The following is a 144,179-nucleotide window of genomic DNA, read 5'->3' on the forward strand; positions in this document are numbered from 1 at the left end:
CAATGTGCTGTATGCACGAAATGACATCACTTCCTGGCACTCAGTGTCAGTGAGAGAGCATCATTGCCAGTGCTGCGTCACATGAGAGGTAAAAGCTCCTCACACCGCTGGGGCCGGGATCAGTTGTTCCGTGTGCTCTGTGATTAAACCGCTCCTAGCTGAGGAGAAGTACAATGTAAACATATAGGCCCAATTATAACCTGCATAACTACCAAAGCTTCCGATCTTCCCTTCTGCTCCCCCTTCTCCCACAATCCCTTCAGTTTTGCCCCTTCTTTGTGTTGAGTTTCACTCCACATCACTTCCGCTTCTGCATCTTCTGCTTTCTTTTTCCTATCGTCATCCGTTTGGAGGATCGGGCATAGGATTTCACCCCACGCACCGCCATATTGCTCTCAGTTCATGGTATTTGATGACATCCTCTCCCACTTTTGGTGGGTTGGGGAGAGCACGCCACCGCAAATACTGGCATTTTGGTGGGAGTTCCCGCCAGGTTATCTCCATAGAGATGCGGATGAAGAGAGAAGAGAAGGGAGAAGATAAAAGATAGAAGATGACGAAGATGTGGAAGTTGGCAGAGAAAAGAGAGAGGGAGAGAGTGTGAGTGAATGTGGGCCTACAAATTTAGGACTAAAATTCAGAGCATTTTTTCAACTGATTTTTGGCAGGTTTAAAGAATGCATATTAAATAATTATAGAGTTCTTCATATGTATTCCTCAGGAGGCTGACTGGGACCAATGACAGGATGGGTCATGTGACTCTTAATGAAGAATTGTAGATAGGGATTTTAATGGGGAATAAAAGGGGCTTAACAGGTCAGTTAAAGGGACAGTACTGTCCAAAAAAAAATGACCAATCATTTAAACAGAATAAATCCTGTGCTTGCCTGCATACTTGGCCTGAGTTGCTTGCGTTACCAGACATGTTTATTACATTACAGTAAGCACATGGCTGCTGGTAATGCAGCTGAAGACACGGAGAATGTAATTACATGTAATCTCATTAAGTAAATGTACTGTAAAATGGTTATTTTAACAGGAAGACTAGGGAAGAGCCCTAACAATCAGGAGCCAGAAGATATTTTATCATTAGCGGACAAACTGCTGTTAATGCACCTACTTGTTAACGATGGAGACTGTGTGTCCTGGATTGGGAGGACAGTCCCGAGACTGCGTTAGGCAGATCCCTTCACTGATAATACCAAATATTTGCTTATCTGGAAATAATATGTATTGGGCCTAGAGGCAGCCTTTGATCACATAAGCGGGGGAAGGTAGCATCTAGCATCTTGATTTTGGTGTTTACTGATAACTCACCACTTGGTCCAGGAAGCCGCACTTTGATCCTGACAACTTTTATTTGCATAACTGCCAACAGTCCCAAATTTGTGGCTGTCACAACAGCTGGGCCTATGTCAAGCAAATTATCTGTTTATTATTATTATTGCAGTTGGCGTTTTTGTAATACCTGGGAACTGGGTTTTACTCCAGGAGAGGTGCCGCTTACCTGAATCCGATACCTGAATCCTCTGGATCCTGACATGCCCCACTCTCCACCCATTTCCCCTTTAAATGGGGGTGTTTCCTGGCGATGTCAGCGGGAACACCCACAATGTCAGAGGGACCGCCCATTGATGTCGGTGGGTAGTGCTGGCTGCATCCTGCAATGGTAGGCTGCCAGTAGCCGAGATCCACAAGTTCCCAGGTATGCTTAACATACATACAGCCCCAACATGTCATGGGTCCAAATCAGGACACCTGTGTTGGGGGTTGGCAAGAGGTGGGGAGGGGCAGGGCTGGCCCGAGAAGTAAGCAAGCCCCACTCTCCACCCATTTCCCCTTTAAATGGGGGTGTTTCCTGGCGATGTCAGCGGGAACACCCACAATGTCAGAGGGACCGCCCATTGATGTCGGTGGGTAGTGCTGGCTGCATCCTGCAATGGTAGGCTGCCAGTAGCCGAGATCCACAAGTTCCCAGGTATGCTTAACATACATACAGCCCCAACATGTCATGGGTCCAAATCAGGACACCTGTGTTGGGGGTTGGCAAGAGGTGGGGAGGGGCAGGGCTGGCCCGAGAAGTAAGCAAGTCCAGAGGCTTAGCCATATGCCCACTTTAATCTAGGAGCCACCTGATGAAGCTCTGCAGATTGATGTCACAAGGTGGTCTTGTGAGAGCTGCAATGGAGGTCTATGCTGCTGTCTCATCAACTATCCCAAGAGCCTCATGAGACAGCAGGACTGTCACACTAGAACCGAGACACTCGGGAAGTATATTATATATATCCAAATAAAGCATTTTGACGGTTTTTCCATGAAAACATCATTGATGGCACAGATTCAAACCTTACACAGAAATACTTCTTGTGACACAAAAGCAGGCACTGATAGATGGTTACCAAAAGTGGCAAAAGTTTTTGTGTTTATAGAATAAAATGACAGAATTGCTGAGCTTTATTTGCAGCGTTCAGGAAGTATGGAACAGAACCTTTAATAAAGTTACCGTCGGCACATGGTAGGTATTTTGTGCCGTGTTACCACGTGTTTGTCAACTACCTTCTTTGTTGATTTATTTGCGAACTGTGCCCCCTGCCGGCACAAGCCGGCATAACACGTCGTGCTGAGAACCGATCACACAATACCGGAACCAGGTGAACATATATGCAATTTTATGAATGCATTTTGTGCTCTCATATTTCCTTAGTACCCTAAATTAAATGAACTCTGCTACTTTACACAAATCCTATGTTATTATCATTTATTTATATAGCGCTATCAAGTTCTGCAGCGCTGTACAATGGTCAAACGTGACATAACAAGTGCTGCACAACACAACAATTTGGAATTAAAGAAACCAAGGCGTAAGGAGTTCCCAGCTCAAATCATCTTATAATCTAGAATATGTTACTGGTATATACTAAATATATCTATGTATTCATGTTTCACCTTGTATGTGTACCACTGGGAATCCGTGTAGGTATTCCTCCCCATTATGTTATGTCTGTTGCAGATTGGGCAATATATACTGTTTTCTATGGCTCGTCCCCATTCTAGCTCTTTTATTGAGAGAGGCCTATAGTAAAATTGCAGGTCCAAATTCTTCAAGCATGACCGGGGCAGCCTGCTCACACAATGGGGGCCGAGAAGGTCACATAATGTGATGTTACATGACCCTGTGCTAGTAGTGCATTAACCGTGTACCATGTGCGAGCAGCACTGAAGTCAGGCTCTATGCAAGGTAAGCGTGTGTCACAGTGTATATGTGTTCGAATGTGCTTTAGAGGGACACGTTTTTTTTCGGTGGTGTGGATAGGGGCATGGCCCTGAAAAATACATAAACAGCTGTTGATGTAGTTGTACCCAATCTGATCACCAAGCCATGAGTCTGCATGCTTTATTTCATGGCAATGGGAGCAGTGTTTGGCGATGCTCACTCCCACCTGGAATACACTCCCTGCGCCTTTTCACCCACTCCCTATCGGGGTCACATTCACCCCCACTCTTTGTCTCAGTCATGGCCCCTTCTTGCCGCTACGTTGTGGGACAGGGGGGAAGCTGGTATGAAAGACAGTCCTAGGAAGTTCCCAGGTATGTGTTTAATTGCAAAATTCAATTCATAAACAGATTTTATGTTGATTCTAAAGCTCTTATTGTGATGCCTTGGTCTGTAGAACATTGTGATGCCCTTATCCCCAGCAAAAAATCGGGGGAGGAAAAAGGCCGATGGAAATGGGTCCCAAAGTGGGACTCTTCCGCCTACCGGCGGAAACTTGGGCGGTATACATGCTAAGACATGCTAAGACTAAGCCTCTGTGCTTGGCCTTCCTAGCTTCTTCACACCTAGGGACCCCAGGGGAAATCGGCGCATCCAATAAATCAGCCTAGAGTGGATCGAAGCACTTTTATTGAGCTATTAAGTTAAGCGCTTTCCTTTAGCCAATAACAACTTTTTTATTTATGTGCTGTTTTGTGCTTTTATTTCATTTTTTAAATAATAAATAAATCTTTTGAAAGATAAATGGTCTCTGGAGGAATATTAAAAACACTGTCTAAATGGAGAGGGCTCTTAAGGAGAACGGATGACAAGAAATCAAGCAGAGCGGATGCTACGATAAAGCCTAAAGCCAGCAGGGGGCAATAGAGTAAGTTTTCATAATTAGCTTTTTGTGTATACAGAATGTATGTATTAAATATGAAATTTTTATAAAAGCAAAACTTTGACATTAAAGTTTAAACTAGAAATTTGGGACGCATGAAGACCCTAGGCCGAATCATCCGGAGGGGAAGATCTCTGCTCTCTGATTGGCTGCAGAGGTGCCTACTACATGGACTATGAACCGACCGATCATTTGTGCTTTCACCCCTGCAACAAATGCAAACGCGCAAATGGAGTTCGACACGTTTGTAGCGCCTTTTTAAGAGTGTTTGTATAACATTCGGACATGCTATTGGTGGGCGTGTATGTGAAATATATATATAGTTCCATAGTTCCATAGTTCATAAGGTTTAAAAACGACCTAAGTCCATCAAGTTCAACCCTTCTACCTAACCTTCCTATTCTTGACCCAAAAGAAGACAAAAAAACCCCCAATTAAGCTACTGCGAATTCTGCCATCAGGGGGAAAAATTCCTTCTTGACTCAAAGAGGCAATCGGATTTCTCCATGGATCAAGAAGCTCTAAAATATCAATGTTATTCTATTTATATCCCTGTATGTCATGCCTTTCTAAGAAAATATCAAGGCCCCCTTTTTGAAGGTATCTATATACCCACCAATGGCATGTTCAAAAGTTATAAAAACACCCTTAAAAAAGGCGCTACAAATGTGTAGAACTCTCTATTTGCGTGTTTGCAAATGAATTGACTCGTTACGGCCATTTAGTGATCAGATCTGTGAGTCTAGTGCCACCTCCTGCATACCTCTGCCAATCGTCTGTATTTGGAAGGGCCAGCCCTGTGCCCGCCACCACACGTGGGTTCACCAACAGTAGATGAGAAGAGGGAGGATATCCCAAAGCCAGTTTCTCTGTTTTTTTATATGCAACGCCAATCTGGGCAATGCGCATGCAAAGCTGCCAGCAGACCCAAGGATTGGCACACCTGTTGGAATGGCCGACAGCGAGCACAATGTTAGGACTGTCCATGCAGATTTCAGATTGCCAACAGCTGCGGGCTTCCCAAATGTTTCTCTTTAGGTTGGTGAGTCAATCAGTGGCCCCTGTCCATCCCCCCCCAACACCCTTCTTTTCCAGAAGATCAGAGCATTAGTGGGAAATAAGTGCTCCATTAATATGTAATTTTTTCTAAACCATAAAAAAACAGACGGGTGAGATGAGCCAACGGTTCTTATCTGCCTTTAAATTCTATGTATATAGCCAGGAGCAAATGTGTGTATAAATCAAACCCATATATATGGCATTTGAAATGCGCAAAGACTCTCAAAACCGCCATTCGCTGCACAGAATATAAAAATCCAACAAACATAACCGTGCCGTTCAAATGCCTTTAAATAGAATCTGACCAAGCCGGTTAGACAACTCAAAGGGACTTTCCACCTATCCTGCCGGATGTAACAATAACTAGATACAAAGTAAGAAACAGCCACCTTATTTATGGCTTCCAGTCTCCTGCCCATTAATATTTAAGTGTGTCACATTTGTGTTTTCTAGAGAAATACCGTAATTACAGGTTACAGTTATATGAGACAAAATAATAATAGTTTGATACTTTGTTGCCATAGCAGCAGAAGAAACAGCTATGTTTCATGTGTTTCCATCAGATGTCCAGCAAACAGGTAGTTATGAGTCTGCTCAAAAACCACACTGAGCTGATGCTTTATGACAATGCTAATAAAGTCTATCCCTCCATAGACTTCCATTAGTCAGTGTCTGGCTGGGTGATTGAGACTGAGCCATTCTGTTGTTTACCACAGGCAGTATGATAAGGAGTCGGGGTGTTTTTCGAGCAGATTGGGCTAGAACACATACAGTATAAATGGCTTATATGCAGCTGCTTGAAAATATTGTATTATGCAAAAACTAGAACTGTTTTATATTTAGAAAACTACATAACCCTTTTAATAAAATTATTTTTAATCTGGTACAATTTAAAGAATTCTTTCTGACAAAAGTTTCAATGGGAATGTTGTTTCTGATGCTGCATTCCGTGATGAAAGTATTCAATTTGGAAGAGTAAGATGAACAGCTATTTATTACATTCTAGACCACTCAGTCTAACGTGCCACACAGCCTCACCAAGAACTCACCAAGCGATGAGTAGCTTTTGACAAGCTAGACCAAGACTCACTGGAGGTGAGTATATCACGTGCAGGAAGATGTATTGGGCCAAATACTGACCCCAGCTAAATGCAAGGCAGTATTTGGGGCAAATGCATATGGGGAGATTCTGGAGAATTTGCCCCCCAAGCACTTGCAAGGAGGATGCTGTAATAACTTAAAGGGACCACTCAGCTATTGTATGCATGAAAGTGCATATGAAGGCTGGAGTGTCCCTGTATTGTTTTTCAAGGCAGGACCAGTGCTGTATCTTGGCCTAGGGCGACTACTTCTTCAGTCAATTTAGCTGGAAAGCTGTTTGGGGATAAAAATGGCACTGGTAAACTGTTTGAAGACAAAGATGGCAGAGACGAACTTTTTAAGGAACAAACAGAGATAAGCTGTTTGGGGACAAATGTGGCACTGGGAAGCTGTTTGAGCACAAAGATGGCACTGTTAAGCTGTTTGGGGAAATATGGCACCAGGAAGCTGTTTGGGCACGAAAATGACACCAATAAGCTGTGTGGATGTAAATATGACACTGATAAACTGACAAAGATGGCACTGGGAAGTAACAAGCTGCTTGGGCACTTTGGGGGCAAAGATGGCACTTACTGAATGCACAAGTTGAATTGAGTTTATACTATGTATGTTTACATACACTGTCTAAATGAGAAGAATTGATTCCAGACACCTGTAACAGGAGGGCTACAGATCAATCATAAGGGGAACTTAATGTCGAGTGACTGTGCTTCTTTTGGCTCTGCCCGTGTGGACTGATCATGACCCATGACTATAGCCAGTATTTTTTAAGAAAAAAATTGATTTAGAAAGAGGGACCCAAAAAAAGGAAGGGGTGGAGTTAAAAGAGGAAGGGACAGATCATAAACAGGAAGAGGTGCAGCCTGAGCAGGAAGGGGTGTGGCAAGTTAAAATTAGAGGGTGCATGAGTTAAATGAGGTCTAGGGCAGCACAAAACCTAAATACACCATGGGGCAGGACAGCACGGGATGGGGATGGATTGATCTATTAACAATAATGATCTGCAATGAACATCTTCAATACGAGACCCTAGTGCAAACTAATTCAAATAATTATGCACAGGAAAAGCTGGATGTTTATGACACATATATTTTTCAACCTCACCAAAAATAAAACATAATTAATATTAAATAATAAAAATGGGGCTCAGGGCCCCCTTGCCACTCTGACAGAGAGTGTTACTTTTAAAGACCCCTGGTCTTTTTTATAACCCTCATTTAAGAAAATGTTCTACAGAATAGTGGATGCCTGAATAATATAGTTACATTTTAAAAAAATATATTTGAACCACCATAATAATTGTATTCTAGATTATTTGAGATTATTTTTACAGAGTGGAATTCTAAACAAATGTAACCATGGTTTTAAAAACTACCTCAAACTTAAACTAATAAATAAGTAAAAAAATAGTACATTTGGAGAAAAAAATGCAAAGGACTTACCCTCTGTTGCTGTTGACGTGAATAATAGGGATGTTCTGTTTATTAGTGCAAAACTTAAACTAAAAAGAACTTGGAGGGACAAAAGTATGTAAGCTTTTCAATATTCAGTAAATTCAATTATCTCACAAAAATCAAATTTGGCAGCATTGAAAGAATTTAACGTCATATGATAAAAAGACTAAAGGATCTCAATACGTAGAGGAGAGATGTGATAGAAGCATTTAAATAGTTAAAGGGATTTAGCAAAGTACAGGAGGGAAGATTAATTAGGAGGAGAAATGTTAGAACAAGATGTAGTAACCTATAACTAAAGGGTCAGAGGGTCATGTAATGAAAGGAAGTCTGGGCATTATTGTCCTCAAAAAATATATGGATGTTGGGCATTGCTGTACTTGGTGAACGCTGCTGAACATTAAGTGAGTTTTTTTCAGCAGCTAAAATGTGAAAGAAATCCTATTTTAAAAGTGTAAAAAAAACCACTAACCAAATAAAGAGGAAATAATGGTTGAACAAACACAAGTTTAAAATTGTTTACTAGTGGGAGTAAAGTGTTTTTTTTCCCCCGGAGGCCACGTCCATAGAGAAACAGATAAAGGAAAAAGACACAAGGAGCAGCGGACGAAGAAAAAAGAAGAAAGAAGACACAAGGAGCAGCAGAGAAAACGAAGAAAAAAAGACCGAAGAAAAAAGAATATGGAAGATGCAAAAGAAGAGCTGGGTGACAAGGAGACATAGGGGAGAAGGTAGGGAGACATTTAGAGATAATGAATGGGGGTGTAAGAGAACATGAAAGAGAGTGTGAGCGAGTGTGAAAGAGCATGAGACAGTGTAAACAAATTTTGTTTACAAATGTAAGATGCCCTCTGATTTTCATCCGAATTGAGAGAGCAGAGAACTGAATTTATTGTCCAAAAGCAAATGGACCGAAAACAAAACATTTGTCCCAATTGTCTTTGGTCGATTTGCACAAGTCTAAAAAATACCACTGGTAGAAGGTGCAGCTCCAGGGCTTTAGCTTCCCAGCTCCTCAGTGCTTCGAGTAGCCAATCAGTGGCATAAAATTAGATGCCCTCATAGGACTTACTATGCCAGCAATGGAGCTGACTGATGGTGAGTATATCACGTGGCACATCCCATGCACGGCAACTAGCTATTGGGGCAGAAAGGGGTAAAAGTATATGGGCAGAATCTGGCCATGCACTTACAAGGGGGAAAACAAGAACATTTTGAAAGCGATCACTCAGTTCTCATATGCATTAAAGGTGTCCCTTTAAGAAGCCACAATTCCTTCAGCGCAACCAAGAGAAATGGCGGGGATAATATTATTATTTACTGGATTCCATGTTGTTACAGGGTCACCGTACCCAAGGCTGGGTACCCCTGTTTGAGGGCTGAGGAATCACCAGTCAGTCCCTCATACGGATAGCACTCAGCTATCCACGGATCATCCAGACCACCATTCGTAGTAAAACAAGAAGAACTCTTTATTACAAACACACAGAACTTATATACAAGCTCAATGCAATGTGTACCGAACCCAACCCCCAATCCCATCAGCCACATCCCATCACAAATCCCATCAGTATACAGGGGATGTATCAGGTGAGGGGATTACAGAATACAATGGGATCCCCCCTGTAGTGCGGGTGCCGTCTGGGCAGACAGGGCTGTGTTGGCTGATTAAGAGCCCCAGCCAGATTATAGGATCGTCTCTTTGAAGGCTGGGGCTGAATCCACATCAGTCTCTGGGCCGGTTACACAATAACACAATATAATATATTACCGGGTCACGGGATACGGAACCGGACACAAAAGTGCTCCGTGACCCGGCTAAACTTCATATGACACATGAGCCAGCTAGCCTGGCCCTGTCACACATGTGTTCCCAGAACTTTTCAGGATGTATTTAATCACTGGGTGTATTTTTGCGACGTGGGACTGAAAAGCATCAGACGAAGTGCCCGTTCTCGTTATAACACATAAATAACCGTCTCAGCGCAGAGCATCAATATTAAGTTTGCAGTAAAATCTCCAGCGCTTGGTATAATAAGGAACATGTGAAGGAGCGCACTCACTTCCTTTGTAGTCAAGTTTCTTTTATTCCATTCCTACTTTAAAAGCCGTGATTAAGGACATTTTATTGGAACACAGATCTGATCATTAATTTCCTCCATTCCGTTAATGGGACATATAGACTAGGGGTCCCCCCCCCACCCCCGGCCTAATCTTTGGAATATATCGCAGTGATGTCACCCGAGTGAATTGAGTCATTCTGATTTATAACGCTGACTTTGACCTCTTCTGAAAATTAAATTATTGTTGCTCTATAAATGAAGTTTAAGCTGGGGGGGGGACATCAGGTAGTTAAGGAAATCAAAGGTGGAAAAGTTTGACTTCAAACAGTATTTGAGGGTTATAAACATTTTACATTACCCCTTAGAGATGAAGGTTTCTTCTATAGACACGTTACAAAATTCAGGATGAAGTATATAAATTTACACAAAAACAGTGCCTGTGCAGTGAAAAAGATAAGATCCGTAAGATCCAGGACTTTGATCAGTCATTAGTAACCATGCAACGTACAAACTGCCCCATGGATGTGAAGGTTCTCCAAATATTCCATATTGTGATAGCGTGGCTGAAATGTTTTGCCTCTGTCAGACCATTCTTCAAAGAGTTGAATTGGTCCATTCAACTCTTCCAAATTCTGTGTGCTCCTCGACCCACTTTCCCCTGTTTTGCACACAGTTTCCCCCAACTAAAGGCTCTCTGGAGCTGCCCATGTTCCCCCTGACCTCCCCTGATCAGGCTCCGCTGTGGTCTCCTCGCAATGCACTGTAGGTGAGTGCAGCAAGGTGGCTTGTCGTGTATGGTGGACGGTGACCCCACTCCTCACCATATCCCCCAACACAGGTGTGCCAATTTGTTCACCTGAAATGTTGGGGTATTTTAAAGAAGGGGACTTTGCTCCTGCAAGCTTAGGGTCAGTTAATTTAGGTGAGAGGGTTATTTGTAAGGTGATAGTAGAGGTTGTGGGAAATATGTAGTGTAGCTTGAGGGTCTCTTGAAATGTTCTTTTCCTTTAGTATTTTAGGGAGCCTTGGGAATGTCGGTGGCTCTCTGTATGAGGTTCGAGGATGTCCATTCCAATCTGTGGTAACAGAGCAGATGTTGTTATACACGATGGCCTGGCTGTACGTTATAGAGGTTTTGGATGGAAACTGCTCAGGCAGGTTGTCCTTAAGTTTTTTCTATAGTAATTCCTAGATGTAGTTGATGACTGTAATGTCCAGAAAGTTAATGTTTGTACTGTCACAGCTGAGGGACAGGCTGATTTGGGGGTGAAATGTATTATAGTTTGGAATTTTAGCCGATCATCTTCACTGATGGTCAAGATAGTTGAAGTATTATCTATGTAGCAAAGACAGACCAGGGGTTCAGTGTCACTGGAGGATACGAAGGCTTCTACCAAGTTTTATTTATATTATATATACATATAAATATACATGATGTTGGCATACTTCTGTGCCAATCGGGTACCCACAGCAATCTCCATTTTCTATAAGTAGATGTCCTAAAACATGTAAAATAGTGGTATGTGCATTTGAATTGTATAAATTGCGTTACTGGCACCCCCAACAGTCCCAATGAGCAGTGGTGGGATACTCTATTGAGTATAGAAACTCTATTGAGCTATAAAATCGATGGAGATAAGGTATGGGTAAGGTGACTGGTTGGACACCTTCTGGATGACCAAACTCACTCCCATGGATGTCTCTGCCCCTCACCATCTGTTCTCACACCCCAACTCAGGTGTCCCAGTTCGGAGCGTATGCTGCACTGTCTGTATGTGGGATATTGGCGCACCGCGATCCAATATCCCGCTATTTCCATCTCATTGATCTAATCAGTTGAGGGGGAATATCTTGTAGACTTCATTTTGCCAATGATTGTGTTTAAGGTAAATTGCATTTCAGTATATAATGAGCCATGAGCTCCTGGAGGGGACTGAGTGCCAGCCTCCTTCCTACAGACTGGTATGGAGCGCCACATTTCCTAAAGTACAAGAGACTCTAAAGACTGTGGAGCTTGGAGACCGATGTGGGGCGCCTGCATTTTGGGAGGGGTTACTCTCCATCGGGTCAGGATTTACAGGCAGAGACCTCTATGGCCAGTATTTGCACCCGGATCTGATATCCAGCAGGTTTCAGCCAGAAGTCAGGGAGCCGCCCGTGTTGGGCTTAGGTGGGCCGAGTGCAAATACTGAGCCGTATGCAAAGGAGGACCTGATGGAGAACTATGGCTTGTTGTGTCTATTGTATGTAAATTACCCCTTGCATTGTTTAAATACCCTTGTGTTTCCAAATAAACTGAGTCCTGTTTTCACCTCCACACGAGTGCGGTCTGATGCTTGGGGTGGGCTGCGATGATCCTTTATTAATAGTCCAATAGTCACACTGTGTAGCTAAGCTTCGGCTCGCCACAGTGCCAACGCAGCTTCGGTGCAGCGACGTCCCCCTTTCTCTCTACAACGCTGGTTCTAACTGGCGCTGAAGGGGTTAATCGCTGGTGTCCCGGCAGGAGGAAGCAACATTGGTCGGGAGTACCCTGTCGGGGTACAGGGCGTCCCGTCACAATCACCATGTATGCTCTCAGATTTTTTACTTTGATAAAGGATAAAAACAGACAAACATGGGGGTATAGAGAAAGGAAGAGGGGAGAAAAAGAAGAGGAGTGGGACCTCTGCTCTGGTAGAGAGATAAGAATCTAGTTTTTTCCCTTTTGGTTAGCATTTTGATACATGTGACATTCATTCCGTTTGGCGGCGGTGTTCTAGTATCATTAACACACGACGGAGATGCAACATCTGCCTGCCGCCAGCTTTGTAGACAAAAAGAAATTCTATGTTTCTATAACTCGATATTGGAGGGAATAAAGAAGAGATGTGATAGAAACATTCAAATACTTAAAGGGGTTTTAATAAAGTGCAGGAGGAACGTTTATTTCAAAGGCTTAGAAATGTTAGAAGAGATCATAATCTAAAACCAGAGGGTTGGAGATTTAGATGAGAGGGATTAATGGAACAGCCTCCCATCAGAAGTGGTAGAGGATAATACACTAACTGGATTCCAACATGCATGGGATCATGGGACACAACACCTTTAAAAACCTCCTCCGATATCATTCCATAGGGGGGTGCAGGACTACCAAAGTCCAGCATATCACAGTCCTCTTGACACCATCTCCCCGCTGAAGTCCCTGGGGGGCTATGGGCTATTCTAGCTGGTGTTATACACCATCTGCATGATTTTTTATTCTATAACCCCATACGATTAGAACATTTAGAAACCCCCTTCATTTCTCCTTCAGTTTGAAAGCATTACTCGCGGGGAAAACTCCCGACCAAGTTCCCTTTTCCAAAAAATACCGAATGCAAGCATTCCAAAAACTAACAAATCGCTTACGTCTATTATACGAGAATGAGAAGGCTGAGACTTCATGAACACAATGTTAGTATCCTGTGTCAGGAAATGCCTCCATCAAAGATATCTGTTAAAGAGATCGCTCTTTGATAACATGACGGCAAATTCAAGTCTTGAACCTTATATTCATCTGAAGACACGGGGGAGGCGAGGGAAAGAGGTTAGCTCTGAAATCTAATTAGGACGGCATCCCAGGTGCCAGCCTAGTGGCGACAGTGGGGTTCATGGGCCAGTTGGGGTAATCGATTGAACCATTGCAGCTCCCATGTGGCCACCTTGAGATACTCTGAAGCCACGAGGTGGCCCTGTGGCCCACGCAAGCAGATCACCATGCCTCAGGCCCCAACCTCACCGGTCTTTTCTTCTTGCCACATCCCCATCACAGGCGTCCCGATTGCGACACGTAAAATGCTGAGGTTATACATCTATGGCCGTCCATCCATCTGTTGGATACATTTAGTAAGATGGTGGAGACTTGTTGACCTATGGAAAATGATTTAGTTTACTTCAATTCTTTGGTTTGACATTTATAGTGAGATAACGAAGATTTAAAAAAATTTTTTTTACTAGTAATTATTATTATATTTGTATTTATTATTATTATTTGTATTTCTACCATTATATTATATCTTAACTTAACTAATCAATATATATACCGGTATATCTTATATATAATTTATTTGTTTGCTGGGGGCTATAAACCAGTAAAATAATGAAAAAACTTGCTTGAAATTAGGTAAGTGCATTTTTTTTTAAACTAAAAATCCCACAATCCTCTTTGGGGTAAACAAAAATATTTGATTAGGATTGTGGGACTTGTAGTCCAGATAAGCTACAGAGTCATACTCTCGGTTGGGCGCTGATGTTCCCTTTTCCAAGATGGCCCCGGCTAACTTCACGCCCTTCTTTGAAAGCGAGGCTTGGATCCGATTGGCTCTTACTGGTCGCAGTTTCCGTATGACGCGCGTACGTTAGTGAGTTTGGGTGACCAGCGACAGAAGGAGTTTTTGGAGACCGAGGACAGCGGGAGACGTTTGGCTATGAACTTGAAGCGGACACGGGACCGGCTGTACAGCACTCGTTGCTGTGGCTGTTGCCATGTGCGGACCGGAACTATTATCCTGGGCACTAAGTGCATGGTGAGCATAGAGGGGAGAGTACTGTAACATATGGAGGCGGCCCTGGTATACTGACTGTATGGTGTATTGTGACACAGCCGGGATTATGTAATGCCCGACATGGTGTAAAAGTGCTGATACTGAGGCGGACAGGAGGCTAAGCGGGGAAAGGGGCTGAGAGTGCTGGCTGTGGGGGCTGGGAGTGCTGGCTGTGGGGGCTGGGAGTGCTGGCTGTAGGGTCTGAGAGTGCTGGCTGTGGGGGCTGAGAGTGCTGGCTGTGGGGGCTGAGAGTGCTGGCTGTGGGGGCTGAGAGTGCTGGCTGTGGGGGCTGTGGGGGCTGAGAGTGCTGGCTGTGGGGGCCAGGGTTAGGGGTTTTATGATACACTATAAAGACTGGCAAGGAAAAGGCTGGCGGTGGCCAGGCTGTGGCCGAGGGGTGGCTGGCTGTGGCCGAGGGGTGGCTGGCAGTGGCCAGGCTGTGGCCGAGGGGTGGCTGGCAGTGGCCAGGCTGTGGCCGAGGGGTGGCTGGCTGTGGCCAGGCTGTGGCCGAGGGGTGGCTGGCTGTGGCCAGGCTGTGGCCGAGGGGTGGCTGGCTGTGGCCAGGCTGTGGCCGAGGGGTGGCTGGCAGTGGCCAGGCTGTGGCCGAGGGGTGGTTGGCAGTGGCCAGGCTGTGGCCGAGGGGTGGCTGGCAGTGGCCAGGTTGTGCCGGAAAGTGGATCTGAGGGTGTGAGTGTGACCGGTTCATGGAAGCCCAGGGGCTGTAAGGTATCGCTGAGTCGTAACCAGGAAGGAAGCTCAGGAGGCAAATAACTCACTGAGGTGAGGCCGTGTTGGGCTCTTAACTGTAACCTTAACCCCTTTGTGACCAGGGTATTTTCCTCTCCAGTTAGCGGAGCTTTTTTGCTATAAATATGATTAGTCATTTTTATGGTTAATTTTGTAACTGCGCAGAATGTCCTTTTACTACCGTATTTTTGTGTTTTTTAAACTTTTGGGTTATTTAAATGTGTTTAACCCTTTTCACTTAAATAAAACACACACATATATATTTTGAGGACTTTGATATTGGTGATCACTTTAACCAAACAGTACTGCTTATGATGTCATGGTGACATCACTAGGGTCCAGTAATTGTTATCTTTTCTGTCTCCGGTACCCCCCCTTTGCTCCCCAGTATGGCTGGTCACAGAGCGGCACTGTTATGTCCCCGTACACGTGATCCTTATGGTGTATTCTTACATCGTACGATTTGCATCTCTATACAAAGTGGATCCCTTTTAATAACTTTTGGAGGAAATTAACCCTTTGAGTGCTAGAATTGAATGAAGTGCATAAAGTAGGCAACAAATGGCTTCTTTACAGACGCGTTTAGTACCAGTGGCAGCACGTTTTGCCTGACTTATTCTAGCCCGGCTGGTAATATGCTCACTTTTCCACTATTTTTCCCCATTTAGTATGCTGTTAACCCCCTGTTGACTGCACTTTGAGGGGCCACAAACCCCTTAGATTAGTGTTGGCATAAACCACGGCAATGAAGGTGCTACGAAGCAGCCGCTTCGAATACCTTCCAGATTATGACAATTAAGGATTTATTCACTAAAGGAGAGTTTTGATACAGCTTCAGTGTACATCTTGAAGGTGAGCTTATGTATAGTTAAATCAGGGAAATGTCTTCGAAATGTTCCCACACTTTGGATTATGCATCCTGCGGGGCCAGTTTAGTCCGTCATGTTGGAAAAGAAATAGCAAAACAAAAGAGTTAAAAACGCATCTCTCCTAGTCTTTCTTGACAACTGTTTAGTGAATAAACACCTTTTCGCTGCTCAAATATAAAGCGACATCGACTTTCGTTTTTAGAGACATAATTAGTTTGATGGGAAGTGAAGCCTCGCACGGCCTCTACTTATAAGCTGTGGCTTTTAACCGTTTACTTTCCAGCACTACAGAATTGTGGACCTGAATAATTAAGGGATGACTTGGTTTTGTGAATCGCACGGAATCGTCTCTGTGTTATGGTGGCCATACAGCCCCGGACGCACCGTTCATATAACACGACCCAGCCGCGGAGGAATGAACAGCGTTTGGCAGAGCGCTGGACGTGATGTGATGTGATCACGCGCTGCGGTGCTGCGTCCACATGTTTCTCAGTCAGTGTTCACAATGGCCACAATACGTCTAAAGCATTCATAGTTGTTGTTCCAGCTCTCCTGACTCCACAAACGGCCGTGTTTTCGGTCTGTGTCCGGTGGGGGACGGTTGTGTCGCTTGTTGTGTTTATAGGTGGGACTCGCAGAGATTGGGGTGCTGTGACGTAGCGGGAGGCTCAGCAACGCCAATGCTTGCGCGTCGCGGGTAAATGGGATTTGCTGCGGATGCGCTTTTTGTTCCAAGCGTATCCTGAAATTCGTTGTTGTGGGAAGAATACAGCTGCCTGATCCATAGCACTGGGGTGTCTTGCCTCCATATGGCGTTTAAGGTTAAACCATTTGTGACATGGGACAGTTTGCACATATGATGCTCCTTCCATTCCAAAGAATTGTAAAAGGGGGATCTCCGTTACCATATTGCTACAAAACATAAACCAGCGGCTGGCTTCCTGCCCGTTGGACCGTCTAGTTCAGCCGGGGGACTCCTTTACTCTGCTGCCTCTTCGCTTGATGTCCGTTTCTTATGGAAAACGACCGCCGTGGCACCTGCTCAGAAAAAAGAATGTCGGCCGGCTCTGCAAGGATTCCTTATGGGGAGAAAAGGATAAAGGTCTATCGCTGAGCGGCAGCTTTCTCATCTCCACCGGCACATTTAGCAGCACATGTCTGTATTCCACACGCACCACGTGCCAGACTTCTGCTAGGACCAGATAAGATAGACTACTCCGCTGAAATCTATGGATTGCAGAGCGGGGACGCACTGAAAGGGTTAACTGAGCCGTAAAAACGCTGCTCCGCTTCTTCATTACAAGTCGGTCCTTTTATCGGAGTTCTTGGAATATTCTCGCTGAAGCCGCCCGTAGCGTATTGTTTGCTAATAAACATCCAGTGTGTACACAACAACAACATAGTGCTCGGCGTGACCTTCGTTACTAATGATAGCCGCCGGTCGGCGTATATATGACATGCTGTCTGGAGCCGGCGATATCCCCCGTGCCAGTAATAGCCAGGGGCGACCTGATCTGTGTAGCAAAGTCTCTCAGTACGCAAGAACTTATCCCCTGAAACATATCTAACGTTTACCGATTTAAATAAATATCAAAATCCACCTTTATATTTAAATATAATTTTACTTCAGAACATTCAATGAACATATATAATGATGTCTGCAGATTAAAATAACATATATGTGTGTGTGTGTATGTAATATATACACACATACTAATATCCCATGGGGGAAAAGTATCTTAACTCCCTGTTCATCGCTTCCCTGTTGTTGATGGGTGGGGGGATGGGAAGCTGATAATGCCAGTCGTGCCACACGCAGCCACGGATCTCCGCTTGTATAAGGTGAACGTTTGACCCCAAATATCTCCAAAACCCCAATGGCAATCGAGAGCACAGGCTTTTAACGCACATAGGAGTCGCTGTCCCTTTAAGCCTCGTCGTGTAACCCTTCGAGGGCGACCAAATTATTAGGGGGATGAGCGAGGTCGGTATACTTGGCCAATTTAATGTCCGCAGTCATCGGCTCAACAGAGTTAAAAGTAACTATTGCCGAGGAACTGCCAGCGTATGTCACATAGCATTTTGTTTAGGATTTAATAGTTTAGCAGATGTTCCCCTTATCTGCGGCTTCGTGATCAGTGTTTCCGCGGAGCGCTGTGGCCTTGATTCCCACACGGTTTTTTTTGTAACTCTGTTTTGAGAACATTAAGGCAATCGGTTCTAGAAATGTGAAAACTAAACACATGAAAAGGTTTATATCGTATGACTGATGCATTTTAACTATGTTCATCTGAGAAAAATCTATGCCTTGTTAACCCTTCCCTTAACATATAGAATTCTAGATTGTAAGCTTGCCAGTGCTTTAATATGCATTCTAACAAAACGGGGAGGGGGGGTAAAGCACTCGTAGTAGCTGCAGCCTGGCTTCTCCTCCACGGTCCACCAATTGAGTGCTTGAATCTTTCTATACAGGTGGACGGTGTATAACGTGACACAGAATGTCTGCCGCCCTGTTACTATCTCACGAGCCATGCTTCACCCGCTGATCGCGTTTCCTATTACTTTTTTGTATAGGTGATGAACTTGCTGATGGGTATCCTTCTGACGGTCAAAGTGACCCATCCGGACACAGTGCCGACACTCGACATCCAGTATGAGGTCATCGGAAGTGACTACTCCTCTGAGAGAGTGGCGGGTGAGCCTCGCTGCTTTGCACATCTCTTGCTTGGGATTACGAGCCACGAGTCAGGGCCCTTCCTCTGTAATAAGTATTTTTTTTTATTTTTTTTTCTTTGCCAGCCAAAAAAATAAATAAATCTTATTTCCGATGCCTTTATACCGGCGTATCCCTCAGTACTCATTTCTCAAGCTGCTTCTTCAGTGATGGATCTCTTTGGTCAGACGGCTCCCTGTTTTATATGCTTAGTGTTTTTTATGTTCTCAATAAGCTTTCATAAATGTGTGCAGTAATTGTTTCTTTTTTCTCTTCACAGAGAACACCTGTGTCTTGTTTGCCATATGCCTCCTTATGTTTGCCATGAGTGCCATGATGGTCTATGGAGCCGTCACGGTAAGTTCATCTTGTTGGACGGAGGACTCCTAGTATAAAGGAGAATGTTGTCCTTGGACCTTTCTACACGTCCATTGAAACTGTTCTATTGCAGCCGATATGTTCATTAAGTCAACCCCAGCCAAAAGGTCCCTGATAGGTAATGGTGCATCGTTATAACCATTAATTTGAGTCGTCTTCTTCACGCAGCATCGCGGAGGTTGGCTCATTCCGTTCTTTTGCTACCAGCTGTTTGACTTCGCCCTGACCTGTCTGCTTGCAATCAGCTCTCTTACATATCTGCCTGGAATTAAAGATTACCTGGAACAGCTGGTAAGTTTGTGGCACACTGTATTGCGACTGAATGATGCAGAGTCAGTGCCGCCTATAGCCACCTATATGATCTGCACTCTATGTGGCAGAGGGGTTTCTGCCCCCTGGATGGCAGACCCTAGTCCACAATACGCCCCTGTGTGGAGTAGTTTCCGAACGTAGAATGTAAACGCGGTGAGTCTCTGCCGTGAGCCGGTGCTCCAACAGGGAGTTGATATAAGGCGGATTCCAGGTGCGAAGGCGTATAATGATGTATGATCATGTATGGTTTTTTTTCATTGGGTGCGAAGAGTGCATTATCTGTTACAGAAAGTCCCGAGGATTGAGTAATGCGGCTATGTTTTTCGGTTTTTTTTTTTCTTGAACGCAGTTCCTGTATTTGGGTGGGGTGGCCGCATTTCTCATCGTTAATGTCTTTTTCTAGCCTGATTTTCCTTACAAAGATGACATGCTGTCACTGGATTCCAGCTCGCTCCTCTTCATCGTACTGTTTGTGGGTACCTTCATCATCCTCTTAAAGGTACGTCTGTATAGATATCTGTAGCTTTTATACTGGATATATATAAATATAAATAATCTGATGAAATGCAGCGCCTAGATAGTAGCGCGCCTTTATTTCAGCCGCAGTTTCCTAATGTCTGTCGGCAGCCTCAGGCAGTCTGAATTCTGTTAACTCATTGTTGGACTATTCTAATTAACCTCTTAAAGGGACGCTCCATTGTCCCAGACATGAAACACGCCAATTAATGCATATTAAAGGACTTTCTAATATGCATTTAGTGGAGTCAAAAGAAAATAAAAATGACTTGCCTTAAGAAGCCGCGGCTCCTGGCTCTTCCATGGTCTGGCATTCAGCTCCTCCAATTGACTGTTTGATTTCAATGGGGTCGCTTTAGTGCCAGTGATAACCTTTTATAACAGAGACCACCGAGAAATTTAAAGGTACCACTCGGCTATCATATGCATTAACAGGACCTTGTAATGTCTCTTTAATAGGTATTCTTCCAAAATGGGGGAGAAAAGGCAATTAATAACCTTATGTAGCAGCTGCAGCAGCTGTTCCTCTCCTCCATGGTCGGATTCTTGCCACTGACTGGCTGTGTCAAGCCAAAGCTTTTCATATACAGCCAAAAAATTGGCTTTTGCATCTAGGTCATCAAGCCTTGTGTGAAAGTTAATACATCTTGTGCCGTATTATACCTGCGCTTATTTTTAACCCACTTTCTTTGTGTGTTTGCTAGGCCTATCTGATTAACTGTGTGTGGAACTGCTACAAATACATCAGCAATAGAAACACCCCTGAGATCGCCGTCTATCCAGCGTTTGAAGCCCCTTCACAGGTAAAACTCAAGGCATGATGCGATCATCCGGTGCATCATCTATACAAATGTCTGTCACCGAAGTACACTTCCGAGTGGTATAAAAAAGATGAAAAAAATAGGAATATAGCAATAAAAACATCCTGCTTGTCGCGCAGGGTGTTTGTAATACCCTCTGAAAAATCTGGTTTTCCCCAAGACTGTACAATTTTTTTGTGCCAAATATAACAATGTAGTTTAGCATCCATAAAAAAAATATTTTACTTTATGTGCAAATCTAGAGGCTGCAGAGGTGCAATATTTCTTGGCACGCACAAATCTCCACCCGTCATCATAACACATGAATATACGTAAAAGCAAAGTCACTCTAACTCCCACTTAGCCAAAAGGCCGAGAACCGATATCCAAACATACATATACAAGTACACACTCCCTTCTTCCTGTGCACCACTTAACCTAGGCTCACACTCTAACACTATTCATTCACACACTTGTGCTGACACCATTCACCAACATACTCCTTACTCGAGTTGGTGACAAACACTTGTGCTAACCTTATACACTAGCGCTTGCCAACACGTACACACTTGCCAACAGCGTTTACTCACACGCGAGCCCGTCTTGGCACTCCAAGCGAGCTATTGCCTCTCTACTACCACCACAAAATCACCTGTTACACGACCCCTCTGGGCATCTCGGTTACCGGGTGTTTAGGTGCCGTGCACCGCCTTGGAGCGCCCCTTGGAGGCTCTCGTCTTACATTGGGCGGCTTTGTCATGTTCAAACACCACACCGAGCTGATTCTTTATGGCAGTGCTATTGAAGTCCATTCCCTCCATAGACTATATATAATAAATGTGTGCGTTTGTAATAATCTATGGCTTTGCCGTTCTCTCCCGTTACAGTACATCCTTCCAACGTACGAGATGGCTGTGAAAATGCCAGAGAAGGAGAAGGACCCTCCACCTCCCTACATGCCTGCTTAGTTACTGAGGCTTAGAAGTTTGTTTTTCTTTTGTGTTTTTCCATTTCTTCTTTGATAAGTATATTACCTCTGTGTTTGTTTCACATCTGAGATAACAGATTAAAAGAGGAAGAAATATTTTTTATGTACGTGTAATGCCTTAACCTTAAACTTTTTATTACAATGATTCATTATTTACATTTAAGACAATCGTTTTTGATTAAAGTTTATTTGGTAGGTTTGCTTTAGGGCAAAAAAAACCTGTTGGTGTTGTTGTTTTTTTGTGTGTATTTTTTTTTTTTTACAGTTTTGCTTATGTTTTACATACCTTTTTTAACCCTGTCTGAGCTTGATTGAAGTTCAAGGTTGCTGTTAATCTAGTTCTAGGAGGGCTAATCATTTGTGTGCCACAGGGGGTTGGAAATCATTGCCAAGTACCCCTATGACACTGCAGACCATGCACTGGGGATTCAGCAGTATGTTAAGAAAAATAGAAAATAAAATATATATATATTTAACTGGACTGATGCGTTACAGCATGCTTATGCAACAAATACGAAATATATACGGGGATGCATATCGGTATTTTATCTGTCGGAGCACAAGACAGATCTCAATGTAACTCGATGGCTGTGATTTATTAAATCTTTAAAGAAACCCATTATACTTTGTGGAGTTTGATGTGTTACCTATTGTGTTTTTTTTACCTACTATATAGGGAAGTGCAGCATCATTTAATAATAATTGAGGCCCTGGCGTCAGAGCCGCAGTTTTCAGTACCTTAGATATAAACGTAGCTCACACCTGTGTATTTAAAGCAAATTGTGTTGTGTTGGCTGTCTGCAGTTTTGCTCCCATTCCCAATATGCTTTTGCCCCTTTCCACACCACCCAGCATCTCCTTGCAGGTGAGACACTCGCCTCCCGTGTTGGTTTAGGGGAAAGCTGCGGGTGGGGGTCTGTTCAGACCCCCGGTGCACATATGTGGAAAGGGGCTGCTATTGATTTCCTGCCACTGATTGCCTGCTTCAAGTAGCCAATCAAAGACAAGGATCTATGTGTGAGATAAGTGCTTTATTTTTATTTTATTTTTTACCATTTATTAAGAATACATAAAGTATTGTAATCTGCTGATTTTCCGAGAGGCGATTGACTTCGCTTTGATGGTGGAGCCAGTAACCATGGCCACTGTATAACATAATTGATATCACTAAGATTTTCCCATTAATACATTGTGTACAAGTGCATGAAAATAATGGTTTTTGATCTGTAATAATAGTACTAAAGCAAAGTCATAAAAAGGTCATGCAAAGCCTTTGGGTCAGCGATCCCGTTGGCTTTAATACTGGAGTAACCTTGTACTACACGGCGGATGCTAATGAATCTTGTTTTTCCGGACCAAATTTCTAAGTGATGGAAAAAATTGGAAAATTACAAGAAAGTATAATAGAGGGGAAAAATGACACAGCCGGACATTTGTATTCTGTAGCCAATAGCGCCCCCTATCTGGATATTGGGAGATTTCAGATTAAATCCAAAATTCATCTTCCTGGAACCCTAGTCCGTACCTGATAGTAAATCCAGGCCTGCGATCAATGTTCAAGGATACGTTGTGGAAGATGCCTTTGTATGCTGTAATGTTAACATTACCCTCCGCTGGAACAAACGTGTGCTGGTGTTGCTTCCAGAGACAGTATAGAACTCTATAGCGAGTGATGGGTGTTTCATACACACTTCGGCCCCTGGTGGCTGCACTCTGTGAGTGTGCGTTGTCCACCGCTTCGTGGCTGAGCTGTGGTTAATCCTAGTAAATTCCAATTCACAATAATAGCCCCTACATTGGCCCGGGGCAGATCAAGCAGGGCAGAAATTACACGAACTGACGTGTGGCATCGTATGACAGCGCCACGCTTAAAGTCAATGAGCTCGGCCCGTTCTACCGCCAATGTCTGTCTATGGAGATGGCTGCGTGCTTCGTTTTATACACCCGAAACACCTAAACTTAATAATTAGGAGGGCTGTCCACATACTTTTGATCACGTTGTGTATATGTGTGTGTGAATATATTATTGGTCATATATATATATATATATATATACTATTAAATAAAAAATGTTGCAGAACAATTGCTTTAAAGTTCAGACTGTGGCCAGATGGGTGGGATTTCCCAGCACTCCGTCCCGGATTCCCAGACCTAGAAGGCGTCTCTCTGTTCTCCATACACTATATGTCTTTGTGGACACTTCGCAGCTTCAGTATCGGGTCCTCTTTGTGTACATTCACCAGCACGCTGTGAGCTCTGGGGATGAAGCAAATACTGAGCAGGGCTGTCCTCTGCCTGTCGGGCTTCCTGATGGTGGCAGTCAATGGCACTCATTACAGGATGTATGGATTGCCACCGTATAGAAGCTACTTTTTCCCCCCTGTGGTTCATGGCAGCTCAATGTTGCCCCTTCCCAGACATGGAGCGCTAGCCAGCCCTCTTCACAAGCCAGAAGAACCCAGGACTTTGCCCGTGCAGAAACCTAGAGGTAAGGAAAGATTTATTTTGGTCCCCTTCAACAGGTCTACCGTCACTAGTCTCCATCGCATCATCCGGTACACCTGACGTTACATTGCTGCGTTATATTGCTCGGAGTTGGTCTTATATTTTAACTCTAAATTCTAAAGTAAGCACTGGAAGTGAAAACATTTAAAATAATGGATCTTTTCTAATTATTAAAAAAATTATCTACCTTCGATTGCCTTTGCATTTTAACCCAATGTTCCTCTTTATATCCTAAACGAGTCTGCTCAGCAAATATTTTCTTCTGAAGGTAGGATGTTGCAAATGTACGTTCTATTGTATTTCCGCTTTATGGTGCGAATAAAAAAACACTAGAATGAAAATCTAAATTATGAGTAATTTTTATTTGGCAGTTGAAAAATCTTCTAAGGCTCTGATACAATACAATTTTTATGTACAATTTGTACAAAAGTGATACAAATGCATACATGTTGTAATATGTAAAATCCTGCTGGAGACATAACGAGAGGAATAAATCACTGAAGGTGCTTTGAAATAATCTTTCCTCCTGTACTTTGTTAAATCCCTTTAAGTATTTAAATGTTTCTATCACATCCCCCCTCTCTCCTCTCCTACAATCCATACACATTGAGATCCTTTCCATTCACCCCAAAAAAAAATGACTCCCAAGTCCCTCTCTTCCGTTATCGCTGACAGAACAGGGTCCCCGATGCTATATTCTGCCTTTGAGATTTTTACATCCCAAGTGCGTTATCTTACATTTATCAACATTAAACTCCAGCTGCCCTGTTCTTCTGATTCACGTCACTCACTTCCCATTTGACTTCTTACACCAGGAACGTCTACCCTGCTGCAGACTTTTGTATCATCTGCAAAAAAAACGTACCTTACCATTAAGAGCTTTTGAAACCTTGCACAGGGTTGTAATGGACATTTCTTTGTTTTAACCCCATAAATGTCTACCAAAAACCGCTAAAAACACTTAGCACGGTATGTGAATTTGCAGATTTAGACTTAGTTGATTAAGTATTGATTTGTGTGAAAGAACACTAGGAACAATAGAGTTCATGTTTTTAGTTTTTTATAAACAAAAATCATGCCTATAAAACAATAGAAATTTTTCCTAGGTGCTCCTTTGTAGTCATGTGACAAAGAAAGGCTGCAGGTAGTTTGAAAGGCTTTGTTGCCATTGCTGCAGAAAAAATGTCGGTTTCTTTAAAAAAGAATTACACATATTTGGTTTTATTAGGTTTTGTGTAGTTTTTACTTTTCAAACTCGGGAAAGGAGTTTTTCATGGAATATAATAGAATATTTTGGAGAAAGCAAAGTTAGGAGGCAGGGGCCATAAAGGTGAACTATAATTTTGGTCCTTAAAATGGAACTGCCACCAACCGTTTTTTCTTTTATAAAGAGTCTTGGATTTAAAAAGTTTTCAAAAATATTTGGTTGTTTTGTTTTTTTAAAGTAGTTTTTGCATTATTTAATGTTTTCAGGCAGCTGCATATCATGTATGAGTTCTGGTTATCTGAGCCCGATCTTCTTGACAAACATGTCAAATCCTTATCATACTGCTTGTGGGGGAAAAATAGAATGGCTCAGTTTTAATCAGCCAGTGGGACACTCTGACTACCGAAACTTGATGGAGACAGACTTCAATAACCTTTCAAATAAGAATCAGTTCCGTGTGGTGTTTGAGCAGGGAAAGTCACCCAAAATGCTACGTGAACGTCATCCAGTATAGAAATAGTATAGTTCAGTAGAATGGCTTTTGTCCTCCTGGACCCCCATTGACCCAGATTGTATCTCATATAATATATGCATGTTTTATACTCCATTCCATATCCCGGTGTTAGGAGGCAATGAAACAATTTTAGCTTTATGTTATGAGCAAGGAGCAACTTTCCACCTTCATGTTGTTTCCTACAACTACACATATGGAGAAGAACTACGTGGAGGAAAGCAGAGGTTCTATGCCATGCCTTTCAGGGGGGTTTTGCACACATGTGTATAGAAAGTTGGGCTTTTAGGTTCTGTCGTAACGTATAATAAAGGTACACGTTCATCTATGGCGTTATCCTTACAGACACCGCGTGTAAGAGGCAGCCCATGGACCTGGTGTTTATCATTGATAGCTCCCGAAGTGTGCGCCCAAAAGAATTTGAGAAAGTGAAGACCTTCCTGTCTGAAATGATAGACACACTAGACACGGGCGAAAGGACGACCCGCGTGTCCGTGGTAAATTACGCCAGCGCAGTAAAAATCGAGTTCTTCCTCAAGACCTATTTTACAAAAGCCGAGATGAAAAAGGCTGTGTCTGCGATTACCCCACTGTCTACGGGCACTATGACGGGACTGGCCATACAGACTGCCCTGGAAGAGGCATTTACAGAGGCTTCAGGAGCACGTCACACGTCGTTCCAAATTCCAAAAGTGGCCATCATTGTCACAGATGGCCGCCCTCAGGACGGTGTGGAGGACATTGCGGCCAGGGCCCGGGCTTCGGGGATTGAGATATACGCAGTTGGAGTTGATAGGGCAGATTTACGGTCTCTCAAGCTTATGGCCAGTAGGCCTTTGGATGATCACATTTTCTATGTGGAGACTTATGGGGTCATCGAGAAGTTGACCTCTATGTTCCGGCTGTCTCTTTGTGGTAAATATATGCTGACACGCTATGTATTATACCTTGTGGGCTGCCCAATCCACCCCATTGTTATCTCTCACCTGTTGTTAAGTTGCTACTTGCTGTCGATTGGTTCAGACAGCCTTTGCGAGGCTTTTTGTTCTCATGTATTAAATCCACCCGCACGGATTCAAAAATATCATATAGATTTTTATAGGAAAAAACAAAACTGTGCTTAAAACGCATTTACACTATTGCCTATACATCTCCTGTATACTCCTGTTTTATTTTGCTCCTCCCTCTAAGGGCCTCTAGAAAACAGGAAGTGTACTTAAGTAAGCTTCCTGCCTATAGCCACTCCCAATTAAATGAAGGAGCGTAGAGGCAGCATTCATTAAACCTACATATGATTGGCTGCCACTTCTCCCATCGATTTAAAATGTACTTAGGAACTCTTTTGTCTATCTAGTATTAGGCAAATGTAGAAACAATGTAAAGTCACAAGCTTTCTGGACGTCAGAGGTCTCTTCTTTGGCTAATATGACTGTATCTGTTTCCATGTTCAGTATGAGCAAGCATCCTGCTCTCAGCAGAGGCAGCCACGAAGAAGAGAAAAAAAGAGGCAGCAACTAAGTAATACCTGTTCTGAGAAATAGAGTCTCTTGTTTAAATGTATGGCGTGCGGATTAACTGAGCGGGTAACAACAATCGCGGTCCGGTAATAAAGTGATAATAATTATTTATCTGGCGCCAATAAGGTTTACGCATATTGACAAACAAAAAGAGCAGCAGTGAGGTCCAATGACGAGCCACTTAGCTTCGTCTTGCAGAATTCATGACATATCGTTAACAGCTTAATATTCAAGATCAGCAACAATGAGCAAACCGAGGATAGATAAGCATGTTCCGATACGCTAATACACCGAGTGTACACTCACGTTTCACGAACCCAGTGCGCAGATGAACAGGTAATTAAATAACAGATCTGACAATGGGCTCATGCGTTAGATGAAGTTTCCATTAATAATGACTCTAAAACAATTATGCTAATGGCTCTTGCGTGCCTTGAAGACAACCAGCTGGATAGAACGGAATATGTATCAACATATGAAAATCAGCCATGTCCTTTGGGGAGAGCGGCACATTGTAACAGTCACATGGCAATAAAAATATAATAAAAGAAACATCGGCTTCGATATCTCACTTGGCTGCAAATCTTCTCAAGGTGCAATCAGTGGTGACCATGTTGAGCTTGGTTGATGATCCTGTTCCTTTTATCTATGTATGTATGTATGATTATTTAGCTTCAGTAGATAAACTTAGTGCCCTACAGTTTGCTGTATAATGAAGGGAAGGCACAATATTATTATTATTTATTGTTTTATATTGTTTTATATAATATCTACAGTAGTCTTGGGAATGTCCCAAGGCAGGCTACCCCAGAGCTTCCCTCTTCCCAGGTAGTGGCTTTGTGGGGGGGTGGATATGGACAATTAACGGCCATGGCTAATATCTAAAGGGGGTGGGATTACCCTTGGATAGCATTAATTGGATTGGAAGTGGGAGGGTAATTTGGTAAGGAATGGGTGTGGTTAAATTATCTTTAATGAGATATTTTTTTATGATCTCTTTTCTCTCCTATCTCTCTTCTCGCTCTTATCTCTCTCTCATCTTGTCTTATTTGTTGAGGTTCTTTGGTCTTTCCTGAAAATGTCAATCTGGTAGAACATGCAGAATTTGTTGATGCCACGTTGCCTGGTGACGTTTAGAATACCAAATATATTATTTATGTTCCTTAACAGGTGTAGATGCGTGTGCACTGGGAAAGCATGATTGCGAACACGCGTGTGTTCCTACAGCTCTATCCTATTACTGCAGATGTCATGACGGTTACACCCTGAATCTGGACAATAAAACATGCTCGCGTATAGGTAAATATTATCGCAAATGCTTCCTGTTTTCTGTTCTTGAGAGGTTCTTTTATAAGAAATACAAATATAGATATTTCCCTTCATCAGGCATGGACACGAGTCAAGGTGGCATCAGTGGGCATTTCACTAAATGCCCCACAAACACTAATGGCTTCCACATGCCATGTCATGGAGTCCACATACAGACACTTTGTGCTACTCCTGGGATAGTGTTGTCCTACATTCTGACCAGGACCAGGACATATTTACATCCATGAATTGTTGTCAGTTGATATATAATAATAAGAGCTTCCGATATCCATGAGAATTACACAATCTTTCATTTAAATGATACAATGAAATGAAACATATGTTTCTGTTGCAGAAGAAGCACGGGGGATTGCTCAAACAGAAGATCCCTGCAAATGTGAAGCTCTTGTCGCATTCCAGCAAAAGGTTAACGCATACATCGAGTCACTGACCACAAAACATATCCTTTAATTGTATTGGGAACCACTGGCCACCTTGGTGCTATAAGAACGAACTCACCACATTAACAATGTGTTATAAGAGACATAGCCCAGTGAGTTTCTCATTCAAGAAGAGCTTGCATGACCTCGTATAATGAAACGAGTCATCTCACCACATCACCTACAACGTTCAACCTTAGCAAGTGTCTCCTGGTAGTAGGGCTGGGTTGGTTCTGTATAATCTATAGCCACTAAAATATTAATAATCTAACTCTGCATTATTTAGGGCCACCAAGTCTTAAACTCACTCAGTGCACCCCACTTCAAATCAGTATACTGAAAGGAACCCTCTTGGTTGGTACTTGGTGAAAGAACAAAAGGCCATCTCCTACAGAGCAATTCCAATAGAAATATCAGGTCCTTCCTAATGTGTTTGGTGTAACATCTTGCTCGAATTCTTCAGGGCGTCTCGCTCAAAATATACAATAATTGGTTAGGCTTGGAGGTGGAATAATTGGTTTAGGAACCTAGGGTTTTGGAACCCTGTTTACTGAGCAGGTCCTCAGCTCTCTTTCAGGCCCGGACTGGCTATCTAGCGCACGGGGCGAATGCCTGGAAGCCGCTGACTGACAACACCACACACTCACCCGATCTGCCACTCCACTGTCAGATTGGGGGCTGTAGTCTTTGGCCAGTGGCTTGATATACCCAGCTAAATACTATGCGAGAATAAAAAATAGCGTGCCACACGCCAGCCACACTTACGCCATAAGGTGGCAACTGGCCTTGTAGTGCCAAGGCAACCACATCATCGCCAATTTGTCCCTGCCATCTTTGTTTTAGCAAGAGCCTGAGTGGGGATAACTTGGCAGTCCACGCCTGAGACATACACTACTATTTCAAAGTTTGGGGTCACTTAGCCGTTTTCATGTGTTTAAAAAAAAAAAAGAAAAGAATAAAAAAAAATCTGGCTGTAAAATTAGCCTTTTAAACTTAAACTTGGATTAGTGAACGCAATGTGCCATTGGAACGCAGGAGTGACGAAGAGCCTCTGAAGATATTCCATTAAAAATCAGTCTACGCTGGATTTCTGATCCATTTCATGTTATTTTAATGGACTAAATTTGCGGTTTCTTTAAAAAACTAGGAAATGTCTGAGTGAACCCAAAATTTTGAACTGTAGGGTATCCTACAATAGAAAGAACAACGCTGGATCCTCAGACATGATTAATAAATTATCTTTTTCTTATCTGTTTGATTTCATTATAATAGGACTGGATTTCCATAGAAATGATAATAAAATCACCAGCCTTTATTCGCTATATTCTACTATTTATTGTACCAATTACGTTGTTCCTTAACTTGAATCCACTAGATGAAGCTACCAAAAAATTACAAGTTTATGAACAAAGACAAAACGGAATTTGAGAAAACTTCCAGGACTCTCTTTCTTTTTCTGTGCAATAATCTAATTTCCGTATATTGCTAAAATAGGATCTCCTGCGTTAACACTTAATATGATGTACAAAAGAATACAAAGCTGTGCTGAGAAGAAAATATATAACGTTTATTGGCGTCGGAGAAGGATTTGTGCTGCATCCAACTGGATTTAATCATTAAGCATTTGTACAACAGAGTTGCACTCATTTGATTGCATGCATATGTTAGAACGCTCAGAATAAAGAATATTAAACAACCAGAGAGCTTATTATTTTTTTACAATCACTGGGAACGTGTTTAGAAGTAAAGGTTTCATGCTTTGTTTCTGTTTAGCACATTATCCATTGTACATACATAATTTGATGCCACTATACACAACAAGAACATAAACGTACTTGAGGATTTTCAACCAAATTAGGGATTTAGTGGGTTTTTTTTTACATTTTTTCTAAACATTGTATCAGGGACACATATCTTTTAAAGCACTTACTGGGAATCTAGGGCATAATACTGGGATTTTCAAGAAGTACAAGAAACATAGATATATAGAGTGTATAGTCCGGCCGTCTGGTCTGCCCATTTTTTCTGAAGAAAGACTCAAACCTAAATCAGTCGTTGGTCTCGTCTTAGATTCAGGAGCCATGTGCCTGTCCCATGCCTGTTTAAATCCCCTCGCTTCTCTCCACAACTTATCTAACGCCCTCTTAATAAAGTAAAAGTTAGTTATAAATAACAGAGATGTACATTAGTTTTGCTACAGTTAAATTCATTCTTAGTTCATATGGAGAAGAGTGTTCTCCCATTCAATGGGGCGACCTGAGCTGTATGCAACTAGCATAGTTACATCTTTTATATTACTAGTGTAAAAAGGTCATAATATTACATTCGATCGTTACACTAGTCATTTTAAAGATACAAATAGTGATTAGCAACTCATCTATACCTAAATGTGGAAACTGTACAGACTAAATAGTAATCACTTTTCTATTATTTATTATTATTACTATTCTTTATTTACAAAGCGCTAACATATTCCGCAGCATTGTACAATTTAAACATGTTTGATACAGAAGACACGTGTAACGTCGCCATGTTTGAGGGCTGTATGATACAGACGAGACACGTGTAACGTCGCCATGTTTGAGGGCTGTATGATACAGACGAGACACGTGTAACGTCGCCATGTTTGAGGGCTGTATGATACAGACGAGACACGTGTAACGTCGCCATGTTTGAGGGCTGTATGATAGAGACGAGACACGTGTAACGTCGCCATGTTTGAGCGCTGTATGATAGAGACGAGACACGTGTAACTTTGCCATGTTTGAGCGCTGTATGATAGAGACGAGACACGTGTAACTTTGCCATGTTTGAGCGCTGTATGATAGAGACGAGACACGTGTAACTTTGCCAAGTTTGAGCGCTGTATGATAGAGACGAGACACGTGTAACTTTGCCATGTTTGAGGAGACATGTGTAATGTGGCTGCACAGAGCAGAGCCATAGTTTGGCAACAATAACTGCTGAGTATACTTTTGTTATTACGCTATTTATATGTATTGTACAGGACTGGATATTTTTTTCTTGTTTTCTTGTTCCTACAATATAGACATGTCTTATAATAACATTATGTTAAGCCTATTTCTAGGCTTCTCACTATATAGATACAAATGTGTCGGATAGTATAGTTCCTAAAAGAAATGTATGTCCCCAAGCGCTGTAATGTATCTGCCAGTAACAAAAATGGCGACGCCTGCAGCCTGGCTTTCCCGAGGTAGGGCTTGCTGCACGCCGGAAGTACTGAGATTGCTCTCTTTCCGGGAGACTTGGTTACCTAGTGACGGGAGGACTCTGCATCTTGGTTACAGCCGCGGATATAACCGCCCTGTGTCCATCACTGTTAGGGAGGAAAATTCGGTGACCGGGCCGGTCCGGAACCAGCAGACATGTTTATTTACTTGAGCAAGAAGGTGGGTGCAGGCGGGGGATGGCTGTATGGTGGCTGACTGGAGGAACCATTGGGGTATCTGATTTATTTTTTTTGGGTGTAGCTGTTTTCTAACCGTATTGATCTCCCAGATACATCAGCATGTAGTGTTTTCCAGGTACTGAACCTGATGGCATCGCTTAAGAATGGGCCACCAGCTGTGCCATGGAGCTATAACACAAACATCTGTAGATCCTGGTTGTACACGCATGACGTTTCGTAAATCACATGCATGAATTGAGAGGCGAGTGTTGGAGACCTCACTGGAAAACATGCATGTTTATAACTTTAAAGTAACTCTGGTGGTAAAGAAAAGGAACCTATCAGTACTGACTTTCCATAGGTTGTTCCTACTGGTTAAATGATAGAGTTAACCAAATGTGGATCATCATCATCATCTATGCACTCACTGGCCACTATATAGGTACACCTTGCTAGTACTGGGATGGACCCCCTTTTGCCTTCATTCTTCGTGGCATATTTTCTACAAGGTGCTGGAAGCATTCCTCAGAGATTTTGGTCCCTATGGACATGATGGCATCACGCAGTCTCTGCAGATTCCTCGGCTGCACATCCGTGATACGAATCCCCCGTTCCACCGCATCCCAAAGGGGCTCTGTTGGATTGAGATCCGGTGATTGTGGAGGCCACTGGAGTTCAGTGAAACTGTTCAAGAAAAGGGATGGACATGGTCAGCAACATTACTCAGGCTGTCGCGTTTAATAGATGCTCAGTTGGTACTAAGGGGCCCAAAGTGTGCCAAGAAAATGTCCCCCACACCATTACACCACCAGCCTGTTCCGTTGATATAGGGCTGGATGGATCCATGCTTTCATGTTGTTTATGCCAAAGTCTGACGCTGCCATCTGAATGTCGCAGCTGGAATCGAGACTCATCAGACCAGGCGACGTTCCTCCAGTCTTCCATTGTCCAATTTTGGCGATTCTGTGCGAATTGTAGCCTCAGTCTCCTGTTCTTAGCTTAGCTCACTGGATATTTTCTCTTTTGCGGACCATTCCCTGTAAATGCCAGAGATGGTTGTGCGTGAAAATCCCAGTAGATCAGCAGTTTCTGAAATACTCAACCAGCCCATCTGGCACCAACAACCAACACGCTGCATTCAAAGTCACTTAAATCCCATTTCTTCCCCATTCTGATGCTCAGTTTGAACTTCAGCAAGTTCTCTTGACCGCGTCTACATGCCTTAATGCATTGAGCTGCTGCCATGTGATTGGCTGATTAGCTATTTGTGTTAACAAGCAATTGAACAGGTTACCTAATACAGTGGCCAGTGTGTGTGTATATATATAGATATATATAAATTTGCTTCTGATGGCCAAAACTGCGTACAAGATGTACATACTACCTTCATTTTATGTTTCCATTAATGAATGGATATTTATAAGATAATAACTAAAAATGTATTTCTTTCTTTCTAATCAGATTGCTATTCCAAACAATATGAGGCTGAAATGCATATCCTGGAACAAAGACCAAGGATACATCGCCTGCGGAGGGGAGTCGGGTTTACTGAAGGTTTTAAAATTAGAAATGCAAACAGGTGAGTAAAGGTAAATAAATTGGTTGCGCTTGCTTAGTGCCATTTGGAGGAGGCTCCGGAAGGCGGTAGCTTCTTCTTGTCTCCTGTGCAGAATACCATGAATAAAATCTACACGAGATGGACTACGTGTTAGTAATCTGAATCTTAATTGTAGAAGTCATCTAAATATTGTTAATCTATAGAGCAGGGAGGAGACGTGTGCCTCCAGCTGCTGTAGAACTACAATTCCTATAATGCGTATCATGGGAGCGGTACAAGATCACTATATTGCACTAGTGAAAACGTTTTTTCGGTAACTTTTTATAAAATGTGATCTGAGAAGGGCTACTGGAATTCCGAATGGTTTGCGGTATAAAAAATAATCCGGAAATACTAAAGGATCACAATCCCTATATGTTAAAGGAGAGGGAGAGGGGATGTGATATACTGATTCAACTAAGTACAAGCGGGAAGGATATTTCAAACAAGGAGAAATGTTCTAAAATCCAGAACTAGAGATTCAGGGGCTTAATGTAGGCAGAATAATACAGTGACCGAACCTAAACTCGTATGGGACAGGCATATGGCGATCTTCGATATAAGACAAGACCAAGTACTAGATACGCTTTACGGTTTTCATTGCGGGGAAATGTGGGCAGATCAGATAAGCAGAAATGTTCTTACCTGGGATCAGATTCTTTGTTTACGAGGGACTGATGGCTGTTTTTTTGTCCGCTGAGACCGTGCTCGTTCAGGTGGGTCCTAAGCCTAAAAATGTTCCGTCCGCCTCTTCGTGCTGCCCACCCTTACATGATGTCCTCTTTTCCAGATGATGCAAAGTTAAAAGGCCTTGCGGCTCCTAGCAATCTTTCCATGAATCAGACTCTCGAAGGACACAGCGGTGAGAAGTTTGTGTAAATATTAAACTGTAGCCGAGCCGTGATGTGTGTTCATCGCATTTCTCTCTTGTACAATTCATCGGTATGTACAGAAGGGCTCAAAGTAATCACCTCTTCTGTGCCGGTCTCATTATTTTGGCGAATAGCATTTTTTTATTTTGTATGTGTAAAATAATATTAAAGCGACGGTTTCCATATCTGTATTGACAGTGAACTTGGTCTAACTGGTCATTGCAACCTAAAATACACTTCTGTAAACACATATTTAGAAGTGGCCTTATTGGTCGCTATAGGGAGAAGACCACGTTGCACCAAAATTATTTTTTATACACGGTCCCAGGAACTTTAGTTCTGAAGAACACAAAGTCAATAAATTTAAATATATATATATATATATATAATATATAGCGAGGTGAGCCTTACCTGATGACAGAATTGGGTTAAATGATCAAATAAGAAGAGAAAAGGACAGATTCGTCGTTGACATTGAAATGAATTGTTTGTGGTTTGGCGTTGCAGGCTCTGTGCAGGTAGTGACGTGGAACGAGCATTTTCAGAAATTAACCACTAGTGACCAGAATGGACTTATCATTGTGTGGATGCTGTATAAAGGTACTGTGGGAATACCGTTAGTTATCTCCTTAGCGTGGTTTCGCTTGTATTTAAACGTCTTGCTCTCCGATAAAAGGATTCCTATTGGATTGTTCTTCTGGAATGTATATCCGTTTCAGGAGGAACCGTGAGGTTCCCACTCAGGAAACAAAACCCACTCGGTCCTGGTTACAAAGCAGTATGGCATTGGGGCAGTGGTTAAAACTGTTATATTTCTGATAAGCCCCATTAGTAAGAAGGGTACGTTATACCCCAATGACAAGAACTTTTTTGATTTTAACTTTTTATGGCTTTTTTTTTTTTAAATTAAAAAGGATTAAAAAAAACCATATATCTATAACTTGCATGTAAAAATACATTTGTTTTTCTTGGTAGTTATTCTGCTGTGGGGACAGGGGTGCTAGGTGTTTGATCCTATTAAAGTCTAATAAAGTCACTCCAGGGTACTCGGCGTTGCTGAGAAAGGGAACCGGCGCTTGCGCAGTGTCTCTCTTCTAGATCAGTGGGGAATGTACCCTGCAATGCAAAAACCTTAAGACATGTTATTATGTTTCTGTGTTACATTTCTTTTAGGACATAATCATCAGTCGTGTATTCTTCCAACTAGGGCAGTTCAGGGGGCAGCAGCCGCTGTGCTGCGCATATGGGGCAGATTGGGGAGATCAGAAATCTCCCTTGTAACCTGCCTATATATAATGGAGGACTATGCCTAGCCTGGAAAACCTCTATATTCAAATGTTCATGGCTCTGGGCATCCCAGACCGTGTGTTCACAACTCCTCTTTTATACAGGGTCGTGGTACGAAGAGATGATTAATAACAGAAATAAGTCTGTAGTGCGCAGCATGAGCTGGAATGCCGACGGCCAGAAGATCTGTATCGTATATGAAGACGGAGCAGTCATTGTGGGCTCAGTGGACGGTGAGAACTTTTTACTTTGAATTATTGCAATTTGCACTCATCATGCATTGTAACGCCTCTCCCCAGAATGTCTTAATGTGTTAACGTGAACTCTGATTTCATATATTGTAAAGTCACTGTTTCTTTTCACTCTCCCCTGCTGTTATAGCGCTATGGAATTATCTAATGAAGGGAGGTAATATAATAATGGGGTTACTGTTCCTTCCATAGGGAATCGGATTTGGGGCAAAGAACTGAAAGGCATACAGTTGTGCCACGTCACGTGGTCACCGGACAGCAAAATCCTCCTCTTCGGAATGGCCAATGGCGAAATACATCTGTATGACAACCAGGGAAATTTTATTGTAAGTTATGTAGAATTTACGACAGGTGAATCACAATCATAGATATGTTAATTAAAAACCATGTTGACTCCCCCTTTCCAGCTTAATTTGGGAAAAATCCTAGTAACATCTGGTGTTTTAGGGGCTCCTGTCCTGAAAAGCCTCAGGCAAACGATATAGTGTTCACAAAGAGTCCTGGTGGAAATATTTGTGAATCTGCTTTGTTTAATGTACAGTATCATGGTGGCGTTGCACACCTGTACAGTACTCCTCGTGTGCTGTCTTGCTTCTTTGGTTGTAATTGATTTCTTTGATTTAGGTGAAAATGACCCTGAGCTGTTTAGTCAATGTGACCGGGGCGCTCAGTATTGCCGGCATGCACTGGTACCCAGGCACCAAAGGGTATGTGGAACCAGATTGCCCCTGTCTTGCCATCTGTTTTGATAATGGGAGATGCCAAATCATGAGACACGAGAACGATGAAAGTAAGTACATTGTGAATACCCCATCCAGCTGCTGTAATGTGAAACACCACACATCATCGATATTCACAGCCGTTTCAGTTAATTTTAGATGCTGTAGTAGTCTCTCAAACATAGTCAACCTTGACCTTTGAATTCATTAAAAGTGGATCTTTTCTTTACAGAAACGCCTATAAGTTGACCGCGTTAGAGTAAAGTAATTCTTCACGTGTTGGTGTGATTCTCATTCATTCGCACATCTGGAAGTAAAAGAAAAGTGTGTTTTGGTGTAGGTTCTGATTGCTCCACTTTGTAGCCGTGCAGTGTTTTTAGTGTATCGGTACGTGAAGAGATGGGGCTTTTGGAATGTTCTATATTTAAGGTTTTATAGGAATTTGACATGTGAACGCCAATGGGGTATTACAACTTTCCCCCTAAAACAAAGCTCTATTATGTTTTAATTTGCAGACCCTGTCCTAATAGACACTGGAATGAATGTCATCAGCATCCAGTGGAACCACTGTGGAAGTGTGCTGGCCGTGGCAGGGTCCCAGAGGGCCACTTCTGAAGACAAGGAAGTCAATATTGTGCAGTTCTATACACCTTTTGGAGAGGTATTGAAATGTAATGATAATGACTTTCTTTGTGGTTCCATTTCCGCCCAAAAAAGAAAAATCTAAAACCATGTGGTATGAATCAGATATAAATGAATGAACGCATCAGAATGTGTACAAATGCACATCTCCGACTGTACTCACTAAAGTGTTTTTGACAAGAAAATGACGTTTTGGGGAAGAAGTGATGAAAAATGCACAGTATAAGCATAATAATGTGTGCCTCATTTGTGTCTCATCTATGGGAATACCTGCAGCAGTTTCTCCAATCTCAGCCTTACACACGGCTGACCTTAAACAGTATCGATTGGAGAGTGATCGGTCGTCTCACCTCCCGATACCTGGGAGGTGAGAGCTCTGCTGGGTCACATGCTAGCAGCATGTCTCCTCTGTGAACTTGTCAAGAGTGGTGTGTGTGCGCCTGAGAGTTGTGTGTGTGTTTATATTTATTATAGGTGAAACATTTGTCTGTTTGAGTCCGTGTGGAGGAAGTTGGTCAGTATGAATGTGAATGAGTGGAGTAAAGAGAGTTGAGCTGATTTTATAAGCGGAGTTTAGTTTTATATGTGAACCTGTCTCTTCACTAATTCCAATGCGCTCCCCCAGCACCTGCGTACATTGAAGGTCCCTGGAAAGCAAATGGCAGCCGTTTCGTGGGAAGGCGGCGGGTTGAGGATTGGCTTGGCAGTGGATTCATTCATATACTTTGCCAACATCAGACCCGATTACAAGGTAGGTATGAAGAACCTGTTTGTGTGTTGTGAATAGCATGTCACAGGATCTTAGCCAGCACTGGAACTACAATGATGTATTTAAATAAAGGTGTATATACCCATACATATGTGGAATGGTTCTCACAGTTCGGATTTTTAGCAGTGAGGCTTCTTGAGATGAACATTTACATACCGTATTTGCTCGATTATAATACAAGTGCTCTGAAAAATACCCCTCGTCTTATATTCAAGGTTGTGTTATAATCAATCAGACCTCAAATAGAGGTCTGGCTATAAGACCGAGAGGATCCTCCTCTCCGGCAGCTGCTGGACTTCTGCGCCATGCACACAGATGACCTCTGCTGCTACCTGATACTTCCGCCAGAGAGCCGGGGTGACAGGACCTTCAGGTGCTCCACCATAGAAGCCCTGGCGGAAGTCCTGGCCAGTGGCAAGGCATATCAGGGAGGCAGAGTGGCATATCGGGGGGGCAGAGTGGCATATAGGGGGGGTATAGTCGCATGCTGTGGGGCAGATTACATAACTGGGGGGCATTTTGGAAAAAAAAACAAACTAAAAATGCTTTATTAAATATGAAAAAATAGGTTACATGTGAATTAAAAATTAAAAAGCAGAAGTCATTTATTTTACAGGTTTATCCCCGTTTACTGGTGGACACCTCTTCGGGGTTAAACCTATATAATGTATAACTGTTATTGTAACATTGTCTGCAGTGGGGCTATTGCTCCAACACTGTGATCTATGCTTACACGAGACCGGATCGGCCAGAATACTGCGTGGTCTTCTGGGACACTAAAAACAACGAGAAGTTTGTGAAGTATGTGAAGAGTCTGCTTTCTGTCTCCACCTGTGGAGATTTCTGCACTTTAGCTACCAAAGCCGATGAAAATCATCACCCGGTTCGTCAGTCCTTTTATTTCTTTATACCGTGACTCTGCTAGAGATTTGCATTATTTCAGTAGGACCATCATATAATTATGATGTGCAAAGCTTATACTGTGTCTGCCCCGAACAATGTATGAGAATAAGTGTCAGTAGTCTGGGATCTGGACTTTAAACCTCCGGTAATTTCAAGTAAAACTGAACTTTATTGTAGATTGAGATGAAACATATATGTGCCCCAACCCTTTTACATAAGATGTGTGTGTGATATATATAGATATAGATATATATATATATATATATATATATATATATATACTGACTCTTTAATGGGACAGTCAGCCCAAATATTTAGTTTTATTACAATACATTTTTTCCCCCACGTGAGGGTAGCAGTTTACCGTACCTTGCATTATGCTTGTTTGGATGAATAAAATACTTGGTTTTGAATTAAGCTTAAAAGTATTGTATTTCTTTTAGTTCTTGTATTTATTTTGCTTTACAGGAAGACGGTGAAAGCGAGCCAAATGGAGCAACGGTAAATCAGTTTGTTTTTTTGCTGCATACTATAAAGACTAATTTGAGCAGCACTAAATATTATTAGTGAAATATTATTTTAATAAGTAACAAAATAAAAAAATAGTAGTTTTAACTAATATAAGCAGCTGCACGTAAGCCATTTGTACGCGTTCTTGCTCTGTTATCTCAGCCCAATCTACTCAGCCCAATCTACTGGATAAACACCCTGAATACTGTCTGTCGTAAACAATAGAATGGCTCAGTCTCAAAAACCCAGTCAGACACTCTGACTCATAGAATTCTATGGAGGGCAGACCTCATTAGCATTGCCATAAAGCATCAGCTCAGTGTGGTGTTTGAGCCGGGAAAGCCACCCACAAAATCACATGGCTGACAACAATGGCGGCCTCCGGGTCTGCAGATAAAGGGAGTTTATTGGGACAAAATAAGCTAAAACCAGTTTTCTGTACATACCGACCTACATCACTGTACAGCGCCATATATTATGTTCGAGGATAAAATATTTTTTCCATTGAACTTGCCCTTTAGGACAAATTATTTTGTCTTCTGTGAGGTCTTTTACAGAGATCAGACATTCCCCGTGTGAGGCAGACTTGGCTTCCTCTGCAGACGCTTTTACGTACAGTTTATAGAATACTGAATGAATAATGAATAAGCGTTTATTGTGGCAGAAAGATGTAGTGAGTATGTCTGCTTGGCATGCATCTAAATGTTTCATTTATACATTATTTATTGATTTCTTCTCTCTTTCAGTATGTTCTGGTTTTGTGCAATTCCATTGGAACTCCCTTAGATTCAAAGTACATAGATATAGGTAAGAAATACTATAACATATAATTACACCTACAGCATCTATACTGCCTCGCGCTCAGAGGAATGAGGAGAAACATGCATGGTACGGGCATACGGCTCCTGGATCGAATGTGGAGACCGGAGATCTCAGTCTCTACATCAAGGGAAAACGGGCAGACTAGATCTCCCCAATGCTATTACAGTACATGGTCGGCTCTCTTGTCTTAAAGCAGTCTAATGGGTCTTAAAAAGACACGCCAGCCATTAAAAACATGGCAGTCAGTGATCCAGAACCTGTTGTCTGTTTCCTCGCTTTCATGCGATATGTTATTATCGTCTTTCAGCTTTGAGAGCGTAAACACCCGGCCTGTGTACATCCTCCGACACCCAAAAGGCTCCTATAGTTCCAGCACATAACAAGCGGAGCTTTCATGGCTGCGCAGTAAACAGCCGTGTGTTCCCCGTCACTCGCTTTTATACTTCTGCAAAATTCCTTTTTGTAACTTTGAGATGCCGGTTCCAGAAGATCCTTCCCGGACAGAGAGAATAAGCCTTTGTGCCATTGTGCAATGCAAACATAGATGTGTTTGCTTTTCTCTCTCGCCTGGTGTAAGTCGGGATACGTTGGATACGGCTACCTAAAAGGCAAAGGGGTTTATATGCTTGACACGCAGCGAAGAACTCTGCATGATCGCGTGCCGCCGGCCCGATGGCTTCTACAGATAATTATTGTTTAGTGTCCCATATAGCCCCACGGCGAAGACTGCGTGTTAAAGTACCTTGGCAGTATTTTAATATGTATTCTTTACCTGTATTGGTAATAAATAGAAGATGCTGCAGCAGAAACTCCTGTGTACCTTCACGCAATACAGATCAATGGGTCCATGCGCAGGAGCCGGCGTTTAAACTGGCTGACAGTGGCCCATGGGGCCTACTTCCCAGGAGATGGGTTTGACCGTATGCGTCTTACAAGCAGAACAAGCTATTGGGTTGTAGAAAAAAAAGCCTGCATGTTGCCAGCTGATCTTTTAAGCTTTGTTATCGCTGGGTGTGTGTTAGTGTGTGTTATTGGGTAGTGTGTCCATGTATGTACGAGTGCGATGTGCAAGCGTAACTGTTACTGGATGGCACGTTTAGTGATAGAGTGTGTGTTTATTGGTGTATGGGGTTAGCAGGTGTGTGCATGTGTGTATGGGGTTAGTGTGTGTTACTGTGAGGTGTTAGTGTTTGTGAGCATATGATATTAGCGTGTGTGCCTGTTACTGTACATTGTTGGAGTGTGTAAGTGTATGTTAGAGTGTATGCATGTTAGTATTTGGTTGATGGTTGTCAGCGTATAATGTTATTGTGAGTTTGTGTTACGTGTATAATGTTGGAGTGTCAGGGGTTAGTGTTTATGTGTTTTTCCAGTTTGTTTGGATCGGTACCATTATATAATTAACCGATGTGATTATAAGAAAAGAAAGCCGTATCTGTGTATAATTTGTTGGGAGGGTTGGCACCAGAAATCAAGGAGAATCCTGGTCGCTGCATTAAAAGTATTCGGGGAACACCGTACTCCTAGTAAAAGGCCCTTAAACCCCCCATACTTTGGTCGTTCGCCTTATCCTATACACGCTCAAATGAACTCTTGTGAACGTGGATTGTTTGATATGTTCATTATTTTTTATTTTTTTTTGCAGTACCAATGTTTGTGACCATGACCAAAACCCATGTGATAGCAGCATCTAAGGAGGCCTTCTACATCTGGCAGTACCGGGTGGCAAAGAAGCTTACGGCAATGGACATCAATCAGGTTACACGGACCAGGAAGGAGGGCCGAGAAAGGTTACTTCTTTTACTGATTGATTTGTATAGCGCCATCACATTCCGCAGCGCTGTATAGTAAACTCCTTGTACTGTTCTCTTCTCAAAGGACTTTACGAGGGAGTTTTATAGAAGACTGATACAGATTTACTGTGTTTTAGAATAAATGCAATGGTTAAACTCACAGAAGCTTCATGCTGTCTTCCAGGATATTCCACATCGATGATGCTCCATCCGGGTCTGCCGAAGGATCTCTTGATTACACTAAAGCAGTAGCAGTAAGTGCATCTCGACATAAAGAGAATCCCCTTCAGATAATGTGGATAGAAACACAAAATATGCTTAGCGAGTAGATAAAATCCTTTGTTCTTCTTCCAAAGCCCGCGGACCTATAGAAGGGGTTAAACGTAGCGACATCTAATTTTTTTGGGCTCATCCTTTTGTTTTTCAGATAACAAGAGATCCAATCTGTTCCATCACCGCATCGGATAAAGTTTTAATTGTGGTAAGTGGTAGCGAGAAGGTTTTTTCCCCCCTCTTAGTATTTAAATTTCATTTTATTCAATATTAAAAAGCCGCAGCGAGATTCCAGCTTCCTCGTCATTAATCTTCACAAACAGGCCAGTGCCCTTTTCATTGATACGGACCAGGGTTATGAATATGTGTAGCAGCGCAGGTGTAGTGACGGACCAGAGCCGAGCCGACCTGTAATTTGGGGTGAATATATATATATATATATATATATATATATGTATATATATATATATATAATATTATTATATTTAATAATGTGCAATCTCCATAGTAAGTCTTGATTTTTATGTTATTGGTGATTCGGCCAGCCACCACCTTGCACCAAGATTGCTCTTTATACAGAAACTCCTTTGTTTTTTTCTTGGTCGGTCCTTCATTGACGTTTGATACCTTATGTAAAAAGAGACTATTACATATGGTTTCAGGACATCTTGGGTCTCTCCTACAGATAGAGAGAACTTCATTCTAACAGATGATAAAAGTAGACTGTGTGCTCTGTATTCAAATCCAACCGTAATGGCTTTATGGATGAAATTGCAGGTTTTCATGAAAACAGTGCTTGGTGTGGCGTAAGAACAGGGTTCCCTTTCCCTGATGTAACGGACAGTCTGTCGGTTTTAGTTTTGTCGGACCCTTTAACCGTACGGACTGTTAGAAGGGCTGTGGAAATTGTTGGCGCCGTATAAAGAAAAGATAATAATGATTTCCTCGGGTTCCTTGTTGCTGGCACTTTTTTTCTTCCATAAGGCACGTGAATCTGGCACGGTTCATCGATACAGTTTACCCAGCGCGGGTTTGGTGCAGAAGTACGATCTCCATTGCCGAGCGTATCAGATGAGTTTGAATTGCAATTCCAGGTGTGTTCTCCGGGCATCACCCATCTTATGTCCTCTGTATAAATACAAATGGATCTGCTCGTTGTAAGCGGTTCGGTATTGTCCTGTACAGGCACGTACAGCTGTGTAATGCCGTGTAAGTGATCTATGTGCATTCATACTCACTTTATGTTAATACAATGCCAGGCGTCATCATAACTCTGATCTCATCCCTTTTGTGAGGGTGCTGATTGATGTTAAGTGATTCCGCCAGGGAGAAAAAAGACAGGAGATTGATCAGAGAATGTTAGTTTTGCCACAAATTGGTGCTTCCCTGCAGTGTTAGGGGTTAATACAGTGAGGGCATTAAACTATCCTGAATCTAAGTCAAGACCAAGGAAAAATGGGCAGCCTAAATGGGCCAAACGTTTCACATGCGCCATCAGACTCCGGAACAATTACAATCTGTATATAAACGCAAGACACCAGCTTTACTGCCAGAGGTGCTTTTATTAAAATAATTTATGACATCTGCAAAGTTCTCTTTCAGTATATGTTGTGTTTTTTTTCCCCGTCTCCTCTTCCAAAATGTGACCGTCTGGCCGCAGCCGTCTCGCCATCGTAGACATTTCCGGAGTGTTGACTCTTGTTGACTTAGAGGCCCGATACACGGACGATAGGGGTCAGCAAACGATGGGAGAGCAGCTCAAGTTCGAACGGAAAGACGTCTGGGACATAAAATGGGCCAACGACAATCCCGACCTGTTTGCAATGATGGAAAAGACAAGGATGTATGTGTTCAGAAACTTGGATCCCGAGGTAACTAAGGGAGGCGAGCTACGATTTTGCACATAAACGTGAAAGGGGCAAAAGGTCTTGAGTTCAGATCTTTCATGCGTTTGTGTTTTTTTTATGCTGTTTTCAATCGTTCACAGGAACCGATTCAAACATCTGGATACATTTGCAATTTCGAAGACCTTGAGATAAAATCCGTTTTACTGGATGAATTGCTAAAGGTCGGTATCTTCGCATTTTGTTAATTGGCCACAAATGCCAAACTTTACCCCCGAAAACATGAGCCGAGTCCTTGGTTGGGTTTTTCTTTGCCGCAGGACCCCGAACACCCAAACAAAGACTACGTCATCAACTTCGAGATCCGCTCCTTGAGAGACAGCCGCGCGCTGATCGAGAAAGTGGGAATCGAGGACGCCTCTCAGTTTATCGAGGATAACCCTCACCCCAGGCTTTGGTAATTATACCTTTTGTGTTTATTTCAGAGATATCTTATGGCGGATTTAATGTATGGACTCTAAGATGGGTGAGGAGTCAATGAATTATAAGGCAGGGAAAGCATTATAAGGATTTATAGGACTTTGATTAATGCCATATAAGACTTGAATGGATGGCAAAGCTAACCTTTACTACATATGGGATACCTGTGGACTCAATGAAAGATTTTCTGTGTGGCGGCAGCCGTGTCGTCTACCTCCAGGGGAGGACCCGTGTGTTTTGCGTATTATATAGAGCGGCCGATGGGTCAGCGACTGATTAGAAGCATTACAAGGTTATAAAACGGATAACGTTAAGATCCTATTCCTGCATGTAAGTATCCCGACATATAGAAAAAGAGACATCGGCTGATGATCTTTCACACCTTACGACCCGCTGTCAGAATAGTAACGAAGATCGCGGCGATTTTAGTCCACAAAAGGGTGTCATGCTGGCCTAAGCTTGTATTTTCTTCATAGAATGTGTTTCATTAGTATATTTACAGCATTTAACCCCGTGTTGTGTGCTTACACGGCCATTCGTCACCCACCGTCACCTGCTGTTACATGAGATCCCAGCTGGTTCAACCATTAAACGGGTTATTCTTTATCGTGAAGGTTAGATGATTGTACTTTGTAGGCGCGTTCGTGTAATGGAGACGGTTACTGTTACTAAGAAGCCTGAAGAGACCGGTATATATTATAAAAGCAGTGAGTTATGGGAGTGTTTTTAGTGCGTTACGGGAATATATCATAATACTTGTGGCTTGCGGACTGGATCTGTACTGTCGGTGTGACTTCCAGCAGCTCCGTGTGGAATGCGAGGGCTTCCCGGGGTTTATCGGGAGGTCTGGGCCGCAGAGAGAGAACGGCGTGCGAAGCCGTGTGAAGCGTGAACACGCGCTAGTGAAAATAAATAATGCAACAGAACCCTTACTGTTCCGACGACTCCTTTTAACCCCGGCGTGCCGGTGAATAGGGGTGTAGGTCGTGCCGAGTGTCTGCTGGATCCTTCAAGAAACCAAAACATAGCTCTGCTGAACATTTAAAAGTAAAAGGAATCGTTGAAAAGTGATGTTCAACGCGTTATAATTAAACATTTTAAGGTGTATCAGCAGTAACCGGAAACACAGGCGTGACGGCGGTTGTCAGACCCCCGTTTTATGTCCCAAATAATCTAGGCGTCTTCTTGTAGCAAGGAATAAACTCTTGCCATCTAAAGCCAATGCCGCAGCCATAGAGTCTATAGCAGAGGCTGCTGACCAGCGACGGCACTTGAGGATATCAAACATGGCGTCCCTCTTAAGGTCGAGTAACATCTGAATATTTATTAGCTCAGCATTGATGATATGAGGGTCATCCAACCATAACTGCCCCCCCCCCCCACATTTTTCTGTTCCCGTCTCCAGTGGTCGGATAAGAATATAACGACGGGCTCCTAGACTAGCTTTAGGCTCACTTGAAGAAGAAAAAAAAAAATATATATATATATTGTTATGTAGCACAGTGTTGAAAATGTTGATCTGTAACAGGCGCCTCCTGGCTGAAGCCGCTCTCCAAAAGCTGGACCTCCCGACCGCCGAGCAGGCCTTCGTACGCTGCAAGGACTACCAGGGCATCGAGTTCGTGAAGCGACTGGGAAACCTCCAGAGCGAATCCATGAAACAAGCTGAGATCTCGGCCTACTTCGGGAAGTTCGAAGAAGCAGAGAGAATGTACCTAGACATGGACAGAAGGCGAGTGGAACGGAGTGGGGAGGGAAACTGGGCTACCTGTGGTGTTCTACCCCAGTGAACCTCTGCTGTAAGAGCTGGCCCTGTGTAATGTGTAGTTATTTTGGAGAGATTTCTTTTGCACATTTAACTATACATTACTCATTTGAGTTGGCCCTTTTTACACATAGACCAAAGACTTGAAATTAAAACATGGCCGTGCCGCTGATTATTAAGCTTTTAGGAGGGCCACTCTAAACACTATAATATATATATATATATAACATATATCATGTATTATATTCAAGTTTACAAAGGCAAATGTAAGAAGGATTTACTTGCCTGAGAAGAGGTTAAATAAGCGGAGCAGCCTCCTGGCAGAAGTGGTAGCGGTTAATACGATTAGGGGAATGCAGACGTGTACGGGGTAGGCCTATGGCAGTCCTAAATCAAAGAGAGGACCGAGGACTGATGTAAGGTTTTTATAGTGGGAATAATAGGGAGACTCGATGGGCTATAATTGGTTCATTTTTGTGTTTCTGTGTAATAATGCATGTTGTTTAGTGTTTTTGACCCCTTTGGGCAGATAAATAACGATGACGAATGTTTGCAGGGATCTGGCGATTGGTCTGCGGATGAAGCTGGGCGACTGGTTCCGGGTGCTGCAGCTGCTGAGGACGGGCTCGGGGGACTCGGACGACACGCTGCTGGCGCAAGCTTACAACGCTATTGGCGACTATTTTGCAGACCGCCAGAAATGGTAAGGTAGCCCCCCGCCCCCCATCAGTAAATGATGTTCATAATGGGTTAAGTTGGTGGATGGGCCGGAGGTATTTTATTTAACGCAGACTTTTTAACACCAAGTAGCGTCTTTCCAAGGGAGGACAGGCCTTTTGAGTGCCTTTTATTTAAAATCTCTATACGTCTGGCGCGCATTTCTTTGGTTTATTCCCAGGCTGAATGCAGTGCAGTACTACGTGCAAGGCAGAAACCAGGAGCGTCTGGCGGAGTGCTACTACATGCTGGAGGATTATGATGGCCTTGAAACTCTGGCCAATTCTCTTCCTGAGAACAACAAGTTACTCCCTGTAAGTGGTTCATGCTGGTCTCTTGATAACGTCTGTAAATCTGATCTATCTATCTAGAAACATAGAATCTGACGATGGATCAGACCCATTCGGCACCATCTGGTCTGGCCTGATGAGAAGACTCGAACATTAATCGGTGTTTGGTCTCCTCTTGGGTTAAGCAGAGCCGTGTGTCTATATCTGTGTATTACCCGCTGTCACTTCTGATAACCGAAGTCAACGTCCTCTGCCAAAAAAGCAACTTCCACATTTTCTATTATTTCACAAGATAATACTGAGTGGGAAGTATAAACATTATATTGCATTTAGTTATATAGCGCCAGCAGATTCCACGCTGCTGTTACAATCAGTGGAATAATTTAAAGTCACAGACAATAACAAACTGTACAAAAGGAGAAGAGGTTGAGGTGAAGCAGTAGACGAGGACGGCCTCTGTAGAGGTTGTTGATTAGGATGATGGATGAGAGCATTAGGAGTAAAGCTTGTACAAGTAAATGTGATTTGTGGGGATGGGATGCCGCACCGTGGGTATTATTCAGTCATCTTACATGGATGCAGTAAGTCCCTGGATCGTTAAATAGGAGTAATCCCAATTTACCCTGAAACATAGAATTTCGGCCTTTCGGCCCTTAATCAGTCCTTGGGGAGCGATTGCCCATCTCCTGCATGTTTAGATTCGCTCCGATGCACACCTATAGTGTTTCTACTAAATCCAGCGTACCTGCGCTGATAATATTTCATTGGCAGCCGTTGTAGGATTTCTGTTTATCGCGCAGGATATCGCACATATGTTTCTCACTGTGGGGATGTGTGAGCAGGCCGTGGCCGCCTTTCTCAAGTGCAACCAGCCTAAAGCTGCAGTAGATGCCTGCGTGCATTTAAATCAGGTAATAAATTATATACACGCAACGTTATAATTAACTTATATAATAAAATAAACGTGCTTATCAAACATGATCATGTGCATCAGTGAATGTCTAGCGACAGTCAGGGCAAGGTTTTGATCTATACATTTTCAAGCAGTTAGACACAACGTGTAGATCAAAAATATTGCTCTGCTTAAAGGCAACATCCTGCAAGACACGGCTCATGTTTAAATTACATATTTAAACCTTTTTGTGCTCTTGATTATGTGCTTTTTTAATACATGAAAGCTCTATACGTTGCATCACATAGAATTCCTATGCTGAGTAACGCAGTGACCGTGCTTAGCAACCAATCATTTGACATTCTCCAACTACTTTACCATCTATGGATTCTGTCCATTTTCAGTGGAATAAAGCTGTGGAACTGGCGAAAAACCACAATATGAGAGAAATCGGATCCCTGCTCGCCAAGTACGCCTCCCACCTCCTGGAGACGAGTAAGACCCTGGACGCCATCGAGCTCTATCGCAAAGCCAACCATTTCCTAGACGCAGCCAAGCTCATGTTCAAGGTGTGTTTATCGGGGTCTCGGGATTAACATGTATGCACCTAAATATCCGACCAACGCAAACATTCTTTGTCTCATTATTAAATCTAGTAGTTAATATCAGTGCCGGACGATTGTATTAGGTCTCCCTCTGATATTTCCTTATTTCTCTTACCGGTATATGGTTGTATGGTTTAAAAAAAAAAAAAAACCAAAAACCCCATGAACTGGAATCTGGTTTCCTTAAACAATACTGTGCATCAGGGGAACGCTAAGACAGGCGCCACGGGCCCATTGCACAGGGTTGCCCAGTGGGGTCACGTAACATGCGTTACACGACCCTGTGGCAGCAGCACGCAGAGTACGAGTGGGAGTGAATACAGGGTTCCACGTGTGATAAGGGTGAACTGGGAGAGAATGGAAGTGTATGGTTTTAGAGTGTGTGTTAGTCTATAAATCTATGGCGATAGAGTGTGAGGTTTTGCATGGTCTCTGTGTAACTGTATGGTGTAAGCACATGTGAGTGTATACTGTGCGAAAGTTACTGTGAGGTGGTATACTATCGTTATAGTATACACTATTATAAATATATAATGTGTGATTTAGTGTATGTTGTTAATGTGTGACAGCATATGGTGCTAGACTGTTGGGGGTGATCTCAGGGTTAGATGAGCAAGGAGAATAAATGGATTATATATATATATATATATATATATATATATATATATATATATATATATATAATATATTAATCACCTAGGGGAACTAGTAATTGGAATTGTGCACCTTTAATGTATTCCATGCATCTGGTTGTTAATCTATCAGCATCTAACCTCTGAAGCTGCGGTTCATTTGGGTCAATAATAGCAGGAAATCAAAACTTGAGTTGAATGAATGTGATGACAGAAATCTACATCTGTGCGGAGAATCCAGGCGTTTTACCCCACCGATCACCGATGGTGAATTAGATGAACGCTTTCACCTCTGATGTGTTGCTGCCATCTAGTGAGCATCATACACACTGAACGGGAAGTCTTTCAGCATTAAATACAATTATTATTATTATTATTGTTTTATATAGCGCCATCAAATTCTGTAGCTCTGTACAATGGGTGGACAGGACACAAGTAGTATGTAACATAACAATTTGACTTACAGAGACAACATCTGTACGGGAATGCAGATTAGTGCTGGACAAATGTTGGTTTGTTTCGTTCTGTTCCTATAAACTTCCGTTACCCGGAGGCTGCCATTCCACACTCGCTGCTAATGAAGTGCAATGGAATCTTTTACTCTATAGACTTTCGTGAGTCTGTATGTCCGTGTTCGGGCAATTACCGTATTTTCCGGCGTATAAGACGACCCCCAACTTTTCCAGTTAAAACATAGAGTTTGGGCTATACTCGCCGTATAAGACTTCCTCTCTACCCAGTATACAACAACCAGCCAATCACTGCAAGCGATGTACCTTACCGGTGATTGGCTGGTTGTTGCGTACAAAGCCTGCGTGGATTGGGTGGGTCAGCTCTCCCTAACATATGCCTGTCCACACACACATGTGTAGACATACACTGCCCTCACACACCCCTTCCTTTACACACATATGCACATACACTGCCCTTACACACACCTGTCCATACACATACACTGCCCATACACAGACATATACACACACACACGCACACATATATATATATATATATCTACACATACTAACATACGCCTGTCCATACATACACATTTTTACACTGCCCTCACCACACCCCTGCCTTTACACACACATATATATATATATATATATACACACACACACCAGCTTACAAACACACAAATACCCACACTGCTCTTACACACACCTGACCATACACACCAACATATATACACATACACTGCACTCACACCCCTTTCTCCCCACTCTTACCTTTCTCATCTTCTTTCTTCCATCCAGTTGTGGGAGCGCGAGGTCCGTCATTTCAGACCTCTGCTTTACTGCTCCCTCATCACTACGCGCCGGCAATTGATGACGAGCGCCGGGACATGACGTCATCCCCGCGCTCGGCCTCAATAGCCGGCGTGTACTGATTAGGGAGCGGGGAAGCCGAGTGCCAGACCTCGAGCTCCCTAATGTTGGGCTAGTTAGAGGGAGGTCGTGATCTCCCCAACCAGCCCTGCTGATCAGCGCTAGTTGGGGAGATCACGATCTTGCACCTACCTTGGCGCGGCCCTGAAGACCGGCCCAGGGGAGGCGGCTTCTCCGCTCGCCCCTCCCCTAGAGATTCGTGATTCTCCAGTCCGGCTCGGTAAGTTTGAGCACCCGGCGTATAAGACGACCCCCGACTTTTGAGAAGATTTTCATGGGTTAAAAAGTCGTCTAATATACGCTGGAAAATACGGTAAGACATTTTAAGTCATTTTATTGTTTATCGCAGTCAGGGTGTGTGTCCAGTGGCTTGCGGTAAGATATGGCTAATATGCAGCTACCTGCAAACACGTGTAAAAACTTTATGTAGAACTGTTTTAAATACAGAAAACTTCACAATATTTGTAAAAACTGATTCTGATGCTATTAAAAATGTTGGGTGTCCCCCCCCCCCCCAAAAATGAGATTTAGCATCTGCCCCTTCTAACCAAGGGATCAGGTCACATGACCACTTCACATGCGTGAGATCAATCAAACCATAACCATGCGCTTGGCGGTGATTGGATTTTTTTTTTATATTTAAAAAAAATAAAATCTGCCTTGTAAGGTTTATAACAAGAAAGATACATAAAAACGTCTGAAGTGTGTTAGCTGGGTGAATGAAAAGTATATTGTAACCCCCCCGTACTACTGCTGCTAGTTCAGATTTTACATCAAACAAAAACCCCCCATATCATCGCTCTTTTACAGATAGCTGAAGAAGAAGCAAAAAAGAGAACTAAACCCATGAGGGTGAAAAAGCTTTACGTTCTCGCGGCTTTGCTAGTGGAACAGCACCACGAGCAGACGAAGAACGCACAGAAAGGGAAACTTAAGGGGAAGCAAACAGAGGTAGGAATTCGACTTCACGCCAGCGTGAGAGGTCTGTTTACCAAAAGGCTTATGCACTGGCCACATCCGGGTTTACAAATGCCCCGTTGAATAACACAGTAGGGGTTCCTCACCACATTGTGCCATTAGCTGATGTCCTACTGTAAATGTGACGCCATACAGTCCTTATAGTGAATCAAATCCTAAATTGTTGATCATTTCTTAATTTCATTGATTAATGAAAAAAAAGGGGGTCCAAAAACGTAAAGGGTGCTCTAGGAATAAAACCCCTAGGCCACGTGCGAGGGATGTGCTGCTGAGGACATGATGTATGATTCCGCACCCATCTCCTGTTTTTCAGGCTACGTCTGCCCTGGCCGGCTTGTTGGAAGAGGAGGACAGCACGCTGTCAGACAGCCGCATGATTGACAATCCCTGGCGAGGAGCTGAAGCCTATCATTTCTTCTTGTTAACTCAGAGAAAGCTTTATGAAGGCTATGTGGCTGTGGCCATGAGGACTGGTGAGATCAAAGGATGTCAACTAAAAAGTGTATATATATATATATATATATATATATATATATATATATAATAGAAATAACACTTTTCCCCCACTACAGCTGTACGGTCATTCCATGGTGTGTGTGATAATTTGTAACCTTAATTGTGCCCTCAACGCCACATCAGAACAAACTATAACCTCACTGATAATCACAGAGCTTGGATATGGCTTTTTCCACCTCGCACGTGGCAGTAGACAGAGGCAATTCCTAGACTCTAGAATGCCCATTCCTGATACACAAGGGACTCGATCCTAATAAAAAAAAAAAGTATCAAATATTGTTCGAATTCCAAATTTCTTCCAGTAGAACCGTCATATTGTAGAATAGTAGTAGCCAAGAGCTTGTGTCTCACCAAACACTTGCCAACGATCGTAAAGGGATATAGTTCATCTACCTGCTGCGAGCGGCCTTCATTTTGAAAGCATTCCTTGCTTCCCCTTTCTAGCGCTTTACCTGAGAGATTACGAAGACGTTATTCCTGCGGTGGAGATCTATTCCCTGTTGGCTCTCTGTGCCTGCGCTAACAGAGCGTTCGGCACTTGTTCCAAGGCCTTCATCAAGCTGGAGTCGCTGGAGACCGTCGGCCCTGACCAGAGGCAGCAGTACGAAGATCTCGCTCTGGAGATCTTCACCAAGCACAGTCCCAAGGATGACGTCAAGCCTGATCCTGAAAACATCCCTGATGGGTATGAGTACAATTATCGGGTTGATGATGGCGCATTCTGGGGTTCCATGCTCACTTCTTCCAGATAATCTCAGCAGTCATCAGGGGACCTCCTGGTCATCAATTCCCAGAGTCAGATGCCCAGCTTCCGAATGTTTCTAACCAATGGCTGATATTCATTGTATAATAGAAGTGTTCTGTTTTCTTTTTCTTGGCAGGAACGGGGAAGGGAAAATCCCAACGTGCATCGTTTCAGGAAGACCCATCACCGAGTACCAGTTCTGGATGTGCAGCGTGTGCAAGCACTGCGCCCAGGAGCGAGAGATCGCGGCCTACAGCTTCTGCCCCCTCTGCCACACGCCAATAGCCTAAAACGCCAGCGTTCCCCATCCTTTACACGACGTCCGCCGGCTCCGCTCCCAACGCGTTTCCTTACGGCTAATCCCGTATTTACACTCACAGAGATCCTAGAGAGTCCCCAAATATCAAAATGTACAAGTCAAACATTTTGGTGGCAACTTTATTTTTATATATCGCAAATCACTTTTTTTTTTTTAGCATCAAAGGAGAATGTTTCAGGAGCTGGCACTTTATTACGGACCCGTAAGTCCGCACAAACAACGGACCAGACAGGCGTCGCTTTTGTGAAGTCTTTGTGTTTTTGTATGACTATTGTTTAAGTTTGTAAATTGACCAAAAGATGTGTATTTATAGAAAAAGTGTTTTGTCCCGTATATCTACGATTAAATGAAGCATTTATGTAAAATGGATTGTTTCTTTTTCCCGATTACATGTTGGGATAGACCGGGACAAGCATCTCCTACCCTCCAGCCCTTGAGGTATTTGCAGAATACAGAACCGTTCGGCTAGGTTTCCACTTGTTTTTTTTTTGCTAAAAACGCCCATAAAAACGCCAATAGCGCCACCTGGTGTTTTTTTAGTGAAAAAACGCAGCAGCCAGATGTTAGCTGTTCTTCAATAGGAAATCGCAGAATGCCATATCCACTTGGTGTTTTTCTGTTTGGCGTTTTTTCAGTCCTCTGGTGTTTTTCTGCTTTTTTGGGCTCTGTGGCAGTTTTTCAAAATCGCAGCATGTTGACACTCTGGCGTTTTTTGCAAGGAAATCTTGGCGTTTTTCTCCAATAGAAGTCTATGGGAGAGAAAAAACGCCATGAAAAAGCCATGTGGGTTTATTGCCTTGGCGTTTTTTATGGCGTTTTTTCCACAGTTACAATGCAGAGGATGGACCCGGTATCTGTGTGTCCTACGAGAAATAGGCTGGAAACCAACAGTTTCACACAAAACAAAGTTCATATTGAATTTTACACCATTTGGAACAAACATGCCATTACAAACAAACATACGCGACGCATCAACTGGATCCTGCCTGCCAAAAGCAACAGCAAACAATTTGCACCATCATTTGGGGCCAATCTTCCTAGAGGAGCAGACATTCGGAATAAAGCAGGCCTTACAAACCACAGAAAAGAGACAAAAGGGTCCGCCGGGGCGTTTAAGTAGAACTCTACCAAGGAAATGACATCAGGGGGCAGATACTTGCCATTTATCCTAATCCCTTTTAGCTGGGTGAAACTTCTAACTTGTAAAGGCTGGGAAAACTGCCTAAGGTCAAAAAAAGCAATTTCCACAGAAAGGCTAAAACGCCAGAAAAAACTCCCGAAAAAAACGCCAAAACTCAGGAAAATGCAGTGGCAGTTTTCTTGGCGTTTTTTCATCAAGAAAAAAAACGCAGGACAAAAACCCAAGTGGAAACCTAGCCTTCCACTAGCTTCGTTTGGCTAGAGCTGCAACATCTTTTGTCCCGGGATACGGACTCCGCCGCTGCTCTAATTCATACAACTAAAATCCAAATAATAAGGATCTGGACAGCCTTATTTAGAGGAAGATTTTGAAGAATCTAGTGAATTTACTGAGAAATACCATTTTTTTTTTTTCTATTAAGATGCGCGGCGCTAAAATTCTATCTAAATGACTTTTCTTAATCTGAGAAAATCAAACCGATGAGCAAAAGGTATCAGGGTTATTGATGATGACATCCGAGAGAAAACCACAGACCGACATGAGGGCATTTTTGTCCGATTCTTGGTATTCCTGAACTGATCCAGACCAACCCTTTCAACTGTGAACATTTTTCCATAAAATCCAAATAATGAAAGAAAAAACCCAAAACATGTTCCTGTAGGTTATTAAGAAATTTCATCATATCTACAACGCAAGTCAGCCAAGTAAGGTCTTTAAAACTGGTATAGGGAAGGGCACCGACTTGGAGTGACGGTAAATCACCGGTTTATTAATAAAAACGCTAAGCCAGCGCGTGGATCTATAAGCCACCGGTGCACATCGGACAAAACTTTCTCCAAAACACTCCTACGTTTAAAGGAGAGCTCGGTGTTAATTCGGTTTCTGGTAAACCCGACACACCGCAAGGCGACCGTCCGTAAGGCTCGCCTTATAGCCGCTGTCGACAGACTTCCGGTCACGTGACCATGCCGGCGACGTAACTGGATGCGCCGCCGGGTCGCTGAAGGCGCGGCTTGTACCGCTGCTGCTCTGCAGGTCTGCGTTATGTACCTCGGTCTCCATGGTGATCGGGGCAGGGGGGCTTTAAATGCTTAATATGGGTTGATTATCGCCGGTATGTGGTGGTGGTGGGGGGGGGCTGCTGGCGGGAAGAGCCTCACTTCTGGTTTTCCGTGGGAAGTTACACAATGCTCTGCCGCTGTGTTTTAACCCTTTTAGTGCTGGTAATGGTTTCTGGGGCTTTATCCTCTGTTTGTTGGAAAATAGACTTTTTAAATAATTTTCTGTTAACCTTTATAAATTCGCTACCGGGTCCGACGGGCTGTGTCTGTTTCCAACTGCTGGGGTCTACAAGTACACCCTTTGGGTATAGCTAGCTAGCTATCTATCCTGTATATAAAATGTGCACGTTAATCCCTTTAGTGCCGGCCCAGTACAGGGAGGGTTAATATGTGCCCGCAGAACCCCGCCATTCTTAATAAATTAATATAACTAATGTTCTCGGGTGCTGTGCTTGTGATCAGGTGTACTGCAGTGCTTGTGATGAGGTGTGTGCGAATACCTACATTTGTTCACTTGCATGAGATGTGTGTGTAATGTGCTTGTGGTGGGTGAGCCGTGCGTTTGTTTTAACGCCGGCCCCATAGAGTGCTGCTGTTTCACGTGCGGGAGCAGGAGAGAGCGGCTGTATGAGGTCGGCACGGTGTGATGTAATACCTAGGGAATGGCAGCGCTGTTACGTGACAACTGTAGCATTTCAATAAACTTTTAAATGAAGTTTTCAAGTATCAGGAGGAAAACAAAATGGCGGGTTTCTTCTCTTTATATAATGCAGCCCCTATCTGGGGATATTTTAAGAGACCCCCCTATGTGGAACATCATCTTTAAGTCCTCGGAAACAATCACGGCCGAGTCCCTCTCTTCCGTTATCGCTGACAGAACAGGGTCCCTGATGCTATATTCTGCCTTTGGGATTTTTACATCCCAAGTGCGTTATCTTACATTTATCAACATTAAACTCCAGCTGCCCCGTTCTTCTGATTCACGTCACTCACTTCCCATTTTACGTCTTCCACCATTTTTGTCATTACGTTGATTTTATCTTATAGATCCAACTATGATCTGTTCAATAAATGTGTTACAGAGAAATAACGCTTGTTCTCTATGCGCAGAATGGCCAGCGACTTATTAAGAGCGGCGCATGCTCAGCTGGAGAAGTGTCAGTTAGCCGAGGCGGAGGCGCTTTATGAACGGGTGATTAAAAGCTGTGCCCGGGACAGGTGAGATATGTGTGACTGGGTAACGTTACTAGATCTCAGACTCGATGCCATCATTTGGTGAAATATATATAATATAATAATAATATATATAATAATATATGTATTATATTACTAGACCGTATATGTAATTAATAGCCACATTTCAAGAGTATATAAGCATTTATATTTGCCATTGAGTGTCATGGAACAGACGGGCCGAAGGTTGAGTAAGAGACCTTTGGCACCTTTTTATGTTTACTTTGCAGATCGTTAAACGCTCCATTCTGCCTGCGCAGCTACGTTTCACGCTTTAAATTCCGCATTGGGAATGTCTTTGCTAGCACTGTCTCTTCCCGGTAATAATTATCGATCAAGTAAAGTATTTTGTGGAAACCCCTTATTGTCACGTGACACACAATGCAGGCACCGATGGGTTAACCCCTTAAAAAAAACAAAAAACCAAAATAACATTGTCACGAACGCACTCTACTCCAAGCGTGCGCGTGACTTGGTTCTAGTGGTAAAAGGGTTAAAATTCACTATCTGTCTGCCCTAGACCGGAAATAGTGATAAAAATACAAATATCCACCCTTAATACCACCCGCAATTAACTATAATGATATAACAAATATCAAAATAACGCTGCCACCACCAAGACAATTTAGAAATGGGGTGCCTTGGTACCCCAAGTGAATCAGACTAAAAAAACCCACACAATATATTTTAACACAAAAATTATGTGATTTTAAATTACCAATAAAACAGTCTCTTCAGGTAACGTGAGTCTTTACCAGACAAAGGCAGAACTTAATAAAGGAATATTTATTATGAACAAAAAATCACAGTGCATACAAAAAAAGATGATAAACAGATTTACACCAACAGATAAAAATAAAAAAGGAGAAAATTACAGAAAACCTAACTACTCACTGAATGGTCAAGTAACAGTTTTTCTGTCCGTAGGGCTCCGGCAAGGAAAGATGGCGACTTACTCAAAATTAGATCTTGGGCTCTAGTAAGCACAATGACCAACCTTCTTTCACTAACTTTATACTCTTTCCCAGTTCATCTCGAGTTTCCAAGCCGGCCCAGAGGTGGTATAAGCGGAGGGGAAGGTGTACCATAAGTGGTGGAAACATATCAGTCCAAATAAGTTATTTTCATTTTATCGTCCCTCCTGTGCTCGCCACAGCCATAATTCATGCACTTATGAATTTCCTGTAAATTGTGAAGTCCATAGATATGTCACACTTGCTACTTATGACTGAACATCATAGACTTCACAATTCCTTCCAAACCGTTTACGTTGCGCTGCCATGTTTGTACTCTTTTTGTAGGCTGCGCTTTCCCCGTTCTAGGTATGCACACAAGGAGGTATGATAATGAATATATGAGTTATTATTGATATGTGTTGGATATGACCTGGATATGAGATGGTTTTCCTGACTGCTAGTGGTCACTTAGCATATCAAAGAATCCAGTATCTATGAGGGGATCCAGGCATATGGTCGTCTACATTTGAACCTAGACAAAACGGCAGCTCCACTGCAGGACCTAACACCCTGTAGAAGGCCCCGGTTGGAGTCCAAGCTTCAAAGGACAAATTTATCTCACAAGACCTTTTGGCACCACATGACTGTACAATCAAATTAACCCCTCTCATACTGAAATTGGCCATACCATCTCTACCAAGTAGCAAGTCCATGTATGCACTACACAAGTTGGTGTGACAAACATGTCAGAACCACTAAGGTTCTACAGCATGAACAAACACGAATGCGTTTTAAAGTGTGTAGAAGGTAATTTAATGTAAAGGTTTTACATTATTAGCAAGTATAGGAATTAATGTTGCAGCTGCAGATCTGTCCAGGAATGGCCCTCCTCAGCTATTCAGCGTCTCCTTTGAGACAATCGCCGTTGATAAAAGTGCCGCCGATGAAGTCTTGGCAAATGTATAGCGAGGGAAATGCATATGGGGACTGCACCTTTAACATGCTTGAAAGTGCCATTAATGTTTTGTATACATTAGGAACATTAGGATTATACATTTTGTATACATTGGAACAGCAGCTTTAATATTAGATATTTAATATGAAAACAGTGACTGAATTCAGAATTAAATCTGAAATATTCTTTTTCCGCCCCAGCGAGCAACATTATGCTCCCTTGGTTTGTGTGCACGTGTAAAACAAAGAGATTTTTGCTTTGAAGGGCACTTTTGTTTGTGGCAATAATTAGAAGCTGTATGCATGATAAACATCACATTTGGTACCAATTCTGCCAAGTCAAGCCACCCCGCGATGGGTTAAGGGCAGACTTAACATGGCAGGGAATGACAAACTAAATATAACCCCCCCCCCCATCTATAGGAAATGCAGCATCGAAGATCTTGCCGTCGCTTTCAATAACCGGGGACAGATCAAGTATTTCCGAGTGGACTTTTATGAAGCGATGGATGACTACACAGAAGCCATCAGAGTTCATCCAAATTTCGAAGTCCCGTACTACAACAGAGGGTTAATTTTGTACCGCCTCGGTAGGTAGTGCTGTTATTTCTCCTTTTTTCTTTAATACAGTCTTGGTACACGTATTGTATTTTGCGACGTGCGGCAATCCTCCTCCCTCGCTGACGCTGAGTAGTAATGGCGTAATTGCTCCCAGTATTGGAGGATGATCGCCGTACGTCGCGGGTCAGGATCTGATCGCCTTACGTCGCGGGTCAGGATCTGATCGCCGTACGTCGCGGGTCAGGATCTGATCGCCGTACGTCGCGGGTCAGGATCGCTGCGTTGTGGGACGGATGAGAACGCCGGGGCCCTGGAGTAATTTTAATGCGGTGTGCTCGGGCGTTAATCTGGCCCATGTCCCAGGGTATGTATTAATGCATTTCTCTTCTCAATAGGATTTTTTAATGAAGCCATCAAAGATTTCCAGAAAGTATTACAACTCAACCCTAAATTTGAAGAAGCAAAGATAAGTCTGAAACAGTCTGTCCTGGACAATGAGGAAAAGAGGAGACGGGTTGCGGGGATCTAACGCAGCCGCTAGAACATACACGGAACACAGGATAATTTGTCGATTGTTTTCTGATGAAAAATACCAGAATATGAGAAATGATATCGGTTGGAATATGACATAACTAATTAGAAATGCAATTCAGTTAAATAATCACATTTTTGGGCTGATAAGTGAATTTAATATGTATTTCTGATTGCTGCCTGCTCCTACCTCTTAATATGATGTATTATCTCAGGAATTTATTACACATCTTGCACCGCGAGGGCTGTTGTGAAGTACATCCCACGCTGATTTCTATCCGGACCAAGTTCCCTGCTGACGGGAGAAGTTCGGTGTCCGAGTCGTGCTGCTGTTTTAATGGGGTCCGCGTCTGCCCCCTGTGTGGGACCCTGATTAGTGTTCAATGTGAGATTATGTCTGTCTGCGGCGTTAATGGATTTCACAGGATCCAACCAATTCATGCTTTAGTGAATTTAATCCTAAATGTGATTACTCTAGAAGGTCCCATCTGATGATTATTGTGAAAGTGGGTAAGGTTTTCCAGAAGAAGAAAATGTGCCGTTTTAGCTGCCTTCCCAATAAAAGGATGTTAGAACTCCTTCATGGTTTTCCTTGCTTTTATTAAACCCGGGTACTGCGGCCCTGAAGTGATAACATTATATAAATATATTCAGGACAATACAAACCACTGTGTGGAAATCTGTGCATAAACAGGACTATGCACAGGACGCGGGGTCATGCGTTCAGACTGGAAGAAAGGGTTTTTTACAGTAAGGACAATAAGGATGTGGAATTCTCTGCCTGCAGAGGTAGTTTTATCGGAGTCTGTACAGACGTTTAAACTGCAACTGGATGTATACTTGGAACAACATAATATTCTAGGATATAATCTTTAATTGTATGCACACGGTGGAATATTAAAGGAGCGCTCTAGCACTGATTTCATGTTAAATAAGGGGACCCCGGTGCATGTTATCTTGGCTCAGGCATTCTCTGCTGACTGGAGTCATAATGTGAGACTTCTATCTCATTTATCTCCTTCTCCAGCTGCCTCGGCCAAAATCATTGAGTGTTCCTCAGTTTCTTGCACTCAATAAAACACCCGTTCTAGTTTATAGACGAGCTGTCATTGAGATCAGATGATCCACGCGATATGAGTGGATCTTTTCACCAATCAAATAATCCTCATCCAAGCAGCTCTGACCTGCTAATAGATTGTAAACTCCCAGGAGCAGGGCCCTCTTCTATACCAATATGTCTTAATGTGTGATCATGCTATTATCCGTTTTGCATATTTTGAACTTTTATTTCCCGTTTCTAGCAGCGTTACGGAACCTGCTATAAATCTTTATTAATGTCATGGAATATATGCAATTGGCTGCTGCATGAATTGCTCCAATGGTGGTTCTACTGAGCATGTGCAAGACGTGTCCAATAACTAAACGATGTAAAATGACTCCAACGGGCCGTAAAAAATGAAGGTACAATTTTGAGTACCGGACTGTTCCTTTCATTTCCCAATGTTCTGTAAATGCGCTTTGTAATGTGAAGACATGAAGCAACATTTAATCTCTGTGACATCATTTTGCATCAAGGCCTACCCTGTTGCTTCTTTTTGCTGCAGGTAGTACGCTGACCCTGCATAATGCATGATTAAACCAAGGGAATCTTGGCCTGATTAACTGTACATCGTGCAGGGCCAGCTCAGAACACACCACTCAGAGAGCAGAGGGTGAAAATCACAATTTTACTATTCAAAAATCCTTATAATGATACTTAAGGATCATAACTCTATAAATCAAGGGGAAAAAAAGTGAATCTAATGGTTTTAGTGTAGTTACTTTAAACTAGACTTTCCTTTCTGGGAACAATTTCTGTAAACTCATGTCTATAATATGCAGCTGTGTGTTATACGCAATTATGTAGGGAAAAAAATGAAGCACCTACTCCTTTTCTTTTTTAAACAACTCTCACAAGACCATAGCTTTGATTGTGATTTGGTCCCTACAAGCAAGCGAGTCTGAAGACACAAGCGTTAACACCTTCAATGCTGTGATCATGGTGTTAACACTGCACCATGGGTCTTTTCAGGACTCATGAAGAAGAGGTAAATTGCGCATGTTCTACCCGGGATTTTATGGAATACTCGTCTCGCAATGAATACACATCTTTACCTTGTGTTTTAATACCCTTTGTTGCATTATTGCACCTCCCACCGGCATGATATCTAAAGAAATAACAATACGTCGAACAGACATTTAAAAATGACATCATAAACCAAAAACGAATCATCGACTTCAAAGGTGGATGGGAAATTTTGCTGCCCCGCAGGATGCTTTCTTAGTCCCGGCTGGGATTACCGTAAGGGATACCAAGTATGTTTTACGGTACAGCACGAGACATCGGGATTAATGGTGGGTCCATCTAAATTACTTCCATATACTTTAAATACTTTTTATTTTTGCCAGCCTCTACTCCCTTTCTGCCAGCCTTATTGATGGCTGGGATTTAGGTTTGCCCCTCCTTGTGCCCGGGGAAGCCCTTCAACCCGGCAAACACAGTCCAGAAGTTACCCTGCAGCCAAAATCCACTCCAAGATCAATAACACCCTATAAACAAAAATAACTCCCAGATCACCCTTCAACCAATAAGAATTCACAGGCCTCTCACACCCTTCAGCCAATAGTAACTACCAGCTGAGCGTTGCTTTGCAACCAATGGGAATCCACCGACACTCTTCAGCCAATCAGAAGCCCCGGGTCACTGAGTGCTTACATCAGCAGTAATATTTTATCTCGTAAGTGTGTCAAAGTCCAGTTACCAAGGGCAACAGACGCATAAGATTTATAGGAGACCATTATACCATACTATTATTTGATTGCACGTTAATTAGGGAATTGGTGATGTCATTTGAAATCCCTTATATATTATTGATTTGCATTGAAAGCAGGTGTTATTCTAAATATGTTTAAGGAAAGTATCTTCTCCCGTCCCGCTCTGTTCTGGACAGGTAAAGCAAAGTACTTTATCAGTGAATTCGTTTATTAAACGTATGATTTATGGACCCTTTAAGCCATACCGGTGTAATCGCGTTTCTTAAGCAAATTGTGTGTAATCCATCAATAAAATGATTTTAAAGGCACTCAGATTACAAATCCACTTTTAACAAGACAGTCCTGTTCCGTATTCTAAAGAAGAATTCCAGGACTCAGATATTCAAGGTGAGGAACGCACGGGAACTGCGGCGATTATTCTGTTTATTAAATAAACCATAGTTACCTCGGAATTCATTATACTGATTGATGTTCCTTCAGGGTTGTGGGGAAAATCTAGAAACATGTGAGGAACCTGGAAAGAAGATGCTGTCTGGATGACGTGGAGGAACCATCGGAGTCTAGCTGAGCTTTCTGAGGGTCTGTTGGTGGGGTCATGTTGGTGTTTATAGATCAAAGATGTATAGCAGCCTTTAGGTGACACCATATAGCATGTCCAGCCAGTAACCTGGTGGTTGTAGGGAAGCTGCAGCCATTGGGTGATATTGACTAAGCATGATCTGATGTGTTGTTACATCAGTTGATCCCTTTACTTGAAAGCTCCTCTTCGTGCCTGTGGGATCTAGCCAGCTACCCCAATGGCCTTCCTGACTTTCTACAAGAAAGTGCCCGGTGGTGTACCCACAGGGGGTCTCAATGGGTAAAGTTGGTAGCTGGTTTTGAGTCCTCATTGGTTCTGATAACCTGGTCTATCTATCTTTTCTATGGATCTCTTCTATTATGGGAGAGTTTTCTTGCCAACACTATTCTCACTGTGTTAACAAAGACTTTCCATACAGAGGGAGAAAGGAAGATATAGAAACATAAAATAATAGACACAATCAATACAGGCATAGAGTGTGCGACAGTCTGTAACAAAAGAGACAGCTGGAGCCGACTGCTACATATCATACTAATTATAAAATATAAATATGTCCCCCCCCCCCCCCCGAGACCACTCGGCTCACACAATCTCAAATGCAAGATCCTTGAGTCTTGCCGTGGCGGCCTCCGTGTTAATGTATAAATGTATGAATAAGCTTGGAATGGACACCATGCCTGAAGAAGAGGCCTAGATAGTTTTGAAAGCTTGCAATCTATTATACTAAAGTTAACCTACCAGGTATGGAAATGGCAAGAGGGTACCTTGGGGGTGACCCTATTAGGACCAAATAAGGTGGCATTTGCAAAAGATTATTATTTGTAAGGTCTCAGAACTTGATTGACCTCACGGAGCATCAGGAAATAAGCAAATGCTGAGGACACACAGAAAATTGGTTTCTGAGACAAACATTTTTCTGGCTTTAGTCTAAAAACAGCATTATGTAGTTCTGAGTGCATAGAATGGTAAAATCTGTAGACATAAAGAAAAAAAAATTGACTTTTTTCCACCCCGGTTGAACTGCATTAGGGAACGTTCAGTGTGTAAGTATCGTGAGGAACTTAAAAGGAAACGTTGCTCTCTGAGAGCCTCAAACGATGACGTGGCCACTCTCCGCGATTTTGCCACGGTACAATTAGGCACATTCAGTGATTAATATGTTTGGCAACTTTTAATCGCGGATCATGACAGATACAGGAAAATTTCAGGTCAGTTTTCAAAAAAAGGTCCAAACGAAAGTTTCCTTTGATCCAAAAAAATGAAAAGCTATATATATTTAATATATTTTTATTAATGTAAGTGCTCTGCTCTGACACATAGAGATGATTTCAGCGCGGAATTGTAATGCTGGCATTTCTAGTGGGTTATTAAATGTAATCTAAAAGCTGTTCTTGATATGGGAAAGCATTGCTTCATCCATCAGATATCCCATATTAGAGCCATTTTGGCTTAACCTGATAACAATCCCCTTCAAGCATAAAACATAACATGTAGGAGCCTCCAAGGCTACAGATTAATGACAGAAGTGATAAAACCTGCTTTGAATTATTCCATCATAATAACTCAACTCTATGGATGCAGTTTTAATATCTGTAACGATTATTTAATTGGTCCATGGTCATGAGCCTTAAATCTTAGGTAGAAAGTGTTATTTAAAATAGTTGTAATCAGTAAAATCCACACCATGGGCAAATACACAAATAATCTTTGCCTTATTTAAGCTATGTACATACCATGACACTCAAGGTTTGACCTTCTCTGGGTTTTACCCCAATCGGGGTAAATGGGAAGATCTTTGAGGTCACACAGTCTAGAACTCCTTCAGTTCCAAGATGAACTGGGATTCCATTTTATTCGTCTTTGTCTTTACCTACTGACAACGAATGGTTTTCATAAGCACCATTATTAGGACCTTTTGGTTGCCACCATTAGTCATTACAACAGAGTCTTCATTATGGAAAGTTCCCAAGTACGGCTGTGGGTTTACTTACCCTTTTACTGTAGGAGTGCATGGCTTTAGGACATATTAGAGTCTTCTTACTGGTGGGCAGTGGGAAAAGTTCTGTTTGGTACATAACCCTAAGAACCTTGGTTGGGGGAAGCAAAAGATGGCGTCCTGCATGAGGTCAAGTTGTTAAGAAGCTCCAAAGAGGGAGTCGGTATTTAGAAGAACAGGAAAAAAGTTTTCAGAGGAAGATGAATAATGGTAAACAGGGACAAGAACTCGACAGGAAGCAACTGTCTTGAAAGTACCTTTTGATCAACCTGTGGGAATTCCAGTAGACTGACACATCGCATGCAAGCCTCATCGAGGAAAATTGTTTGAGAAGGAGATAGCTGTGAATTATCATTAGAATCCTGTTTCAACAAAAGCCAGTTACAGTCCTTTGTAGTCCTGGTGAATCACACACATCCACCAAACAAACCATGTAGACATTAATCTCTGCTGTAGGAGAAAGGGACAGATGGGAACCTACAAAACATGTTACTACCTTTAATCTGTGGACACGTAATTGTTTTTATTAAATCAAGAATTAACCTCTGAAAGAGGAATTTGACCAAAGATGTTGGGTCTTCTAGGTGACCATTGGGCACATTGATGTGTGTAAGAGGAGAGCAGCTAATGGCAGCTATATACATCCCAGTACCTTCTGAGCCCCATGCCATACCTACAAATGTATTTCTTAAATATACTATTTTTTCAGAAATGTAACGGTGACGTATACGTAGAAGGCTTTCTCCAAAATTGTGTTTTTTGTTGTTGCATTTGTTTCTGAAGTTTGGGAAATCTACGTAAATGGCTCCTGGAAATGGAGAGATGTCTCTCTTTCTGCCCCTATGACTTCCAATTTTTTGCACATTTGTATCTTTTGGTATCAATTTTTTCTAATGCAATTTATTTCTTTTTATTTTAGGACTAAGCTGGATAACATTGCATTTTAACTTGAGAAACTTGGAATGGACATCAGATGGCAGTAGAAAACAACTTTTCACGTAGCTCGTTTTGTAAAAAAAAAAAAAAAAAAAAAAAAAAAGAAGAAGTCTTGAGCGTGTTATGAATAGTTCATATGTGTTCCATTGACAAATAATCAACTTAACAGATACAGCCGGTCTACTGCGCGTACAGGCTAGGACTGGGTCATGATGTCAGTACCATGTGCTTGCAAGGAGCTTATTGACCAAGTTCATCTTAATTAGTGTTGATTGAAAAAGTTAATTAATTACGCCTAAATATCAAACAGCTGGAGTCTGATTACTTGTGGCCGCCAATCTGGCCGTTTTTCAGAGAAGAGACTCAGCTCGAGTCAAAAGAAACATGTGAGTAATTACGGGGACAGTAAGCCGGATACTCAGTCTGTGCTCACAGCGGAGATACAATTACCTCTCAAGGTTATCTTCTGCATCTTTGTTAATCGTTTAGGAAGTAGATGTCTGCCACCTCCTTCCATGTGCTAAGAACCTTGTCGCAGGGACAGCTCTCCTCCCAGGTGGCAACTGGCAAGTCCAGCCAGGTAGCCCAGTAGTAAACCCGCCACAAGTAATGAAACTCCAGCTCCAGATGTACCCACCAGACAAATTGAATGTTTACTATCCAGTCCTGTGCAATATATATAAAGCCAATAAAAGGAACAGAAAGGATCCAGTCTGGATCTAAATGCTGCCTTAGGTCGTTACTCTACGCATCCTTTTGGACAGGATGAAATTGCAAGAAGAACACAAAAAAGCTTCCAGTTCATGACCCAAAATCAGAGGAGCCTAGGGGCAGCCCTCACCTGCCCGTCATGATTTGTCTCTCAGATTTGGTTAGCCAGTACTCTCGCCAATGACGGATAATCAAGAACTAGGCGGCTTGCAACTAAATAACAGTTTTCACACTATGCTCCGTGTCTGCAAACATGACTTCTAATAAGCATCCCAGAGTTTGCATGGTTTTCTTGGTCTTCAGCCGTAACGACACTGTGATGGCTAGTGGACACTTTACATGACAAGTCCCAACAATGGCACCTTATGATTATATAGTGGCCACAGTATGCAGTAGTCAGGCCTGGGCTGGATATTTGGCAAATGACCGATGGGCGAGTAGGTCTCAACTTGTCAAATATGTTTTTTTATGAGTGGCCATGGAGTGAGGTGTAAGAGCGTAGCGTGCGGCTGCGTGTATCCAGCCAGTGGGGGCAGCTTTCCTTCCCCACTCCAGCCCTGTTGGTAGGGTTTTCCGTATTATTTGTTAAGCACATTTTAGTGACAACAAAGCTTGTATTGTGAGCGTTCAATATCATTTAGAGCCTATTAATCTATGTAATATTGATGTATATGTATATTGTATCCACTTAACTCACTGAGACCATGTCCTACCGTATAGGCAACATAGCTGGCTAATGGGGCTCTGAGCCGATAGGGGGCATCCACACCACCAGCAAGCAAGTGCAGGGAGACATCTTTTGCCTTTTCCCGTGGTGCTGATGTTGACGAACAAACCAGTCCCGATTTTATCTCTTCAAAAACAGGCGAACCAAAATAATAAGTACCCTTGCTTTTCTATGTTACTATCATGTATGTATTTATGACGGGGTATGGATCCATTTGACTTTACTTTCTCGCTTTTTCCAGCGCGGGCCCACTATTCACATCAGAAACTTCCCACAATATCTGAATACAAATGGTGGCCGGTAGCCAGGTTCCAGCTTCCAGTGAAAACGCTTCCACGCTTCCATTCAGGCACAGCTGTGATATTAAGGTCAGACAAACTATTTATTGTATAGAACCAGGATCAGAAAGCATACAGAAGAAACCCTCAACAGACACATAGAAGTCAAGGTCGTAAACTATACTGATCTGTCTCAATGCGCCAGGAGGTCCCTGCAGATAGAAAATTCTCCGAAACCTCCACCTTATTTTGACTTCTCATGTCTGGGAAAAACAGCAAAGCTTTCTTCACATTTAAGAACATGATCTTTGTGGTCTCAGACACTCATGTGTAACAACATCTATTACTTCTTGTGGTCACCGAAGCACACGGATAAAAACAGCTGTTGTTTTGTGGTCTTGTAGGCTCGTTTCTAGCGATTTGTACAAGTCCAATTCAAGGCATCCCAGTTTGTGGTCTACTCACAGTGACGTTCCCCCCCGTGGCTTCCAGCCAGGAACGGGGAGGCACGGACTCAATGGACGATAAGGAGATCGGAGGATTCCAATTCATTCTACTCTGTACGATTTATAGAAGTGTAGAAACCACAATTGTTTTGCTGCGTGCGCTTTGCAACGACAACACACCAAGACCAGTCCGAAGACTGCATGGCGTCAAGAACATAAAGAAACAACAAATGATTATAGCCCTCTAACAAATGAAAGCAAGTGAAATGAAGCAAGATGTGTTTCTAGATCCCCCAGCTAAATGTGTTGTCAATATTGAAAGTACTTTTGGTTGGTGCTTCATACATTAATCATGTACTTTTTTCTGCACTTAATATAAAGAATTAGATTTTTTAATATTTTTTTATTATTTTTAATATTTTATTATTCTGGCACTTTTATGGTAAATATATGTGACCGATATAGTGTGGTTTTTAATCATTGAGGCTAACATATGTCACGTGTATATTCACTAAATGGAATGATTATCCAATTCTACCTTGTATTTATTTGCACTGTTTTCATGTTCGCTTTAGCTCTATTTAAGGTTTGTGCTTTTCTGTCATACATATTATGTGTGTTTACCGGCACTTTATTGCACATTAAAGCACTTTATATTTATTATTGGAGTCTGAAGCCTGAATATTTATTTACTCATTTAATGCCCTTTCTTGATATGTGATGCGTTCAATTGATTCCAAACTCTTTAGTGATGTAATCAGATTTTAATGGATGATTTTTGTGTGTGCCAGAAGGTTCTGCAATGTGTTGCTCACTATGCTGCCACCTAAATCTTAATAATGTCCAGTATTACCGTACTGAAGTTCAGTAATACTTTACATTACCTTTACGGTAGCCATATTACTGATATTACTGATAATACAGATTATATTGGTATATAGTTGGTACAAGTATTTGTCACACCAATCAGATAATGTGTTGTTGACTGGTACACACCAGTTACACCGATAAGGAAATGTGTGAGACATGGAAGTTGGAAGTCCGCCTGGTATGATCGTGTCCGTTAGTGTAAGAACGAGTGCACGACCTACATGTACGTCATTTGTCGGCCACTGGCTGTAAAGTGCCAGGACCAATTTTAATCCTGGTTAAGACCTTAGAATGCGCCACTGGCGGCGTTACTGGCAGCGATGTTCTGTGCCGGTGCAGTATGCATTCTCTGGTGAGGTAGAGCTCTGCCGGCATAATTGGGACCGCACCGTGCAAAGGCAATATACTTCTTATTGACAACAAATAACTTATCTTGGTATGACCTTTCTCCCAACCTTTATCTTGAAGGAACGTTGTTTCTCGTTGGTCATTTGAAATCTTGAGAGGTATGAAGATGTCGTTCCTTGAATGAACCACCCAGTGTGAAACCACCAACTGGTGGCTATGTTATGAAGGCTCTGGATTCCCCAGTGCGGAGCTCAAGGTTATAACTGATTGTTTGCCGGAGCTATAGGGACAATTACATCTACGTAGTTTTGACTTCTACTTACAAAACTTACTAGGCCTTTACTAACAGTATAGAATCCCTCCATGTGCATTAACCTCTTTCTATAGCTTCAGCTCCAAAGCTAGCAGGAGAGTTCAACCAAACACAGAAAAGCACATGCGCGATATACTCTCCACCAACCAGCTCCATCTTACCCAATGATTCTAGGGAGTCTAACGAGACCCTCCCACATAGAAAGAGCTTTGAGATAAGCTCAGCTCCAGAGCTGAAAAGCTCTCCCCGCCACCGCTTCAAGCACCGGAGCTCTGGAGCTGAGCTTCTCTTAAAGATAAATTCTTTATCCCCCCCCCCAGGCTTGTTAAAGAAGGCATATAAAATGACGTACAATGTACTTTAATAAGATGTGGATTTGCAGGGGTTAAATGTAAATGAAGGCTTAGATAGAGCGATGAAAAGGGGAGTAGCGCACAGTACGTTCCTTCAGGTCTAGGCTTTATTTACTATTCATGATAGAGCGCTACGACCAACGTGAAAACCTGAAAACAATATCCATGGCAGACGCGTTAAACGTGAGGTTTCAGGATTGTGGTTTTTTAAACGTTAACAATTTAACATTTTTTCAAATTGGATTATTCTGGGCGAGAGCTGTCCGACTCGGGCTGATCTCCAGCAATGAAAGCAAATACAGTGAACTGGTGCATTTGCCCCCAAGCAGGGCATCTGGCAATCCCACCAACCCTATGGAAAAGCTAATGGCTTATCTGGGACAATAAGGGTTATGTTTCTAATTCTGTGTCGGTTACATGTATGTTGCAATGTGACACGGAGAACGGAGAGGCGATACGGCTGCGATTTACATAAATACCACTTTTTTTTTAAACATATATTTCATTTTTTCCCCAGACTGAGCTTCTCGGTTACCTGGTTTGTTATTCTTCGCGATGATAACATCAAGTTGGCTTATTTGTTGCCAGTCTCGTTGTGGCAGAGATGACATTTTGTTCCAAAACAAACACCACATCCAACATGTGACAATGCATTTCACAGTCCCGAACCGTGAGAATGAGTCCCTTCGTGTTTATGAAAACAAGTTTGGGTGGGAAAATAGGAGATCCAGGTTCTTTTAAACAATAGTGTACTCAATGAAATAATAAAGCTCCGCGGGTGATATTCTCGGCATAACATTTCCTATTTCTCATCATTTAAGCTATTCGTAGAAACGTAGAATGTGACGGCAAACAAGACCCATTCTGACCAGAGATAAAAAAAAACCGGTAGAGCCCCTTCTTGTGCGTCTACATCCTTGGCACTCATGGGGTTAAACCAGGCTCACCTTTTTGAAATGAAAATTTAAAGATGTGCGGTTTGGAAAGGAAAAAAAAAAATCCGCTACATATTTCATGATAATTTTATCAAGATAGGGTTTACAGAGAAATGGCATGTTAGCTTAAATAGAATAAGGATTATTATTTTTTTTTTTATAAAAAAAAATCTTGTAATAAATAACTTGGATCACCGCTGTAGATGACATAGTACTGAAAGGGAATATTGAGTAAGAACTTTTTTTTTTTTTGAAAATAAATAGCCTGGATTTATTATAACCATAATTGGGAAGTGGTATAGGAGCCAAACGAAAGAGAATAAAATAAAGCCAACATATTTATGTCCTTTGGTGGCTCCTCGCACGATAGACTTTATTACATGTTTATGATGGAGGTCATGGTACAGCAGCCATGCCTGCACCCATCAGGACTGCTCTTAGTATTAATGGGCCCCTAGGCAAGCTTTTAATGTGTTTCCATAACAGCAGCTCTCCTGTTCCCTACCTTCTTGTCTACTTACTGATAGGTAAAGCTCTCTCCGGGGTAATAAAACAAAAAACCGCAGCGACTGTTGGACAAGTACTGTAGATGACCCAAAATCGGCCCCCGAGGAGTCCCTTAAATACAGCCCTGGCTCTCTCAATTGGAAGACCCCATGTGCTCTATATGTGGCCAAGTGCTGGTGGTACACGCTACATATGATGGAGGGACTAACCCTATTAGAATGAAGCTCACGGGGCTCAGAATGGGCCTTAGTGGGCCGTTGACTGGGTGCCGAGAAGGGATAGGCCTTGGCGGCATTTTTTGAATTTGGGGGAGGGGTTAATGGTGGGTTATTTAGGGGTTTGGCGCCATTGGCGCAGTCTCCATTTTGTGTCACCTACCACTCACTGTTTGTCCCACCCTCCCTCCCTTTTCCTTTTGTGTGTTGTGTTTTCTGGATGTGTGTTTTTGTCGTGCGTAAGCTTACCAGGTATCTAGGGGGTTAATGCTGATGGGAGAGCATTGGTGTTGGGAGGTTTCCTGGTAGGTGGAGCTGGGAACCTCAGGTCTGGGTTTGGGCATCTCGGTATGTCCTTCCCTGTGTGGTTCCTGGATAACCTGGTAAGCTTGGGATGGTGTACATTAAATGGTTAATGTTTAATTATGTTAATTTATGTTATTTATTGTTTTCTGTGTGTTGGTCATTGTCCTGTTAACGCACCTATTTTTGGTTTTAGGTCTGCGTGGCAATGTCCTGCATTTAAATAAAATCGGCTGTGGCCTTTTACACCCAAAACTATGGTTGTTGTGTCTTTATTGGTGGGTTGTGTGTTCCAGCAGGGCCTAGCCCGGGAGTCGAGGCTGCTACAGTCAATGACTGGACAGGATATGTGATAGCAGGCGGGAGTGGTCCATGGACCATGATAGAATGCTGTCCTGCAGTATGTAGGATGTATAAACTAATGGAAGGGAACCAATAAACCGGTTATACATTCTGCATACTGCAGGGCAGCACTTTATCTAGACTGGTCAGTAATTTGTAAAAATGATATGTGTCCTGGAAAACATGGCCGATGTGGTCACCCTAGGATGGAAACGACCATGCCCAGAGAATGAAGAAATTCTCTGTGGGGACTCCAGGTCAATGAAAGTAGCAAAATGTTTCCATGTGATGCTGGGGTGACCACATGGGCCATGACCCCCATGACACATATCATTTTCACATCTAGCTGACGAGCACGTGTAAAGTACTGCCCTCTGCTGTATGTCGGATATGTTATCTCCTTGAAAGGAACCAGTTACTGCTTTACACGTGAGACTTCACTGTATGTGAAAATGACACGTGTGTCCTGGGAAGTATGACCGATGTGGTCTCCCGATGTGGTGGGCTATGAAAGGGTTAATGTTTCAGAGAGTCTCATGGTCAGCTCTGTTAGAAAGTTCCCAGGTACGGTCCTAACGCTCTGGTAGATACACCACTGGCGGGGGACATGCATCTCTGGCATAGAAAATCAAAATATGGCAAGTGAAAAACAGTAAATATTTGAGAGAGAAAAAAACGATTTTGTTATTTCGTATCATTCACTAGCTGACATAACGCGAGTTCTCTAATGGTTTACGTGAGGTCATAGATTAATGAAATCCATGACTCAGGGCAAGGCCTGCTCTATCTTGCTGGGCCTGTACTGCTGTAATAGGTTAAAGATTACACAGATATGGTCGAGCTGTCTGAGTAACTAATGAAACAATCCAGGAATAAGCGCGAGTGAAAGCACGGTATGGGATTACACGTCCAAGACAAAAAGCAGACATTAAATAATGTAACATACATGCAATTAATATAGTTAGGGCTGTTTCGGGGCCCCAATTCCCAATTCTCTTATTTTATCTTAATTGTTAAGACCGCGGTCCAATATTTTTTTTGTTCTTCTCTTCAGTTCTTCTTACTTGCACAGTTTGAAATAAGTATGTGTTTCAGAGCAGAATTATTACAAGGCTAATAAAGTCTCAGATCTGTCATCCCCCCCCCCCAAATAATCTATTCCGCAGTTCTATGCAATAAATTAAATTAATGTAATTAAAATTATTTTTACAGATTAAAATGAAAATATATATTTTAAACCAGTTTTATTTATACACCACGGGAGCAGTCAGCTTGATTTCTATTTCTCGGGATCTACACGATTGTTAAGTTACTGATTGTGGATGGTTGGCTCTGAATGTTTGGATGAGTTTAGGGACTTCAGAACAAAGCATAATGCTGGCTCTGCAACAGGCGGCTGCCATGGATTCTAAGGTCGACGAGCTGGACTTTAAAACTAAATATCCCCAAATAACACTGAGAAACAAAAAAAATATTAGGATACAGGTAGTTTTAATAAAGCAATATAGTAATGGTTAGTAGGATATTTTCCATCGGTGCTGGCCTAGGGCTAACCCAGGGTAGCGCCACCAGCCACCCCCTCCACGCCACCATCCTTAATGCCGAGCGCCGGGATATGATATCATAGCCACCTTTTTACTGACACTATGTGCGGGGTGGAAATTGCTATGAAGGCTGTGCCGACTCGGTACGGTCCCCTATAGCGTTAATGGGCCAGTTGGGGAGAAGAGATCAGTCATCTCCCTCCACTGTCATTGTCACTTCTGTGCTGCAGCTGCCTCCTCCATGCTGAGCTGTGCCAAAATATGCGTGTTACTAATGTGGGGATTTCCTTCACCTCCTCCTGCCAACCTGTGCCTAGAAAAGCAGCACGGCAGCAACCCAACCTGCTGGACACCTTCTTATACTTATACTCTTATATATAGCATTCTTATACTCGACTAACACTCATTCTTTTGTAGACTTGTTTGCAGGCGCAGAGGGCTGGGGGGAAGTTAAAGCTATGCAGCCCTTCCTGGGATTTAAATCTACCCTGGCTGTTGTTATTTTTTATTGGACAATGGCTTAAAAAAATATTTTATTTTTATTTCTTTTTACTTATGTAATCAGTCATACATTACCCACACGCCGTATATTAACAGACACAAAAAAGCATTTTGTTAACTTGATGATAAAAAGAAACGGTTGTTAGGAAGGAAAAATAAAATAAATGGGACTGTCCTGGTTATATTGGGACAGTTGCGAGGTGTGCTTTGATAAGGTATAGAGGTGAATATCTATTTTTTTAGATTACTTTTTAGCGTTAACCCTCGACAATTCTCAAAATTAAGGACGGAAGGAGATTCCATCTTACCTTAGCCTGTAACCTGAGTAAACAAACTGTTCAAGTCCCGAGGCAAAAAAATAAAAAGATTTTATATTTTTTCCCCCATTGTGCTCTACATTGTGATCAAAGTTAGCACAAAGGGTGCCTGACATCCCAGAGCATCGCTGTGGTTTCTCAATGCCACACAATTAATTGTCGGTTTTGGAGACCATGCAGATGTTTAGATAACATGGACTGTGAGCTCTCTGTCCGTTCCGTAATTTGGTGATATTCGTTAAAGACGCTGGCAACACATTTTCTTCTGTAAATCTGGTTATAGGTAAAGTTTGCCGATATATAATTTAAGACAGACACCTTATTAAGTCTACGTTGGCCGCCTTATGGAAATACATTGTTATCGGTTTCATTGTTAAAGAATGTTTGGAAAGGGCCCTTTGCGTGTCTCTGTTTTGAGTTTGCTGGCTGTCTGTATAATAGAAAAGTCTTTGACAAGCTTTTCAGGAGACACCTCTGTGTAATTGCTTTAAAATGACTGTCTAACCCTCATACGATGCTATTTATGAAATATAAATTATTTGTTGTGAAGATTAACATGTGTTATTTTCAAAGGCCCCACGTTATAGCAGAAATCTGACTCATACTGAGTGGGACTTTGCAGTGGAATATCCTTCGGTGACTTGACAGCTGTTTCTTGTCCCCGTTTTTAGCTTGCAAACCCAACATTGTTGGAAATCCTACACTGGTGTGAACCAATATGGATGTTACGGTAAAGATTCCAGAGAAAAATAGGGTTTCATACAATTTTCTCCAACTCAATTAACTCAACCTGCGTACACTCAACTGAAGAAGAGTTGAGCTGATGGGTGCCCCCAGCCACCTCTCGCTATAAGAGTTCTGCTTATTAAGGATTCTTGCATTGGAAAAGTGGGTTCAATCTCTCTATACCCTTGGGCTGGCATAGAGTTCCCGTTGGCCAGGACATTGGGCTTTAAAGACATCTTTACCGACATCTTTACCGTTTGAGAAGGCATCTTCCCACCATATCCTCCATCCATCTCCTTTCTGTGCGATGAAGTGAGCTAGGTGTTCCTAAAAAAAAATAGAAAAATAATAATATAAAGTATAAAAATAAAAAAATAGAAGTCAGCAAGGAGCAGAGATTATTGCATTGTCCTTCTCTAATGCCTTCTTCTCTAATCCCTCCTGCTCTGAAATGGCTAGGGGTGTATTATGGGTTTATTAGGGTCTAGGCATAGGGCTTCCCTGTGCTCCACTGGCCCAACTGGCCAATTCACACCATAGAAGAATATGGCTACTTGGCGCACCCTCCATAGCATGGTCTACCAAGGACTACCTCAATCTTAATAGGCCGCTGGCCATTTCAATAGCCTATTCCTAATACCGGCGTTGGCTACCAATCTATCCATTACGTGAAGGCGTGTGGTGGCTGATTCTGACTCATGTGTGTCTTTTATTAAGACAGAATGCATTTTGATCAGACGTGGCTCTGTATCAGCATGTATACCTGTTTATAATTTCTCATTCCTGTCTGCCTCTGTATAGATATATGTATTCCCAGCGGCCATGTATGTTATGTTTTCCATAATCTCATATTACATACGCAATACTGCCTTCGCAGGAAAACCATCACAAATCAAAATGATGGAAAAGGCTCATCCCGCGATGGATCAAAACCAAAAAGCACAATGCTTAGCATCTCCTGGAATTCCCAGATAGCTTCCAGAGCCGTAATCCCCCCATCGGTGGGGAAGCAGACCTCTCTAGGCCTGACGTACTCGAATTTTAATGATTGACAGTCTGGAATGTTAGAACAGTTTATAGATACAACCCAGCGCATCCTGTGAGAAGAGACGCGAGAAACACAAATACATTTATTACATATTCCTCTTTCCAATTTTTTTAGTGGTATTAGGGTCCATTTATTCGAGATCGGTTGTTTACATTTTATCTTTATTTCTCTCTGGTCATTTTTTAACAATTTCAATAAAAAGTTATGTTTTAGAGGTCCCAATTCCTGCCTATTATTAATACATTTTATTTCTGTAGCTGTTATGTCTTTTTCTTTTTTTTGTTGACTGCATCCTCCGTGATAAACAGTCGGCCGTTACTGGCTGAACACCCTACGAATTGTTTACTGGGGTAGTTGTGGTGAATCTTTCCCACCCCAGACATTGTAAACCAAAGTTCTCACGTTGCGCAGGTACATGCATGTCTGTTAGCCATTGGTGTGGAAGAGGGCAAAGGTGGGTAGGATATTTTACCCCTCCCCCCCGAAGACCCCATGATTACAATATAACAGATATGTGTGTGTCGCAACTAGGGGGATAGTTTTCATACATGGTGTCCTCTCTTCATATTGCACAAGTGATACAATACAATCTTGGCAATCTTGTGGGTCTACCCTAGGGTGATCGGGGGTTAAACTATGTTATCCTTTGTCCTTAATGTTGAAAGACTGCAAGTGCACTTGCCTCTCAGGTGCTCATAAAAAGTGCACAAATGCGATCCTATAACTTTGAAACGATGCCAGCGATGTTGCTTTGATGGGAGGAAGGATTGATATTCTGCCACGCGCTTTCCTGTCCTGCCGTCATTCTCTATGCAATTCTATACATCGTGCTTCATGTTCTTCTACGAGAAGACAACATGTAATAATTAATTTAAAATAAACTCCAAATGGACAGCGTATTGTGTTTTTTGGCTTTTTAAGCACGGATGAAATCATTATTTCTCTTTTTTTAGACACAAGTTTGCCAATGTTTTGTTTCTCATCTGAGGTTTGGAACTAACACAGCGAGGTCTGTCCAATGAAGACGTGCCGCCAGGTCTCGATTGTTTACTTTAGAACTCTGAACTACCATCTATAGCCTCTTGTAGCGTGGCGTTGGTTAAACTCTATCGGTCTCCCGTTTGTCACTAGAGCCCGTGTGACCCCGCTATTAAAAAACAAAAATAATCTTATACAATCTGGAGGAAAAAGGTATAATGCATGTTTTTACCAAAAGTAAAATTAGAATGTGGGTGAGATGCTGGAAAATATTCAGGGTTTTATAAAATACATGCCCCTCAATATACATTATATGATGAAAAGTATGTGGACACCTGACCCTCAGGCCTAATGAGCTTGTTGGACATCCTATTTCAAGTATTTCTGTGGGTTTTTTTGACAATTCAGCCAAACCAGAATCTCTGAGGTCAGACACTGGTGTTGTACGACAAAGCCTGACTTGCAGTCAGAATTCCAAATCATCCCAAAGGTATTCAGTGGGGTTAAGGGCTCTGTGCAGGACACTCAGGCTCCTCCATACCATGTCTTTAAGGACATTGCCGTAGGCAGAGGGCCTTCTCCAAAGTGGTTGGAGGAGTACTTTTGTCTAAAATGAAGACTAAGAGACCCAAACCCTGAAAAAGAGCCCCAGTCCACTTTCCTTCCTCCATCAAACTTTAAAGTAGGCACAATGCATTCCAGTAGGTAGCATCTGCCAAACTCAGAATTGTCCATCTGACTTCCATACAATAAAGTGAGATTTATCACTCCAGAGAAAACGTTTCCGCTGCTCCAGAGTCCAGTGGCGATGTGCTTTACCCAACTCCAGCCGATGCTTGGCATTGTGCATAGTGATCTTCATCTTGTGTGCAGCTGCTCGGCCACAGAGCCCCAACTTATTGAGCTCTTCAGTACGAGACGTTCTACCGCCAATGTCTGTCTATGCCGATGTCTGCCTATGTGCTTGATGTTATACACCTGATAGCAATGGCTAATTAGGAGTGCTGTCCACATATTTTTTTAGCCATATAGTGTATCTACTACCATGTCTGCCCTTGGTGAGGTATATTCTCTATAACTCACCAATATCACTATACATTATGAATGCCCAACTCCAGTGAAAAACTAACCTTGCCCTGTGGGGAAATTTCTCGGAAATCATATACCCACTTTACAACTCATAATGCAGTTTAGTCAGTGAGTTGTAAATATTGACCCCTCCTGCAAATAAATGTTGTCAAAACAGCAGACCAACATATAGACCAACAGCAGAAATCTTTACATTTGGACCAGTCTATTAATGTCTCTCGTTGTGCCATCATGGGACGCTGAGGAAGGTAACATAATATGTAAGCACCAAATAAAGAACTCGAGTCAGCTAATCAAGTCGGTGGCCAGATATAACCCTGACTTTGGTATAGAGAGTCATTTTAATGCTTATGGTGCTAAATATCTATATAATGCTCCCCTTGTCCATGAGCCTTTCTTATCCTTGGCATGCATTTGGGTGTCATGACCTAATCGTGTGATGAGTGGGGGAGGTAGGACATGTATTATTTTATTTACCCCCTTCGACCCTTAGGACAGGTGGTGCTGGATATTTTATTATCTTTAATCCCCTGGCCCACTGAGCATGGGACTGGGGATGAAGGAGGTGTAGATCAGCTCTATAGCCCACAAAGGGGTTTTTCCACCATACATGGGGTGGGAGAAGAGGGCACTAGGCACCCCCCCCTCCCAAGTTGAGACACCAATGTTTTTTTTTCTAAATGTTACTTTTAGTGGGGGTTGTTTAGTGGGAGTTACACGTAAAGAATTGTCATGAAACATATGGACTCACATGTTATATACAGGTTTCTTTGCAAGTGTTAGCATGTGAGTTACTCTTTACTTTAACTAACCACACAGATTTTTAGTGAATAGACCCCAGAGTTTTTACTGACTATTTCTGTGCCCTTAGAGGTAGCCTAGTTTACCCGCGCCTGCTGCTTTTTTCCTTATTTAGTTTTATTGGTCACTCATTTCAGATGTGGATACTTATATATTATAAGATATGATGGACAAAGTGGAAATCTTGTCTATTTTTAATCAAAACAGAGCGAAAAAACTAATGTTCACAGTTTCCTCACGTCTAGTTCATGACTGTTTGAGAAGTGATTCATAGGATAAATCTAGATGAATAATATATATAATAGGCTTAAAATCTACTCTACCACCCATGACATTCCAATAATAGAAATGTATCGTTATGATTAAGGATAAAAAAATAATCCGTGTATTTTGAGCCATGATGTTAATGTCCTTTTATATATGCCCTTTCCAGGACAAATCCTAAGCATTAGAGACATTTATAACGGATATAAAAATAGTTACTATATCACCACCGTTATTGTTAAACAGGCTGTCCTGTTATTGGGATACGCAAGTCATGAAGAATCGGTGTGAATATGTTATTGTCATCACTGGAACGTTTCGGAGGGGCATAGCTTTAACCCATGAGCTGGCAGATCAGATTCCTGCTCCGTTTAGATGATTATCACCGGAAACTGTCCCAAAAAAAGAACCACAATGTTATACGGTGATAAATCATTTGTCCTTCACATTAGATAGAAGATTTCAGTCTGAGTGTTTCCAGTGTTGGTGACTTAGGCAGATTAAAGCGAAGCTTGTAACAATTAGACTTGGGCGCCGGCCAACTCTTCGTCTTCGTGTGGAAAAAAATCTTCGTATTCCACGAATGTTCGCCCCTTCCTGTGTTAGGTTCGGGCGAATATTTGTGTTCATTCTTCGTGTTCGGCTTTTTTCTTCGTCTTTTGCCTTTTTTTTTCTTTGAAGGGGTTAATACGGGGTTAACGCGGTACGCATTACGCAGCAGCTTTGGCGCCATGTTCGTTTCTTCGGTATACCGGCTGAACCATGAAAAAGCACCCTTCGTGTTCGTTTTCATGTTCGCCCGAATACGAATGCACAAGTCTAGTAACAATATGTGTTGGTGAGAAAAGGTAATGGGAATTGGTAACTCTTCAGGAATAGCCTAATTAGAGCAATATGAAGGACTCTGTTCTTAATTAATTATCGGATACAATACGCACAATTAAGGTTAGTTGGTCAATCACATTCTCCAGTCGAGGACCCCTCCCCCACCCATCAGTGAGCGTCAGAGAGAAGGGGGTCATCCTTGTCATGACGTAAAAAAACAACACATATTATTAATAAAAAAAAATATTTAAGTATTATTTTTACATTTTTATTATATAACTGGCTAGTATCTAATTATTGATTAGCAGCATTTTAGGTCACTGATCAGATTCACTGATCAATATCAGTGTCCTAACCTTGTCAAATGACCTGATAGCGATTACATATTTATTTATTTTTTAATAGATATTAACCTAATTAATCTGACTGATCATCCCCCAGTGTTTTTGTGGGTTTGTATTATACACAGGTGAATTTTTTTTCCTACAAAACTTAGTAAGGTTTTTTTTTTACAGTAAGTGTAGGCAGCTGCAGCCCAAATACAACACAATATAACAAAAGGAAAGCTGCAGCAAGAGAGCTGATCACAGGAGAATAAAATCCCAATATAGGAAATCTGGTTTACTATACAGTTTTACCTTCAGAAAAGAGCTGGCCCTTACATGGGTCCTGGGACCTGCAATTTGTTGCCCCAAGCATGGGTGTATCCGGTGGGGAAATGGGGCAATTGCCCCTCTTGGACTTACCTCTTTATGCCTTTAGTTCCAAGAAGGAGGCCAGGTTGAGTGGGGTCATGTAACATTGTGTGGAAGACGGAGTAAGTGACTTGCATGTGTCTGCCTGTATTTGTGTATGGGCCTGGGTATGTTAGTGTGTGTCTTGGTATGTGTATGTTTGTCTGTTATTATTATCTTTTATTTGTATAGCGCCAACAATTTACGCAGCGCTTCATACAATACATAAATTCAAGACGAGAATTGACAGACTAAGACAACCCGATACATTAGGTGGAGAGAGCCCGGCTCGCAAGCTTACAATCTTGAGGGATTTTGTGTGTCTGGAAATGTGTGCTTGGGTTACCATGTTTGACTTGGTATGTGTCTGGGTACATATGTGTATCTGCCTGGATTTGTGTCTGGGGATGACAGCATGTCTATCTGGGTATGTTAGCATGTGTATGTTTGGGTATAGTGTAAGTGTGTCTTTCTGAGTGTGTAGGTATATATGTGTGTGTCTGTCTGTCTCAGAGTTTGGGTGTGATTTCGGTCAGTGTGGTTTGTGTGTGTGTGTGGGGGCAGAATCTCATCCTTGTACCCAGGGAGCACAATGTCTTTGGGCCATCCCTTGAAAGACTCTCCTGCTAGAAAAGCTGAGCTGTCCCCGCATAATGCATGGTTCAATCATCATGGTGTCTTTCAACGAAATTGTATTGATTTAACTATGCAATATACAGGGGCAACTAAATTCTACTAAATGCAAAATAAAGAGCCATAAGGGTCACCTTGTAGTAATTGCCATGGCCTGGTTTGCACAGAATAATCTTTGTAAGACAGGCCACTCACATTAAGTTATAAATGATCGGGGCCGCCTGCACCTGTATTCTCCTTAAATATCTGAAGTTTGACATTCATCAGCGTTCAGTGGGAATGGGTTTGAAAATTGTTCCCATATGATGGCTGGAAAACTACTTTTTGCTGCCAAGTGGACTTGGTTTCAAGAGTAAAAAGTAATAAAAACATATGTATGGTAACTTCGGTGATCAACGAGTATACATCATAATAAGAAAATAATACATACGCATCAGCATGATCGAGAGGGTATCGTCAGTGTCAAGTCGACAGTCTTCTCAAACAATGACCTTACTCAAAGTTGGTTACTGTAGACAATGTGTTCAGAGGAGGAAATGCAGTCATCTCGTATTCTTTTTCTCCAGCTGGAACTAATATGGTCTAAATATTTTCTACATCCCTAGTATTAATTCATGATCTACCTTCAGGGCTTTCTGTTGAAACAAGGTATCTTCTACCATCGCAAGCATATTTAAGGTGTATTCACTTAACAAGGATCTTGGAGAAGAACTGGGCATCTCAACGTTGTGACTTTGCTGTACATCATGAAGGGGCTTCTGCAAGAAGGGTTAAGGTGGTGCTTATAGTGAATAGTTAATGTAGTTAAAATATCTTTTAAGTCCTCTCCCTGATTTCATCATGTGTGACGCATCTCAGCCCTTCTTAAAGAAGATACATACTAAGGCTCCCCTTGATAATGCATAATTGTGATGGACGTTGGTTTTCTATGGCTCCTTAGTGCTCATGTTCTTTCTCCTTGTTCTTCCATTTTTTCTTGTCGTTCTCCATGCTTTTCTGGTTTCTTGGCACACGGACATTGCTTGCTGCATCGTAGACCACTGTCAACTCAGATAAGGATGCAGAATTACCGCCCTGTTCTGAGTAATAAAAAGACCGATTGCGCAATTATTATTTCAAAGCTCTGCCGGATCGCGGGACTATATCATCGTGTCCAGCTGTTGTGTAGCCCACTCTTGATCATGAGTGTTGGCTGATACCAACACGGGCTTCCCTCACGTTGTTATTGAAGTAACCTGAAGCTAAGTATATGCTCTTTTGCTGTAAACTATTTCTGTTTTGGTGTTATTTGGGGATCTGAAATAGTTTACTGATGTAAGGTTTTTTTTACGTCGACTTACATTAATGAAGTGTAAGAGTTGAAATGTCGTATTCTCTTGCAGAACTATGGTTTAGTAAATACACCTCACCGTTATGATCAATATATTTTTGCATCATAGCACATTAGGTCCTTCTTCGCATGACTACCAGATGGATACACCTATTTTGGAATTATCTACTACCACGAAGGAACACACTGGCGCTGCATCGCTTTATAGACATGTCCTCGTTTTGCTAATGGAAAACCTTTTGTTTTGTTTCTTGTACACCTTCCCTTTTTAATATGAACTCTCGCTATCATCTTAAAGCTGCCTATAGCTTGTGATTTTGTTAGTCAATCAGGGTATTAGAGTTACTTTATAAACTTCTTCTGTGGTGGAATCTGACACAATATACAGAATCAATTTCATTTTTTAAAGGCGGCCTCATTGCTTTATTAATATATAATATGCGATAACATATTTTTGCAACAACTTTATATTCACTATACTATGTCTTAATACGAGATGCTGATTTTTGTAATATTTGACACATTGTATACGTATTATTATGAGATACTGATGGAATGCACAATTATAAAACTGTCACTTTAATTGATTAGTTTTCTAATTATGCATACTCAACAGCATCTCATAATAATAGATCCCTTATTACGTCACGTGTGTGGATTTAAAAACACGTGAATGTTTTTTCATTGCTCCTGGTGAGTTAAAACGTTGCCACTTGTGTTGTAATAAATACCTCCTCTCTACATCATCAGGAGTGCCGGGCGTTTATTTGATTAAAGTGATTTATAAGAAAACACATATTGGTACAACATGCCTTGTTCTGCTCGTACCAAATGTGCACTTTGCATTTCTTAAGACGCTGCCAAGAAATACTTTGTCAAGGTGTGTTGGTCCAATGAGCGATGGACGCACCATCTGGTCCCTGAAAGCCCTTCATCATTTATTGAGAAAACCCATCAACTCTCTACGATAAACGTTGGTACTTCACTACTACAGAATTCCTTGACAATAATATATCATTTCATCTCTAAAACAGAAAAAAAATAATCCAAAGGTTTGACCAAAGGATCTATGTTTCTAGTTACAGATCTGGAACACAAGGCTAAACCACAACCAAGGAAATTCTGTACTCCCTGGCATTCTTGCTACATTTTTAAACATCATAAAAGGAAAAAAACAAAACTCTGTATTCTTCCCTATTCTGTAAGAAAAGGTTGAATTGGCAGCTTGCGATAGGGATGAACAGAAGTTTCCTTTGAGTTTCTTGGGTTACTAATAGAAAGAATGTTCTCTAACCAATAAAAATAATCCCAAGATTTATAACTACAAGAAAAATACACATACGTGCTCTAGTTTCATTTTATGTGAAGGGTTATATCATTCTGCACACACTTGGGAGGTAGTGGGTTCCCCAGAAAATGGATGCAATGCTTAAGTACTCATTGTAATGGCCCTTGTGATGACTTACAGGAAAAAAGGCATTCTATTAGTGGAATGCTTTCAACTTAATGCTTTTGGCCGTGTCTTGGTCCACCATGAAGCTTGGCAGATGTGCCAACTCTAAACCAGAGCTAAACTTCTCATTATTATATTCTGGAGACTTTTAACTCTATTCAATAATTACATTTTTATGGATGGAGAAGATACAAACCAATACGGTCCAGAGATAAGTGATGTGCTGATATTGATGAAGTGGTATTTAAAAGCCGCAGTTAATAATAATAATAATAATACTACTAATAATAATGATAATAGTGCCAACCAGGTAAATATGAATGGTCATCCTTTGTAACTGTTTTCATATGTTATCTGGCATTTCAGGCCGGGCCCTTGATAAAACAAGAATGGAGGCAACAAACTTCAGACAGCCATTGCCATGCGTTCAGTCAAACGCAACAATATCAGATGCACCCGGTATGAAAAGAATTGATTTATTGTATTTGTTTGAACACGAAGAGATTTTAAATGACATCCACAATAACTAATAAAACGATGACCATTTCATAGACCTTGTCTACCATTTTATACATAAAATATAGCATTAGAAATAATATCATCCTTCATCATCTGTGTATATTGTCCCTTAACCCTTATCCTTGCCATAAGCCATTCTCAACTGATTTACTCCTGCCACCCTCTAATGATGTATCTAGGGCTGCAACTAACGATTATTTTCATAATCGATTAGTTGGCCGATTATTTTTTCGATTAATCGGATAAAAAAAAATGAATGTACATGTTTCATTTATTTAAAATAATTTAATAAACAAATGATGTTAAATACAAGCAGCAGAATAAAAAAAACTTTGATAAAATGCATTTCTTGTCTTTATTTCCCAACCAGAGCCCCTAATTTATGCACGTTTGAGCCCAGGCTTGCCACGCTGCCTCCCAGACATGCCACGCTGCCTCCCACATATGCCACGCTGCCTCCCACATATACCACGCTGCCTCCCACATATACCACTTCACGCTGCCTCCCACATATGCCACGCTGCCTCCCACATATACCACTTCACTCTACCCCCACATATGCCACTGTGCCTGATACGCCTTATACCCCCTGATACACCACTCCATCCTCCCCAGACATGCCACACTGCCCTCCCCACATATGCCTTATATACCGTATATGCCTTATACCCCCAGATATGTCACTCCGTCCTCCCCAGATATGCCTTATACCCCCCAGATATCTCATAGTCCCCTCATAGAGTCACAGACCATACTTTTATAAATAAGTACTGGGTTAATTTTCACTGCCCCCAGGATTTAGATTCCCCTTAGTTTGCCCCCCTTTACCTCTAACTGCGCCTTAAGTTAACTTCATTAAATTAATTAAATTAACCCTCAGTCCTCATTTAATTAACCCTAAACACCCCATTAACCATAACTACCCCTAAATTAACTCTAAATACCCTATCAAACACAACTACCTTAAATTAACCCTAAACACCCCATTAACCACAGCATCCCCTAAATTAACCCTAAAGACTCCATCAACCATAACATCCCCTAAATTAACCCTAAACACCCCATTAACCACAACATCCCCTAAATTAACCCTAAACACCCCATTAACCACAGCTGCTCCTATATTAACCCTAAACACCCCATTAACCATAGCTGCCCCTAAATTAACCCTAAACACCCTATTAACCATAACTGCCCCTAAATTAACCCTAAACACCCCATTAACCATAGCTGCCCCTAAAGTAACCCTAAACACCCCATTAACCATAACTGCCCCTAAATTAACCCTAAACACCCCATTAACCATAACTGCCCCTAAATAACCCTTTTATACTTACAGTTAGATGAGTGTCACAGCCATGAGGGTCTGAAAAAACCCTCATTTTATAATCGATAAAAATCGATTCAACTAATCGATAATGAAATTCGTTGGCAACGATTTTCATTATCGATTATTATCGATTTTATCGATTAGTTGTTGCAGCCCTAGATGTATCTGATGTCCTCTTCTCCTCCCTCCCCACTACCTGACCAACTGACCTAAATCCTCTGCATTGTCTACCTTTTTTCCAGTGTCATGACACCTACCCTAACCCATCTATTCCACCTGTCTTTCTCCTGGCATGTTCAAAGAAACCTTCCCTAGATCTATACCTCTTACCCGAGTTTTGTCTAAAGGCCGTCTTGTACAGCGGGAAATTACTTTCAAGGGATCCATGTATAAAGTGGATATTGAGGCAAAAGGTGATCATTGTTGATCTTATTTGCATGCGCCTACCCAGAATCCTTTGTGGTTGTGGCAGCACCATGAGATTTCTGAGGGAAAAACACTTTTGTTGTTGGTAGATCTTTTATCCTCATCTAACGGCCATAGTTCCTCCTTTCAGTCTCTGGCCCCTAAACTACTGCAGTGTTGAATTTACAATCCCATAGCCCATTTTATACAGTAAGAAGAAAATAATATACTCTGTAAAACAATGAAAGCATGGCAGACACAATAATAGAAGAAGCTACTCACCTATAGTTAAGAAAGTAGTTTGTTAACATATCTGTAAGACAAGTAGGCAATGACCAAGGTGGATGGTCTTCCATGTTTTACTTTCTGTTAGTGGAAGCGACTGATACAGTATGCTTCTCGGCCTTTTGGCTAAGATCAAGTGTAGTTCCCTTCGGGGGGGGGGGGGACTATGCTGATCCTCTGGCCATGGGGCCGAGGTAGCATGGAGCCCGAGGTGTCCACTTGAGCCCCAGAGAAATTCTGGCGTCACTTTCACAACTTTGCACTGCAGTTGTGAAATGTGTGAGCACGAGGAGCACTGAAGGCCAATGCTACAGATGAAGCACTTTTCACTCCAAGACCCATACGGGCATGTGTGTGGATAATTTTTTATTTTTCGGCCTCACGGAAAATGGCTGGACACTTATTTATTATCACAAATTGCACTTTCCGTTGGTGCACTTGTGCCTATTAATTAGGATGGATCACAGTTTTTTTTGATCACGGCCTGTCAAATGGTTTTTCTTTGGATACGATTTCAGTTTTGACGTTTTTGGACCACTGTATCGCAGTGAGGACTGGTTTCCAGTCGTCTGTTGGGAGAGGTGGGAGAAGTCTTTTGGCTACCCACCTTTTTCCCTATAGAGGTTCTCCTTTTCGGAGGGAACCACGAAGATCCGACCCTCCTGCAGGCCTCGGCCGGGGTGGGGAGGAAAAAGCTCTGGCATATTCCATGGGGGATTGCCGAGCGACAGTTTATCGACGGACCTGAGCTTCGCTGCGTCTTTCACAAGATTCACGGAGCACACCCAAGAGAAGCACGACACCTCGTCAGAAAAAAAAAAAAAAAAAAAAAAAAAAAAGTATGCATCTCTAGATTGCAATCCCTTTATCCTACTTTTATAAGGCATCTTAGTTGGGTGATTTTCGCAAGATTTGTACATTTTTTCATTGCATGTAAACTAATATAAATTATATATATATATATATATATATATATATATATATATTGGGAAGAGAATACCAATCACCTGGCCTCCCTTTTGTAAGTAGAAGAGCTTTAAGACATCAGTAACGCTATGGGAATGAAAGGGATTTCCTATGATGAAGAGGTTTTCCTTTGTTAACCGATACTTCCAGTTTGTCACATAAAAAAAAGCCGAATATTTGCCACGGGGTATTTTCATTATGATATTTAATAGTCCTAGTAAATATTTTAGACCCTTCATAACATTTGGTACAATCTGACAAAGCAATTGATGTTGAAAAACCGACAAAGTAATTCTTCTCACCTCTTTTAGTGCTCTTTTAACTTGATGTCATGTAATGATACATTATTCATAGCAGTGATGATGCTATGGCTACTGTAAGCTTTACAATCTTTACGAAGTAAGATTACTCTGCCAGGACACGTCCAGGCACTCCACGAAAACAGCTACTGTTACAAATCCCTTATTTCTCATAAACGGCACATTCTTTGACATTGTGTCACAATTCACATCTAGACAGCCGTCGAGTGGGGGGGGGGAATAGGAAAATACTTTCAATTAAGTGGCAGTGAAAAAAAAAAAGTGAATTAAAACTGGCTAAAGCGAAGAATATTCCAAGTGATGTATGGAAGTGGTGTCTTATAACACAGTTGGATGTAGACAGATAGCGGTGAGGACAGGCGCGGCTCGTATGGATCACGGGGGAAAGAGGTTTAGTGTGTAACGCTAGAACATCCACAGAGACCGTTTCAGTTGTTACTGCAGTTAATCTCCGGCATAAGATTTTTTTGGGTTGTAGCTGATGTGGTTTTGTAGATACATTGATATTTTCAAATGAGATGCTGAAGGGCAAGACCAAGTTTTTTTTTTTTGCACAGTAAAGAAGAAACACAAATGAGTTTACGTTGTTAATAAAAGTTAAAATATTACCAGGTTTTTCCCAACTATCACAAATCTATACCACAGAATAATAACTTCTATTCTTGAAAATTTAGGCTGCAAATATAATATTTGGCGGTTTACTACTAACTATACACCCAGAATTGTGGTATCTTGATGCCACTGTAGGCTATGAAGCATTATATGCAACTGTATTTCAAAATGGGTGCTTGTATAGTTGTTCAAAATGGTCCCATGAATAGGGATAGATAAAAGTTTCTCTAAGTGGATATACTGTAGATCAGGGCCAGGAAGCTCTTGCTCTGTAATGTACTTGGAACATTTTTGTTGAGTGGAGTGGTATAGAGTTTACATGATTCATAACTATTCTGAAGTGATTTTCGGTGCACTGTCCTGATGCCCCACCATGCTGCCCCATTGTCCTGCTTTTATGGGCAGCGGTGATCATGGTCCACTGAGCTGTAGAGACAATAAACATCTGCTCGTTTGGAGCTTAAACTGCAATCATAGCTCCTATTTGGACAGTTTATGGCACATTGAAGAAGAGCTCCAGCATATGACATCCCATCTCGCATTTTGCTTCTCTAGGTCATGAGGCCCACGTCCTAGTTCAGCAAATTTAAAAGTCAGGACGTATGAGCTTAGGTGGGAATCCTCTGTAGTAGATCTGGACATGCCATGAAGCACAAAAAGCAACTGCCCTGCAGAACAGAACCCTGGAGGGCATAGTCATGTCTACTTTATCATCAATATTATATATATATTTATAGCAGCGTTATAGGGACATGCGTCAACTGAAAATGTTGAGGAAAAAGAAGTAGCACCAGTGGACAGATTGCTACCTTTTTCTTGAAATCTACTATATACGTGAACGTAGGGCAATATGGCGGCACTCCCAGTGACGTCCTCTCCCACCATTGGAGGATTGGGAGAGGACATAACCGCAAGTGCCACCATATAGCCCTCAGTTGGTGCTTTCATTGATGTCCCCTTTCCTGATTGAAGGATCGGGAAGGATGTCACCGCAGAGCTGCCATTTTGGCGGAAGTTGCCGGGTTATGTCTGCAGAGATGCGGACTAAGAAAGAAGATACCAGATTAAGGATTGGAGATAGAATAGAAAAGAGAAGGGAAAAGATAGAAGATGAAGAAGATGCAGAAGAAGATGGGGAAGTGGCAGAGAAGGCGAGAGAAAGGGTGAGAGACGGAGTGAATGAGAATGAGAGTGTGAAAGATTGAGTGGGAGTGACATTCATGGGAGGGTCTGGCCTCATTTGCAGGGCTTTGTACGAATCACCAAATTTAAAATTGGTACGGATCCTAATATATATACATATATATAGAAGTACACATTTTCTGATCTATGTTTCCTGGGTTTTATAATTCAATTTATAATTCATAATTTTCTCACTTCGCTAAGAATTCTTAATAAACTATTTGAATCAATCCTCGAACTATTCATTTTCCTTTAGTCACTGGTTCCTTGGATGAAGTTAAACATGCTTGTGGTGCAAAGTCAACTTTGAAGAGACTTTCCAGGGGAAAAAAAAATGCAAATAATATAACAGGAAAGTTATGAAGGAGGGCTTGGATTACTGCTAATGCTTTTTGATGGGACTTAACATTTGCTCCAAAGGAAACTGATGGAGTTTCGCTAGAACTCCTTAATTTTATAGCTGGAGATTATGCATTCTTATGTTAGATTTACAACTGACACTTTATATTTTCTGTGGGAATGTTCTGGACTCCAAGAGTACCATACTAGCCAACAAGGAGTGTATTATCTTCGTCAGACAGCCTCCTTACGGCTAGTATTCCTTCTCTTAATGGTTGTTGTGTACAGCGTTTAGCATAGACACTGATAGAGCATTTAAACGATTAGCAACAAGTAGCATTATTTGGGATGTGTGGAAATAAATAAATAGGATGTTATAGAGATATATATATTTGATAACAATGGGCACTTCGTTTGGTCCCAAATTGTACAGTTTTCTTGATTAAAGTAAATAATTTCAAAAGTTATTAGAAGATAGTAAATAGAGTAAATGGACATACAATTTGACAGATAAGAACCATTTGACCCATCGAGTCTGCTCATTTGTCTTGATGTAAGGACTTAGACCTTAATCAGTCCTTGGTTCCATCTTAAATTTATGATATCCCATGCTTGTTTAATTTCCCTCACTGTATTAGCCTCCACTACTTCGATGGGAGGCTCTTCCACTTATCTACCACCATCTGAATACAATAAAACTTCCTAAACCTCTAACCCCTTGAGCACAAACATGAGGTCTGACCAGTGATATAGAGCTTTCTATATGTTTACTTCTTACATATAAGTGATCTTTGGGGTAAATTTAAATGCCCAGCGAATGTACAAGTAAAAAGATCTCATGCTATGGATTGCCCGGGGTTATCCTTAAGGGTCCATGCACAGCTGGCCATTCTATAATATCATTCAATGCGAGATTCCAAGGGTTGGCTACCTAGAGTACACCTTCTTCTAGGGGAGTGGCTTTGTCTAGGGGGAGGGCTAGCCACATGTAGGGGTGGGGCTAACCCCACACAACCTTTAGTGGGCGTGGTCAAACACCTCTCCCTTGCCTAGAGAAAGAAGAAACTGACCTGGAGACCCAAGGAAGTAGGGCTTCATCCAGAGACTCTGGGTCAAACCTGCGTAGGTCCTAGGTTTCCTAGCTGCCGTCACCCAGGAGCACACACAAAGTTCTTCGCCCTGAAACACCTAGCAAGGGGCCCCGAAATAAGAGGACAGGGACCTTGAGGATCCCAACACTGTGGAGGCTCAGGTTTAAGCAGGTATACATATGTACTGAGTATAGGTGACAAAGTAAATACCCAGGGCAGGTAATACCAGATGCCAGGGGGAAATGCAGAACAGATAGTCAGTCAAAGCTGGGTTTGGTAGACTAAGTAGGTACTCAGACAAGCCGGGTATGGTACACAGATCAGGGCAGTAAGTGTCACTAATGGCGGATCAGGCTGTGGATCCACGCTGCAGTACAAGGAAAGGAGCCCCCAAGCGGTGATGACGAGCAATGCAGATTCCTGGAAGAAGTATCAGCAACCAGGGGTCCCCAATAAGGCAGGAACAAACAGATGATACAGGGAGCAGGCAATCGGATAGTTGGGGTCACGAGCAAAGGTCAGAGCAGGTGGCAAACAACCGGTAGTCAGGTACAAACTGAGTTCAGCTAAGGGCAGGCGGCAAACAACGGGTAGTCAGGTTCAAGCAGAGTTCAGGCAACGAAAAGGCAAATAAGGTTCAAGAACGCTAGTGAAGGCAATAAAGGCACTATCACAGGCAAGGGCTACTTGCAGACTGAGGGTTTAAATATCCCTCTTGCTCCTGGATCCTCCTACCCCCTAAATTAGGGGGAGGAGGAAAAAAGATAAATACCCCTTTAAGACGTGGCATGAATATTGATGAGATAGCTGTTCGCGCATGCTCTCATGACCTTGAGACGAGCGTCCCGTCTAGATCCCTTGATCCTCGCGGGGGCGCGCGTCTAGAGGCAGGACGGACCTCACCGCGTCTCCCCCGAATGGAACGAGCAGGGGGCTGAACGCGCAGGCTGCGTCTCGGCTCCCCTGCTCGAGGAAGCACGGGAACCGCCGGCAAGGTAACAGTAAGGTACAAAATTGCCAGGCACAAAATGCTAAGACAAGCCAGGAGTCAAAGTATAACGTAGCAGGACCACACCAGGGTGCCTCTGTTTAGCGCTTCTAGATTTTTAAATCCAGCGCCTAGCCTGCCTCGCCCTGAGCCATGCGTCAGACAAGCCACTTGCTTCGAGTCACAGGCCTCCCTGCTTCGCGACAGAGCCGCGCAGAAGACACTTCCGGTAGAGGGTCTCAGCAGCGTGACGCTAGGTATGGCTGGGTCTGCACAGAATATACACCAAAAGATAACATTTAGCTTTATTTGCAGTATGCTCCAGCAGGAGGTACTCAAGTTGTAGTTTTTTTGAGGGAATTCAATTGTCCTTCTCTAATCCAGTAATCACTGAGAAAATATTAACTGTAGCGTCCAAAAAGCAACTCTTCCAAAATACAAGCAAACCAACGTATTGTGGCTCTAAAAGAAGATCTGTAGTTGTCACAAATGAGTACTTTTGTTATTTTATAATCTTGGAAAAAGCCGAGTTAATCACAACTGATGTCAGAATCAATATTTATCCAGCCAAGGAATTCATGTAGAGAATCAGAAGATTCATCGTCCAAAAAGAATTCTGTTGTTAGGTCTGGAATCCTAACTTTTATTGACTAGAAGATGCTCACTCAGCGGCTTGAGATCTGCACGTTGCCCATCTGTTAAGAAGCAGTAGAACACGAGATATTTTCTGCGTTGTACTTTTCAACTGCGGCCTGACGTGGGGGAAAACTTATCATGTGGCTTAGCTGTCAAGCTGACATTAAAACTCCAGACCTAAATCAATTTGGATTCTGGAGTTTTCATATAGTAAATCCTTCATCAAAGCATAGTTCAGGGGCTACCATGTATCACAGCCGAGCTGTGAACATATTTCTGCCCATATGTTATGCAGCTCTTACTTTCTTGATACAAAGCTAAATGAACATGTAATGTAAAGGAGGTTAACTTCATTGAGAGGGTGCTTTGTACGTGGAACAGTCTTCCAGCTGCAGTGGTAGAGGTTACTATAGAGAGAATGTTAGCATGCAGGAGATAGACATAAGGTTGTCCAGAAGACAAGGCCAAGGATGAACTTGTAAATTTAATTCAATCATCTATAGTTATCCAATCCAATGTCCGAGGTCATAATGCCGCCATGTATTTTAGTTTATTTGAATGACCCCGTAATGCCCCTAATCTTTCAGTATTCCCAAATCTTTATCGTGATAATCTGGTGTAAACAATGGATGTAGCCATTCATAATTATCCGGAATGGGTTTGCAAGGAAATTATTTGTAGGAAAATAATCTCAATTCCCCGAAAAGGTCAGCTACGACTCTCAAAAAAATTACTATTAGGTCAAATTATCTGTCTATTCCTAGAAGATCATTTTTGACCTGTCAGATGATTTACCAAGAAAAAGAATGAACATGTACATGTCAAATAAGAATATCGGTTCCTACAAACCCAATTAAAATTCCTTGTACTCAGCATAATGCCCCATGCAGCTTGGTGCCTTAGGAGGTCACCATGAGCATCCATCCCAGCGGATCTTGGGAGTTGGAGTCCATACCACCTGGGAATCCAGCGATCCCCTCATTTTCCTCTCTAATTCACCTTTACACATTAAAGCAACAAAACAACCAGCCGCTGACAATTTTATAAGTAACAAGAGAGTTTCTGGATACATACAAAATGGAACAATTCAATGTATAACATACTATACTTACTGCAATTCAATATGATCTGTATATTTCTGCCTGAGCACTGACAATAATTAAAAACAGAAAGTACGGTTTTATATTATAGTCAAATAAATTATTTTATGGAAAGGAGAGATCCCATGAGCATCGCAAAGCATATTTCTCCAAAGGATTTAAGTCAACTATTTCTGATTTCTTTTACAAATGTTTGGAAGGATAACCTTCCAACAGTATTTTATAGAACGAGAAAAAAAAAAACGTATTAGAATTTTCAGGATTAAGTTATTTAATGCAGGGAAAGATTCACACATTAAATGCCTTGGAAACACTGGGATTAAATCGTTTATATTTCTGCGATTCACTGGAAATATTCTGTAACATCAAATCTCTATACGGGTGACGACATGCCTGATATAGATTTCAGTTTCTGATATGGGTCAAGTATCTTTATGTCATCCTGTTCCCTAATTAGCGTTAATTAAATTGGATTGGGCAAAATAATAATTTTGTTTTCTAGTTTGCGGTGATCAAATTTCAGAGCATTTTATCACTTTGAGTTTCTGAACAAAGTTAACTAGGTTAAAATACATAACTAAGATAAATATATATATATATATATGGGAGCGCACAACCTAAAAAGCCTTCTCTGGATACAGTTAATGAGGCACCTGTGTGGCAGGTGTGGATTCCGTCACACTATACAGCCATATATCGCTCATCCCACCACTCTGTCAAAGTACCCCAATATTGATGAGTCCTGTCTAATTTTTCATGGCGATATTGCTTACCAACGAGCTGAATCAGTGTGACTGCTTTGAATTTTAACCCAAATGAGACTCTCAAACAATTTAAAGTATTTTCAGGATGCTATTTATTGGGCACCTGTGCCAGGTGGGGCTGCTCTTTATATAGTAGGGCTGCTGCTCCTTATACATATATATATATATTGTGAGCTGGGGTCATGTAACCACACAGTGTTAAGGTTTGAAATACCACAAAAGGCTGAATTCTTTTTAGAAATTGTAGTCCTTTTATTAAAAGGTCTGTAAAAAAAACATAAATAAAACAAACAAAAAGAAAAGCCTTGCTCTCTGAGCACTTACTGAAAAATGGCAACTGACTCTCGTTGGACGGCTAACCCGATACCAACAAAAAAACATTTAGCACAGACCTTTTTCGTTTAGGAACCGTTCAACAGATTTGTTAGGAGAAAATGCAGTCTCACTCACTGCTTGTATGTTTCTCACCTGAATAACTCACAGGGCTCCTTTTTGTAGCAGCCCCCTGCCGCTCATTGGTAACAGGTGAGTAACTATCTGGGATAACCAGAACTCCTGGACCGGCTTCATCACCTGCTGCAAGTAAACTGTGGAGTGGAGCACTGGCCCTCCCTTCTCTCCAAATGCTCCACCCCAGGGACCCAAACGTAACTACAGCATTACCATTATTTTGTCGGTAACAAAACATTCTCCCTGGGGTTATCAAATACATTGCACTGCAGTATTTTGTGAGAAATATATATGTTATCCACCACCATGGCCTGTTCCCTGTCACGGCACGGGGAGGCAGGAACGTATCAGGGTCATGTGACCCCGCGGTGAAACCAAGGCTGTCTGCACACTGTATGAGAAGCCAGATAGTAAGCTGCAGGAGTGATGAGCGATTCATGGATCACAGGATAAAACTTACAAGGAAAGGTTAAAGGATCTTAACCTATATATGTAGACTGGAAGAGGACATAGTCTAAAGCTAGAGGGGCAAAGGTTTAAAAGTAACATCAGGGAATATTTCTTGGATGCATGAAATAGCCTTCCAGCCTGAGGTGGTAGATGTTAATACAGAGAAGATGTTTAAGCAAGCATTGGATAGGCATAATGCTAAGCTTAGATAGAACATAGGGCAAGGGACTAAGCAACGTATTCAGAGGTTGGGTGGACTGGATGGGCCAAATGGTTCCTACCTGCCATCACTTTCTATGTTTCTATGATGCATTTTGGTAATGCAGTGCTGCCAGCTAGCTGCATACTTTTGGCAGGGCCGCCATGAGAGATCTTGGGGCTCAGTGCAGGCTTAATGTCTGGGCCACCAAGCCCCTCACATCAGCCCGTTCCATGTCCATCCCATTGTCCCACACATTGCTTCACCCATCACCCTGTCTTCAGCTCCTCACATAAGAACAGGGACAAGCCTAAGGATAGTGGGGCCTGGGTGCAATATTTCTTTCTAACACAGTTCACTTACATACATTTTTTACATACATAGATTTTTTTTCTGCTCCTCCTCTTACATTATATACTGACAACTACCCACACATGCATGCCACCAACACCAAATACTAACACACATACACTCATGCTAACACCATTTACTTACATGCACTTACACACTCCAACACCATACAGTAACAGGCACACACATGCTAATATCATATGCTCACGAACACTAACACCTTACAGTAACACACACTAACACCATACACTCATGCCCAAACAAATTAACCCAATACACCAATACACATAGTCTAACACTACACATGGATATACACACTAATGCTTATGCCATACAGTAGCACACACAAGACCATACACTCATACACTCACACACCCTTACACAAGGAAAAATACTTGAGGTGCGAAAGGTATGGGAAACCCCCCAAAGTTCCAAAAAAGTACTGTAGATACAGAAATTATAAATACCATGCACACTCAAAATTACATTGGTAATCCTAATATGAAGTTTGACAATGTTTCAGTCAAACAGTGCCTTCATCAGGGCAAAAACTAAAAATCAAGGTTGGTCAAGGGAGGTCGGAGATTCCCCAAACCAGGCAATGATCCCCACTGCTTGCAAAAGCGGGACCGTGGCCTGAATGTCTGCACGACATTAAAGAGCTTGTCATTTTCTTAAAAACCACTCTGGAAAAAATCATCAATCAGACATACAACTTGTGACTGGTGATGTAAGACCTATGTAAATTATGGAATGACAAGTGTCTCATTTGTTCTTAGATCACGGAGAAGATGCTTTCAGTGCTCCCATAACATCTGTCTTAATGACAGCCCCCTTTTTTATGTTCCCTGAAATGACATATTGGCCGGATGTGCAGTGGTTGGCGACTGGATCTCATCATGACCCATTTTATTTTACGCGCATGGAACAGCGGCATCTTCTGAAGCTGCACCATATTTGGGAAGAAAGTGGCTCCTATGAGAGTTGTTTGTAGGTCTGTTGGGATGATAATATGGCAGTTCTCCATGCCTAAATTTCATGGTCCAGTAAGAAAAATCAAGAAATGTAAGCATCCTTCCGGGTGGGTAACCTTAGTACGTAATGTGTTATTTAAATATATACAGAAATTATCTTTAACTGAATGAATTGGAATTAAAATGAATTGCATAGTTCTTTTAACTGAGTGCAAAAATGTTAAATGTCTTTATTTTTATAAATGCCACCACTCAATAAGCTGTCTAAATTTTTTTAGCACATTTTACATTTAAAGGGACAAAATCAAGAGAAAACATATTTTAATATGTTAATATTGCATTTCATATAGGACAGAATACATTTTCCTAATAACTTACTATATAGTGGAGATATTATTACTTTACAGCATTGTAGTCAGAAAAACACAATAGAACCTAAAAAAAAGCCATTTGTAAAGAAAATTATTTATTTTCTGTATTTTTAAACTACCCAATGTTTTACTTTGTACATATTTTTTTGGCTGCAGATCAGGCGCGGCAGCATGTGGCCAGTGGCTGCATATGCCCAACGGCACACAACGTGAGCATAAAACACTGGTCATCAGGCAGCCTCTGGTGTTAAAGTGCCATGACCGCCTCTCCCTGTATTACACCATATTATACCTAAAAGTCACAAAAACATACATGATACACACGGCCGCATGCGACAATGGCGTGTCCGTGTGTATCCATTTGACGGCCTCAGATACATCATTTATCATCCACTAGTCATGAGCTACCTGGGCCAACGTTAATCCCCAGTCTGCCCTGAACAGCTTTTCTTGGAGAGTCACCATTAAAAAGTATTTGTTCACAATATTTGCAAAAGGGTATAAAAAAACAAAAAACACAAAAAGAACAATATCTGTAGTTTACAACATTCTAATACTGAATAGTGTTGCATTCATGACATCACTTTCCCTGTTCTAAGATGACCCGTACTACATTTCTTTTTTTTTTTATAAATGTATATAGAAGTTTTTCAGACCCAATTTATATAAAAGGGCCAAAAATACTTCTCGATATAAGGAAACAATTTGAGTGGACTGGATTTTTAAAATGTGGAAACATTTGTGGGAAAAGTCATAATACCAGACTGATATAGAACCTTTCTATTATTATTATTTCCAACTTTAAAAGGGCGATTCATGTGTCCAGTGCAATCGTGAATTAAGCTCATAAAGTGGTGCTCCGATGCAAGTTTGATGTCTTTTGGCATCATCCGTTGTCTGCGTTATGCAAAGTTAATAGATTTACTCTGGATTGTCACATTTTTGTAAAATATATAGTTCTCTCGAGTGATGTAAGAAAAATGCATGATTTTCGTTGGCATTGTTCTGTTTAAGTGAAGGGCATAACTGTATTTTTTTTTTTTTTATTTCTCCGAAAGGGCCAAATTCAACATAGCTTATCAGCTGAGATCTGAGAACTCCCCCAACATGTTGTTCCAAAGGTATTAGCCACATATGGTTTTTATTGTCTTTCCCATACAGCTCTTACGACTTAGGATAATTTGTCTCCACGTCAGAGGTTTGTATCTTGAGCTGTGTAGATATTGCGATAATTGTTTTATATTAACCTAATCACAGACATACGACATGCCAAGTGTAAATAAGATATTAGCTGCTCATTAGCGGCGGGGACTTTTTCTCCCCAAACATATTTTAAGCATGGTATTTTTTATATCCACCAAGTACTATACATCACACATGCTTTAAATGAGAGCAGTTAATCTTTAACAGATGATAGAATTGTGTCATTTTACATGGAGACTTCATACATGGCTTCAAGATCATTCGCCTTCCCTTCATACTAAATGAAGAACATAGAAATAAAAGGACTAAAAAATGGACGGACTCAACAATTTGCTCTCTAACAATTTGTATAGATGTTGGAGTCTTCAGTTTAAGTTGACACCTTTCTTTCTACAAAGTTTGATATTCCTTTTATTGGTAAAAAATTTGAAAAATGCTGGCACTTTCTGGTTCGGAGGGCAGGAAAAGCCAAGTGGTCCCATCCACCCCTTGTGCCCGCATCGGTAACTCACATACACAAACACACACTTACAGTTACACACACATAGGTACACTAACACACACTTACACATGCCCTAACACACACTTACACACTCATACTAACATACACTCCCTTTCACACATTTACACATTCATGCTCACACACACATTTAGGTTCATTCATATTTATGCACACACTTTTACATACACTCGCACTCTGACATACATACAAACATACATACATACATACACACTTCCTCCCTTACCCTCTAATTCCCTCACCCTCTTTCACTCCTTAACCTCAGCTGTAACTTTCTTTCAACCTTGATTTTACCGTGATTTTAAATCACTTAACCAATTTATTTGATGTCAAATCTTTTTCCATAAATAAATGGTATCAACGTAGTAGAAAGAGTCCATCTTTTATGGGATAATATACTATATGGCCAACAGTAACCCCTCCAAGTTATGAGTTTCGGTGTTTAAGCCACACCCATCACTAACAGGTGTATAAAATCAAGCACATAGGCAGCCATCTCTATAGACATTGGTAGTAGATTGGGTCTTACTGAAGAGCTCAGAACCATCTGACTTTCCACTTTGCACACAAGCCGAAGATCACCATGCTCAATAAAAAGCATCGGCTGGAGCGATATAGAGCCACTGCCACTTGACTCTGGAGTGCTGGAAATGCGTTCTCTGGAGTGACGAATCACGCTTCACAATCTGGAAGTCTGATGGATGATTCTGGTTTTGGCAGATTACAGGAGAACGCTAGTGCCCTGAATGTATAATGCTTACTGTAAAGTTTGGTGGAAGAGGGATAATGGTCTGGGGCTGTTTTTCAGGGGTTGGGTTACGTTAAAACTTCAGCATAACAAGACATTTTGGACAATGCTCTGCTTCCAACTGTGTGGGAACAGTTTGGGGAAGATCCTTTTCTATTCCAGCATGACTGTGTCCCAGCGCACAAAGCAAGCTCCATAAAGATATGGCTGGATGAGTTTGGTGTGGAAGAACTTGACCAACCGCACAGAGCCCTGACCTCAACCCCATCCAACGCCTTTGGAATGAACCGGAACAGAGATTGTGAGCCAGGCCTTCTTGCCCAACATCAGTGTCTGACCTCCCCTTACGAAAAAATTACTGCAGTTTTTCTGAAGTAATACTGCTGTTTTTTGGACATGAAAAAACTGCAATACTGCACTTTTACTGCAGTATTACTGCACATTTACTGCAGTTGTACTGCATTTGTACTTCACTGTACTGCAGTTTTACTGCAGTTATTTTTGTACGGAAGTACAAATGCAATAAAGCTGCAGTACATTGAAGTAAAACTGTAGGTTTGCAATATAAAAAAAAAAGTGCAGTAAATGTGCAGTAAAACTGCAGTACAGTGAAGTACAAATGCAGTAAAACTGCAGTAAATGTGCAATAATACTGCAGTAAAAGTGCAGTATTGCAGTTTTTTCATGTCCAAAAAACAGCAGTATTACTTCAGAAAAACTGCAGTAATTTTTCGTAAGGGAAACGCGCTACTGGATGAATGGGCAAAAATTCCCACAGAGACTCTCCAAAATCTTGTGGAAAACCTTCCCAGAAGTATGGACGTTGTTGTAGCTGCAAATTTCAGATTAATGCCTGTGGTTTTGGAATGGGACATCCAACAAGCTCATATAGGTGTGAAGGTCAGGTGTCCACAGACTTTTGGTCATATAGTGTATAGCTATATCTATTTTTCTTGTTTACGGGGCCAGCAGCTGCTAACTGTCAGCTGGATAAGTGCTTCCTTACACTACGCTCTTACATTCGTTGCTGCGTGTATCCATCTAAAAATCAAATTTAGTAGCCAGGTTATTAAAATATAATGTTTGTATTTTATATAACTATTTGTAAACATTATGCACAGTTTGACAGAACCATGCAGGCCCACCAATGAATAATTCATATTAAAGTGTTCTATACGTACTTCAATAAGCAGATTTAATAAGCGTCCAAGGTACCTAGACCTGAAAAATCTAAATAGAAAGTTCCCAAATCTGGGAAATACGATATACACAGAAACACAGAAAACATAAAAAAACGAGAGCTGAGTAATATATTCATGAGCACGAGGATTGGTAATATGCTAAACGCTACAAAAGACTCTTAAACTCTAGTGATTTTTATATTTACTTTAATGTAAAGCATGGGGGTATAAAATCTGTAATAAGGTTGCCGAATTGACCGACCATTTTATTTCTGTAGCTGCTCTGCGCTTCTAGTGCTTCTAGATCCGACACAATATTCAATGTTCCCTTTTAATACGGGGTAACAAACATCGCCCAGATACTATGGTCACATCATTTCTCATACTGCAAAAAGCCGTGTTTGTGTCCCACTTTAGGGCCAGAATCCCTCTGTCCCTCTTTCCTTCCCTGATGCCCCCTCTTTCCTTCCCTGATGCCCCCTCTTTCCTTCCCTGATGTCCTTCTTTCCTTGCCTGATGTCCCTCTTTCCTTCCCTGATGCCCCCTCTTTTCTCGGAGCTCAGAATGTTTGCTGGGTACGAGGGTATCACAGGGTTCTACAGCTCTAAAAGTCACAATAATATGTATAGAGGTAACAGAAAATATGTTTATAAATGAAACCTTATAAGTACACAATATATTACCATCAGTAATGTAAAAAAAAAAAAAATGGGCATAATGGGTCTTCTTGCCTGTAGTGTTTGGTCTAGAACAGACTGTGACCTTCAATATTAAAGAAGGGATTTTATCAAAATATCCAAAGACATAGAGGTGTTAAGTTCGGGAGGGAGGTATACTTCAAAGGAGAAGAAATGCAAGGATAGAAACCATCGTCTGATCTAGAGGGTCAATTTCTTATGGGTCATCGAATAAAAACCTTTTTTGAGAGTAGGTGGAACAGCATTCAGCAGACGTGGTAGATGGTAACACAGTAAGGGTATTTCAAGATGCATTGAATATAATACAAAAACAAAAGATAGAATAAGGTTTCAGGTTTTTTGTAGCAGGGCAGACTAAATGGATGGAATGGTTGTTCTGTGCTGCCCTTGTATTGTATTGGGGCAAATCATTTCTTGGTATAAGAGGTACTAAGTAACTCAAGACTAGATTTTCAGCCCTGCCTATTCTGCCTTTAAGAAACATCCAATTTTCTGATACGTTGTGTGAGAGCAAAGAGTAAATTGTGCTTGAATGCTTGGCACAGGCAGTCTCGCCAATGTAACCTCCTGAGGATATGGGCAGGCAAAACGAACAATGGAAACGAAAAGATAAAGTTAAGACATTCTCACCATCTCCTTGACGCCCATTGTTAACAATCACGCAAACACACATTTGACTAGATTGTAAGCTCCCAAGAGCAGAGCCATCTCCTCCTTTTGTTCAAGTTTGTTATTGTTTGTGATCTTAATTTATTTTGCTGACAGCGCCACGGAACCTGCTAGCGATATATAAATAAATGTAACTTAAAGTACGAATACAACAAAATCACGAGCCTGTGGGTTTACTGACCTCAGAGCGCCTTACCAGTGCTCCAAAAAAACCAGCGAATGTTTCTGTCAATCATTCCATTTTATGAATTAACCATGTACCCCCTCAAAAAGTTGTTTATTACCCCTACTCCACTGCACATGGAAGGTTGGTTGTTGGATAATAGGCAGTCTTGAGGAACCATTTCTCTTTTTAAAAAATTATTTTATTATTTTATTATATATGTTCCGGGGGGGGGGTAAATGAATCTTGTGAGTTCTATTTTGTGAGTGAGCATCTGATCTAGAACAGGGGCTCCAGAAAAGGTACATGTTTTTAAAATATTATAGTATACCATAAAAGACATGCAAGTATCGTGCGGTTAAAGAAAAATAATAAAAATTGTAAAAATTTTAAACTTTAGAAGCAATTTTTTTTTTTTTCCTAAGTTATTTTGATTAATTTAAAGTTCCACTCAATGTTACCAAAATGATGTTTTGCTCTTAATGTTTTTTTTCCCCCCTTGACACATCTATCAGTTCCAGAACATGCTAAATTACTTTATTGGTAGAAAACCAGAAAATCATGATAACCGAACGCTGAAAAATGGAAGTTTCAGACATTTTGCCATAATCGTACATTCATCATCGCTTATTCACGTGGTTGTATGAGATTATCTTAAAAATGAAGGGCAGTGTAAGAGGACCTTGAAAAGCATTGTCCTAATTTAAACAGACACCAGAAATAACCCCTGATTGTTTTAAATGATCTAAGTTGTTGCTGGAAATATATCAAGGACATTGTTAGCAAAAATGGAACATGCTCTTTAATTAATTCAGAGTGATTTGTATTAGCGAGGTCTGGGTTGGATAACATCTTGGGCTTTGCGCTGCTATTGTGATTCGGTTTCATGACATAAAGCATGCCTTCTTCAAGCATCATCTATTGTAAATTTGCCATTTTTAAAAGAAACCTTGTAGCTATATTTTTGTGTTTCTCTAGGAGACTGGAGTATAGGGCTGCGCTAAGTTTACATGTACCTACACGGCTATTTGTAGGGGAAAAAGTATTTAATACTTTGTAAGGGGTACCTTGTGGACATGTAAAGCCAAATGGCTCCCGCCATGCCCATCATGGTAACTAACGCACATACTTACTGTGTGTTGTTGCTGTCGTTGCGTGCATTGGGTGGTAGATAAATAGAATAGCCTCCCAACAGAAGTAGTAGAGGCTAATATAGTGTGTTCACTGAAGCCACACGTATTCTGTATAAAAGCTTACAGGATAGGCATCTAACCTTCCATAGGCGAACATACATTAGTGTTCCAAGGATACTGTAAATGTAGCTATATTCCAGGGGACAATGTCGGCAATATCCACTGATCCAGACCACCCAGAAGAAGTGGACAAGTGCAGGAGGGTCTGGCTGAATAACTTTGTAGTAACCGTTTTAGTGTGAAAATTTGTGCTGTAAATATTTTTTGAGACACAATTTACTAAAATATTTTACATTAAATATATGTTAAATATTTCAACATTTCAAAAAGTCAAAGAGGGACACTTGACTGGGCTGTGAATAAGGTTTTTAAAATGCTAACTGAGGTCTGTAGAGTCTGCGATGTAACTCTTAGGTCTGACTTTGGGGTGAATTTGCTGGGACGTCAACTGTACTGAAAATTTTTCGCATTTGAATAATCTTTCTCACTGTAGAATGATGGACTTTAAGATGCTTGATTAGCAGCATCTGTCTGCTACTTGGCCCCTTAATTCTTATGGAAGCAGTAAGGGTTACTTAGTGTTTCACACATGGCTTCTCCATTTTGGCTTCATTTTTGCTCATGGCATTTACCAGGTTAATACTCATATTACAGCATATATATATATTAATGCACCAGCCGTTTCCAACTACAATAACCATTTGCAACATTAACAACCTCTGCGCTGTATTTTGCTTTTCTTTCAAGAACAAGGACATTTCTAAGTGACCCTAAACTTTTGAACGGTAGTATATATATATATGTATATATATATACACTGATAATCTTGTTATCATAGCATCTGTCGGTGTGTGTGGGGGGGTATATTAGGCAGCGAGTGAACATTTCGTCCTTAAAGTTGATGTGTTAGAAGCAGGAAAAATTATCAAGCGTAAGGATCTGAGCGACTTTGACAAGGGCCAAATTGTGATGGCTAGATGACTGGGTATGGGGTGTTCCTGGTCTACAGTGATCGGTACCTATCAAAAGTGGCCCAACAAAAGGTGGTGATCCGGCGACAGGGTCATGGGCGGCCAAGACTCATTGATGCACGTGGGGGGCAAAGGGTGGCCCTTGTGGTCAAATCCAACAGATAAGCTATTGTAGCTCAAATTGCTGAAAATAGTTAATTCTGGTTCTGATAGAAAGGAGTCAGAACACACAGAGCATCGCAGTTTGTTGCGTATGGGGCTGCGTAACCGCAGACCAGTCAGGGTGCCCATGCTGACCCCTGATCTGATGATTCATGTGGATGGCCGGGTGCGTCGCTTACCTGGAGAATGCATGGCACCAGAATACATCCATGGCCGCACCTCACAGTTTACAGAACTTAAAGGACCTGCTGCTGACGTGGATCCCACAGGACATCTTCAGAGGTCTAGTGAAGTCTATGCCTTGATGGGTCAGGACTGTTTTGGCAGCAAAAGCGGGACCTACACAATATTAGGCAGGTGGTCATAATGTTATGGCTGATCAGTGTGTGTGTATATATATATATATACATATACATATAGGAATGTTTGCCAACATTATGTCTACTTTAGTCTCATTAAGCACGTGTTTCTGAAACTGTGAAAGAGTCATCCAGAAATTAAATAATTCCATACTAAACAGTAATGATGCTCACCAGTTCTCACATTACCGGACACAGATCACCACAATAAACGAAGAAAAAAAAAAAGATTAGATGGTTTACATTTAACTTAACAGTTTGGCTCTTTATTGTTTAAGACAATTCCAAGAGATTTAGGAGAGTGAATGCAGTCATCGTCCTATTGCTAATTATTCACTTTCCTGCTTTGTATGTAGATGAAAGAACAGTTTTTTTTTAAATGTAACATAAACTAACAAGTTACTTTGAAAAACGTCCAAAACTTAACTATCACCCATAATGAATATACGTTTTTTGTAACTGCAGTTTTCCGTTATTTCCTCTTATTATCAGCATTCGTTTTGACAAGTCACATGAGCGAAGGAAAGCAGTGATTAATGACTAACAGCTACTATTAATTTTAATTTTTAATGGGTGCTGTCGGGCTTATACTGTCATTACAGCAGGAAAAATAACCATGACCTCATCAACTGTACAGCTATGCAGAAGGAAAGAATAATAGTAAATATTCAATTTTGAGGTATACCCAAAATATTAGAAATGTATCTGATTTGGCCTCCAGAGTTTGCATTTTTTATGTCATTGGTGGGGTTGGGGAGGAGAAAATATAAGGAGAAATACTGTAATTATTTTTTTTTTTTGGAACAAAATATGGACTCCACTTTCCTTCCCACCACTTCTGCCACCATAGGCTTTCCAAACACTTATGAATTCAATATCTTTTTCAGCTAACACATAAGGTTGATGTCATAGCCTTTTGGCATCCGTTCTAGAAGATCCGGCCAAAAGATATCAACGTGGACAACTTTTCTGCTTAAATGAAATCCGTGATCTCTAAGTGGGTTAAAAAGCGGGAGGAATGCAAAAGGGGGCTTACACACACACCCATAAAAACTTTGGTTTGTAGAACTGGGTGTAACCCAATAAATGAAGCGTAAACGTTGATATTCTGACATTTCTGGAAAATTTACCTCCTTCCTGAAATAAAGAAAAAAAAAAAACGCCCAGAGTTTGCCAAAAAACTGCTAACTATAAAAGTCTATCCGCAGCTGGTGAAAATTGAGTGTTTACGTTTAATTTTATTTTATAAAACAAAATGTTTAATATTTGTATTATTAATGCACTTCATACATTTTAGCTGTTAAACCCTATCCAGAAAAAATAACCAAGCCTCTTGAGCATTTTTCTTCAAGTCATTGTTATTCCCCACAGCCACTAATGGATCTGAGTTAATTTAGAAGTGGAAACTTGATAATTAGCCTATTTTGGTTTACTATGTTGACCCAATCCAGTCCAACTCAAGGGAAAATCTTGGTAGAGTCCCCCAAAAACATTGTAAATGGTTACAAATTGGAATTTGGGGTAAATTTTGAGGGTAATTGTGCACAACTGAGTCTATTCAATAAGAAATTGAATGGCCAGTGGAGTTAAGGGGTGATCATCACACCCTGGTTAATGGGGGGTCCTGGCCACCATTTTTTAAAATCATTTATTTTCTGAAGATCATTTATTAACTAATGCCTTTTAACCCCCTTAGTATTGAATCCACCAGTTACTTGTTTTCATTGGTGAGTGTAAGTGTGAGTAGGCATTACTGAATTTGCAGGTAGGATTTGTCTCCAACTCGCGTGAGTTCTCTGCTACAAACTCGCATTTTCAGTAACCACATTGCAGCTTATTGATAGACCCTCTTGTCGCTAACCCCCAAATACTGCAAACACAACTCAAAATTGATCAGCACTACACTTGGACAACACCAAAACATTCCATAACAGTACACGCACGTATGACATCATAGCATAACATTTTCCTTGATTTGACAATCATAAAAATTAATATTGTAGGCTCTAGATGGAAGCCATTTCCAAATAATGTAAAGACTTTTTAAGTTTAAAAATGGGGCAAAATATGTTTATTTTACTTTAAAAAAAACAACAAACAATTTATATTCTTCAATTACCAAATTTTGAGACATTAGATGAACTTTAGAGAGTGATCGTAAAATCGGACCCTGGTAACTTTTGTTTTATAACATCATCCTTGCTCTTAGGTGGTCTCTCTAAAAAGCGCTTTAGAATGACCTCTGGATAATGAATGAACACAGAAAACCAAATTGCGTTGAATTAGGGAGCAATCATTTGACTTTCTCTTGTGAGTCCTGATTACACAAATTACTGAAAATATCTTCATGAAGCAGCAATATAGTCTTTTCAACTGGAGGCTCAGAGGTTTAGATGTAATGTTTTAGTTTACTGAGAGGATAGATAGGTGGAACAGCCTCCCATCAGAAGTGGTAAAGGGTAATACAATGAGGGGTTTATGGGATAGGCATATGGCTCCTGAATCTAAGACAAGACCAATGACTGATTAAGGTCTGCATCTCTACATCAGAAAAACGGTCAGACTAGGTGGGGCGAATAGTTCTTTTCCGTCAACAGCTTCTATGTTTCTATCCCTTCCCTTCCTCATGGATCTTTGGAAATCGTTGACGCTGACTGAGCTAAACGCCCCTGTTATTATTATTATTATCTTTTATTTATACAGCGCCAAAAATTGACACAGCCCCTCGGAACGTTATCTTAACGTTGCCGCCTTAGAGGTAAATTCGGAAACCCGTAAAAATGTTGATAATTACGTCTCAGGTCCTTAACGTAAAGTCACTGCGTTAGACATAAAATCAAAAGTGTTTTTTTATTTTTTAAATGTAACTTTTAAGTCCTATGTTTTTCTTCTTTTTCTCCCATTACGTTCCAAAGCCAAGAGTTTCCATGTATGAAATGTAAATGACTCATTCTTTAAGGCAAGGGGCATATTAAGAGCTTTCCACTATAATGTGATATAAAATATGATTTTTATTATGCTATCCCCCTTTGGATATTAGGAATTCAACCTTTATATATCAGTTCTTGTAAATCTCGTAGCGCAGAATAATACTTTTCGAGATGGGGGAACCTGGGTTAGCCGCTCCTAGGCTCTTGCATTATCTCTATTGTACGTTTCTGGCAGAGCCGAGTTATTTCATTTAAATTATGCTGCAATCAAGATGTCGAAATTATGAAACAATAAGTGTATTTCATACGGTGGCCCTCGAAGATACTGGGAGCGGTTTTTAATAAGAACATATGTGTATGAGTGTCCGAGAAAAGGAAAAAGCGCCTAATAATGCGTATTTAACTAGAAGAGTGTGAGAACACGGTCGAAACATAAAACATAAAACTGTAAATCATGTACTGAGAATCTACCAGATGTATGCCAAAAATCTGAAATTATGTTTTATAAAATACAAGGCAATCATATATAATAATGAACTGTTTTATGTGAGCTTTGCTCTCCTTTATTACATTTGTATATTTATTTATCTTCTGTTTGTTTTAACGGACCAGGTTTCCCTAGAAAGCTAGTATATAGTTTGACTTTTTCCTACCATGACCTCATATGGATTGTAGAAAAAGTCAAAGGAAAGTGATTTAAAGTTGTGAGTGGTCTTGTGACCGTAGCAAACAATTGGAGGGTTCTGCTGTTTGGACCATCTCGTTGGTTGCTATGGTGATAAGACCACTTTTGAAACCAGAATAATTTGTTATATGTAATCCCGTACAGTTTAACCCTTTCTTCCTCTTTTACTTTGACAATACCCAGTCTGTCCCACCCGGGTTTTAGAAAACATTAACCCATCTTTACTGTCTCCCAGCAACATTTCTAGAAAAACCTTGCTCTCTTACGTGTTACGTGGTTGCTGCCTCCTGACATCTATCAGGCAGTAGTGCTATATATATATATATATATGTATATATATATATATACACACTCACTGGACACTTTATTAGGTAACCTGTTTAACTGCTTGTTAACACAAACAGCTAATCAGCCAATCACATGGCAGCAGCTCAATGCATTTAGGCATGTAGACGCGGTCAAGACAACTTGCTGAAGCTCCAACCGAGCATCGGAATGGGGAAGAAATGGGATTTTAGTGACTTTGAACGCAGCATGGTGGTTGTTGGTGCCAGACGGGCTGGTCAGAGTATTTCAGAAACTGCTGATCTACTGGGATTTTCACCCAAACCATCTCTAGGGTTTACAGAGAATGGCCTGAAAAAGAGAAAATATCCAGTGAGCGGCAGCTGTGTGACGGAAATGCCTTGCTGATGTCAGAGGAGAATGGGCAGACTGGTTCCAGATGACAGAAAGGGAACAGTAACTCAAATAAGCACTCGTCACAACCAAGGTATGCAGAATATCATCTCTGAGTGCACAACACCTCGAACCTTGAAGCAGATGGACTATGGGAGCAGAAGACCCCACCGGGTGCCGCTCCTGTCAGCTAAGACATAAAGGAGTTTGTATAGGAAAAGGCATGGAAGGGCATTCTTTATGTTGCAAAACACACACCTAAAAATGTACATTTTACCCTTATTTTTTGAAGAATTCTAATTTAAAGCATATTCATTATCCCATTCGACCTTTCAGTATAAAGTATTTTTTAAATCCCTGTTTAGTTTGAAAGTAGTCCTCACTAGATATATATATATATATGTCGTACACACACCTAAAATGCACAAGTTACCCTTATTTTTGAAGAATTGTTCACTTACTAACTTATATTGCAGGGGCCAATGGAGAGAATGCTAAAGAAGAGCTCTTATGAGCAAGTGGAAGGAGAACTTCTTCCCCCTAGCTTGCAGGACTACCAAAAGATAGTTCCAGTTCCATTTGTAAGTGTTTGAACATGACTGCTTAGGCCCAGCCGCTTTTAACAACCCAATCCAACACCTTCACCCACCCACCGTAAATAAAGACATAACTCACTGGTGTGGGTAAGGGCATTGGCCACAGCTTTATTAACAGATTCCCGTAAAACACAACATTGACATAACCATTAACAACCCGCCAGCTGCTAAGCCTAAGCCTAGCAGGCGGTTACAAACCACGGGATACCAAGAGTTCTGGCCCAGTGGGTGCCATCAGCCACCCGCTGGACCCGCCTCCCCAAGCCCATTCGGGCGCCGCTTCCAGATGTCACCACTTCCATCCAAAAAGGGGGGGAATCTTCCGCGCTGTGACTAAAAGAAAACCACAAAGAAAACAGAAACCAACACATGCACAATGAAAAGTACAGTACAGCAAAATAGGGAGGGAGGGTGGGACAACGCCTGACCTTAAGCTCCAGGCAGGAAAAGAGGTAGGATTGCATCTGTCCTGCACTTTTACACCCTAGCATGCAACAATGTTGCGCCCACTAACCAATGAGGCAAAAGTTAACCTGACCTCCCAGTGACCTGACCTGGGCCAGCAGTCATATTCCCCCTTTCCTTATTTTCCAGGGGGGCCCTTTCTCTGTAAATAATTCTACTTTTCAGTTAACCTGCATTTTAATGTGAGGGTGTTATACGGTATATAAAACGTGGGCAGAGCTGGTTCCAGAAGTGGGCCCACCTTACTGGAAGAGCCAGCCCTGTGGAGCTCATCTTCAACCCTTACAAAAAAATTACTGCCGTTTTTCTGAAGTAATACTGCTGTTTTTTGGACATGAAAAAACTGCAATACTGCACTTTTACTGCACTTTTACTGCATTTGTACTTCACTGTACTGCACTGTACTGTAGGTTTGCAATATAAAAAAAAAAGTGCAGTAAATGTGCAGTAATACTGCACTAAAAGTGCAGTATTGCAGTTTTTTCATGTCCAAAAAACAGCAGTATTACTTCAGAAAAACTGCAGTAATTTTTCGTAAGGGAAGGCCTCACCAAAGCACAGATTTCCACCGATTGTCCATCTCCCTGGGCTAATCATGGAAGATTAGAGGATCTCTCAACCGGCCCATGATACCCATTGTCTACAAAAACAGAAGAGTGGGACTGGACTGTGGAACAGTGCTTGAGAATTGAGTGTCCCACAAAAACAAGGACTGTTGGGAGGTATGCCCAAGAATGGTCCAATCAGCAGGAACTTGGTTTTCAGACGACTTTTAAAAACTTTTGTATATAACTCCATTGTTTGTCTGGTCTTCTATAAGATTTTATAATAATACATTCACAACTTTTTGAAGAAGTCAGGGGCTGTTATTACCGATAACTTTATTTCAGCCTCTGTGAATAATTTACTGCACATTAAGGGTCATTAACAAATACTGCACAAAGTGATGTTTATGCAACATTACCACCATTAATGATTAATTAAGTGAAAGTCTGAACACAAAGCAGGGCGATCGGGTAATGTTTGGCATTCCGAAAAGAAAAAATGCAAAATTAAGTGTAACGGCAATTTTTCTGCTACAAAAACACAATTTCTGCACTAAAATGTGCTAAATAATTAATTAGCATTACTGAGACATGATAGAGTGTTTATAAAAATACTGATCTATCCCGTTGCCTTGTGTTTGAACCCGGTGTAATGTTTTGATGTGTCCTGTATAATAATATTGACAGAATGAAAATACCAGTGGCATGGCCTTTGGAGAATAACCTAATTAGATGAAAAATTGTTCCCACATTGGAAATTACTTAAATAAAATGCTTTTCAGGAAAGATAATCTAGAAGCACAGACTTAAGTTAATGTATCAGCCTCATTTTTTCTTTGTGAATGTTCAAAGCTATTTAATGAGTAAAATATAAGGTGGTCTGATTTTTTTTTATTATACCGTATTCGCTCGATTGTAAGACGAGGTTTTTTTCAGAGCAAATGCTCTGAAAAATACCCCTCGTCTTATAATCGGGGTCGTCTTATAATCAGACCTCAAACAGGTCTGACTATGAGACGACTAAGATCCAGATCCCCCGCAGCTGCAGGGGACCTGGATCCTCCTGTCCAACCCCCCCCGCCCCACTTACCGGTAGCTTCTGAGTAGCTGGAGCAGCGTGTAGATGTCTACGCGATTCGCACCGGTGCGAGGAACTCTGATCTCTGACAGTCGGGGAAGGTCTGCGCGATGGACGCAGACAACCCCCGCTGCTAGCCACGCCTCCTTCGGGCTGCAACGTAAGTGCATGGGATCTACACGCAGCCCCGGCTACATGACTGGGAAGTCAGAAGCACTGGTAAGTTTTGGGGGGGGGCGGTTAGTGTTAAATGGGGGGCATAAGGCATTTCTGGAGGCAGAGTGCTCTGTGAAATGCCTTTTAACCCCCTTAATACCACTCTGCCTCCAGAAATGCTTTTTTAACCCTCTATACGCCACTCTGCCTCCTGAATGCCTTAAACCTCCCTATATGCCACTCTTCCCCATAATATGCCTTTTAACCCTCTAAATGCCAGAGTGGCATATAGGGGTATAAGGCATTTCTGGAGGCAGAGTGGCACATAGGGGGTCAAAAGGCATATCATGGGGCACAGTGGCATATAGGGTTAAAAGGCATATCATGGGGCACAGTGGCATATAGGGGGTATAAGGCATTTCTGGTGCAGATGTGCATAACTGGGGGGCAGGTTGGAAAATAGAAGGAAATAAAACCAAAATATTTTTCTCAATCATAGCTTTTATTAAAAAAAATAGTTTAGATGAATTAACATTTACTGGTAAAACTTTTTTCCTATAGGGTCGTCTTATATTCAGGCTTTTTCTTTTTTTCCTAAATTAATATTCAGATTTGGGGGTCGTCTTATAATCAGGGTCGTCTTATAATCGAGCAAATACGGTATATATTTTTTTACAAAAAAGCAGATTTTAACCCATTATCTAGTTATCTTCTGCCTTCAGAAGCATTAGGATACCTCTTGTACAAATTAATTTTCCTATAATTCTAGAACATGAACAAATTCTTGAGGTAATATTAATAATGATAGTGTAATATATGTATTTTGTGAAAAACAATTTGGGATATTATCTAACTAGATACTTTTTTAGTAGATTCACTCACATTTTAAATTACTATAATATAGAAATCTACTGTACGTGTTTTCTTGATTTAATGATCAATATAGATTTCTTAAGACATTTAAATGATATTGGAGGATCTTGCATAGCAGCAGTTTTTGCAATATAAAATAACAAAATGAATGCTATATTTTAATACAATATTTGTGTATATATATATTTATATATATATACATACACACACACACATTTTATATGCAAATATTGTATTAAAAATGTGGCATTCATTTTGTTATTTTATGTTGGGTAAAACATAAAATAAAATATAATAAAAAAAAATATTAATAATAATAAAAATAATTTATTTGCCCTTTGTTTTTTTTGGTCCTGCCCATTTTCATACTTTAAATAAAATTTTATAAAATCCTATAAAATCTTTTTTTTTTAAAAAATCTTTTTATTTTGAGCATCGGAAGATTCCGGTATCTGGGGGTATCTGCAATGTAAAGCCAGCCATGTATTTGAAAAAAAACATTATACCTAATGCAATTATTTCCCCCTTCTTTTTGGATCTATCCTGGAAATAAGTGAATTACTGGCAGTTGACTTATTTTGAAACCACAAGGTATCCACAAGAAAATCTGTGTTTTTGAAACTGTTTTAAATAAAATACAGTGACTTTCATTCACTTAAAAAAAATAAAAAAATAAGAGTCTGTATATAAAAAAAAAGGAGAACAGAGAAACAATCATTTCTGTAGAACAGAAGTGAATGACAAGCAGGCAAACATAGCCTCGCTGAAAAAAACTGAGATCCTCCAAATAAAACACATGGAAAAACATGTATTAATTAAATTGTTAATTTTAAATGGCAATTTACAAAAAAAGAAAATTGTGTGTGTATTGTGAGAAATTTAGGAAATGTTTATATAATAAACATTAACATAAATATTATGTTGTATAACTATGTTGATACAGTATGTATATGTATATACTACTTAGAGCGTTACGGCATAATAAAAAAGCGAGATACAATAAGTAGAGTTACTGTATGTAATAATCGCAGTGGTCTACAGACATTTGGATCAGGGTACAACGTGTATGAATACATGAGAAAATGAGGTCCCTGGCCCATAGAGCTTACAGTATAAGAGCTTTCACTGTGTTCATTTTTAGGTAATTTTGCAGGAAAGCTGCAGTTTCACCTCACCAACTGCATTATGCATTGGAATTGTTGGGACATACGGGGCTGTTGAAGCCATATCAGCTCCTGTGTCCCGACAGCTTAGAAAAAGTTGGCTGTATTGGATTGTATGTATACGGTACATGCACACATATACATACATATATGTCTATACACACACCCCGTACATTTTCCTGCAAGACTGCATGACATCCAACTGAATGTCCGGACAAGAAAACAAGAAGTACAATAAACACAACCTCATGCATTCCTACGGAGATATCCCAACATAAACATGCACACGCACACCTGCACACACACACACGCACACCTGCACACACGCACTGCAAACTATGAATAGGTTTCATGGTTTTAGGGAGCTATTACTTTAGGCGTTCATTCTTGCTTGTCCTGACTTTAAGAATGTCTCTTTCCTCTGGCTTATCCAACTGATGTTCTAATGTTGGCTACCGAACCTTGGCCTGATCTCCTGGTCTTGATTTTGTGTCATCATTGGGGATTGCATATTGGTTGGCTCCGCTGACGGATCTGACCCCGGTCTCCATTTTACCACTTGAAGATGTTTTGATCTCAGATTCCCCATCGAGGATCTCACCCAGTAGACTGGCTGCGCCACTGGCAACATTACAAGGACCCATTAGGCATTGGTGACCACCTGCTGTCCTTTAACATAGAAAGAAGAAAGGACATAGGTTAAAACTATTAGCCAATAAGTAATAAAACAAATTGTACTCAATAGGTAAATATGTTAGACATTAGGTGCGGTTTATTGACGATGATACAATTTCCATCACAGAACATTATAAAACTTTAAGGATCGAACAGGGAGGTAAAACGTCTACAGCTGGCACTAAGTGGAATTTCGATTTGAAAGATGCTATAAATCTAGCTTTTTCGGCTGAAATTTTTATTTCAAACCGTTTGTCATTAGGAAAAAAAAAAACATTTTATTTTTTATTGTTGTGTCATAATGTTTTCCCGTATCGACAGCATTACAATGTGCTCTTCATTTGAATTAATTTACGTAATCCTATAAATATGCTGGATGCCTCTTCGCCACGGATTACATGCTAAATCGTATTTTCGCATTGCTATTCAAAGAAGTAAAACGCGTCTATGGGTACCCTACGGCTATGTATTAATGTATTTTAAATTATGTTCTACAAGACTTGCCCCCTTTTGGACTTGCCAACTTTAATTATTTTCCCCAAGCAACTGGTTGATATAAAGTTTATAGTGTCCTCCGTTTTTGGCTCAATGTCTTTAATCAAATCATGGAAACATTTGGCCCGTCTAGTCTGCCCATTTTTCCCGATGTAAAGACTCAGATGTAAAGACTCAGTCGTTGGTCTTGTCTTGGATTCGGGAGCCATATGTCTGTCCCATGCGTGTATACATTCCCTTACTGTATTAACCTCTACCATTTTTTTAATTATTATAAAAAATTAAAATATTATTATTATTTTTTTATTATTTACTAGACATTATGAGTTTTACTATAGTGCTACATACATGTAGAGCGCCGGTTTATTGGAATTCTGTTATCTTTGTTCTGAAAGGAACCAGTTGCCCTTGGCTCCTGGTTACATGACCTATACCATGTTATTTCACTGTTATCCATCACTTAGTAATAGTATCAAAGTCACCTTTAAGAAAATAGCAATGCCCGACCTTTCTGTGTTTTTTCTGCAAGAAAATAATTCCCACGTTGGAAAGTGTTAGGAAGGCTTACAATGTCTTTAAAGTAATTATCCCGAACTAACCTTTTAGGTAGGGTTTTCTTTTAAACGTAGGCTTATATTACCTTTTAACGATCCATTCTCTTTCGCCATCATGATGAAAATATGTCTGTTTGTATGCTGGATGTCCTTTTCAATTATTATGACCAGCAAAAGGTATCGAGACTTCAATCCCCGTCTTCACGCCGCATTTTTTTTTTGTAATTGTGTTCTAATGCTAACGTTTTGTTAACATATTGATCTTTTTATCGTTGCGCTACCAGATGATGTATGTTTTAAGTAAGCTGGTGAGAGGCCAGATTGAAAGTCAAACGTTGAGTGCAATCATGGAGAGAATTATTGTCTCCCAGATGTTGGATAATTGGTTGGGCATTGCATAGCGAACATTAGTATAAATCAAATGCAAGATTGATGTAATATGCATTGCCTAATAAATTCCAATACGCCAATTAATTTAAGTTGGAAAATTTTTCTAAGCGGTCAACAAAAACAGCTATCTCCTTTAAAGCAAAAATCGAGTTCTCAAAAGAAAATAATCGAACGATAACAAATATTAAGTAACCAATTATCATGAATTTAGCTTTTCATTGTCTTATTAAAGACAACCCAGAAGGCACACTCTGCTTACAAGCCCCCTATTAAGAAACTGTTGGTAAATATTCAATGGTTTTCTTCATTTGTAGGACTCTACTAAACAATTACATTTTGTTATGATCGGGTCTCTAATTAATACAAGTTCATAATACAGGCAAATCATAAAAGAGAAGTCCAATGGAAAGGATAATTTTCAATTTAAGCATAAAATTCATCGCTGTATACAGCAATGCAGATTAGGATCTGATGTGGTTCCAATAAAGTTCCTTTATCTGCAGATCTGGAGGCGGCCATTGTTGTCAGTCATGTGATAATTTAAGTCATCACCGCTGCTCTAACACCACACTGAGCTGATGCTTTATGGTAATGCTAATGAAGTCCATTCCAAACACTTTCATTAGGCAGAGTGGTCGGGTTGGTGATTAACAACGAGTCATTCTATTGTTTGCCCACAGGCAGTATGATAAGTAGTCGGGTGTTTGTCTAGTAGATTGGGTGCATAACAGATAACAGAGGGAGAACTCATACCAATAGCTAGGATGCAGCTGCATGAAAATATTATGCTAACAATCAGGACTGCTATAAATAAAGAAAACAGCACAACATTTTTGAAAACATATTTTTAATCTAATGCTTGTAATGATAAAAAAATGGTTCCACTTCAATAAAGTCTTCGACAACATACTTACTAATGATTATAGATAGATAGATATAGATCTACAAATGATATGGGAATCAGGATTTACATATATATATATATATATATATATATATATATATATATATATGACTGATTACATGTTGATTATAGACAAATTGGAACATCAAACGGTTCTATTAAGGTTTGTTGAGATGATTGACCCATAGGACGTGTTACGCTTCTGGAGGCTATTAAGACATTTCATCACTCCTGGTGGATCTTTGTATTTCATGGGACGTTTTGATTTAGCGATCCGGTAGAGATCCCCTGTAACCCTCTGCCGTAATTTCTTCTCAAGGTTAAAGGCATAATGTGATGTTTACAAAGGGGTTCTAGGTTTTATGGTGTCCTGAGAAGATAATGATGATTTAAGGTTTAGTACTGCTTTGAAAACTCCCGAGGATCAGTTTGCAAAGGTGCCCCCACATAGTTCCATGTGTTATCCATTATTATCTAAGTGTGCCACGATGTTACTACCGTATAAGTGAAAGTAAAGTCATGCTGTATATGTTTCATGAGAGTCACTAATAATTACTGAAGGTAACCATGTCCAAAATATCCCTGACAAATGGTGTTCCTGCTAAGGTGAGCAAACCAGAGTTAAAACCTTTAAAAAAAACACTTTTCTGTAAATCCCCCATACTACATTATGCTTATGAACGACTTCTCTCTATGAATTTTGGAAAATGAATTTTTGTTTACTAATACGTTCCCACGTTGGAAAGTTCCCTAATATGAAGGGATTTCTTACGTCTAATCTAAAGATATAAAGCTAAATTAATAATTTAAAAGTTAAAATATATCAACTAACTGATTAAAAGGTAAATATAGAAGTATGTCACTATATTTTTTATTAACAAGATGAATTCAATACAATAATTGCATTGGCACAACAACTACCGGTACTAGACATGGGGCCATAATTTCTTATTGAACTCTAATTTGAGTTGTTTTAAGGAAAAAATATGTTACTTAGAAGAATAAGTACAGATATAATCCCTGCTATAGTAATTATTGGGGTACAGTGGGTTCCAATAGTATCTAATCCTAGCAGGACGACAGCATGGCTATGAGTAAACATATCAGGACTAAATACATATGGTAGAGGCAGCAACAATAGACCAGGCAGAGCTAGTAAATGGAATCACAATGACCTTTCAGTATTTCGGTATTTTTTATTTTGGGGAATACATTCCCCAGGCCAGTCCCACCACGGTGTCACCGCCCAGTACTTTGTATAGTCAGTTCGCTTGGGAAAATGGGAACTGGTCAGTGTGGTGCTGTAATGTAGACTTCTACTCTACTCAGTGAAGACTTAGAAACAGACGTGTCCTGTCTGAACGTTCCTACTAGGCTGTAGATGACAACGATGCAGCTTCCATTTGTGCAGCTCCGACTTTAGAGAGTGCAGAGATAACCACTATTCAGACAAGACAGTGGTGTAGCACCTCACCCAACCCCTAGGATAGTGTTTCAGATGAGCTTCATCCAGGTAGAGGACAGGACATCTTTAGTTGTAAGTGGCTAGAAGACTTGTCCTCCATGGAAGTCAATAGTCATACCAGAGAACTGCCCAGGAAAGCTACCCTGCTGGTCTCCCCTACTCTGTATGTAAAGGTTTGGGGATAAGACAAAGAAAGGCCACAGGGGGCAGGTTTAGCCACAAGACAGTAGTTCAATAAGCCAGGACCCACTGGGGCAAATGAAGAGATTCCTGATTATATGTGAGTCTACCTGAACACCAATGTCATGTATTTTTTTTATTTTAAGTATAATAAAAGTAAGCAACATTTTATATTAAAGAAATACAATGTAAAGGAACTTGCATAAAGCATCAAGCATAAAGCTATCCTAAATAATTAGTAAACAGGAGACTGCAATAATTAAATAACTGCAATTACTACTTGTTATGTCCTGTCCGTCCATTGTACAGTGCTATGGAATATGATGGTGCTATATAAAACAATAAATAATAATAATAAATAATACAATCAGTCATGTATATTCGTCAGCTGTTAGTACTAGTAGAAACCACACCAAAAGCCATGTGGATCAAAGCTCAAAACAGGTAATACGTCTCTCCCTACCCTTTAGTAGGACAGGGAATTGTGGGAATAGGATGAGCCCAAACAAGGCTTCACTTCGAGGGTCCAAGTTGAGCCTGATGAGTTCCCAGGTATGGTGGTAGAACGCTAAGTATCAGTGGCAACAATGCATAATAATGCCACAAGCAGATGTAAAAGTCCATTGTTCGGTCATGTGCTTTATGAAATGGAATAATCTGGAATAGCAATTATCTATTGACTATTATTGCAAAACACCTTCAACAAATTCCTTGAATAATCTCCTCTATAGAACACTTGTAAAAGGCTGGATCAGCTTAGATGTTTCTTGCCTTCTCTTAATGCAAGAGAAATGATTTTATGTTCCTCGCTGGCGCTCATTCAAATTCCAGTATTGTTTTCCGAACATTCAGCTGGTTTCTGGTGCTCGTTTTCAAAATCATCAAAACATGTTGAGGTATGACATGTAATGAAAAACATATGTGTTTTATGCTAAGGCCGGTTGATGCATATGTATTAGGGGTCATGCTTCTGACTGTAATTAACCCTTCCTATGTTAAGGAAATTCCCTGTTCCTTGTCTTAGTATTGAAGGTGCCTACATAAAAGTTTGTGGGCATCTAATAAAGGGAGATCAATATCATGACTTCTCATGCTAAATCATTATTTTGTAAAGATGATGGTTTTTGCATAACTCAGGAATGTACAACTTCAGTCCCAGAGGGCTGCAAACAGGCCAAGAATTCTGTGTATCCTTGTCTGAAAACAAGTTTGATGGATTTTTAATAAAGATACTTAAGCTTAAACTTAGATACGCAAACATTGTGGCCTTTTTGCAGTCCTCGAGGACTTTTGAGCCTCTTCTTCTAGCACATTATACAGCTGATACTGGAATTGTTCATATATTATACAGTTGTGGCAAAACATTGATTGTGAATTAAGATTATGTCAGCATAGTGATGTCGGAGAGATACGCGAATCCATGATTACTTAATGTAAACATCACTACGCTAACATAATCTTAATTTACAATCTGTGTTGTGATGCAACTGTCTGCATATGACTGTATAAATGTATGAGCAGTTCCAGCTCCAGCTGTATCATATACCTGAAGAAGAGGCCTAGGCAGTCTTGTAATCTAATATAATTTAGCTACCTTGAGGAAGGTATCACCAAAACCTAAGGAGGTTCCACCCTTACATGAACGAGCTCTGGAAGGCCTAGTCAACAGAGCTGACACTGAGGAAACAAGGATGAAGAAAGAAGACCGAAGAAAGAAGAGGCAAGAGGAGAAGCGGAGCTGTGGGAAAGGAGGCAGGGACATGGAAGTGGCCGGTGGAGAAGGTAGGGTGACATTGAATGAGAGAGTGAGAGCATGTGGGAAAGAATGAGTAACAGTGAGAAATCACATTATAACAATAGGAGTCATGCTGTACTACCATCTGTGTCTGGCTCACTATAAAATGATGGGAGCTGTGGTGTACCACTGTTAGGGAGTACCTGTTCCAAGGAGCCTGAAGCTCAACCTATTAGGGTCATGCAACATTGAGTGGCTTAGTCCTTTTGTGTCTCCGCCCTGGCCGACCCACACTATGGCATGTTGTTTTTTTTTAGAAAAAAGCAACTATAATTGATGGTGATATACACATTTAGAAACTACATTTGGCTACTCATTTAAATAAATGAATAAGTTTAATGTAAAATGCATTTGCTATATAATTACATTACAGTATAATGTCATGTTAACCCTTCTGTTAATAGGTTTTATTGGTTGCAAAAAAAACCCCATAATTTGGCATTTGTCCATTTTTGACAGGTTTGTGTTTGCCTTTGATTGTTGTACTTGATGCTGAATCTATTTATCTATCCACCCGCCCATTCTTCCAGCTGCTGTAGTGGTGCCACATTCCCAGTAGTAATTTTGTCCTGTACTATTTTCACCCTCACAATGGATAGTTATGAACGTGGGACGTCACTTCTAATCCGATAATTTAAAAACATCTAATTTGGAATCAACAAGATATATGGATTTTTTTCTTTTGACCAGGTCAATCCAATTGCTGTTTCTCAGAAGACCGAGCCGTAGGACACTCTCTTTTTAATAAACATTAAACATGGAATCCTCTGCTCTTTGGGTAAATGCCAGTCTTGCTAATGGGGGCATTGGAGGTAACTGGGAAAAAAAAAAACCATGATCCTTAATCTAAAGTTAGCTTTAAATGTTTATAGCTGGCCGCATTTTCTATTTTCATTTGTTGTATGGCTTGGCACTTGTGGTCAATTTGATGCCAAACCAAAAATTAAAAACTCAATTTAGTAGTAATTCAGTGATGATATTTTAACTCAAAACATGTCTTACAAAAAGCAACTAATGTGTCGTATCCTGAAGATTAACCCATTTTATATCTGTGTGTCCAGCAGAACACAATTCACTCTAAATTGCAGTAGGCGCTTTTTATTCATCATGCAAAGACCTGCTTTTTTTCAATCTATGAATATGTTCTGCAGTGAAGCTCTCCAGCTAGTTAGTCAGGCAGGTAGACACGTCTCAATTTCTTTCTTTCTTTTTTGTTGCTTTAGCCGACAGGAGTGTATTGATTCGCTTATAATGCCACCTTCATTTAATATACACAACCCATTATGAACACTCTATGTCCAATTCTAGCAAAAACCTGCCTACTTTTCTGTAGGTGTGTGGGGTAGTTTTTACCCATAAGGGTGCCTTGAACATAAGTCTGCCCCTGAGCTCTACCAACAGCAGACATTGCAACTTTTGTTACTATAGTAAATGGTTCCATTTCAATGGGGCGTTTGAATGTATTACCCTACCTTGCCTGGCATGAGCACAGAAGCCACAAACGTATCCAGTCACACATTGCTTCAATTATCATCATCATTAGCAGCAAAATGTAGGGCTTTTCTGAGCTCAAATAAGCAGCTTACTTAGTGTGCCCCTGAAAAATGTTACCAAACTTTCCTCTGGCACAAGAAATTTAGATCCAAAATGGCAGAAGTCACCAGGTATCTTGCATAATCACACCCATTATTATATTTTAGTGCCATCATTTTGATAGAAATAAATGGTTTATGTGTTCATTTTGTTAAAAAAAAAAAAAAATACCAGTGGAAAACCACCATGGAGCCCAGGTGACAGTAGAAATGTACTTCAGTTGAATATAAATTAACAGAAACACCAAAATTAATAGATGAGGCTGTTGGATTAGACAAACCCCATTGCCTGAGTTGCAATTCATCTGCCTTACATTTTCCATAAAATTTCTCCAGCAAGAAAGGCTTAGGTGGTCCTGCATAATGCATAGTTTAATGGATAAGAAGACTATCGAAAAATCACCTATGCATTCTATAACCAAGCTCTTCCCAAGAAGGGGAAACTTACTGGGGTTGGCCATTCATAGTGCAGGGCTCAAAGTTCATCATTGTGTGTCCAGCCTCCGACCTTCTATGGGACCACCAGGACGGGGGGTTGCTTAGCAAGGTCACTTAATGTAACATCACATAACCCCAACAGCAGTAGGGAGTTGAACTTTCTGCAAATTATCTCTTTAGTGAATAAGTCCCGCATTCAACGTATTTTTGATCAGTCACCGCAGGATAAAGATCAAACCGAGATCAGGTCTCAAACCCTCATAATCTTACATTTTAGTAAATATGATCCCATAAATTGCTTTTCAGTGTATGGAAACACTCTCTAGCCAGTGTGAGTCTGTTCACGCTCCGGCAACTCTTTGTCTAAGAAATATAGACCTAAAAGTATTGAATAGCAATATGGATTAATATATCACAAACTCATGCACTTCATCGCTCGGCTTTTCCATGCACAGTTTCAGTCCATTAACACGGATTCTAGAACCCACGTTAGGTTTACAGTCGGTTGTTCTTTTGGAATTGAAAACAGAAAATGTCATAGCACAGAGCTAACAAAAGATACGCATTAACCAATGCCATGTACACTGGGGCTTCGATGGGAATTTCATCTCATGAGTAATGGAAGTAAAAATAAGATCTCCATTTATTCATTTCCTGGTTCATATTTCCATGAGAGAAGTAGTTGGTATTTATTTTAGAAATAATGACTGATGGCTTTCCTTCACTATAAGAGCCATCTGGAGAATTCTAGAGAGTTGAAGCAAGGTTAACAATTAAATTAGCCGCACAGCTAAAGCTATGGATTTCGCTACTAGTTGAAAATGCAAAATAGAGCGAAGTATCCAAATAACATTTTGACCTTCTTTGGCGACTCTTAATATCTATCGATCCATCCATTTAGGCCAACTAGTCTGCCCAGTATATGTATAACATAACAATGCTGTGTGTAATTAAGTATCGTTAGGTTGCGGTGTTAAGTTATAGGGCATACAATATTAAAGGGAGGTTTGTGTAACATGTCTGCTCTTCGGTTTTTTTCTTTGTTTTCTGATGGTTGCCATGGAAATGCAGTGAAACAGTGATGAAATCAAGAAGAAATTAACACATAGAAGAAGTTGAGTAGGGAATTCGAGACCAATTGTACATACTTGCCTAACATTTGCAACTTACCTACAATGGCATACTTACTTACAACCCGAATTTGACGGGACAGGACTGAAAGAAAATGTGACTGTCCCGGCAAATTCGGGACTGTTTACAGGTATGCATATGGAAGAAATTGGGTCCAAAACTCAAAATAAGCTTAGACTTGTAGGGGTTATAGGGTTTCTGTAAGGTTAAGGATAGTAGTAGTGCACCAGTTTGGTTAAATATCTATTATTATTATCTAATTTTAAATTTAATAGGTGTTATTAAATGCATGATGTCACAAGAGTGAGCTCATTAGACAAACAAAGATCAGCTCACTCAATCAATGTCTCTCCTCCTCTTTCAAGAAATGGCGGGCATGACACGAAAACGATGATGAAAACGAAGAAGTGAAGATTATTTGTGTTGTGCGTCTTCGTGTACATTTATCCTCCGCCATATTAGTTTCAGTATTGGGTTTGAACAACAAAAACGCAACGTTCCTGTTCGTTTTCATGCCCTCTCAACTATGAATGCACAAGTCTAGTGTGCAGTACCAGAGTGCATCATTCCCCCTCCATGTTCGGGCACTTTTTTACCGAGCTGGGCAGTGGGGACCGGTTAGAGAGATCGGAAGATCTCCTCCGATGGCCCACTAGTCTCTGAATTTGAGGTCTGTGCTTTTGCAGCAAAATTAAAATCAGGACTGCTGCCTTCAGATCCGCTCCGTTGTCCCGGAATCGCCACGGAGTCTCACCAACACTTTGCGCAAACAACAGGAAGCTGGAGACCTTGAGATGTGGTTCAACTCATGGTGCACAGGCCCCTGGCCTACGTGAAGGACACTCCTTGGGCCCGTGCCTTGGTGAATCCAGTGGTGCCGACAGCTGCCGTGCGTGGGATGCCAGCGGTTGCAAGAGTTCTACGCCTATGCCAGCTGGGTCAGTATAGTCAACGGTTAAATAAGTTTAAATAAGAAACTATATGTACGATATGATATGTAACTTATTTATGGAAATATTTATATTTTTATGGATTAAAGACAAATGATGCTATTTATAACAATTTCTAATAACATAAATTAAAAATATATATATCTTTCTAAGCCTTAAAACACGATGTATTCGTATATTTCATCTGACAGGATAATGTATATGTCCGTTTGTATTTAAGTACTTTTTTATCCTGCGCACTATAGCGGTACACGTTTTATTTTACACTTTTTCGGCTGGTGGTTAATGAACACCCGTGGTTAAGTGTTAAGCACATGGGTCTAAAGAACAGAATTCCAAGGTTCTACTCCATGACAGATTTAGCAGGGGTAATTACTTTTCGTTGTAGTCGTTATGGATAGACTTTGTGACTTAATGTTATATATTGTTTCTACACCTTTCCTGGACTATATCAGAGTAGCTTGCGAATAATTCCTGACTTGTGTTTTCCTCATCAACTCGGCACTGGATCTTATTTTAATTGACTCCTTAATTGCTTCTGACACCTGCCGTAGTAATCACAATTAATGCTCCCACCGCACAATCTGTTAGCCACATTAAAAGAAAACATATTATTTAATGCTCAAACTGTGCAGGGGTGAGTGCAACCAGGGATACCTCTCCAGACCACAGGCCTACATAAATAATTAGCCAAATAAACACTTCAAGATGGAGAAAGGTATGAGAAAAGCATGTGGTTTAACAATTAATGTTTCGTTTTGAACCACTGGCATCCCCCATATGGTTCGGTAACCAAAAAAAACAATGGTTTGCTTCCAGCGAAATATCTCGCGTATCGCTCTAGGAAGGCTCAGGTAACAATGCTTTATGCAAAAACAGGGTTTGCTAAAAGTCATTAATGTGACCCATTTTTTTGGTGATGTGACCAACAAAGGTGTAAAAAAAAAAAAAAGATATACCATGGCTGGGTCGGGGGACGGGGCAATGGTGACAAGATGCAATTTAAGCGCTGTGTAAATTGTTGGTGCTATATGAGTAAAGGATAATAGCAATAATAATAAAAGGAGGAATGGGGTTAAGGGGTCACATAACGTTGAGTGACCCCGCAGTAGTAGCGCGGCAGCTCGCACTGCCAGTTGCATTGAAGGCAGGCTGAGGCTTCAAAGGATAAGTTAGTAGAGCTTGTGTATGTTTGTGTGTTAGTGTGTGTCTGCGTGTGTTAGTGTGTGTGTCTCAGTGTGTGTGTCTAGGTGTATATGTTATTATCCACAGACATTTTCTATTGTATTTTGGTTGGAATTTCGTGGGTTGCATTACCCACAGATCCAGAAACCATATAGCTGCATCCTCTGCAGTTCTAATTGTATAATTTGTTGTATCATCAGGTGTCTCCTGTGTCTTCTGCCATGGTTTCCCCAGCTGCTATGAGGTCATGCCCACTGGACAGGAATATGGCAGCATTTTCCATGTTTACTTTCATTATTAGAATAGGGACTCGCCACCATTCTATTTATAACTATATAATTAAAAAACTATATTTATAACTTTTTATATAGCTTCCTGTGACATACAGTGGTCTATAATATACCAGAGCTGCTACAGAGCTGGATCACTCGCCACCAGCACAGCTGCTTGCCTTAGGTAAGCAAAAGGGGTCTGGGGCCATATTGGGTGGGGGGCATAGAGAAGATTGTGGCTGGATGGTGTGATATACACTTGCCTTTTATGAAAATAACACATTTTTTGCTTCTAGTGGGGTCCCTGTGGGAAAAGGGTGCACTGGGTGTATTGTATTTTTGTTATGACCCTTGTTTTTGTCACATATGAGGGCAAAGAGTGGTGTGTCATTTTGCAGTATTATGGGCATTTTAGGAGGAGATACTCATTACTCTCTTCTGTTGCTGCTAATGAACTGAGGCAGTAAGAGCATCAGATCAGAATTCAGGATACAGTTGATGCATCTCCGGGGAATGGCTGGCACGGCTGGCAGTGGTCCGTTTCCTTTTATTTTACCATGTGAAATAAGGCAGAATATAGCACTGGGAGGACTGAGCTGTTGGGGACGACTTATACTTAGGAGAGACTTAGGAGTAATCAAAGGGTTAGACAAAGGTGAGCAGGGTGCTGGGTTGCATAGCTAGAGACATTAGTAGCAAGAAGAGAGAGGTGGATCTTCCACTTTACAGATCTTCGGCTAGAGCTCTTCTGGAGTACCCTGTACAGAGGATATTTTATTCTAGAGAGAGATCAGAGAAGGGCAACTAAAATAGCAAATGGTTTGCAGAAAAGACTAAGGGATCTCAATTTTACCGTATTTGCTCGATTATAAGACGACCCTGATTATAAGACGACCCCCCCAAATCTGAATATTAATTTAGGAAAAAAAGAAAAAGCCTTAATATAAGACGACCCTATAGGAAAAAAGTTTTACCAGTAAATGTTAATTCATGTAAACTATTTTTTTTTTATAAAAGCTATGATTGAGAAAAATATTTTGGTTTTATTTCCTTCTATTTTCCAACCTGCCCCCCAGTTATGCACATCTGCCCCAGAAATGCCTTATACCCCCTATATGCCACTGTGCCCCATGATATGCCTTTTGACCCCCTATGTGCCACTCTGCCTCCAGAAATGCCTTATACCCCTATATGCCACTCTGGCATTAAGGGGGTTAAAAGGCATATTATGGGGCACAGTGGCATATAGGGAGGTTTAAGGCATTTCAGGAGGCAGAGTGGCGTATAGAGCGTTAAAAAGGCATTTCTGGAGGCAGAGTGGCATTAAGGGGGTTAAAAGGCATTTCACAGAGCACTCTGCCTCGAGAAATGCCTTATGCCCCCCATTTAACACTCCCCTAGGAAGGTCTGCGCGATGGACGGTGACAACCCCCGCTGCTAGCCACACCTCCTTCCGGCTGCAGCGGACGTTGTCTACGAGAATCGCGTAGAGCTCTACACGCTGCCCCGGCTGCACACCGGGGACTCAGAAGCTACCGGTAAGTGGGGCTGGGGGGGAGACAGGAGGATCCAGGTCCCCTGCAGCTGCGGGGGATCTGGATCTTAGTCGTCTCATAGTCAGACCTATTTGAGGTCTGATTATAAGATGACCCCGATTATAAGACGAGGGGTATTTTTCTGAGCATTTGCTCTGAAAAAAACTTTGTCTTATAATCAAGCAAATACGGTATATAGCTTAGAGAAAAGAAAGGAGAGGGGAGATGTTTAAATAAGAGGTTGTAATCTTAAACTAGAGGGTCAGGGGCTAAGATGTAATGTAAAAGATGATTTTTTTAACATTAGGGGTCTTGAATGTAAGTTGTATGGTTTACATAATATATTTTTAATATGACAAGTGATATTATTATTATTATTATTATTATTATTATTATTATAAAATGCACAGTTTTTATCTGATGAGTTTTTCATATCTGATGAGCTGTGGGATCTCTTTTATGAGCATCAAGAAGTTATGGTACAGAATGTAATTTTTTATTTTATTACATTATTATATGCAAAATAACTGTTATATACCCAATGCAAAGTTGTGGGAGAACCTTTATTTTTCATTTGAACATCCTTGTCCTGGTTTGATTTGAGGTTCGGTCTAAAGTTTGAGATTCACAGGACCCTATCCACTCCTCTTACTCATGACACCATTCAGTCATAAGTTTTAGCTCAGCAAAAATTTCTAAACAGAAAATAACTAATATGAAATCATTTTTTATTTATTTTTTATCGTCCTTAGAGTCTTAGTATGGACATGTATGAACGATTTATTGAGAGTCAAAATAAAAAGCTGTTAGGGTGAAGTTGAAATACCTTTTTTTGCCAGTTCTTACATCTTCTTAATATCCTTCACTTTTATAAATCAAAGATATTGCATAGACACATGATTTGGTGTGGTATAGAAAAGATATTGCTATCACATTGCTTCTTCTGTATACTTAACTGTATGTTATGAATTACCCAAATCGGTTGGATTTTTAAGAAAAAAAAAAAAGGAGGTTCAAATCAAGGATTATTAAATTACCATAGTCTGAGAGATGTCCTGAGTCCTAAGAGATACAGCACCTGTATCTGACAAGGCATTGGGTGAAAAAAGAATGAATCCAACAAAAATACACAGAATAATTATGATAATGGGCAGTAAAATTAGAATACAACCCCGTCGCACAGAAATGTCCTTGTCTCCAGCCATTATTAGTGGTGGTTCCTGTACAGGGGATGGTCAATGGCAACTTCAGGCTAGAAAAGGTTTCCTATGCATCTTGCTCCAAATCAGATTAAACACGAGGTAAAAAGTGAGGTTTGGGCTGAAAAAGCCAATATCACTATGGAGGATGTAACGTATCCCGTCAGTCAACACTCATCAGGAGATATCTGCTGTACATTAATCCTGTAGGGACACATAGGGGCTTCATAAAGGTTTAGTTTTGCAGCTCACATTTTTTAACCTTTCTTGTGGTTTCTCATCAGTATTTTGAAATTATGAATACAATTAATAAAAGTTATGTCTTAGTTAAGAGGATTTGGGGTTGACACCTGTAACTTCCATGGGTAGGAATCCGTGGACATCCTCAGGCCAAAGTCCTGCTAGACTGATAAGGGGAATAGGGGATCCCTTGCCTGATTTATTTTATTTATTTCCCTGTCCCAAAGTATAGGGAAAGCAGCGATTAGGGTAACCACATTGGCCATTTATTTCCAGGACGCATCTATATTCCATACAGTGGCATAGCTAGGCCAAGGTGCCAGGGGTCAACAAGGGTAATTTTGTTTTACCAAATTATTTTGATTATACTCGCTTACCCAACTCTTTGTGCTTTCTAGCTGCTGCATCCTTTAATCCTGAAGCACTAGACCTCCTCTGCAGGTCCTACATGGCCATCTTGTGACACCAGCTATAAGGTGGCCCGTTGGGTATGGTTGGTGGCTCCTCTTGGGTCTGGTTAAGCCCCCTATCCATTGCCCACAACATATGTGTCCTGATTCGGACCCCATCACGTGGGGCTAATTGCACATAGGGGTAGGGATAGCTACAGACAGCCTTATGAGAGCAGAGGGAATGAGAAGTAAGCAAGTATTGTGCATGGCCAAATGCCGCTCCCCGGAAAGTACTGTATAAACACAACATTCAAATGTAAACTGTGTTTCCAAATGTGATCTCATTTATAAAGCAAGTAGAAAGAATTACATTCAACGTATAGATTGGAGGAGGAAAAAAAGAGACGGGATGTAAGAGAAAAGGGATTTATTTCAAAGAAGGAGAAATGTTAGAGAGATCATAATTTAAAACTAAAAGGTCAGAGGTTTAGATGTGATATAAGGAAGTCTAATTTTACTGAAAGGGGGTACATACAGCCTCCCAGCATAAGTGGTAGAGGTTAACACGGTAAGAGAATTTAAATATGCATGAGATACGCATCCTGAATCTAAAATGAGATCAACAACTGATTAAAGTTTCAACGTGGTCTTACCTGCCATCAAATTCTATGTTTCTATGTAATTATTCATATCCATATGTTATCCCACTATGTGAATGATATATTTTCTGGGGTATTTTGAATTTTGACATTTTTGCTATTTTCTAGTGTAACAAAGTAGTTGGGTAGATATGGCTTTATATAAAATATATGGAAACATTTTTGCAGGTGTAGATTTAAACAAAGAACATTAAAAACTATGATTTGTTAAAAAAAAAAACCTTCTGCTTGGATGATCATTTACCATTTTTTTTTTCTTTTTACTGTTAATCAATTCAAATACCATTAAAAAAAAAAAAAAGCCCGCACAGCAATTTAAATACAATCTGACCACAAATCACCAACACCTAACATTACATATGAGCACAGTCTTGACGTGGAAAGATTGTATGGGAAATATGACATGAATTGTTACTTTGTGATACTAGCCATGCTCGCATTTTAAACGTATAAGCTTCTTAGTTGCGAATTTCATTGAAAAATCCCCGCAGACTTCCATAATTGGTGTAGAATGCATTTGACTGAGTGCATGCCACTGTGGGAAGTACAGTATGAGGATAGGCACATCATCTTCCCAACTACTATTACATCACTTGCAAAAACAAATGGAAAATGAAGAATTAGAAACATGAACTCTTCGCCATTCCCGTTCGGAGGAATATATCGTTATATTAACAGCATTTCTGATTCGACGCATTGAACGCGTACCAGAGGTCTGGTGTCACTTATGTGATGTCCTACTCTTAAAATGCATTAGCCCAGTGAGCCCAAGGCTAGCCATATCTATCTTAAAAGCACCCCCCCATGTTAAAATGAAACATTCACATCCTACATGACCTTCAAAAAATTGAAAAAAAACCTTGAAAAACATCCCGTTCCTCGGAGGATACTTTTCAGCTAGATTGTGGTCATTCTTAAAAGCGATTATCTTCTCATGTAAGCATCTGGTGAGGGAACGTGAGATCCTCTACCACAATGATAATGATGGAATTTGCTGATAGGTTATGTCAAAAATAATTACTCCTTTCTACAGAAATATTTCCATTTGAACTTTTGATTGTTTTTTTTTTTTTTTACAAGGGAGCTATTATACTATAAGTTAAAAAAATATGCTTAATATCCTCCAAGTGATCAAAAGCCTAATTTATGGTCTCAGAGAGTCAATAGAGAACCTTTTTTAATGGTTATCTTCTGTGAGTATTCGTTGTGTTTTATGATGATAATAATAAGTAACCATCCAAAGACCCATCCAAAACAGTAGACCATACCAGGAAGCAGATATTACAATGAGTTTTGCTCATTTTTAACATTTTTTAATTATTAATTTCTATTGAATCGAAGAAGCCTGGATATATTCATGTATATTGAGCTATCCTACGTTAAAAAAATAACTAGATTTGGATCCTTGTACAGATTTTTCATAGTTTGTAGATTATATTTGATGAATATCAATAGAACATTGAATATGATTCGAAATGTTTCGTAGAGAAAAAGTCACCAAAAAAACCAAGGTCGGGTCACTAAAGAATATTACTAACTACAGCCACTTATTATTCAATTAACAAGGCAATGGGGTTTTTTTCTGCATAAATTACTACTTAATTACTGATCAATTTGTTCACGTCCAGTAACAGAAATACCCTTTTTTCATCTGTTCCAAAAGCAATCCATATAATAAACCGCACTTTGGCTCACCGAGTGAATTCGTTTAGCTAGTTGTGGACACTTCTCTTCCCATTTATGTCCGTGTATCTACTCAAAATATTTGCACTTGCCTTCATGAGGCGGTTATTCTTCTTTGATCAACTGCCCAGCTTTCTTCAGTTTAAATAATAATCCATCCACGTATGTTTTTACATAAAGTGCCAGATTTAGCAACTGCATCCCTTGTAAAAACATGAATTCTTAGCTGAAACACAGTATTGGTCGAAGTACATAATGCAGAGCGGCATTTACACAACGTTGAATTCAAATGCTAAATATCATTAAATTGACAGTCTAGTCTTGAAAATATTTTTTTCAAGAGAAAATTCCATCTGAAGAAGAGATGTCTGAGGTTTTTTTGTTGTTAGCCCAATAAAATATATGAGTGTCCTTTAATTTTAACTTAATTACAACTCAAATATAAGGTTCTCTGAAAACCCCCATATTTTTATGGAATTGTTAAATGCCATGTAGTATGGAGTCATCTAATATTGTATACAATGAAGAATGTGTGTCTTGTTTCTTTATCTTTGGGCCTGGAGGTCCCCATTGTGAGGAACATCTATAGGTGGCACTCCATACACAGAAACTGGGATTTTTTCCCATCTAACCTTCATTAGTCAGATGCCCACATGGAAATTAGTATTGTTTTTGTATTGTTTACCACACGGCAGGATGATATGGACTTTGGGTATTTTAATGGTAGCCTGGGACAAAATAACAGTGCTTAAAACTAATGCATAAGGCATTGACTTTGTTGTCAAAAACATCTATTTAATTAAAACAACACAGTTCTGTTTCTAAGTTTGTTTTTAATTATACTATAAAAAATAACCAGAATTTATAGTTTAAATGTACTTTATCAGAAGGCTGTGTTAACGATATGGGTAATTGTGTGATGTTTAGGTGCCACCAGCTACCCAGAGACCAAATTGTGCCAAGAGCTTTATAGCAGAGATTAAGATTAGGGTCACTAAAAGCAGCCATGGTTGTTGGAAATGCATTGTTGAGATTCAACTCCTTCAACAATCCCCAAATATTGATTGCGGACGCTGGACTGGGACCTCTTTATTTAATTTCATATAACAAAAACATCCAGAAAAAAACATATATATATTATATATATTTATTATTAGAATGTAAGCACGCCCTTGTATGTTGTATCGCATTTAATTTTGTACTTTAAGGATAATCTATCCTTTTTAAATGTTTTTGCCATATGATAAAGTTTCTTTCCAACAGGGTACTATAATTTGTGCTCTTTCAAAAAAATATAAGTTCAAGAAAAAAACATCCGAAACTGTATGGGGCAATAGATTTAAATTGCGAAAAATATTTGAAAATGACTTTTAATTTATAACAATTTTCACTTTATGCGATCAAGACAGATATGCGTTTTTTTTTTTTTATTGGATGACAAATACCAATTTTATGCAGCCATATTTGGCTTGGGCAATTGTCAGGGACTTTATCCGAACAACCTGACAAGAGTGTGAAGTACATGCAGTTCACTGCCTTATGAAATTGTTTATGATTTGAGTCTGGAGCAGGGAGAGGAACACAGTGTTCAAGAAGTGTAAGCCTTCTCATTGTCTGCTAATAATTCAGCTGGTGTTGGAACATCTAATGCTGCTTTGAAATGTTTTAGCGTCTGTGAAGAAAAGAAGCTTCAACTGAAATAAGTTTACGTGAAATTTGCACTCCTTACACCTATCCTTCAAATAAAACGTCGTCTTCCAGACCGCAAGACGCTGAAACAATAATACATTATAGTACGGTGTCTCGAAGTTATGGAAGAGACTTGGTGATTAGTTATCATGCTTAGCACATCCAAGGGATAGTAAAGGTCTATTTAAACGTAAAAATATATAAGTTGACGATAGATAACAACCATTCGGCCCATCGAGTCTGCTTGTTTTTCTGGACGTAGAGCCAGACCTCAATCAGTCATTGGTCGCACCTTAGATTTAGGATATATAGGTATTTGCCTCTACTATGCATGTTTAAATTCCCTCACTGTATTAACCACCTCTTCCTTACATTCAGAGCCGGCCTTAGGTGTTCTGGCGCCCTGTGCGGACTACTCCTCTGGCGCCCCCCCATCCCAAAAAAAGAAAGGAATAAAAACTTCAATCACTATATACTACGCCAAACATTGATGTGGTCTAGGCCTACCACTTAATTGTCTGGCTTATTAGTAGGGATGCACCGAAACGAATTCTGGACTGAAACCGAAAGTGCAGCATTTACCTGGCCAAAACCGAATATGACCCCCCCAACACCATAAAAAATCTAACACTTTTATTTAAAGTAAGTAACACACCAAAATAGGAGAAAACAATTAAATAATATTATATATATATATATATATATATATATATATATATATATAAAGTCCAAAAATAGTTACCGGCACTCCAGGGACTTTCCAAATAACCACACAAACAACTTCGGTTTTCAAGTCTATATATATCATATATATATATGATTAACAGCAATCACATTCCTATCATGTCCAGGAATACCCAGATTCCAGGATTTACTCGCAGACTTGGCATGATAGGAGTATGATTGCCCTATCTATCCCTTCTCACTCTCTTGTGCCGTATCTACCCCTTCTCACTCCCTTCTCCCTATCTACCCCCTTTCCCCTGTCTCACTCCCTTCTCCCTATATACGCCCTCCTAACTATCTACCCTTTCCCTCTTTGAAGTTCACTTATCTTTCAGGAGTCCTGCGGTGGGGGTGCAAGGCCTCTGCCTCCCAGCTCTGCCACTGTATGGAACAGTATAGAATGATGGGAGTTATGATGTACTTTTAGAGCATAATTAGATCATGAAAAAGACATTGGAAATGGTACAGCATAACACCCATCACTCTCACACACTTACCAATCCACACATATACTAATCCACACGCATACCAATCCACACATATACCAATCCACACATATACCAATCCACACGTATACCAATCCACACGTATACCAATCCACACGTATACCAATCCACACACATACCAATCCACACATATACCAATCCACACACATACCAATCCACACATGCCAATCCACACATACCAATCCACACATATATACCAATCCACACGTATACCAATCCACACGTATACCAATCCACACGTATACCAATCCACACGTATACCAATCCACACATATACTAATCCACACATATACCAATCCACTCTCACTGAATGCTTTCCTACCTTTCCTCTTTTCTCCTTACAGCTCCTTTTCCTCCTCTTCATTCTTCTTCTTCAGTTCTTCTGTCTTCTTCCGGGTCAGAGGGCACGGACAGCGGTGGGCGCGGCTTCAGTGTTGTGCGCCGGGATCTGACAACAAACCCCGGCGCACAGCAGCTGTTGCAGCACGGATCACAAGGGAGCGGTATCGGAGGTCTTTAACAGACCTCCGGCTCCCTTGAGTGATGTTAAGCCGGGTTCAAGGAAGATCCTTGAACCGGCTTAAAATCACTCAAGGGAGCCGGAGGTCTGTTAAAGACCTCCGATACCGCTCCCTTGCGAGCCTGCTCCTCCAGCGGCGGACATTACTGTCCGTCTCTGGAGGGGTGCCGGGTGCCGCTCGCCCCCCCCCCGCTAGGTACGCTGCTGGCGGCAGGGTATTAATTAGTATTTCCGTAGTGTTTTGTGTGAGAAAAGGACAAAGAGATATATTTCACAAGTGAAACCATCAGAATATCATGAGTGACTGGATGTGAAGGGTTAAAGAGAGAGTAGAATTATGTATAAAATAAAGGTAGTAAATCTGAGCTATTGAGTAGATTGTTGAATTCTTAGTTGTCACAGATATCAAAATTTGGGGATAGGGGATATGGGGAAAAGACCAGTAGCTCTATCTTTGAGATGCTGAGCTTCAAGTAGTAGAATACAATCCATGATGCAATGTCAGAGAGAGGTGAGGTGAGTTAGAAGATAATTGACTTTGTTATGAGTATAAAGGTGTTAATGGAGTCCCAAATGGGGTGATTAGTTTACCAAGAAAGGAGGAGTAAACATAAAAGAATAGAGGCTCCAGAACTAACCCCCGAGGAATACCAACAGTGGAAGGGATGAAGAACAAATGCCAGAGAAGACAGGATTTGGGCCTGCAGAAAGCCATGACATAGGATAGGATTGTATTGCCCTATTATTATTATTATATCATTATAATGCTTAGGGAAACAAAATAAACACTTAGGAGGCAGAAATAAAGTGTTCAAGTAGAGTCATAATTTCTCAAACTAACCATCCTGTATCCTAGAATTACCCTCCCTGCCCATTTCTCTCTTTTTTTTTATATTTCACTGGTGACTGGGGTCTTGCTGACTGTCCCAGCTAGTGTGTTTGTGGGACTGTTAGCAACTATGCTTGTGGAATGCCTAAATTGTGAGAAGTTTAACATGTGTCATGTCCTAGGACATCACACTACTTACAACCCAAAGTTATCTGGCTTCCATATGATGTCCAACACATATAACTTGAATGGATCTTTGCGTGACATCACCCGCTGTCTTACCTCCTGGCACAAGGAACACAAGATATTGGTAAGAATGCAACATATTTAGATGATGGAACTGTAGTTGTTTTGGCAAGTTATTTATGATAAAATAGAGCTATCAGAGCTCATTTTTAACTTTTCCTTGTTTTGCACAGAGATAACTTAAAGAACAACAAATCCATTGAGAGCAACAATCATTTTCAGCTGTCGGCATCGTTGCCTTTAAGATGTATGTCTCTAAATAAGAAGCTCGCGGTAGATTAATGGGTCATTTGATTTAGCAGCAGTATAAGGGCTGAGAATTGGAGCATTCTCCTAAAAGACACCATTGCTATAATTTATAATACATGTACATGTGTTCTAAGTAGGTTTTATTTTATCTTTTTATTATCTATGCCTCCTAGTGGGAAACTATTCCATGAATCGGATGCACTTTCTCCAGAAGTACTTTCCTATATCTCTCTTGATCCTGCCACCTGTAGCTACAGTTCTTTACCCCTTATGTTTCTTATTTCTATAAGTCATGTTCTTTCAGTCTTGCATAGTGACAAAACAAGTAGTTAAGAGGATTAACCCCTTCGTGACAAAGGCTGATTTTACTTTTTGTACCCTTCGTGACAATGACCGTTTTAACATTTCTACGCTGCTCGTGTTTAGCTGTAATTTTCTTCTTTCCCGTTTACTGAACCCACACACATTAGATATTGTTCTTTTCAGGACAAGAAGGGCTTTCTTTAGATGACATTGTTTTGATTGTATCATATTATTTACTATTAAAAAAAGTATAAAATATGGTGAAAAATTTAGAAAAAAATGACTGTTTATAACTTTTAGTTGAAAAATCTGTTACTCATCTATAAAAGGTAATAAAAAAACCTGCTAAATAGATTCTACTATTTGTCCTGAGTTTAGAAATACCCAATTTTTTTATGTTTTTTGGCTTTTTTTCTACACATCTTATGGGGCAAAAAGTACAGGTAGCGTTTTGCTATTTCAAAGCCTTTTTTTTCCAAATCTGGTAATTCTTCCCCCCATGTGCCATTTCGGGTATCTTTGAAGCCGGCCAATGCAATTTACCCCATCAAGTCATATATTTTTGAAAACTAGACAGCCCAGGGTATTCCAAGTGCTAGTATTTTAACCCTTTCCAAGCACTAATTCTACCATCAGCCTTTGTCAAACTTTATGGTAGTCGTTTTTTTTGCATTTGTTTTTTCACACACATTTTACTTTAGGTATGAATAAACAGGTTCTGGTATATGTCACTATCATAAAACACCCCAATATGTGTTCAGCAACATCTCCTGAGCGCGGTGATATCCCACATGAATGATATTGCCTGGCTTTTTGGGGGCAAAAGGGCCACATTTGGGGCATGCGCATTTTCAATGTTGAACTTTGGCATTTGGGGATCCACTGCCCATGCCCTATTTGGTACATCTTTGAGCCGGGCCATTTCAGTATTCCCAATAAAGCCATATATTTTTGAAAACTAGACACCCCAGGGTATTTCAAATGCTAGTATTTTAACTCTTTCCATGCACCATATCTACCACCAGTCTTTGTCAAACTTTGTGGTAGTCATTTTTTTGCATTTGTTTTGTCACACACATTTTACTTCAGGTATGAATTAAAAAGTTCTCGTATATGTCACTATCACAAAACACCCCAATATGTGTTCAGCAACATCTCATGAGCGCAGTGATACCCCACATGAATGATTTTGCCTGGCTGTTTGGGGGCAAAAGGGCCACATTTGGGGCATGCACATTTTTCAATGTTGAACTTTGGCATTTGGGGATCCACTGCCCATGCCCTATTTGGTACATCTTTGAGCCGGGCCATTTCAGTGTGCCCAACAAAACCATATATTTTTGAAAACTAGACACCCCAGGGTATTTTAAATGCTGGTATTTTAACTCTTTGCATGCACACATTTTACCACCAGCATTTTTTCAAAGTTTGCAGTAGTATTTTTGTGCATGTATTTTTCCCACACACACCTACTTTATGTATGAATTTACAGCTCCTGGTATATGCCGCTGTCACATGACACCCCAATATGTGTTCAGCAACATCTCCTGAGTACAGTGATACTCCACAAGCATGGGTTTGTCATTTTTGGGGGGAACTAAAAGGCCACATTTGGTACGTGTGCATTTTTCTAATTGGAAATTAGATGTGTGGCCATCCTTCCAACCCCGTGTTAATTGGGACATTGTTGAATCCGGCCAATTCAATTTACCCCATCAAATCATACATTTTTTAAAAGTAGACACCCCATGGGCATTTAATATGCCAGTATTTTAACTCTTTCCATGCGAGAATTGTTTTAAGCTAATGTGCTAATTTTAGGACTTACTCACAAAAATATATTTTTTGTATATATATTTTAATTTTTTTTGCCTTTTTTTAAAACATTTTTAACATTTTTTTTCAACTTGAAGGTTCCCCTGATAGTGACATCAGAGGGAAATAATTTTTACATTTTACTGTTTTTTTACTATTTTTTTTCTAATGATTATTAATTTTATTTTATTTTTAATTAATTTTTTTCTAATCACACTGTGATTAGAAAGCTGGGCTCCATTGACTTGCATGGTTGAATGCAGTACCTGTATTCAACCTGCAAGTGGAGCCAGAGTTCTCTAGAGGGTCAGGAGACCGTCTAGCGAACTTTTTCGTCTTTATTATTTTTTTTCCCGGGCCGCCGCCATCTTGCTGATGGCGGAGATCACCGGCAGCTGCGGCTGTGACCGCTCTCCGGAGCGGTCACAGTCCATCAAGAGGTAAGTGTTTGGTGTCGCTGGATGCCTCCTGATCGAGGCATTCCAGCGACACCATTTAAGTTTAGGAGGTGATCGTTGATCGCCTCCTAAACTCTTTTAAAACGGGCGTTGGGGAGAGGCCAGACATGGCTCCTGATTCCGATCATGGCGTTGCTGAATGCCTCGAGGTCGAGGCATTACAGCAACGCCGTTTGGGTAAAAAAATCGATCACGGATCGATTTTTTTTACCCGTTTTAACAAATGACGGTCCTGGCACGTCGTTTGTCGTTAACGACATGTTTTTCCGTGACGTGCCCGGACCGGCAATTGTCATCAAGGGGTTAAGTAAGAAGAGAATTGTTATATTTTGCATGACATTGGAATTAAACAGCGACAGATCTTTTTGCAGGCCATAGAAGGTGATATTTTCACTATGCACTGTGTGTTACTATGACCTTGGCAATAGGACACAATATAGCTGCGTGCCTAAATGCAGTAACAACAACAACAACTCTGTGGCACATGGTTGCCCCAATATACTGTGTGGAAGTACCCAAGTGTCCCAGTGCCATCTGATGATATGTATGTTGTGATGCAATGTTCGGCACCAAAGACCAAACCCACCTATTACACCCTCATAAATAAATAAAAAATAGGTCAGTAGTTTGCTTTCTTATGGATTACTTGTCGTTTATTAGTTTTCAGTTCCTGACCTCTCCTTGTTCATTAATTTGTCTTTTTACTCCCTGCTCTGACCCGATTTTGTTGTTTAATCGTCTACTGCCAGAGCCGGCCTTAGGTGTTTTGGCGCCCTGTGCGGACTACTCCTCTGGCGCCCCACCCATCCCAAAAAAATAAAGGAAAAAAATCTTGTCACTATCTACCACCCTCTGCCCCTTCTCGCTATCTACCACCCTCTGCCCCTTCTCACTATCTACCACCTCTGCCCCTTCTCACTGCCTCCCCCCCTCTGCCCCTTCTCACTGCCCCCCCTCTGCCCCTTCTCACTGCCTTCCCCTCCCCTCCTCTCCCCATTATCCTTACTTACTTTGTTGAGTCCTGCGGTGGGAGCGGGAGGCATCCGTCTTCCCGTTCTGCCGCGGTGCGCGCTTCACAGCTGAGTGTGAAATGCCTCCACCACGAAGGAGTCACGGAGAGTGAGGGGCGCCGAGCGGTTGCTGAAAACTTGCCCGGGGCTTAAATTAAAACATTGGGGTTTTTTGGGTTTTTTTACTTTATTTAACATGGAGGATGTTAAATAAAGTAAAAAAAAAACAAAACAAAAAAAACATGATGTTTTAATTTAAGTCCTGGGCAGGCGCCCCTGTTGCTATGGCGCCCTGTGCGGCCGCACAGGTCGCACACCCCTAAGGCCGGCCCTGTCTACTGCCATATCCTATGGTACCTTGCTCATGGCCTTTGTATCATCTGACCTTCAGGTTTATCTCCCAATTCAACTTACTTTTACTTATATTGCGCCAACAATTTACTCAGTGTTTCTTTCTTGACAGACTAAGACAAACCGATACATTAGGTAGAGAGGGCCGTTCTCATAAGCTTACAATCTGACCTGGCTATGTTGAGTAGTTTCATGTTCGCTCAGATGAACTACTTCTTTAATTTAATTTATAGCTTTAACATTACATGTATAACCTAATCTTGTTTCTTACTTATGGATGCTGTTTGTTCCAGGGCTACTCCCAGCTAGAGATTATTAGAAACAGTGATTTTTTTCATGATCTATAAGCTATGATTTCATAAAGTTTTGTTTCCTAGCTCATGCTCTGTACTCTCTGGTCTATTAACGACATTGCATGATCAGTCAATTTAAGGGTTAATTTCTACTGACCAAAGGTAATTTGGGATGGAGGGTTAAAAGTAGTAACCCTTGGAGGGCATTGATCCCCATTTGGGATGAGGGGCAAGGGCCGAGTCTTGTCTCCAGCTCATATTTTATAAAATAGCATACCCCGTCTCCAACTTAACGAATGTGGCCATCAAAAAAGAAAACAGCCGGACTGACACTCCAGTGCACCAACAACCTCAACTATCATGGATACATTGTATCCTCCTTGACCTAAGTGGGGTCCATGAGCTTTAATTCCCCATCTGAATGGGCATGGGTTGTCAGGCAGGGGCATACATTTATTTTACTACTTTTAACCCCTCATCTCACTGAGGAAGGTATGAGGGTGGAAGTGATGTATCGCTGGCTGATTGGGGGTCATTGGGATCCAGGGGACCTCTATTTCCTTTTTCAAATGTATTTAAATGTTATCTTTAGAGGGTGGTAAATAAGTTAAACAGCGTCCCAGCAGAAGTTGTAAAGGCTAGTACAGCGAGGCAATTTAAATATGCATGAGATAGGCATATGGCAAAGTTCGAGGTGAATATGTAACATGGAGGTTAGTCCACCTCTGGGCATTTTTTGACAATTTGCAAGCATTCACTGTTAGATTTATTTATACACATTAAATCCGTGCACGGGTCATATGCAAAATGTGGGATTAGACAAAATGTGAAACATGCTCACTCCATATTGAACCTGGTTCCAGTACATAAATGTAAAAATTTCCCATAAGCATGTCAAGCCAATCGATATCTATGTATGAAACGCCACTCCACACCTAACACTTCATCTGCAACTTCTCAACCATCCGACTATCAGTGTTGGTCCATTAGAGCATCCAAGGTTGAATATTATAGTTGTAGACACAGTTACACTGGCATGGATTCCCTAAAGCCATTATCACCCTGACTCCAAGAACATCAGATAACTGTAGAAAATGCTGGCAAAGAACCAACTGTGATATCGCAGATAATCTTGTTGAGATTTATTTGCTAGCAGTGGATCACATAAAACCATTTACTGGCTACATCTCTAATTAGATGCATATAGCGAAAATATATATTATGGGGTGTTTTTGTGCAAAAAGCACAGCTGCATTTATTTGTTGTCGACTGATCTCAGTGTTAGGGTGTGGTGTTAAATAGGGTATAATGTTTTGTGCCGATGTATGTACACATACAGCTTGTACACATTAAAGAAAAGAAATAACATAATAGAATAAATATAAACAATAAAAATGTCTCATATTGGTACCAGATTGCTTTCAATTCAATACTGGGTACTTAACATAAATATATATTTTGCAAGAAATGTTGGTCCTTGGCTTTGTCTTATGTTTAAGA

General features: G+C 40.9%; 4 protein-coding genes across 5 annotated transcripts; all 4 read left to right on the top strand.

Moving 5' to 3' along the window:
* The first annotated feature begins 14,282 nt into the window (after positions 1-14,282).
* On the top strand, positions 14,283-21,702 carry LOC149288328 (lysosomal-associated transmembrane protein 4A-like). Of its 2 annotated transcripts, none has more exons than XM_089491917.1 (7): positions 14,283-14,381; positions 18,590-18,710; positions 19,009-19,085; positions 19,275-19,442; positions 19,822-19,917; positions 20,639-20,737; positions 21,622-21,702. In XM_089491917.1, the coding sequence occupies exons 1-7, from the start codon at positions 14,283-14,285 to the stop codon at positions 21,700-21,702; spliced, it is 741 nt and encodes a 246-aa protein (XP_089348043.1). The 2 variants fall into 2 exon arrangements, with proteins under 2 accessions (XP_089348043.1, XP_089348044.1); XM_089491918.1 differs by having other exon boundaries at positions 19,275-19,397.
* A 2,420-nt stretch (positions 21,703-24,122) lies between these two features.
* LOC149288329 (matrilin-3-like) lies at positions 24,123-29,241 on the top strand. Its single transcript, XM_089491873.1, has 4 exons — positions 24,123-24,210; positions 26,291-26,860; positions 28,633-28,761; positions 29,126-29,241. The coding sequence occupies exons 1-4, from the start codon at positions 24,123-24,125 to the stop codon at positions 29,239-29,241; spliced, it is 903 nt and encodes a 300-aa protein (XP_089347999.1).
* Positions 29,242-32,596: 3,355 nt separating this feature from the next.
* Positions 32,597-54,199, top strand: LOC149288330 (WD repeat-containing protein 35-like). The gene is made up of 28 exons (XM_089491851.1): positions 32,597-32,620; positions 34,081-34,198; positions 35,007-35,078; positions 35,596-35,688; positions 36,480-36,608; positions 36,819-36,952; positions 37,251-37,416; positions 37,861-38,006; positions 38,613-38,738; positions 39,454-39,639; positions 40,128-40,160; positions 40,916-40,976; positions 42,637-42,781; positions 42,969-43,038; positions 43,212-43,265; positions 44,042-44,151; positions 44,718-44,928; positions 45,045-45,125; positions 45,222-45,358; positions 46,910-47,113; positions 47,703-47,849; positions 48,045-48,177; positions 48,954-49,064; positions 49,450-49,614; positions 52,481-52,621; positions 52,962-53,121; positions 53,609-53,855; positions 54,046-54,199. The coding sequence occupies exons 1-28, from the start codon at positions 32,597-32,599 to the stop codon at positions 54,197-54,199; spliced, it is 3,558 nt and encodes a 1,185-aa protein (XP_089347977.1).
* A 3,342-nt stretch (positions 54,200-57,541) lies between these two features.
* Positions 57,542-60,663, top strand: LOC149288331 (tetratricopeptide repeat protein 32-like). Its single transcript, XM_089491874.1, has 3 exons — positions 57,542-57,648; positions 59,997-60,163; positions 60,530-60,663. Exons 1-3 carry the CDS (start codon positions 57,542-57,544, stop codon positions 60,661-60,663), a joined length of 408 nt encoding a protein of 135 aa, XP_089348000.1.
* Positions 60,664-144,179: the final 83,516 nt, after the last annotated feature.

The sequence above is a fragment of the Sceloporus occidentalis genome, unplaced genomic scaffold, assembly GCF_023333645.1.
Source record: "Sceloporus occidentalis isolate IW3139 unplaced genomic scaffold, rSceOcc1.0.p SCAF_52, whole genome shotgun sequence".
Taxonomy (NCBI): Eukaryota; Metazoa; Chordata; class Lepidosauria; order Squamata; family Phrynosomatidae; genus Sceloporus; species Sceloporus occidentalis.

What these genes read in the sequence shown, in the direction of transcription:
- LOC149288328 (XM_089491917.1), top strand. Translation starts at nt 14,283, where the DNA reads ATGAACTTGAAGCGGACACGGGACCGGCTGTACAGCACTCGTTGCTGT. An exon ending in TCCTGGGCACTAAGTGCATG is followed by an intron (nt 14,382 to 18,589) that starts GTGAGCATAGAG and finishes TTTTTTGTATAG; the next exon opens with GTGATGAACTTGCTGATGGG. An exon ending in CCTTCATCATCCTCTTAAAG is followed by an intron (nt 19,918 to 20,638) that starts GTACGTCTGTAT and finishes TGTGTTTGCTAG; the next exon opens with GCCTATCTGATTAACTGTGT.
- LOC149288329 (XM_089491873.1), top strand. Translation starts at nt 24,123, where the DNA reads ATGTTGCCCCTTCCCAGACATGGAGCGCTAGCCAGCCCTCTTCACAAG. An exon ending in GCCCGTGCAGAAACCTAGAG is followed by an intron (nt 24,211 to 26,290) that starts GTAAGGAAAGAT and finishes TTATCCTTACAG; the next exon opens with ACACCGCGTGTAAGAGGCAG. An exon ending in GTTCCGGCTGTCTCTTTGTG is followed by an intron (nt 26,861 to 28,632) that starts GTAAATATATGC and finishes GTTCCTTAACAG; the next exon opens with GTGTAGATGCGTGTGCACTG.
- LOC149288330 (XM_089491851.1), top strand. Translation starts at nt 32,597, where the DNA reads ATGTTTATTTACTTGAGCAAGAAG. An exon ending in TTATTTACTTGAGCAAGAAG is followed by an intron (nt 32,621 to 34,080) that starts GTGGGTGCAGGC and finishes CTTTCTAATCAG; the next exon opens with ATTGCTATTCCAAACAATAT. An exon ending in AGAACAACAAGTTACTCCCT is followed by an intron (nt 48,178 to 48,953) that starts GTAAGTGGTTCA and finishes TTTATCGCGCAG; the next exon opens with GATATCGCACATATGTTTCT.
- LOC149288331 (XM_089491874.1), top strand. Translation starts at nt 57,542, where the DNA reads ATGGCCAGCGACTTATTAAGAGCGGCGCATGCTCAGCTGGAGAAGTGT. An exon ending in AAAAGCTGTGCCCGGGACAG is followed by an intron (nt 57,649 to 59,996) that starts GTGAGATATGTG and finishes CCCCATCTATAG; the next exon opens with GAAATGCAGCATCGAAGATC. An exon ending in GTTAATTTTGTACCGCCTCG is followed by an intron (nt 60,164 to 60,529) that starts GTAGGTAGTGCT and finishes TCTTCTCAATAG; the next exon opens with GATTTTTTAATGAAGCCATC.